Raw genomic sequence first — 144179 nt, 5'->3', positions numbered from 1 at the left:
ATACAAACGTCATTCATACCAAAATAGTATAAATATAAATAATTCACAGACAATTTTCTTGTAAAATACTTCTGTAAGAAAGATTCAGAGGATGGACACCCATGAAATATAAGACTGTAGGAGCTGATTATTCAAACGTTGTTTAGAGTTACTCCCATCATATAGAAAGTTATTTAAGCCTCAAAGCCATAAACGTCGTCCAGCTGCCTAGTTTAACCCCAAATCAGATGTTTCTGAGAGTGGATCAGAATGTCCATTAAGTAAAAAGCGAAGTCTGAAATTAGGGGGAAAAAAGTAACAGTCTCTTCTGTTCTTATAATTCTAGACGGTTTGACGTTTCATTTACATCTCTGAGGCTCTAGATGTATGTCAGCATGTATGTCACATTTCTGACACTGGAGTAGAGTGAAGGTGGACAGTGGCCCTATGCAATCCTTTCTCTTTTAACAGGAGAGGTGATTGAGTCATTGAGATCAAATGCCAGAGATAATAAGAGTCAGTGTGGATCTCTGAAACCTGTATGGAAATCCTAAAACGTGCACTGACATGCATGCCTTCCCAGGGCTTTGAAAAGTCTGTGAAATAACAAGTTAACAATTAATATTATGATAGTGAATGCTGATAGTTAACTGGCCACATCTTTTTGGTCTTAAAAGGCCTGAAGTGCTACTACATGTTAGTGGAACTACAACAGAGCCAACTGATGAATTTGTGTAACAATCTTCATTTTAGAAGATTAGAAAGAATGTTATTGGCCAATAAAAATTTCCATTTTCTTATGTTATCTGTTCCAGTTTAAATAAAAATTAACAGAATAGTCAAAGAGAAAGACAGATCACTAATCTTGCAGTGTCAAGTCATGTCCTCGGAGACTCCTCTAGTAAGTGAAGAAAGCCCACAAGATGGTTATGAGGTGTGTTTCTACACAGCATCGCTAAAACATGCACACTGTGTTTTCTCACAAATGGAATGATAGGTTTTTAGGAAGCACATTTGATTGAGCTTTAATCAAGCAATTAAATAACAACAGTAACAATAATAATAACAATAGCACCAGCAACCACAAATAAGCCACTTTCTTCAGTGGTTGGGGATATGCGTGTTCTGTGTCTGTGGAGGCTGGAAGAGAGGTATGGCCTGCATCGCATTATATAGATGATCTAAGTCCGTTATGTTATTACAGGTACAACAGAAGCCAGCCCCAGAATGTCAGCCTCTGGGAAGTAACTGCTGTCCAGGGCGCTTTATAATTACAAAATGCTTAAATACTAGAAACTCATTCACAGAGCCAAGCCCAGTCTCGGATTTGAAAGCACTTAAAAAATATCCTTGTAACAGCCATACTGCTTTATACTTTATCTATTTTTAGAGGCCCAATATTTGTTTGGCTGGAAGAAAAAAATTGGAACGTGAAAAGTATGCCCAGGAGCAAATCTGCAATAATAAGCAGCACATACATGTTGTGGAGGAAAACAGTCAACATAAGACAGTCAACATAAAAACAGATTCTGCTGAGGCGTCTTTATAAATAGCAGTTATTATTTTGCTTTCAATTGCTAAGCGTTCTAAATTGCATGCCCTTAAAAGTCGTCAAGTTCTTTATATGAATATAATTTCCTGATCTTAACTTTCATAAAGTTATTATGAAAAATTATAAATGTATTCCATTAGCTTCATGTGTAAGTTTACAATCATCATATTGTTAAAATTAGAAACACAAGGAAGGAAAAGAAAGAAATAGAAACATCAGGCACTGGAGAAGCTATTAATTGGAAAGTATTAATTTTTCTGTATAAGAACAGAGTTTGCCTATGCAACTCTTTATTAAATGGTTTGAACAGATATCCTCTCACACAGATTTATAGTTGAAATTGTCCCAATTAGTTGTCGGTAGGTCACACCCAATTTAAGGTCACACCCTGCCTTATCTTTAATGTCCCTTTCACTTCCTGAGCATAATAACAAGGAGGAATTATGCTTTGAACCCTAAAGGAACAGTTTTGGGGCTGTTTGCTTTACATAATTACTGCTATAAAGTAATTATACTTTATAGCAGGTAGATTTTCACACTGTATCTTTAAAAGCAAAAAATCATTTTAAAAGGTTCTGAATCGCCTCCATCTGGAAAGTACAGAGGCATATAAAGGGAACGTATGGCTATTTCAGTACTGGGGAAATGCGGTCGTAATGCAGGGAAGAAAAGCGCATTTCCTGATTTCCACGATGCTGGGGCATTTTCTGATCCCCTTCGCTAATCCAGGGCCGTTGGCCGTGAGTAGGGCTAATGCAAGTCTCCATCACCAGCATCTTCCCTGAGACCAAAGGCCGGCTCCAGATGTGGCAGTTCAGAGGAGCTACCTTGACAGCCGGCAGACACCAGCGACTATGGTAACACTTAAAGGGCCTGAAACACCTTTAGTCACTGCTGCAGTGCGTTCTTGCATCAACCCACGCAATTCGACTTGGCAATATAGAAAATGGTAAAGTGGAGTTAAGGGAAATGCTAACGAATATTGCAAATCATGTTTAGAATGGAAATTGTGACTTTGCTAGCATTACAAGTATTTCCTGCCTCCCAACCAATAGATCCGTAACCAGGATGGCTTGCTGTGAGTTTTGCGGCACCCAAGCCAAAGCAGTAACATTTCCGTAAGAGCATATGCGCCATGACAGAAGACTACAGCAGCCCAGAAAAATGATTTTTCCTGGGAAGGTCTGTGCAGCGATGAATAGGGCTCCTGATGCTATGGCAGCTGGGCAGAGATTTTCACTGCTTCCAGCCCACAGTGAGGTAATTTTAAAGGCACTTTTCCCTTCATTTATTCTGCATTCACTGAATGTACATTTTTTGATGTCAGGGGGACATTGCAGGAAAGATCAGATGAGATAGGCTGACAATAGAGCCAAAGTTCAAAGCTTCTCTATTCTCAGGTAACAGCCAGGACAGTTTGTCTGCATTAAATGTCTTGAGGGCATGTGTCACTGTAACCCTGTCCGCAGCTTTTCAAACAGTTCAAGACAAACAAATCACTTAGCGGTTGAACAACTGTAGCATCTGATGCCATCACACAGACGTGGTAGCGACAGCCACTAATCAAAGTTCTTTTCATTCCGTTGAAAAAGAAGTTCCTCGGCTTTGGTTTAAGATCACTTTTTATGTTGTTCTTTTGAAAATTATTATATGCCAAGGTTAAAAAAAAAGAGAAAGAGAGAGAGAGAAGATTCTGTCTATAGGAACCGGAAAGTCAAGCCTTCTGGCGGCATGCTGCTCTCGGTGACTAACTATGGGGTCAGGGGAGAGTCGTCAGAGGTGACCGGCAAGGCCTGTAAAGGAATAGCCAAGCCCTCCTTCGAACCACCTGCCCAGGCCCCAGGTGAGACCCCACTCTCAGCTGGTACACCTGGGCATCTGTGCTCTCCTTTCAGGCGTTCTTGCTGACTCCGCAAGGAAGCATGGACAACCAAGGCCAACACCACCAGGCGGTAGAGCTGTAACACCACCACCAGGAAATTCTTGGCAGCAAAGAACACCAGCATCTGGTTGATCACTTTGAAATAGGTCATCAGGATGAGTCGCACAACAAGGAAGGGACCGTCTTGTATGAAGACGCTGATTCCAATGTTCCACAGGTCGGCACTGTATTGGCAAAAGAACCGGCTGGGGAACCCCCTTGTTGCCATAGACACAGGGCACACAACATGCTGTACTGAAAACGCAAGAGAGACCAGTTACCGTAGCTCTCTGACATGCAGAAAAGTAAGGCAGAGTGAAGTGGGGACAAGTCATCAGCCATGGGGGTTACGCTCATGCACAATGGGGAGTGATTCTGTAATTTCATGCTGGAGGGAAACAAGTGTAACCACCCTGCCATTTTACATCCTTGGGCATTTTATATTCAAAATGGATCATCTGTTATAAGTCCAATGACACACATGAAAAAAAGCCAGCCTCTGGTTTCTATCCACGTAAAAAAAAAAATCAGCTCGTCTTCAAGTCCTCACTCACACTGGGGAAAGCACAATTAACTAGGCTAGAAAGGATAAAGAGCAGAAGAAGCCGCCCTGTCTGTCTTTGAAGTCTGCAGAGTAGGAAGGCAGCACGGCAGGGTGCTCTCAGCCTCAAGTCAGGGAGCCTGGCTTCCTCTCCTGGTTTCCTCATTTTCTAACAGCAAGATGCACGCCAAGTTACTTAGGCTGCCTGGACCTCAGTTTCCTCCTTTGAAAACTGGAGAACAATGACAGCTTTGAGGAGAGGGGCCCCTATTCCCTGACTGTTTTTGGTTCCATTAGACTAACACCCCTGGCACCTCTCCTTTCTCACTGTCTTTCCCTGAGGATAATTCATGACTTACCTGGCTGCTAAATTTGGGAGATGAAACAGTGTCGGTGGCCCAGAGCTGTCTGCATCCCCTCTCTGGTACCTGCCTATTTACTGGTTGACTCACTTGGCCCTCTATGTAAATTGTGTTGTGAAAATTCAAGCACTTATCTTCAAATTCAAACTGAAGTCACGTTAAACATATCTCTCTAACAGGGGTGGGGAAAAAAAGCCCAAATAAATGCCATGGTTATTTTATTTTGTCTAATTCCTTATGGTTTTGTTGCACAGTTTACAAGAAAGACTGGATATAATTACTGATTTTCCAGTTGAACAAAAGGAGGTCCAATCAACAAATGAACCTTTTTTGTTTTAATTTCTAAAATGTAAATTTAATTCAGGGTCAAGGGCAGAAAATAATCCTTTTATAATAATGAAGACTTCCATTTGGAGTTTCCAAACAAAGAATGCCTTCGTCTACTGGAGCCTGCAAATATTATGAAGCTGCTTTGATATGGGTGCACATAACGTACCGTTTGTTGGAAACACAATAGTGATTTAGTCAGAAGTAACATTTGGTCTTTGTTCTTCAAACAGCTGCATAACATTATCACCCCTGAAAGTTTACAGAATTTCTTTCTTAAATAAAAATTTTCTAAGCAAGGCGGTAAACCACAAGATATGGGAGGGTGAGGCCCAGCAGAGGGAATGACAAAAGAAAAACCAACGTAAGATCAATAGTCACCGTTCCTAAGAAGTTAGGGTCGGGAAATGGCTCCCAGAGGACCTCCTGAAAGTATTATTCGACATCTAAACTGAAGGTGCCTAATATTCTCGCAGAGGACACCAGCTGATTAATGGTATAGAGTACCTTCTGGGGCACATTACAACAAAATCTGTGTGTGTGTGTGTGTGTGTGTGTGTGTGTGTTATTGGCATACATTTGTTTGCAGTTATTAACTAGTAATTAGGTTTGGGGCATTTCCAAAAAGCCACAGCCACTCTTTCCTTCTGTTGGCAATTTTGTTTTGCAAAGTGGATGCTAAGGTCTAAAATGGCCCCTAAAACCTCTGTGCCTATCAAAGTGGACCAAAAAAAGATGCAGAAAAAAATTAAATATCTCTGTACAAAGATTAATTCTAACCCTGAGGCCATCAGGTAGGGTACCGTAAGAAAGGAGTCAGACTTCAGGAAAACATTAACTATTCAATCCTAGAATTTCTTCAGAGTAAAGTGGCATCCAGGAGAATTTCCAAATCAAAATTCCAGGGTGGGCTTCCCTGGTGGCGCAGTGGTTGAGAGTCCGCCTGCCGATGCAGGGTATGCGGGTTCGTGCCCCGGTCCGGGAAGATCCCACATGCCGCGGAGCGGCTGGGCCCGTGAGCCATGGCCGCTGGGCCTGCGCGTCCGGAGCCTGTGCTCCGCAACGGGAGAGGCCACAACAGTGAGAGGCCCGCGTACCGCAAAAAAAAAAAAAAATTCAGGGCTCCTAGAAGTTATGGGATAACAGGTCAATGCATTCCAATAGAACCATCTGTGTTAGGAAAAACGTTCTATATCTGTGCTGTCTGACATCATAGCCATATGCAGCCACGGAGCAGGCTAGTGTGACTGAGGAACTGAACTTTAAATTTTATTTAATTTTAATTAATGTTAATCTAAACAGCCACATGTGGCTAGTGGGTACTGTACTGGATAATGCAGCTCTAGATCATCAGTATGAAATGGCCAGAAAACCGTTTACTTCTTGCAAAGTCTTGGGGGTTTATGTCTTTATTAAAATAAGCCCAATGGGAGTCTAAGAGCCAATACTGAGGAAAAATCTAATTTCCCATGTGGCCCTGAACCTGCTCTTATTCCCTTTGAAGTTCTAATACAAGGGTCTGACAAAGGAATGAAAATGGCCCCTTAAAAAATCAGGAGATAACATTTATATGCCAGTAAGTGTGCTGAAGCACAGTCGCTACAAAATATGTCTTATTTTTGTCATCACAAGGACCCTCAATCCTCACTGCAATAATTATCATCCCCATTGCATGGATGAAAAACTGAGGCGCTGATGTGTTAACTAATTTGCAGAAGCTTTTACACATTGCAAGTGATGGAACTACTGTGTGAAATGAACATAAAGCTGTGCTCTTATCGACTTAATTGTGTCAGGCTCACCATGTACCAGAGTGGATCATGGCTTTCCTAAGTTTCAACCTAGTTGTCTTCTAAACCGAACTGGAACTAACACTGAGATATCGAAGTGATTAAAAAAAAAAAAAGATAATCCTCTCAAATGCTTCCTTAGCTTCACTGCAGTTCATAATCAAGAGCTGTACTTTTCTGTTTCTTTGAGCAAACATCGGACACTTACCTGCCAGGTCAAGTGGGAACTGCAGCATACTCCAGGTCCATATAACAAGGATGGCATAGACCAGAGCAGGGCTATTCCTAGAATGCAGACAAAATTTTAAATTAGTGATGAAAAATACGAACACATGCAGAAAAATCTTGTCTCTTTTTGTTCTCATATTTGACTATATCCTAATAAACCTCTTGAGAGTTGTCAGAATATCTTGGTGATATAAGATATCCATGAAAAATTCATGCATGATTAAAATGGAATAATGAAAAAGAAATTTTAAAAAATCTGGGACTTAAAACCCAACTTCCACATGTGCCAACATCTGTGTGAATTATGACAGAGCCTCTTGGTCCTATATTGCTGTATTTAGTTTTACAGAATCATGGACACATTATGGGAGGGAAATGCTAGGACAAAAGTTAGACGTTAACCTGGAAATTCAGAGGACTGATTTCAAGAAATTTCAAGGAGGGAAATTGAAAATTGTTCCAAGATCCCAAGACTCTAGCCTAAAAGTACATCTCAAAAGGCCTAGATGAGGCTCAACAATTAAGAGCTTAGCATGTAAAAGAAAGTTATCCTCAGTTGAAAAAAAAGTAGGGAGATAAGTCCAATCATCAAAGGTATACATTGGACACTAGGATGTAAATTAAAGGATGTGATTGTTTCATTCACCATTGGATTTCCCCAGTGCCTATAACAGTACATGGCAAATAACAGTCACTCAACAAATATTTGTGGAAGGAGTTGCTGAACGAATAATCAAAGGATCTGTACTTAGAAGAAATACAAATGTCATAGACCTAGGAAAATGGTCTTGAAGACTAAAGTCAGAAAGAAGAGAGGTTACAAAAACGCAAAGGATCCTAAAGAAGTCTCAAAGTCACGTTTTTACAGCAAAATCCCAAAGGAAATTATCAATTTGAGGTTAGTGGTGTAATAACAGATTTTGTTGCCAACTTCTCTGTCAAGAGGGATTTCCAGAATGGAGAGGGATAGAAAAACATCAGGGAACACTAATTGAAACCAAACTCAATGAGGTGATTGTAAGGGATATCTTTAAATGCTTCGAGTATTGAGGCCCTGAAAAATTAGATCTTAAAACTCTGAGAGAATCTGTAAATGAGATTTCTAAGCCATCATTATCTGTCCTGGCAGTTAACGGTGAAGACAAGGTTGGTGACAAAAAAATGAAGTCTTAACTTTCAAAATGAAGCAGAAGTATATTTTCAACTATAAAGGCACATTTACTGTTAATCCCTAGTTAGATTATATAACTGATTATTTGAAAGATTTCTGAGAGCCCTTATTGAACAAGACAGTGTTACCTGAGAATCAGCACAGGTTACCTGAGAACAACGGCACTCAGCTAAGATTATTTTCTCTCTCCCCCCCTCCTTTTTTTTAAAATAGAGTTAGGATTACTAAGCAGATAATGATACATACATAATAATAGACACTGGATGTAAACAAGGCTCATGAAAAAAGCCTCCCATAGTGTTCTTATTAGCAAGATTAAGAAATGTTCTGAGTGTGAGTACAGTTAGGTGGATTCCTGACTGTGTAAATGACTCAGGGATCTGTAAAGGGAGCTCTCCAAGGGTCGCTGCAGGCTCTGCCTTTGATTCTGTTCTACTTCACATTTCATCACTGAGTTGGTTGCCGACATTGATGGAAGGCTTCTCATATGCACATATGACATTGGGGGCTGGATGAGAAACCAATACCCCAGAAGACATCATCAGGATCCCCGAAGATCTTGACAGGATGTAACTGGATGACCTAGAATAGGATGGAAGAGGTAGCACTTCACAGCAGCAGCCATTAAAAAGGCTCAAGGATTTTCCCTTCCTGTTATCTAATTATGAATCCGCAGTATGACATGATTTATGATTTTCCAAAATCAGATGCAATCATAGGTCTCTTCCCGAGAAGTTTTAAAGTCTAGAATTTTACGTGAAAATGCCTAGGGAATGCAGTCTATAACTTTTCCCTCTTTGCAAAGTCAATGTCTCTATATGGTAGACCTTCAGTAAGCGCCTGAATTTTTAAATAATCTTGCCTGCCGTTTCTGAGCTCATACTATGTGCCAGGCAGTTTTCTAAGTGTTTAGCTCTGCGATCACACTTAATCCTCATACCAGCTCGACAAAGTACGAACACTTATTATCTCTCTTTGGCCAGTGATTTCAGCATCCACCTTTTTACCTTTCCATGGTAGTATTTCCATGAAGGAAATGGACAGTTTTAGCCCTGCTCTATTCTACAATATTCAGGGTGTATCTGACATATTATGTGTTGTCCTTCATGTTTTAGGAGGAACACTGAAAACATTTTTGGTCCAAAAAAGAGAGACTAGGGTGGTGAGGGGACTCAGAGCCATGTTAGACATGGCATAGTTCAAGGAACTAAAAACTAGAGAAGACTGCTTTAAAACTTGATTTCATACATTTAAAGGGTTATCATTGTGGAGAAGGAATTAAACTTATTTCTTACGACTTCAGAGGGCCAATTCAGGTTCAGAGGATTTGAGTTGCACCTGTAAGAATCCAAATTTCATCCCAGTAGAGGAAAGTACTTTCTAATAATACTAATTCAAAATAGAACACGTTGCCCCTGGGGTTAGTATATTCTCTATTAGTGAAAGTTTTCAAAGAAAGTCTGGACAAAAACTTGAGAAAATTTTGGAGAGGATTTTGTAACAGATGTAAAATAGGTTTCTCAATAGATGGTCACTTTTGAAGTTTCTTCTCATCTCAGACTTCAGTAATTCTACGAAAAAACCCATGTGCAATTTGTCTGCAAGGCAGCAGAAAGAAGTGGTAAAGCATGAGCTCTGGTGCTAGGTTGCCAGGGTTCAAATACCAGCTCTAACCCTCACCAGAGAGACAGGATGTGGGCTTCCAGTCCCAGACTAATCATTTACTAGCTACACGAATATGAACAAGTAATTTAATACCTATGTGCTCTAGTTTACCCAACTTCTGTGAGGATGACAGTAATAATAGCTATTGGATTTTATATGATCATTTTTATTAAATATATTGTTTAAAGATATTAAACATATAAAGCTCTTAGAGCAGCACTGGTTACAGACTAAGCATGGTATTCTACCACAAGTTAAGTATTATTATTTTTTACCACGTAACCTTGAGACTCTTGCAACTTCTCTTGCCTGCCATTCTTCAGCTTATAATATCGTGGTAATGACAGTATCTACCTCATGGTGGTGTTGTAAAGACTAAGTAACTCATCACAACTAAAACCCTTAGAACAGTGCTTGGAACACAGCAAGAGATAAATCAATATTATCCGCTACTACTGTTAGTAGTAGTAATAGTAGTTTTATTTTTATTATGTGAACATATTTCTTAAACTCTTTGTGTTTTAATTTTATTATTATACAAAACAGGGGTAAATAATAAACTGACTTTAGCCCTAAGTAAGTCAAACTCTAACCCTCTAATACCAAATATATGTCTTTTGCATTCACAAGTATTATTATCTCAACACACACAATATGGGAGAATGTGGGTGTTGAGAAACCTATTACTAAAGTTATCAAAAATAACTTTGGAAAAGATGGCCAGAAAATCTTTGGAGCAGACAAATTTGTATTATTAATTCAGACAGTAAAATTTACCCAGGAAGGTTAAACGCTGGAATATAAATACATCACTGAGCTTAAATGGCAAACACTCCAAATTTGTGAAGGAATTTTGGAGTCAATTTCTCCAGCATTGTCTCTGTTGTATAATTGTCTCCCCAACTTGTCTTGCCCCATTTTCTCATGTGTAATCTGTCTTCATAAGCGTCAACTGAGAAGCATGTAAGCAGACAATGGGCTCTTCATACAGAGACAAAAGATCATTTGAAGTATAATTATAGATGTATCACTTCTCTGCTTGGAAAACTAGGAGGATAAAAGACTAGCATTTGGTAAATCAGTGCACCACAACTATTGGGTGAAAAGTAAAAATAAAGTCATAAATTGCTAATTTTTTTATTAAAGTATAGTTGATTTAAAATGTGTTAATTTCTGCTGTAGAGCAAAATAACTCAGTTATACATAAATATACATTCTTTTTTATATTCTTTTCCATTACGGTTTATCCCAGGACATTGAATATAGTTCCCTGTGCTATACAATAGAACCTGTTGTTCATCCATTCTGTATATAATAGTTTGCATCTACTAATCCCAAATGTGAGGATGACAGTAATAATAGCTATTGGATTTTATATTATAATTTTAATTAAATATATTGTTTAAATATGTTAAACATATAAAGCTCCTAGAACAGCTAAGAGCTGTTCCCACCCCGCCCCCCCACCTTGGCAACCGTAAGTCTGTTCTCTATGTCTGTGAGTCTGTTTCTGCTTCATAGATAGGTTCATTTGTGTCATAGTTTAGATTCCACATATAAGTGATATCATATGGTATTTGTTTCTCTTTCTGACTTACTTCACTTAGTATGATAATCTCTAGTTGCATCCATGTCGCTGCAAATGGCATGATTTTGTTCTTTTTTATGGCTGAGTAGTATTCCAGTGTACATTTGTACCACATCTTCTTTATCAATTCATCTGTCTCTGGATATTCAGGTTGTTTCCATGTCTTGGCTATTGTGAATAGTGCTGATATGAACATAGGGGCGCATGTATCTTTTTGATTATAGTTTTGTCCAGATACATGCCCAGGAGAGGGATTGCTGGATCATATGGTAATTCTGTTTTCAGTTTTCTGAGGAACCTCCAGACTGTTTTCCACAGTGGCTACACCACCTTACATTCTCACCAATAGTGTAGGAGGGTTCCCTTTTCTCCACACCCTCTCCAGCATTTGTTACTTGTAGACTTTTTAATGATGGCCATTCTGACCAGTGTGAGGTGGTACGACATTGTAGTTTAGATTTGCATTTCTCTAATAATTAGCCATGTTGAGCATCTTTTCATGTGCATATTGGCCATCTGTATGTCTTCTTTGGGGAAATGTTTACTTAGATCTTCTGCCCACTTTTTGATTGGGTTTTTTTGTTGTTGTTGAGTTGTATCGGCTATTTGTATATTTTGGAAATTAAGCCCTTGTCAGTCACATCGTTTGCAAATATTTTCTCCCATAGGTTGTCTTTTCGTTTTGTTTATGGTTTCCTTTGCTGTGAAAAAGCTTGTAAGTTTGATTGGGTCCCATTTGTTTATTTTTGTTTTTATTTCTATTGCCTTGGAAGACTGACCTAAGAAAACATTGATATGATTTATGTTTTGTCTATGTTCTCTAGGAGTTTTATGGTGTCTTGTCTTATATTTAAGTTTTTAAGCCAGTCTGAGTTTATTTTTGTGCATGGTTTGAGGGTGTATTCTCATGCATTGCTAATTTGCTTAACTGTTTCTTTTTGAAAGTGTAAATACTCCTATCAATAAGAGATAATCAGTGGATAGAGTTGCTCTAGCTTTTTAAAAAGCATCCCACAAACCTCTTCAGAGGAGCAAAAAAATTAAGGAGAGAGAGAGAAAAGGAAAGAAAGCAAGCAAATGAGCTATTAAGCTAACCTGGAAGAAATGCTTCATCAAGCAAAAAGAGCTAAACTAAAAGAACACATAGCGTAAACATAGAAAAACTCTCCTTTGTTTGGTCAGATATTCACAGTGAAGTAGCAGTAATGCTACGGGAACATTTTACCAAGTGTGTTTTTTCTTTTCAGTAAATGATCTGTGTTCAAAAAAAGACTGCAGAGAGTGATCTCCAAAGGGGTAAATAACTACTTAACTCTTCCTGGCAATTATGCTGAAATTCAGACTTGTTAAAATGTTGGAGGGTGGCTGTAGCAGAATGCAATGGTCAGCAAATCCTCTCCCCAGCAAACATACATAACACTGGACAAACTGTCAAAAACAACCACTTCAGATCTCTGGAAATAAACCAAAGGCAAATAACAAATTGAGTAACATTTATTCATGAAAACCTGGTAGAACTTCAGTTAAGAACAGTGAGCGTCTAAGGCATTCTTGCCCATGGGATGTTCCCTTAAACCTCCAGCTTTGCTATGTGAAGGAAAAATGGCACCAGACAGTTAAATAGGCAATGAAGACTTTATTGAAGTCTGCAGTAAGGGAGAGAGACTGAATTCACCCCCACTGAAACAAAATCAGAAGAGTTTTTAAACACTGGGGTGAGCTAGTAGAACAGTACTAGAGGTTGTTAGAGAGGGAAGTTGGTCAATGTGATTAGGCCATCTATGTTTGCTAATTGGCACTGATATAAGTTAGGTTCCTGTCGTCCCAGAGAGACTAGGAGATGGGGGTGTTATCTTTCCTGATGATCACATTTCAAAGGGATGGCTCTCACATCCTCGAGAAAGATATTCCTACTCTGTAAAGCTGGAAAGAGTCTAAGAGAAGACTTGCATCTCAAAGGGACGTAGAAAGAAATTACAGTTGCAAGTTTTCTAAAATCAGTGCTCTGAGGAAAGGGGGAGCAGAGGCTTATATTCAGGAATAAACTTTTTTAAAGTTTAATCAAGCTGAGGGGAATGTTAAGGCTGCCTTGGTCAGTCGGAGTGGTGGTTTTACCAGGGAGAGCTTAACAATGAAAACCAGAGGCCCCTTGTGACCAGAGTATGCTGACTTGATTTGGAGTGGAGTGTGAAATCCATGGTTAAAGGTGTGGTCAGTAAAAGTAATACATTTAGTTGGAAATGAATGGGGAAGCCCGTGGCTTTCCTACTTAGAGGTTGCAGCCCCAGCTGGGGTGAGGGGCAGACTAACTTAACATTTCATGGAGAGATTCCAAAAATAAGAGAGCCATAGAAAGGCTAGATAATGTCTCCAAGTTTGCCAGACATGTGCAGGGACGATCCAAGAAGGCCCAGTAGAAATTTAAAACTGGTTGTATATGAAAACTTTCTGAACTTGAATGTGCGATCCGGCTCATACACAGATCCATCAGCAGAGGGTGGAACTCAAAAGGGCTCAGGGTGTTTGATCACAAACCCTGCTCAAATCGTTGGCTGACCATAGGTGTGACCCTAATAGCCATGCTATTAGAATTAAAAAAACAAACAAAAAACAAGTCCGAGCAGAAACATCAGTGACTGCAATCCACGGGGAGATAGAGTCCTCAGATTAAGTTCAGGCAATTTATTGAGACAACAAAGATGACAAGAAGATTCCTGAGGCATGTGGGGAAGCCTGAGGATAACATATTGCTACAAAACATAATACAAAATGTTCAGTTTTCAGCAAAACAGTATGAGACATACAAAGAAAGAGGAATGCATGACCCATGCTCAGGAGAAAACAACAACAATCAATTAATCAATAGAAACTGACTCTAATGGGGTCCAGATATTGGATTTAGCAGATAAAGACATCAAAGCAACTATCTTAAATATTTTCAAAGAATGAAAGAAAACTATGTTCCATAAACTAAAGAAAAATATGATGACAGGGACTCAACAAATAAATAACTGAAATAAGAAATATAAACTAAAAAGAGAATTAAACAGAAATTCTAGATTTGGAAATATGGTAACAGAAATGAAAAATTCACTAGGTGAACTCTACAGTTTGACTCTACATATGGATTTGAGATAGTGGAAGAATCAGTGACCTGGAAAATAAATCAGTGAAAACTCTCCAGTCTGAAGACTAGTAGGTAAAACAGATAGGAGAAAAATGAACAGAGTCTCAGAGACCTATGGAACACAACTAAGCATTTCTATTTGTAATAGCAGTCCCAGAAGGAAGAAAAGACAATGGGTCAGAAAAAGTGAAGAAATGATGGCTGAAAATTCCTCAATTTGAGGAAAAACATTAATTTACAGATCCTAGATCAACAAAGTTGTAGTAAGGTTAAGACAAAGAGACCCACACCTAGACACATCACAGACTCCTGAAAGCCAAAGAGAAAGAGAAAATCTTGAAAACAGCAACAGAAAAACGACTCATTTGTACAGGGTAATGACAAAACAATGGCTAACATCTCATCAGAAATAATGAAGGCCAGAAGAAAGAGGAATGATACATATAAAATGCTGAAGTAAAAACTATGGAGCAAGAATTCTTCATACAACAAAACTATTTTTCCAAACATGAAGGAAAAATACACACATTTCTCCACAAAGATTAGGAGAATTTGTTGCTAGCACATTTGCCTTAGATGAAACAATAAAGGAAGTCTTTCAGGCTGAAAGAAAAGGACACCAGAAAGTAACTCAAATCCACAAGAAGGAATAAAGAGCATCTTCAAATATGTAAGTAAATATGAAAACATATAAATATACAGTCATATCTTTTCTTCTCTTAATTTCTTTAAAAAAACACAAGTCTATAAAACAATAATTATAAAACTGTACTGTCTGGCTTATAACATATAAAGATGTAATGTATATGACAATAATTGCAAAAAAGAGGGGGGAGGGAATTGAGCTATTAACTTGTAATAGAGTGTGAAGATCTAAAATCATATTGTATTCCCTACAGTAACCACTGTAATAAAACAATACACAAATCAATAGAGGAATTAAAATTGTTCATTAAAAATATTTTTAAAGCAGTAAATAATTAACACAAGAGCAAAAAGGAAATGAGACATTGAGAAAAACAAATAGCAAAATGGCAGATATAAATTCAACTAAATCAGGACTTCCCTGGTGGCGCAGTGGTTAAGAATCTGCCTGCCAATGCAGGGGACATGGGTTCAAGCCCTGGTCCGGGAAGATCCCACATGCCGTGGAGCAACTAAGCCTGTGCACCACGACTACTGAGCCTGCGCTCTAGAGCCCACAAGCCACAACCACTGAGCCCGCATGACACAACTACTGAAGCACGTGCACCTGGAGCCCATGCTCCACAACAAGAGAAGCCACTGCAATGAGAAGCCTGTGCACCGCACAAAGAGTAGCCCCTGCTCTCCGCAAGTAGAGAAAGCCTGCACACAGCAACAAAGACCCAATGCAGCCATAAATAAATAAATAGATAGATAGATAGATAAATAAAAAAAATTTCAACCAAATCAATAATTACATTAAATATTAATGGATTAAACACATTGCAAAAGCTTGGAAATTTTTCCCCCAAATTCATGTCTGCGTAGACTTCGGAATGTGATCTTATTTGGAAGTAGGGTCTTTGCAGAAGTAGTCAAGGTAAGAGAAGGTCATAATAGATTAACCTGTGTCCTAATCCAGTGAGTGGTGTCCCTATAAGAAGGAGAAAAACTGGAGACACTGACAGACACACTGGGGAGAATGCCATGTGAAGACAGAGGCAGAGATTGGAGTGATGTGTCTATAAGCTGAGGGACACCAGAACTGCCAGCAACCACCAGAAGCCACAAGAGGGAACAGATTCTCCCTCAGAGCCTCTAACAGAAACCAACCCTGCTGGCACATTGATTTGGACTTTCAGCCTTGAGGACTAAGAGAGTATAAATTTCTGTTGTATTGAGCCACTCAGTTTGTGGTAGTTTGTTATGGCAGCCCTGGGAAATTAATATACACTCCAATTAAAAGACAAAGATTGTCTAACTGAGAGGAAAATGCAAGATCCAACTATATGTGGTATATAAGGAATACAGTTTAGATGTAAAGATACAGAGTTTGAAAAAGATATCCCATGTCAATAGTCGTCATAAAATAGAGTGCCTGGATTCATATGAGACAAAATAGACTTTCAGACAAGAACTATTACTAGAGAAAAAGTAACATTTCATGATGAAAAACAGTTACTACATGAGGAAGAAGTTTAAAAAATTAATGTGTGCACATCTAAAAACAGAGCCTCAAAATACATGAAGCAAAAACTGACAATACTGAAAAAAGAAATAGACAATGCAACAATCAGAGTTGAAGATTTCAATGCCTCACTCTCAATAATTGATAGAACAACTAGACAGAAAATCAGTAAGGATATAGAAGACTTGAACAACCCTATCAGCCAACTTGACATAACTTACATTTACAGAACACTCAACCAGACAACACATTCTTTTCAAGCCCACATGGAACATTCTCCAGGATAGGCCATATGCTAGGCCATAAGTCTCAGTATTTTAAAAGGGTTAAAATAATTTTGTATATTCTCAGACTACAACAGAATTAAAATAGAACACAACAGGGAGAAATTTGGGCAATCCCCACATGGAAATTAAACAGCTTACTTCTAAACAAGTCATAGGTCAAAGGAGAACTCATAGGAGAAACTGGAAAATAATTTGAACTGTATTAAACAAAAAGATATATCAAAGCTTATGAGATGCAGATAAAGCGGTGCTTAGAAGGAAACATAACTTTGAATACCATATTAGAAAAGAAGAAAGGTTTCAAATCAATAGCTTCCATCTTAGGAAACTAGAAAAAAGAAGTGCAAATTAAATCCAAAGCAAGCAGAAGGAAGGAAAAATTAAACATCAGAACACAAACCAATGAAATATAAAACAGAATAATAGAGAAAATCAATGAAACCGAAAATTAGTTATTTTAAAAGACTGACTAAATTGAGAAGTCTAAGAAAAAATAGAGGAGACACAAATGACCAACCTCAGAATGAAAAGTTGGGGAGGGGCATAATAAGTGACCCTATAGAAATTGACACAAGTATAAAGGAATAATATTATGGACAACTTTATATAAAAAATAAAATTAGATAAAATGTAAGAATTCCTAGAAAGAAAAATATAATCAAAACTGACCCAAGAGGAAATAGAATAACTGAATAGTCTTATGAGAAATAATGATATTGAATTAGTAATAAACTATCTTCCCATAAAGAAAAACCTAGGCTTTGATAGCTTCCTAAGTGGATTCTATAAAATATTTAAAGAAGAAATAACATCAGTCTTATACAAAGTCTTTCAGAAAATAAAGAAGGAATGCTTCCTGAGGTATTCATTGAAGGATATTACCCTGATACCAAAGCCAGGAAAAATATCATTTGAAAATATTACTAAAAATCAGTATGCTCTATGAGTATAGATGTAAAAATTATTAACAAAACGTTAGCAAACCAAATTCAGCAACATATAGAAAGGCTTATACACCATAACCAAGTGATATTTATCCCAGGAAGTCAAGGTTGATTTAACATCTGAAAATTAGTTAATGTAATACACCATATTAATAGAATAAAAGATAGCCACCACACAATGATCATAAGAAAAACAGAAAAACATTTAACAACATTCAGTGTCCATAGAAAAAGAGAGAGAGAGAAAAGAAAGAACTCTCAGTAACCTAGATGGGGATTTCCTCCAACTGATCAAGGGCATCTATTAAAAATATCTGTGCAAAACCTATAGCTAACATCATCCTTAATAGTGAAAGACAGAATGCTTATCCTTTGAGATTGAAAGGTCCACTCTTATACTTCTGTTGAACATTGTACAAGAAATTCTAGCTGGTGCAATAAGACAAGAAAAAGAAATAAAAGGTGCACAGATTAGAAAGAATCAAAAATATCTTTGCTTTCAAATGACATTATCCCATATGTAGAAATCCCTAAGGAGTCTACAAAACTAGTAAGCAAGTTTAGCATGGTTTCTGGGTACAAGATTGTCACACAAAAGTCAATTGTATTTCTACATAGTGGTAATAAAAAACATGAAAATGATACTAAGAAATTAAGAAAATGATTCTATCAAAAAGAAAAATATTTAGGAATAAATTTAGGAAAAGTGGTGTAAGACCTATACATTGAAAATTACAAAACTTTGCTGAGAGAAATTAAGGAACATCTGAATAAAAGATGAGATAGTTTATGTTCATGAATTGAAAGACTTAATATTATTAAGATGCCACTTCTTCACAAATTGATGCTTAGATTTAATACAATCCTTATCAAAACTCCAGCAGGATTTTTTTTGTAGAATTTGACAAGCTAATTATAAATCTTACATGGAAATGCAAAGGAGCTAGAAAAATCAGAACAATTTTTGAAAAAAGAATAATGTTAGAGGGCTTACAGTATCCAGTTTCAAAACTTACCATAAAATTCCAGTAATCTCAATAACGTAGTACTGGCATAAGACAGACACACAGAGCAATGAAACACAATAGAAAGTCCAGAAAAACTCCTTACATATGTGGTCAATTGATTTTTGACAGAGATACCAAGGCAATTTAATAGGGAAAGGATAGTCTTTTCAACAGATGGTGCTGAGACAGTTGGTCCTAGCTGGAACAAAAAATACTGCTGGGATAATGCCAAAACACAAAATGAAACAAGACAAAACATGAACTTAGACCCTTACCTCATGATACACAAAAATTAAGTGAAAACATTACACAGGAAAATATTTCTAATTTTTGATGGGGCGAATATTTCTTAGAATCTATTATTCCCAAAGCACTACAGGGAAGAAAAAATGATACATGGGATTTTATCAAAATTCAAAAAAATTGTTATTCAAATGACAACATTAAAAAATGATATACTGGGAGAAAATATTTACATTATGTATCTAATACCAGACTTGTATCCAGAATATATAAAGAACTCTTACAACTCAATAAAAATTAATCCAATGAAAAATGGGCAAAAATTTGAACAGATACTTCACCAAGGAAGATATATGAATAGCTAATCAGCACAAGGAAAGATGCTACACGTCGTTATTAAATTTATGCTTCATGATTGTCTTTTTGAGGCCAAAGAGGAAAGCTACACTACAGCGAGAAGGATTTAATATTTCCTTTGAAGAGATGGAAATTTGCAGTGTTAATTCTTGCAGTATAGATGGGGCCTGAGATGAAATCAGAACTTGGGAGGTGGGCCTTAGGAGGGAATTAAAAACTCTCAGTTCTCTCTGGGCCTTGATTTTGGAGTCTTTGGGTCATGATGGAGACATGCATGAGTCTAGTGGAGACCATAGAAGGTCACTGACACAATGCAGTTATATTAAAAATAAAATGATTTCATCTGAGATCATGAAACCTGAAAAGAAACTTAAAAACAATAATCTGGGCAGAGTTTATTCAGTTCTATTCTCAGGACATGGTATAAGTTTAAAATGAGAAAAAACAATTTATAAAACACTCAGATTAATGTATTGGTGGGTGAAGAAATTGCTGAACTGAAATTACCTGGGTTGGGATAGGACTGTGTGTCCTTTATTTCATCAGTTGCTCACCATTTGCTCCCCAGTCTCCACTAGCACTAGCACACTACCTGGCCCACACTAGACGATCAGTCAAGAGTTGGTGCATGAATGATCCCTCGTAATTTTCAAGGTATTTCCCCCCCGGGTGATTGACATTGTAATCATTAACTTATTTAATATTCAACATCTGTTGGGAAACACTGACCTATAAAATGCCTCTTGGTGTCACTTGCGGATGGGCCTCATAAACAGGCCATTAAGGTAGCTGAGTTTGGCGTTTCTCACATTTTTATAACCAGCCCCTCAAAACATATTCCTCCTGAACCCCCTCTCCTACCCTATTTCCCATGCATCTCACTAGATATTTGGCATTTATATGTCTACTTCTATTTAGGTAGAATTAATCATCCTTATATTGTCATGTCCGTATCACTGTGCCTGTAGTTATTTATTGTTTTTCTGTGCTCCGTCATGATTTCTTCATGATTTTCTTGTAACCTCATTGTACTGTAAGTATTCTAATGTATCTGAAAATGTGTTATACAATGTGAAGCACTGACCAAATATTTGGTATTAAAGCTACAAAGCTAAAGTCAACATTCTGAGGACAGTGGGTCAACTTAGATTGGATTCTTTTTAAAATTCGACGTCTACTTACGGTATAAGAAAACTTAGTAGAAATGGAACAGGCAATGATCATGTGAAGGTAAGCTATGATTACAGATACACTTTGTACTACAACTGGGGTATTAAGTTTACTCAGTAAGTTAGTGTATTTTGCTCAGCTTTATGTTTCGTTGTTTGAGAAACACAGCATAAAATGTAGAATTAAAAGCCAGCCTCACTGCAATTTATTTTTATAGCATAGTGCAAAACAACCAAAGCTGAAAGTACATTTAGGCACTGAGACTTAAATCTCTAAAGGTAAGAAAGTAGTTCCATAAGCAGCTGTGATCAGGGATTCTGAGTTTATTTGCTTGTGGCAAAAATAAAAGTACCAACTCGGTAAGTTTTAATTTATAGGCATCTACACCAGATAGCCTTTGGGCACTTCGAACAAAACTGACTAAAAATAAAATTTAGTAAAATAAAACCTAATCTGCCCCATTCTGCATTCACGTCAGGGAGTATAAATTCCCCAACTGGCTAGAGGAGTGATTTCTCCATGTCACCTCTAGGTTCTTCCCTGGAATGGTAGCTTTGCTCTGCTCTAGAAGAGACTCTTATGATTGGCTACATTCCTGGACACTTGAGCATGTGAAAGGGAAGCTAGGGATGGTCATTCCACCCTCAGAAGGTTTTCGGATAACCACGGCTTCACCTAATCTGTGGTCATGCAAACAGTCAGAGCTTCTCTGTTCCTACCCATGGGTAATATTATTTGCCCCTTTTCTGTAGCAGCAACATCCTTGACATATTCATATATAAAGTTTTTATATATATATGGTAATACATATGTATGCATATACATATGTATGTATATATGTGTGTGTGTGTTAGGGGGCTGGTACCTAACATGTACCTGAACAGCAACAAATTCTATGATTCTAGCACTGGATATATGATCTTCTGAAAATCCTTATTCACGCAGAATATAAATAATAGAACAAAAAGACAGGTGTGTGGGCCTGACCTTGAAAAGAAGGTCTTTTCGTTGCAGGGCCTTCTTACCTCACATTTTCTTCTTCCAGGGTCTCACTTGTGAATTCCAGTATGTCAGCAGCTGTCCCCACAAACATAAGGAGAAGTTGAGAGAGTTGATCCCGAGTAATCCCGCCTCCAATGGGTAGAAGCCATCTTCCAATTATTAGCATTAGCAGGAATGTCTGATGGAGTCCCAAAGTCCAAACTTTCTCGCATACTGTAGATAAGTTATTTACAAAAACTTTGGCCTGTTTAAGAGAAATGTCATACAGACAGAAGGATTATGAACTACCACCTTAGAGAGAGAGGCCTTCTTCACCATGGCTGTCAGTCAATAGTTAGCTTTTGTGGAAGGTCATTTTCAGAAAATGATTCTTCACTTCATGAAGAAAGCAAAACTCTTTTCAACTGAACACGCTAAAAAAAAAAAAAAAAAGCTAATGTGGTCCTTAAAATGGGGTAGCCTTATAACTGAAAGTAATTTAAACCTTTCACTTACTAGGGGCATTGTACTATATGATATTTTAAAAACCAATTTTGCAATGTTTTATAGATAATTTCTCATTTATCATTTCATCAGTCTCTGAAACCAGTATAACACATAGCAACATTTTAAAAATTCCGTATTAAAATTTTAAAATTCCTGTATTTTTCTTTTATAGATTTCAAATCGGAATTTACTAATCTGGTAATATTTTTAGCACGGTACAAATCTTTCTTTTGATTTTTATTGCTATAAAACACTATATCAGGGCTTCCCTGGTGGTGCAGTGGTTGAGAATCTGCCTGCTAATGCAGGGGACACGGGTTCGAGCCCTGGTCTGGGAGGATCCCACATGCCGCGGAGCAACTAGGCCCGTGAGCCACAACTACTGAGCCTGCGCGTCTGGAGCCTGTGCTCCGCAACAAGAGAGGCCATGACAGTGAGAGGCCCGCGCACTGCGATGAAGAGTGGCCCCCGCTTGCCACAACTAGAGAAAGCCCTCGCACAGAAACGAAGACCCAACACAGCAAAAATAAATAAAATAAATTAATAAACTCCTACCCCCAACATCTTCTTAAAAAACAAAAACAAAAAAACCCCCACTATATCAAAGGAGAAAACATATAATAGTGTTTATTCATTATCTAAAAGTAAAGAAAGAGAATAACTATAAGGTTATTTTTACTCTGAACATTTAACATATTATTCAAAAATTCATAAGCTAGCAAATTTTATTCTGCCCCTATTCTTGGACTCTGAGAAAAATTTACATCCCATTCATGTATTCTGGATGCCATCTCTTGCCCACTTAACTTCCAAATAACTTTTAAAGTATATTATTGGCCCTATCAGTTATGATCTCTAAAGACTACAAGGGTGTAGATCTTAAGTGGATTGGATAGTGATTCCAACTGATGTATACAAGTGACTTAACTATATCTGTGCAAAATTTATTTACCCCTCTTGATCACGTGCTGATGTCAAGTGTAAAGGTTAAGGGAGGATAAAAGACAAGGCAGGATGCTAACCTGATTGAAGCCGTGAGGGAAGATCAATAATCTTTCATTTGCACACTTCTTTGAGACTTCTCATACATTTTATTTAATTCTTTGAGGAAGCATACTAGCAGTGTTAATATTTTCAATTGTCAGATGATAAACTGAGAGACAGTGAGATTGATTTGTTCAAAGTGATCTGGGTAAGCTGTGATTGAAGCTTGAAGTAGCTCTGTTAAACCTCACAGAATCTGTAGCCTGTCTTATTGTTGAAAACATGGTTCGGTGGTAGGGGCCTTGGCCTTGAGTCTCTCCAGTATATCATTTTCTGATAGGTCATGGTTAGTTTGCCAAATATCAAGCATGAGAAGAACAAACAAGCGATTCTATTTTGGCTGGAAACCTTCCCTGATTTATTAACATAAACACCTAAAAAATATATAGGGCAGATCCCAGTCTTTCCATTATATCATTCCTTCACAAATGTATGTATCTCTCTTTGTACATAGACTGTCTGATCTAAGTGTTAAAGGTTCCTTAATACTGCAGGTTAAATATATTTATTAATGTATATAAGATATATATGCCTATTATGCAAGTGAAATATGTTTAATAATATTTTTAAATACAATTATCTTGTGAATTCCTGAGCCAAACAATTGGCAAATTTCCCTAGGAAAGAATGAGCTGAAAGGTATAGAGCATGTTATCCTCACCAAGTGAAAAGGTGATCTGCTAGATCCTTTAATATACAGTGAGAAAGCTCTCACCGTCTCAATGAGATCATCCGCTCTGTTGGTTTGTTCAGTTGACAACAGAGTTTGATTGAAGTCTTCTTTGGTGCTGGTGTTCCTTGACATTCCTTCAGATTGGCTACTGCAATACTAAGAAGTGTTTTAAAAAGCAGTATGTCAAAAAATATCACAGTAGGTAGAGTTTAAGATGGCTTCAATGTGTCTAAGAGGTTATGAGCAAATATGTGACGTTTCACAGTATGCATAAACATTTCTGAAAATCAGAATATAGGCTTGAGATAGAAAACCACTTTTCAGCTAATATGAGAAAAGAGTCAACTATACATGTCTTATTTTTCCACAAGTCTATGAGGATGTAGATGCTCTGAGTTCATTGTGGAGAGCTGTAGAATTTATGGATCGATCACTGTGTTCCCTTCCTTGAACCCTGGATCAATTATAAAACAAACCAACAACCAATGAAAGCATGTATGATCCTGGTCACAGCATTCATTCTAAGATTTTGTTTCTTGTCCAGAGGCCTCTTTATCTAAAATACCATTTTGCTAATATAGATAATTCAGTTATTTTCAATCATGCCTGTTAAGCACTGTAGCAACCCCCCCAAAATAATAATAAATTAACATATTCACCCACCAACATATACATCTTGTGTCACTTTAGAAGTCAGTTTAGGTTTATAAAAAATTTAGCAATAGACCTAAAATAAATGGCACTTTTCCCCCTTCTTGTTCTTTCATTTTGCATGCAAATTTCTACAAGTGAACTGTGGATGATTTTTATCCAGCCAGATGCTGGGAATCTGAGGTACAGAAAGAGAAGAAAAAAGTACATAAGAGAGGAAAGGGGTGGCACTTGAAAATGTAACTGTAGCCAATGATTATTTCACAAATGGGTAAAAAAAAAAAATATATATATATATATATATATATATATATGGTTTTTTTTTAAAAAACATCTGCAGAGCAAACGTACTTTTGAAACACATGCACAAACACACACACACATGATCACACATTTGGATTTAGAGAGAAATTATTATTTTTTAAATGCTAACATTGTGAGAAGTGTATTTTTCTTAATTATTCTGGATACTTCATCGATCATTCTGTGAGCTACTTGGAAAAGTAGAAAAGAAAGTCTGTCAAGAAGCTATTTTTTTCCTCCCTTCCATCAAAACAACTAGTGTTACAGGTGAAATGACAAGAATAATTAAGAAAAATGGCCATGTGCCGTAACTCTAAGAGCAAAAATGCAGTTGTTTGTACCCTTTTTTTTTTGTACAGCTAAGGCTCCGAGAAAAGATAATAAAGATAACAAATTAAATCTTTGAGCAACAAATCCTCATTGCAGAGGAGTTTGGTGACTCTATCTAAGAACCTCATGTTCAATAGGAAACAAATTTGACCACTTCTCTTACAGGCATGAAAAGCAGATTGTATATTTAAAATGGTGACCCTGATGTTTTTTTACATTCTTATCACTGAAAATCCATAGACATCTTGTTATTTTTAAAACATCGTCATCTATACTGCAGCATAAGATAACTTGATAGCAAATAGTTTTGTAGTTCGTGTTATGGAATAAAGACCTGAGTCCCTCTTTATTCTTAGAACTCTCTTTGTTATGAATTGATACGACTTTCCTTTAAGTGGCAGCTGCCTTAGGACTGCAAAGAACAGTGGGTTTGACTCCTAAGACCTAACCTGACTTATATTGTTTTTATGGTAATATTGTTTACATTCAGCATTGTGTAAGTGAGTGATGTGCACGATCTGGGTGCCAACAAGTCACTTTTTCATGGGCTCTGTCTTAAAACTTTTAATAGCTTCAAAAGTACTCCGTTGGGTCAACCAGACTGTGACACCATCAAGACCAGAAAATTTCCTTTGCTTGAATTGTGCCACTTCATAAATAGACTTGACTAAGAGTTAAGGTCATAACTGTTGTCATAAGCATTTTGTTTCCATTCAGGTAGACCCAGCCAGATTCAGAAATGAAGGTACAGAATTGATCATCTAGGAGAAATGTTTTCATGAAATAGGTCAGCATGTTTTTCAAATGCCAAGTCATGGGTTAGAGCATTTAGGGTATAGAGTAAAGGGAAAATGTGAAAGGAAATTAAATTATCCTTTCCCATCATGAAAAATTCAGATGATTTTGATGCAAATTCCTGTAACACACAGAACACATAATTGAGAAAGGCAGTGTGGTTTAATGCACTAGGGCTCAAGACTCAGGTTCTAAGCCCCAGAACTGTGGTTGATTAGCTGTGTGGCCTTGGGAAAATTACTTAACCCTTCTTAGTCTCAGGGTCCTCTTCTATAAAATAGAAATCCATATACCATGTCTAACTTAAGAAGTTGCTGGGTGTATACATGAGAAAATGTATCTGAAAATACTTCGAAATGAAGGGACTATATGAAAAAAGTGATCATTATCATAACCAAAATTTCCTACATGAATGGACTAAGAATTTCTCTACCTCCCTTTATTCTGCCATTTCTTATTTCTTTAAACGCAATGCCAATACTTTTTTGTCTCTCTCTCACTTTTTTCTACTTCTGTCTCTGCCCAGCCTGCCCAATTCAATCACTGGGCATTCGTTTTAATTCTCAGTGTCAAAATGAGTCAAATCCATTACTGCTAAAGGTCCAATTTCTTTTGTAGTATGAAAATTAAAGAGGTACTGCCCAGGGCTCAAAAATCTCTTTTTTCTTAAAAAGAGAGCTTTTGGTTGCATGCTATTTGTTGTAATAGGATTGGACCTGTATATCAATTAACTGTGCAAAGCATTTATATTATAAAAGCATTTGGGGAAATGAATTGTTATTGTGGATGATAGCCACGTCATAGAATTAGATGTGAAGGAAAAAAATGATTCAAATCACCAGAGCTTATTTTCATATCCTTGAAAGCAGTAAGTAGTAAGGAAATTGAAACAGTCCCCTAATCCTTATGGTACAGTTTTTAAAAGCTATAATAACTTGAACCAACCAATCTACTGTGACAAAAATACTTTTGCTACAAACATATAGAGAGTCTTTGACTTCAGTGTTTTTTAAACAGGAGATTTAGGCAGACAAATGTTTTCTTCATGCCTACATCATTGGTACATGCTTGTGGAATTCAGAAATAGTCTACAGAACTAAATTCCCATCTGTGTGCCTAAAATTTGGAGCAAGCATTTTCCAGATAAGGTTTGAATATCTGAAACATATATAAGAGGCTTAACTTTGCTATGAAATGACCAACTGTAGCAAAGAAATCTGTGAAACAGTCTCACAGATTTTACCAGTAAATGTCCTAAAATAATATTATAACTACTGTAAAACATAAGAACCTGTAACCTGCACCCTGAAGATGTGATGTCCAGGCTGCAGTCTGATGGACTTCGCCAACTGGCACCCCCAGTGTTGTACAGGAGCATTTACAACAATCAGTGACCGAATCCAGCCTAGAGCCTGCTACCTAGGGTTGCCCAGGCAAGAAGCAGCTCACTTAAAAATCAGTACCTCCCTCTGTATCTCCCTAATATAGATTAGGGACTCTTATTGGAACCCACTGTTTGTTTTCTAGGTCCGTGTGGTCTTAAAACAGAGAGCCCACCCTTCCTGACGGTGGGTCCCCTGGCTCCTCTCCTTTACCCTTATTTCGGGTCCCTAGGGTGAAATTCCTATTTTACTGAGACAGTTCATAGGACCCTCAAAAGTGAATCTCCTGTAACCTGCAAAGCCTGTATTTTAAGACAGACTACTTCAAATAGCCCCTCCAAGTTTGATTGTATTTGTATAGCTGAGTACAGATGATGGGGTTTCTTTTTTGTTTCTGTTGTCCCTAAAAATGTCATTTTATAGGATGCTAGATGACTGAGCCCTGCCCGTTCTTAGCACAATAACTCGTTGAAGCGGCAAGGGTTAAAACCAGAATTGTATATCCCCATGTAAACTGTAGCATATTGGAGGGGAAGTCTTAAGAACAAGATCTCTAACCCAAATTGTTAGTGAATGATGTAGTCTTAAATCTTAAATGAATGCAACATTTTCATGGGGTTTTACAGATCATGGATTCACTTCCTTTTCGCTGAGGCCTCTTACTTATTCAAATCTTGATAACTCCAGTTCCTTAGAAAAGTGCATTTCTGACAGAAATTGGATTATAATATGAATGTAGTTTATTGCTGAGTATTCCACTTCCCTACTTTCCAAAAGGACATACCTGGGTCTCATGGTGCATTTCAAGAAGCCATAATGATGGAACAATGCTAATGAGATATAAAAATATGGCTGGTGAAAACCTGTGAAAGAGAAAAAAAAAGATAGCTCAGCTTTTACAAAATTTTTTAAAAAGAAAACAAGTGCACATACCCTGACCACACTGAGTCAGATCATTTTATCTCAAGTGTTTATTTCTAAGGGGGAAAAAGCATTATGTGATTCCTGCCATATGGATTATAGAGAAACAAAGTAACTGTAAAAGGCACTAGCAGCTGTCATTCTCACTGAATTTCCAATCCAATTAATAGATGTTAATTTTAATATAGTTTAATGGGGTACTGCCAATTAGTTTCAGGCACAAAACTGTATATTTTGTATTTAATACATTTTACAAAAAGCAAATACAGAAATAGTAAATCTTGGATTTTTGAACATTGTACTTTCAGAAAGATTGGCTACATTTTTCAACATTAACCTGAAATTCTGAGAGCTCAAATGGTAACGTACAAAAAGACAAAAATCAGATGATATGTACTGAAGTAAATCAACTGGCTTTGTGTGTTTCTGCTAAACCTGGTACAAATAAAAATACAGGCACATCTCATTTTATTACGCTTTGCTTTATTGCACTTCACAGATATTGTATTTTTTACAAAGTGAAGGTTGCTGGCTACTCTGCGTGAAGGAAGTCTGTCTATCAGCGCAATTTCTCCAACAGTATTTGCTCATTTTGTGTCTCTGTGTCACATATTTCAAACTTTTTCATTATTATTATATTTGTTATGCTGATGTGTGATCAGTGATCATTGATGTTACTTCCAAGACTCACTGAAGGCTCAGATGATAGTTCGCATTTTTTAACAATGGAGCATTTTTAAATTAAGGGTATGTGCATTGATTTTTAAAACAATGCACACTTAAAAAACTACAGTGTAGTGTAAACATAACTCTTAAATGCACCGGGAAACCAAAAAATTCATGTGACTTGCTTCATTGCAGTGGTCTGGAACTGACCCTGCCGTATCTCCAAGGTATGCCTATACCAACAAACAACAGATGAAGGGTTTGGTATTTTTTTAAAGACCTATCTATATTAATTATTTTCAGACTCAAAATTCAGAGGGCAATTCAAAGAGAGTGCTTTTGTTTGTAGTCAGACACATCAGGTTCAAATGTTAGTGTTGCCACTGACCTCTGTTTGCTTCCTAATCCACAAAACGGGAACAGTCATATACTAGCTTAGGCTGCCTTAACAAAATACCACAGACTGCATGCCTTCAACAACAGAAATTTATTTTCTCACAGTTCTGGAGGTCAGAAGTTCAAGATCCTCACATGTCCTTTCCTAAGTGCATACACATCACAAGGACAGAAAGAGATTTCTCTCTCTCTCTCTCTCTCTTTTTTTTTTTTTTTTTTTTTTTTTTTTTTTGCGTCACACGGGCCTCTCACTGCTGTGGCCTCTCCCATTACGGAGCACAGGCTCCGGACGCGCAGGCTCAGCGGCCATGGCTCACGGGCCCAGCCGCTCCGCGGCATGTGGGATCTTCCCGGACCAGGGCACGAACCCGTGTCCCCTGCATTGGCAGGTGGACTCCCAACCACTGCGCCACCAGGGAAGCCCCCTTTTTTTTTTAATTTATCTTTTGGCTGCATTGGGTCTTCGTTGCTGCATGCGGGCTTTCTCTAGTTGCTATGAGCGGGGGCCACTCTTCGTTTCGGTGCACAGGCTTCTCATGGCAGTGGCTTCTCTTGTTGCAGAGCATGGGCTGTAGGAGTGTGGGCTTCAGTAGTTGTGGCATTCGGGCTCAGTAGTTGTGGCTCGTGGGCTCTAGAGCCCAGGCTCAGTAGTTGTGGTGCACCAACTTAGTTCCTCCGAGGCATGTGGGGTCTTCCCGGACCAGGGCTCGAACCTGTGTCCCCTGTATTGGCGGGTGGATCCTTAATCACTGCGCCACCAGGGAAGGCCCTCTCTTCTCTTCTTATGAGGCCACTCATCTTATTATTTTAGAACCCTACCCTAATGAACCTCATTTAACCTTACTGACTTCCTAAAAGCTCTGTCTCTAAATACAGTTACATTGGGGGTTAGAGCTTCAACATATGAATTTGGGGAGAACACAGTTCAGTCCGTAGCTGTCACATTTATCTCACAGGAATTTTTATTATACAGTTGACCCTTAAACAACGTGGAGGTTAGGATCACTGACCTTCTGCATAGTTGAAAATCCACATATAACTCTGTAGTCGGTCCTCTGTATCCACAGTTCCACATCCACAGATTCAGACAACATGGGACATGTAGTACTATAGTATGTATTTCTTGAAAATAATATGTATATAAGTGGACTTGCACAGTTCCAACCCATACTGTTCAGGGGTCAACTGTACTTTCTATAAAGCGGCGCCTGGCAGAGTTGGGCATTCAATAACAAGTAGCTACCACCAATATAATTATGGGACATTGTGCAATGAAAACATGTCCTTAAAAATTTGAAAGAAGATGAAAATTACATACTTTCCAAATTTATTTCTTCCAATTTCATTTAATTTAGATTGGAATCTTGCTTTATGAATCATCTTAAAGTCAAAATTGTAAGTCAATATAATTTTATTAAAATACTTTTAGTACACATATGTGATGGTTTAAAGTGACCTGAAAAATAGAAATGTTAATTGCTCAAAAATAGAATTGTTTGAGATGAAATGCTACTAAATTCATACTGTTATAATCCAGTGGGGGAAGAAGTGAGCAAACCTAAATGCAGGAAAATTTTTAGAATGGACTTTTTAAAGGCTGTTAACCCTTTCATTAATATCTCCTTTCAACTTCTGAGGAGAAGAAGGGAGAAAGGGTAAAAGAAAGAGAGTCTTTTAAAATCAGTATTTAATATGTATAGCTGATTTACTTTTGTTATAAAGCAGAAACTAACACACCATTGTAAAGCAATTATACTCCAATAAAGATGTTAAAAAAAATCAGTATTTAAATGGACACTCCCCTACCTTTGAGTTCCTGCAAAAAATAATTTTGAAACAAAGGGGTATGGGTCATGATATTATTAAAATCTGATTTAGACGATGGCTGGGCTGCAGCAAGATATCAAAAGCCCCCATGTTGAACATGCTTTCAAAAAGAAAAGGAACACTTAATTCTTTGACCTTCCATATCAAGGGAAACATCAGGAGAGAATATTTCCTTTGTGAAATTGGGAAAGGAAATGAATTCTGGTTGGAGGGACAGTCGGAGGGAATATGTAAATGTCTGTTTGGATACATCAAATGTTGGCTGGACTGCAGTTCTGTTGACTCTCTTGGAATTAATTTTGGGATTAACTCCCCTAACAATACTGTTACAATAATAATCTAGGGAGACTCTAGACTGAACATAACATAGCTCTTGAAAGAGGTTAAGAATAAAAAAGAACAATAACCCTTAACATCTTCTATGCATAAGATTTATTTCTATAACTGGAAAAAAATACTATCCTGGTTCAACATATTTCCTCTAATTAGGAATCTAGTTATATTAGAAAACAAAAAACTTCCAAATCCAGGATTTTCTGTGCTGCTTACTACAGAAAATCTAAATTCTCTCTCTGATATTCAAAGCCTCCATTATCTAATCTTATCTCCCCTTCCCCTTCCTCTTCCTTTACCACATTCTATCAAGCTGAGCAACTCAGTAGTTTCAACCTGCTGTGTATTTAAAATGAAACAAAACAAAATGTTTTAGAAAGTTTCCCTCACTTCAGCCCCTCTTCATCAGACCTATTTGATGTAAGTGAATAGGGGGTAGGAAGAGGGAATCACATTTAACCCCCCGAGAATTAATCATATTCAGCTCAAGAGTGTATGAGTCCATAGTCTTTCTCCCCCTATTTCCCACCCTCTTAACCCTACACCTAAGAGGATTTGCTGGAATTTCCAAAGGCTTCCAGGTAGAATTACCAACGAAATGCCTAGTCTGCGAAGTGGTCAATAGCAAATGAGAATCAGGAGCTTCCTTCCCTACTTTCTCCCTCCCCCTCCCCCCCCCCCCCAGTAGCAGGCTGTGGTAGTTGTACAACTGAAATTTCTTTTTTTTTTTAATTATGGAGAAAATAAGTTTCTATAATCTAGAGAAGTATTAAAACATGTATGATAGGTTTTATTTGGGACATGAAGAAGACATTTCAACCATATGTCACATATGTTTTATTGGACCATGGGTCCCTGTTAAGAGCAAAGGGCTCTATTGCCCCTTCAGCTTGGTCCATCTGAGAAGAGAGGCTCTGACATGGTTTTTGGAGCAAACGTCCCTTCAAATTATGACTGCCTGTTTTGGAAAGCCCTCCTCTTACATCTCTACCCATCGACGTCCTTCCTGTATTTTGCAATGTAGGAATTAATGGCAGCAGTTAATCTTAACTTGTATTTTTCTTGTGACCCAACACATTCTCCACTGTTTTCTTGTTATGTGTATATATGACTTCGCTTTCCTAAGTTCCTTGAAGACAGATCCTGAGTCATATATATCTTTATGTCCCTTCCCTCTTCCCTCTCCTTCATTTTTTCCCCTCCTCAGTGGTCTCAGGTGTCTTTTTAAGTCTTTAATTAATGTTTATTAAGCAAATACTTAAATGCTTGAATGCCTGAATTTATAAATAAAGGGAGGATTGAGCAAATGAAGTGAATGGAGGCTGCTGGCATCTATGAGGACATTTTCTTCCCATTTCAGCGGGTCTGGTAACAAGTATGCTCCTCTTGCTGTGTCCCTTGAGGAACTGTGACACTGTGGTAGCATTTTCATGAACTTGAGAGACCCAAACTTGAATCTTGCCTCTTCTATTCATTCATCTTTAGAAAGTCGCTACCTTTCCTGAGACTCAATGTCCTTGTCTATGGAAATGGGTATAATAATATCCACCTCATAGGGTGGTTGTGAGGATTAAATAAGACAGTGTTATGAACTTGATACTGTATATGCTCAATACATGTGAGTTGCTGCCTTACCAGGCTCAGCTCTGCAGATACACTCATGGCCACATATTCAGCACCTACACTTAAAGCAGACCCACAGAATACCTGGTTAGAAGATTGTTTCTTCAAATAACTTGAAATCAATCCCATTTTTAAACTATGGTTCTCAAAACCAAACCTATTTGAGACTCCCTGAATCAAGGGAAGTTGTTTGCAGTGCTGTGGACATCATTATGTCTAACTTCACGTTCACGGTTAAGGCAGTTACTGTCACACAGTCATGGTTGGCGTGGGCTTTTTGCTCATCATGACTTATAAAATGCTGTACCATCAGCACCCTGCCTACGTCTTGGTCTCTGTTGCTTGCATTCTTCCTCACTGAGCTCCTATAATGGTGTTTTCTTTCAGTTCTTGAAAAAAGCTGAGTTCCTAACTCAGGTCTTCACACATGTATTTCTCCCCCTTGAAATACCTCTCTCCCTCACTTTTCACTGGATTATCTCCTTCTCAAAATTCATGTCAGCTCTATAGGACTCCACAGAAAAGCTTTCCTTGTCCTTCCAGCCTAAATTAGATCTCCTTGTTACACTTGTTCTATATATAACACTCTTCACTTTCACCCCATACAGTTTCAAATTTTATAACTATATATATGTGTATGTGTACCTGTGGTCACTAATTGTCTCCCAGCAATTCTGAGTAATATTGGAGTGGCCAAAAAGTTCGTTCGGTTTTAAGTACAAATAAAGGACGCTTTTCATTTTCATGAAGACCTTTATTGAACAATGTATTCACTAAATGAACGAACTTTTTGGCCAACCCAATACAAGCACAGAATTGTTTCTTGTCTGCTCAACATTATGCCCTCAGCTCCTTCCACAGTGTTTGGCACATGATGGGCTCCCCCAAATCGTCAGTGATTTCATAAGGTCCTAGTTGATTTATAATTCCAACTTTCTTGACACTCTGTTGCTGGTTTGACTAGAAATCTCTTTTTGAAATATCATCATAAATTGATTCTTATCAGAAGTTTTTCTGAAGGAAACTAATTATTCTGTTCTTGTATAAATTTGGTATTTTTTGCCACTACGAAGGATTTTAATATTTCAAGATGACATTTAGCTGTTACTTATTATTTTGAAGGTTTGTCATATTCTTGATGGTTCATTGTCAGTGATTCATTTTTGGAACCAAGGAGAATGTGAATTCTAAATATTAAAAACTAAGCCCGATCCCACCTCTTTCTGGGTAATTAACCAAATTGCATGCCCTTTCTTAGGGGCTACAAATCATTTTACTCCAGTTTTCATGTCTTAATTGTATCAAAAGTAAGTAGATACCAACCACAAGCACTAATACCAGAGAGGGGTCTAGCCATCTCAGAAATAAATCAGGTTTCTGGTTGCTTGTTTATAAAATTATGTTACACTATTGAGAGACTGACAAAAACTGATAAATATATGATTAAATGAATAAGACATGTCCAGGTGGGATATTTTTACAAAATTGATAATACCTGATTACTGATGAGCTACCTGTCCTTGGAAACTCAGACTTATTACAGTTCCAACTATCACTACCCTATCACAATATAGAAGATGCCCAGCATTAATACTTTAATGCCAAATTGCTTTCCCTTTGCTCAGCTAGTTTTTCTAAATTCCAGCCTTCCTGAAGACAATTTTTCTCCAGAGAAATTTTTTTTTATTTGTTTGTTTGTCTTTTATTTCACAGCCCTTAGCCAACACACCAATTCTCTCTAAATACACAGCAGGAGCACCTTACATTAAAGGATGTTTTTCTCTATTTGTTTACGTACTTATTCGTTCACTACTATGTTTGTAGGTCTTCCTACATGCTAGACACTGCTCTGAGCTCTTAAAGAGCTATACTCATTGCTTTATTTTCAGTTCACTTCATCCAAATATAAAGTATCATTTGTCATACAAAGTTGTCATTTCAACATGACAGTGTTTTTCACCAAATGATTATGTCATGACATTTAGCAATTTAGCCCTGCAATGGATATCTACTTCAACTCACCATTAGCCTGGAATTAGGACTCCATTTTCCTCTTCCCCAAAATGATATTTATTATTGTTTTCTTATTGGAAAAGTAACATTTATTCACTTTAGAAACATACAACAATGGAAGTAGGCAAATAGAAGAAAAATTAACCATAATATCAGCTTTTCTCTCTGCAAACAGTGAGGATTCTAATCTTGTAATTATATGCATAAATCTGAAGATAGATAATATTTAAATGGAGCAAAAATAATGTTCCAAAATTACTTTGATGCGAACTGCGATTTTATTTATATTTCACTGCTCAGTATTTCCTACTCTACAAAGGCAGCGTGGAGTTGTCAGGATATACTAGACCCAGGTTTCAAAATCTCGTGTTAAACAGCCTCGAGGGTCTTCAAGATTTCTGGAGCACTTTATATTAATAGGCTTCTTTTCATGGAAATCAAGAAACTAGGTCAAGATATCCTTTCATGAGCCCCTAAACCGTGTCTAACAACTTAAGGACTGTCTGGCCTCCTTACTTGTAGACTGGTTTCTTGAAGTGGGCCTTAACAGCCACGGTTTCCATCTGGGCTGCTCAGGAGGGCTTTCTGTTAGCACAGGGGGTAAGGGTGTCCAATACGACAGCCTCCAGATAGCACCTACCTCTCTGCCACCCCTCAAAATGCACCCTGTGCTCCTCTAGAACACACGACCCCCAAATGCCTGGGAAATCACTAATCTGTCATCACCTCCCTCCTAGAGCCCTTTGCTGGTGCCCGCCCATAAGGGAGGAGCAGGGGGAGGGGAGGCCGCCACCAAATGGCCGTAGGCTGGTGAGAACTCCCCACCAATGGAAAATTGAATATGGAGTGTGTAGGTTTCAATAGGTACCAAGATCAGATGATGGGTTTGTTTTGTCCAGGATCTTATGGGGGAGCAGACTAATAACGAGAATGGAAGAGACAGGGAGGCACTTCAGATGGGTTAGGAATGCCTGTTCCAGTGGGTCGCTCTTTAGATTTCCAGAGCCCTTGAAGAATGCCCACATCTAGGTTTTGTAAAAAGGAGAATACTTCTGAAGCTGAACACTAGGCCTTTAATTATAACTTTCTTTGTTCCTTGTCACTGATGGTTTTTTTCAATAAGGTAACATTCTCAAAGTATATTATCAACCACTAGCAAAATTAGTATCGCATACTTCACTTCACTTAAGAATTTCCAAGATGATATCTAAAGCAAGAACAAACTCCATTAAAATTGAAGTTGCTCACGTTCAAACCTCAACAGAATGCTTCAGGATGACTAAACGAGCTCTAGGGACAAAATATGCATCGATTTTTAGGATCGACATGACTGTTTTTCTCATAGAATTTCTGAGGCAAAGGAAATCGTGACATCTTCGTAAATGAACTGGTTCCAGCTGAAACCCTGTGTATTACCATCATGATATTCCCTCAACCTGAAAAGCCCTTCTCTCTTCTCTCCACTCTTGTAAAACCACCAGCCACTTCAAAGGCTAGGACATAAAGCACATACCTGAGAAAGTTTCCATGTCCAACAAGTCTACCATACAGACCGTATCTTTATTCTGAAGCCTTTCTGCACTCTTGGACTTAATTTGTGGAAAATTATTTGGTTCTCAGAGTATTGTTTTGTCTTGTCCTCATATAACTGCGCATGTTTTATATTCCTTCAAGAACACCATCATAGCACCTACTATAATAAATGATTGTTTAATGAACAAGCGAACTTAAGCACTAATGACTACAGGAATTTTAATGGTCTCTCAGAGGATTAAATGCATTATGGATGTTATTTATATAACACTTCAATTTATTTCACTCTATAAAAGACAATGGTATTTATTTCTGTTCTGTGGAAGAGATTGGTTCTTCACTTCAGGACCAAAAATGAAGGCGCTCTAGAATTCTTCCCCTCTTCTGTCTTCTTTTGCATCTGCTTTGATTTTACAGGGATGTCTGCCTGTGCAAGCGGCTCTGAGCCGTGGCCATGTGGGGTCTGAAATTTTGTACATTCTAAGCAAAACCACCCTAGTACTCATTAGCAAGCCACCTGAGATTTACCTACCCAATTTGGAGACAGAGCAACTACTTGGACCCTTTCTCTACTGTAGGGAATCCTTGACCCCCAAAATATACGTAGTTGTACTGTCCACAGGCAAAACCCAGTTTGGTTACCGAATGCAGAGCGCAACAAACAGGCTGATGGAGTTTAATCCGAGCGTGGGACTACTTCTCTGAGTTTGGCTTCCTCATTTGCAAGTAGGAGCTAGAATAGTAGCACGAGGGCTATTGTGAGGAGCGAAGGAGGTAATCCATTCAGTGCAAAAGCCTGGCTCAATAAAAGTGAGGGCTCACCATATGCTAGGCATTGTTTTTGTGATTTATTATTACTAGTCGTGACCTTAGATAAGTGACCTAGCCTTGCTATGCGGCAGCGTCCTCATCATAAAATAGTAATAAAGATGAAAACGAATTCATTGGGTGGTCGTGAGGATCACATGAGATAATGGATGTAAAGCAGGCTAGGAGCATCGTCAGTACTCAGTAATCAATAACTGTTACCACCTGCATCATCACCATCACTTTCATCCTCCTCCTCATCTCCACTATTAACAGACTGTCAGAAAATGGCACAGCCAATATATTAAGAGGCTATTCCTATTAATAAAATAGGTGTGTGGGGCTCAATCAGGGAAATAAGAAAGCAAAGGACTCTTGTAGGACCCAACCGAGGCTGTCAGAGGCATCCGTCATAGAGAGGGCTTCTTTTTTTTCTAAGAATTACTAATTTTTATTCTAATAAGCATACAACATTAAGTCAGTCATACACCAGCTACTTCTTGGAGGTCAGACAACCCAAAGATAAAATATAACCCCTCTCCCTGAACAACTGTGGGTGGTAAGTTTATATTCAGAAAAAATAAACAAAATCAGCCCCACCTTGGCATTTTATATTAAAATTGTAGATTGTTAACAATCCTGAACGTGACTTTCAAAGAAAGTTCATTTTTTCATACCTGCATATTAAAAAATACTATTTTATTTTTTAAAAACCACGGGTTTTCTTTAACAAAATGATTTATGCACTCCAGGTCTAACACGCCTGATATTGGTACTTTAGAGGAACTTCCGGAGTAGGGAGGGAAATGCACATGGGGAAAATAAACCTCCATGTAAAGGTGAATTTTCCATTGTTGTAAAAGTGAAGCTATTCAGATTCGTCCTGATGCTGTATGCATAATAATGTCACTGCTATGAGACGGAGAAATGCTTGAAATTTAGAAGTAGGGATATACACATATACACTGACTCATGGGAGCTGCCCACACTAATTTGTACTTTGTTTTTCTCCCAGTCAAGTACACGAAGTTACAAAATATTATAGCCTTAATTTTCAGTTTTAAATGTCTCACTTGAACATGCTGGTGGAGAAAAACACGGGCATCATTCAGTGTTTCAATTTCCTGGGGGTCCCATTCTAAATGCAGCCATGATTATTGATTTGATCCCAAGTTCATTGTGAAATAAAGGAAGAAAATATGACTTCTTCTTGGGAGCAAAGCATAGTACTAACTCAAGATAGGTTAAGACTCTTCCTCCTAAACCATGACTCGGATCACTAAAAACAAAGTCATTTGCTGGTAACATTCAGTGTATGCCTACAAAAAGGATGCAAATGTAAGTCACCCTTTTGCCTTGAGCTCAAGGTTCAGGATAGAAAACGCATACACACAAACACATGTGAAGATAATGAACATTATAGAGCTCTGGATGTACACTGCAGGCAGTGCTGATAAGTCCAATGCACAGTGGAAAGTATTATTGGAATAACTAAAAAGTTAAGGAGAGATATCAGGAAATCTGGACAGCAAATGTGAACAAGAAGAGAAACAGTTTATCTCCTGGGAGAATTTCCGGTGCCCACCCTGGCCATATGGAAATCATAGGGTCTCCTTCTAAATGCCTTCATTTCGTCCTCTCTGATACCCAACAAGATCAGGAGAAGAGTGCTTTTATTTCCCAGCGTCCTCTGTGGCGTTTTTGTAAGCAGTTTTGGTAGAGGAAGATACATATTATCAAATACTACAGCATTATAATCCTACAGAGCTCTTCTACACTGCTCCAAACTCGTTCAGGGTCAGACCTCACACGATACCTGTCAAGTCTAGGTTTTTCATTTCCGCTGCTGAACCGTCTAAATACAATTGATGAATCAAATCAGATTTCACTGAGTTTTTTACACAATTGGTTTGAATTTGCAATCAATTTAGGATGGAATCTCTTTTGATGTTTAATTTATCTTTCCTGTTTTTAGTTGGGGGCCAGCCAGACATTTTCAAACACATGATGTTTCAAATGAGATATGGTAACAGATACACACTACTGTGTATAAAATAGGTAAACAACAAGGACCTACTGTATAGCACAGGGGACTCTATTCAGTATCTTGTAACAACCTATAATGGAAAAGAATCTGAAGAAGACTATATATATACACATGTGTGTATGTATGTATGTGTCTATAACTGGATCACTTTGCTGTATGCCTAAAACATTATAAATCAACTATACTTCAATTTTTTTAAATGAGATATGATCAAATATAAAATTTAGAAGGAATTTCTCACTTGGAGGCAGGGGACATGGGGAGAAGAGACAATGAAGACTAGAAGAGAAAGTCAGTATTTCTCTGTCTTCCGGGAGGATGTCGGAAGTGTCCCAAGGCACGCATAGCTCTTCTTCCTCTCACTTCTTTCATCGTCTCCCTGGCTCTTCCCTTGCCTGGCTCCTTCTCTCTCTAACGGACTCAGCTCACACGTCGCCTCCCCAGCTAGACATCTCTCTTTCCACCCAGTGGAACCTTCCCCCGGGCCTCCATCCCTCTATAACCCATCCCACTTAGGCCTTCATAGTTCTGATCCCTCATTTGTTTACCCGCTTATTGTTACTTATCAGCACACCTGGTTTTTTTCTTCCAGTTTCACTGAGGCGCAATTGACATACAGCACTGTGTGAGTTTCAGGTCGTACAGCATTAATGATTTGACTTACGTACATCATGAAATGATTGTCACAGTAAGTTTAGTGAACATCCATCTCATATGGATACAAATAAAAGAAATGGGAAGAAATAGTTTTTCCTTGTGATGAGAAGTCTTAGGATTTACTCTCAGTAACGTCCATATGTAACATACAGCAGTGTTAATTATATTAATCATGTTGTACATTACATCCCTCGTACTCATTTATCTTATAACTGGAAGTTTGTACCTTTTGACTGCCTTTATCCAGTTCCCCGTCAGCACATTTGTTTATTATTTATTTTATTTTCTGAGTCCCTTGACTAAGATACGAGTTCTTTCGGGGCAGGATTTTACCTGCTTTATTCACCTCCGTATTCTTGGCACTAAAAAAAAAACATCTAACACACTTGAGATGTTCCAGGTATTTTTGCTGAATGAAGAATGATAAGGCTCTGTGTTTCCTCCAGAGAAATCTGTTATCGTTTCCCCACACTCACCTCCCTCAGGATGTCCTTTACTTACCCAGCCTTGGCACTCTTCTCTCTCATATCTGCTTTTCCTGCGGCGGCTCAAATGCTGTAAAGCCCCCTCTCCCTCCCTATTCACCATCCCCTGGCCATGTCCTCACCCTGCCCCATCACTCCTCCCCACATCCTTTTCTCCTCTAAATTGTTAGAGTCTTAACATCCCTGCTTTCCCCATCACCAGCTCAATGATCTTTAAATGGTTTAACAACTCTGTGCCTCAGCTTCCTCACCTAAAAATGGGAGAAAACAGAAACAAAATAACTACAGCTGTTGTCAGGATCAAGTGGGAAGTTCTGTAAAACACTTGAAAGAGCCCGAACATCACAAAATGCTAACTATTCACAATTATTCTTATTCCCACACATGTGAACGCTTCATTGAAATGCTACATTTTATTTTAAAATCTCAAATATGTCTGTTTTCTGTTTCTTCACAGTGTCTAGCATGTGTCATGTTTACTTAGTAGGCAGGTCAACAAGTAGTTGTCTGATTCAACCTAATAAAAGAGAAGGGAGGGGACTTCCCTGGTGGCGAAGTGGTTAAGAATCCGCCTGCCAATGCAGGGGACACAGGTTCAAGCCCTGTTCTGGGAAGATCCCACATGCCGCGGAGCAATTAAGCCCGCGAGCCACAACTACCGAAGCCTGCGCGCCTAGAGCCCGTGCTCCGCAACAAGGGAAGCCACCGCAATGAGAAGCCCGCACACCGCAACAAAGAGTAGCCCCCGCTCGCCGCAACTAGAGAAAGCCTGCGGGTAGCAACCCAGCCAAAAATAAATAAATAAATTTATTTAAAAAAAAAAGAGAGAAGGGAAAGAGACAATGCAGAAAGGTGACCATATAAGTGAGCTGTTTTATTAACTCAATGATATTTACCTTGTATTCTTGAAATTTTGATGAAGAAAGCTCAGTACTTACAATTCTACAGTTTTATCAATCAATTCAACTTAGATTTCTACTTATTCTCAGATACCACCTGCTTTTAAGTGAACAGGCTTCAAATTTGTCACAATCTTGATCGTTTTTCTATTTCCTGAGGAATATTTTATCAGTATTAGCTAGAAAGCAACTGGAAATCTTATCTTCTGTTTGACTGTACCTAAATGGTAATTCACAGACCCTTTGGATTGTTGCCCAGACAATAGAAAACAAAATCAAGAAAAAATAAAGCAGTGATACTAATTTTCATCTTAATGAAAAGTACGTGAAGAGCAGATGAAATTAATAAATACTAGGGGAAAAGGGCCGAATTCCACCAGCACACATTTGTTGGACTTGACAAGGAACGTGTCGTTGGCTTACCCTCTTTATTCTATAGGATTCCAACAAATTAAGCTCCTCCAACTGGCAAGTTCTTAGTGTTGATGTAATGTTGCCTGTCCCTGGACAGCTGAGCTCAGCAGCTCCAGTTCCATTTTTCCTATCCAAAGAATAGCTAAAGTAACATTCTTTGGACAAGTGTAATATGTTTGCTGCGTTTCAAGAAATTTTTTTCACATTTTCCTCTCTAGCTCTGTGTATTGCACCATGATTTCTATAGATTTATTTGGGGCCAGGTGCAAATTTTAATAAAAAGGACAATGTTCAAACTAGCCTAGAGCAGTCTAAAGGAGTTTCATGGATCCGATATTCCAGAAGAGAAATTTTCACTTCATGTGTAAACAGAGTTTAGTCCACCGTTCAGGCCTTGATTGATTGATTTTCAGTGTGAGAGGGTTGTCCCTCTTCCTCCAGCTCTTCTTCTTTCTCTTCTCCTCTTTCTTCTTCTTCTCATTCTCTTCTCCTGCCTCCCCACCTCCTCCTCTCCCCCTCCTCCTTCTTCTTGACTAGTAAATAGACAATGTATTCAATTGATACAAAGGGTAGTTCCTTGACAAGTTTGTTTAAAAATTGAGGGCATAATATACATAAGTCTGTAACTTTATTCTTCTGACAACATATCATGGACATCCCTCAAAGTCAATAGATAAAATCTAGCTCATTATTATTATTTTTTAAAATTTTTTTAGCGTTACGTGGGCCTCTCACTGCTGCGGCCTCTCCCGCTGCGGAGCACAGGCCCTGGACTCACAGGCCCAGCGGCCATGGCCCACGGGCCCAGCCGCTCCGCGGCACGTGGGATCCCCCCGGACCGGGGCACGAACCTGCGTCCCCCGCGTCAGCAAGCGGACTCCCAACCACTGCGCCACCAGGGAAGCCCTAGCTCATTATTTTTAATACCAGCAAAATATTCTATAGCATGGGTATATTACAATTTTTCAACCAATCTGTTGGTGAATAATCAGGTTGATTTTAGCTTTATTTTCCACTAACAAGATGAAAATTAGTATTTTTGTATGTGTGTCTTTGCATATGGGTACTTTTGGTTCTAATGGGTAGAGTCAAAAATGTAAGACCAATGGATCGAAAGATACAGATATAGGGACTTCCTTGGTGGGACAGTGGTTAAGAATCCGCCTGCCAATGCAGGGGACACTGGTTTGATCCCTGGTCCAAGAAGATCCCGCATGCCGTGGAGCAGCTAAACCCGTGTGTCACAACTACTGAGCCTGTGCTCTAGAGCCCATGCTCCACAACTACTGAAGCCCATGCACTCTAGGGCCTGCATGCTGCAACTACTGAAGCCCATGCAAGAGCCCGTGCTCTGCAACAAGAGAAGCCACCGCAATGAGAAAGCCGCGCACTGCAACGAAGGGTAGCCCCCACTCGCCTCAACTCGAGAAAGCCCATGCGCAGCAACGAAGACCCAACTCAGCCAAAAGAAAAAGATACATATATCTTTATATTATGTAGATCTACATAAAGATCTCTGTAGTAACATTTTCCTACTTAGAGGAACATTTTCCTACTGCCATCATTTTTACTTTATCTTTTTTTTTATTCCATCAGCCTTGATTTTCTAATGACAACTTTTTTTAATGTTCAAAAACAACAAAAAATTACGCTTTTCCTTACTCAGAAAACTTCAATCCAGAAATGAAGTATGTCCCAAATCAAACCCTTTTTAAGTGTCACCATGTTATATCTGGGATAATTTTCTATGTTTTTTTAGCATTCCACTTTCTGATTTTTTTCTCAAAGTTATGAAAGAACAGCATGTGACCTTTGTCCATCACGAAAATGACTATATTTGTAGACTCGGTTTTATTTGGTAACATCAGTAGAACAAAGAATTACTTATCACATTTCTGTTTAGATCATTTTACAAAGACTCGTTTGTTCCTGAAATTTTATAATAGCCAAGTCTATCAAGGATTTTTTATTTTTTTTTTGCTAACTCTCAAATATAATCTTGATATTGAGCCAGCAAAAATTTTTTTCAGTTAGTGCTATAATATACAATATACATCATGGGCCTGTTCTGAAATAAAGATGAGAATTATTTTCTGCTTTTTGGCTCTGAACCAGTGGTTTACTGGCCAGTCTCTCAGGTAAAGTTTTTTGACTTTTACAGACAGAAAATATGTCCACTGGACACAGAATATTTTTTAATAAGAAGAAAAATAAGAAAAACTGTAGGATCTAGAAAAGACCATTTCTTTTGTATTCATTGACCGTCAACATATATTATTTCATTTAATTCATAACAACCTATGAGATAAGTATCTATAGATGAGGAAACTGAGACTCAAAAAGGTTAAGTAACTTATTCAGTGCCTCACAGGAAGTAAGTAGGAAAGCCCCGATTTTTACTCCATTATCTGTCTGATTTTGAATCCATGCTCTATATACAGACATGTCCCCAGTTTCCTGTTTAATTTGCCATATTGACCATCACCAGTTTTTGGCCCATCCTTTTGTCCTCTCTCAGTTTTAAGTTACATGTCAATCTGAGTCAATCAGTGGTCAATGGTGATACGGACATGAAGGTTCCATTGCCTACAGGATTTCTACACAACTGGCATGGAATTTTGACTTAATGTGAGCTAAGCCCTCACTCTTGGAGAAGAAGGAGGATATTTCAGGGCCAGTTGAGCTGTTCCTTCTTCTGAGGTTGACATGTCTCCCAGAAGCTCTGATGATGGCTGGTGGCAGGACTACTTTCCATGGGAACATATTTAAGCCTCAGATTTCATCCTCATGTTACTGAAGATATTTTTTACCCTAGCATGTTAAAGCTACTCAGTAAAAGCTAAATCAATCTCATGTGATCCGCTTGCTGGGTGAACACTTTTCTCCCTTCTGTTTCTTTAACCCTAAGGCTTATTTGGGGAACTAATACTATTTTTCTTTGAGATTTCCGAAAGGCATACTGGAAAGTTCCTCAGATCTCTCTTGCTTGATAAGCTGTTAATGGGGGGAGGGGCAGTGACATTCCTCCAATCCTTGTTGTATTAAATTGATTCTACTTGAATAATTCCTTCATTGATAATTCTAGAAATTTTTCGACAGTGGAAAATTTAAGCAAGACTCACATGATTTTAAGAGACAACGCATTCTCTCCCTTGGATTGTAGTGAAATACACAGCCTTTTGTAGTTTAATATGTAAAACTGTCCAGAGGGGTTTTTTCTTTTATTTTTTCTTAATATGCCATCATGTATACAATTCTTGAATTGGCTAACCGTATTTTCCTCTATCTCATAGCAGTTGGTATTCTTCTTAAATATGGCATACATGAAAACACAGACTCATTGTTTTAAAAAATAATACAGAAAGAGGCCTAACTCAGATAAGTTGGGGCTGAAAATTTCCTGGGAGTGGAGCCGTAGAGGTAGAGGCGCTTTGTAAATGGCAGGGAATCTTTTTCTCAGTTCTTTGATTGCCATCCAAGTCTTTGGGGAGGAAATAAAACATCACTAAAGAGTCTGCAGTCTGGCACGTTGAGGTGAAGGCTGAACCACTGCCTGCTAGTACCTTCACCAGCGTCGTAACCCATCTTTTTTTTTTTTTTTTAACGTTGTAAATGCTATATAAACTTTATATGAGCAAACAAGCTCAGAAATGCACATTCATCTCAAAAGTACCATCTTAGTACAAGTTAGAGCAAATTAAGATGAATCTAAGTGGGTTAAGTGAAACCAATGTCAAAATCACACATTTATATCTAAGGTAACTTCCTAAGGTGATATAGAACAAATCTAAGTGAAACTAAGCAGGCTGTTTGAAACAAGCAAGAAATGACACATCTGACAAGATGGGCTGACCATTAACCGAGGCTCTCGGAAGCAACCAAGCCCGGAAGACACCTGAAGCTAGTGCCATGCTGGGGCTGGTTTGCGGGGAAGCGGCTGAAACCACAGACGTGCTGCGAGTGGCTTGTCACCCCGGGAAGTGCTGCCCCCAGCGCTGCCCGATGTGCACAAGCCCTTACACAAGTCGCTGATGCCCGGCGAAGGGCATTCCCATAACTGCATGCACTCAGGCTAAGCCGTGCACAACCACACCCCAAATTCAGAACGCAGAGCACATGACACCCCCGTCGCCCCACTACTCTCCCACTTTGGAGCACTTTCTGCAGAGCATGCAAGCGCTTCCCTTCTTTTTTCCCATCTTTCAAGTTGCTAAACCTGGGGTTGGGTGGCGCGTGGCTGCAACTGGAGCCTTCCCCTCTCCCGGGTTGCCCTGGGATCCTGGGGCACTCCGTTGTGTCCAAGCGACGCCCAAGCATCCCGCGCTCCTTCGATGCTCCCAGCGAGGACAATGGGGGTCCTCCGCATCCCAGTAAAGAATCGTCGGGGAGACGGGCTCTTGGGCCGCCTGAGAGTGCCGCAGGGGACAGCGCCCGGGGACTCGGCGTGCCCTCCGTCACCCAGGGTGCGCTCACCACTTGTAGCCTCTGCCGCGCTTGAATTTGAGGGTCAGCGCCGTCTCCAGAAAAAGCAAGAGGTTGAGCAGCGCCAGCAGCCAGTACCACGGCTCCTTCTTCACCTCGGTCACTCGCCAGACTCCAACCAGCGAGTGCAGCACGAAGAGCAGCCGGGTGGCCAGGGCGTTGAGCAGGACCAGTCCCTCCATGCCGCCCGGCGCGCTCTGCCCGCGCCCCGCAGACCCCGCCGCCCGGAGCACCCGAGCCCGCCCGAGGGCGGGACGCGACACAGCTCCGAGACCTGCCGCTGCTGTCGTCCTCCCTCACCCTCCCGCGAACTGGAGCGAGCGGAGCGCCCCTCCCCCAAACTTCCTGAGAACTCTTGAAAGAGAGGCGATTCTGCACCCAGCTTTTCGGGCTTTCCGGGGAGTCTGGGGCTGCGCTGCTCGGGCTCCCAGGCGTTATTCTCCCGCGCTTGCCCATCCCCCTCCCAATCCCGGGGAGTGGGGAGGGCTCTCTCCGTCCCTGCCCTCGACCCCCGCCGCCCGGCCTCCGTGGGGTCCTCGAGAACCTCGCCGCTCCGAGGAATTGGAAAGAGGGAGGCGGACTGAAGGTCGTGGGGCTGCATAGCCAGAAAGGGGGAGGGGGACGTCGGGGGCTGGGGTGTTCCCTTACTTTTCCACTGAAGTACTTTAATTCACTCACACTTCTTGCAGGAACAGGCTCTCACGGTGACTCTGAGATGGGACGCAGGAGAGCCGGAGAATCTGCTGCGCAGGCAGGTTTAGAAATAAGGTTCCAGCCCAGTTTGAAGAATTAAAACTTTCCCGGACTAGAGGAAACGAGGCACCCTGGGCTTTCCCAGAGCTCTCTGCCCCTCCCTTAGCAGACGGGTAGCCCGGGTCACTTCCACTGTTTGGACCAGGTGTTATTAAAGCAAAGAGATAGTCTTTATTATGTCTCGCCCCCCCCCACACACACTATTTTTTCTGAAAGGAAGTAGGGTGGCAAGACAAGAGGGCAGAGGAGACAGTGAGGGGGAGACAAGATAAAGCTAGGTTTAGGTCAGACGGAGAAATTCATGGAGTAGGGAACTGTACCCTTGACATCAATGACTCATGAAGTAAACTCCGACTTGCCAGCACCCAAGGCAAAGAGGCAACTGAAGTCAGCGTTTCCCAAAGCACCTTCATGATTTTTGTTTCCTTGTTTGGTCTCCTACCACCTGTACCACTATTAACTTAACATTTTTCCTTAAACGAACTCAAATTTTTACTGAAATAATTTTTAAAGAAATCTTTGTATCACTTGTAAATGGAAAATCAGTGTAGTAGGCTATAAATGGAAGGTAATTACCAAAAATCAATAGAATAAAATGAAACTAAGTTATTGAGATCTTGCTAGATATTAATTATTACCTTCCAAGCCTCTGTGCCTCAACCTCCCTCTTTCTGGGAAAATAAAGAAATGCTAGTCCTGGGACTTTCCTGGTGGTCCAGTGGTTAAGCCTCTGGGCTTCCACTGCAGGGGGCTCTGTTCCATCCCTGATGAGGGAACTGATATCCCCCATGCCTCGTGATGCGGCCAAAAAAAAAAGCTAGTCCTCTTACTACCAAGCAGGAATGCTCTCTTGACCACATTAGTAAAATTGAAAGTAAAACTCAAAGAGAATTGTCTTTCTTGCTTAGGTTTATTCAGTCTAAAATCATCCCATCCCTGTCTTAAATTAGGTTGAAATCTCTGAATTATACAATTACTGTCTTCATTAGGTGAAAAAAAATCCAGTTACTTAAAAGAAACTCAGTTATTTCTGGTGCTGTGATTAAGGAGATTTCTTTTTTCCTGTGCATCTGCATTCTTCCACATCTTACAGGAAACCTAGCAGTGATATCCTGGGGCTGTTTATTATAGTGCCCTTCAGTGCAGGCTGATGGCACAGTGACCAGTGACTGTACAGCAGTGATTCTGTACAGCGGGAAGCAGCATGGTGTGGACGTTGGAGCCCCAGCACTGGCTCAACTGGCTGTCCTGGACTCCTGGCTCAGCCACTTAGTTGTGTGTAACCTTTGTACCTCAGTTTCCTCATCTATAAACGGGGTACTAAGCCTCTCAACTCGTAGGGCCATTGTGAGTATAAAAGGAGTTAATTCATATAAAGCTCCTGGCACGTCCTGAGAGCTTGGCAAACCTTGGCAATTACTGCCTGGACCAGGAAACTTAGTCCAGGGGAGCTGCTCTTTGATGATCTGAGACAAGTAATAATAAAAGTGCAGAGAGAAACTTGACATTCCTAAGACCTGTCAAAATCCTCCATCCCGACACCACCAGGAACACATCTATTGCTGAACAAGTTGGTTTTATTACGTTTTTAGGGAGGGAGTACACACTCCATGGAGAACTGTGGGGTGTCTCGCTAAGAAGCTGTCAGAAAGGTTAGAAAAGACTTACTAGAAAGGATTGGGCTTGTGTTAGGTGATTTTAAAGAGGGCTGAAGAAGGTGGGGCTTTACTCTAAATTGGATGCTATCAGCAAGTAGGGTTCATAATTCTACAATTGAGTGTCTTGACGCTAATTTAGATAGGTGGGGAATGTTTGGTCATTTTTGTGGTTTGGACAATGTTCATGTTTTGTCTGTGTTCAGACATGATTGTAGAGTGGTCCTATCTTTTGTCTTGATCCATCATGCTCACAGAGTGGCCTTGCTTGAAGTGGATGTGCTGTGAAATTTTTGTGCTCACCAGGAGGAGACCGAGACCGGGCTGACAGTGCCAGACCAGTTGCCTGCTTTAGGGGGTTGCTTTTCTCTTTCTCAGGTCTCTTGAGAAGGGCTCTCCAGGGGGAAAGGTTAACAGAAAAGAAAGGAGGTCAATCTGACATCTTCCCCACATCTTTTTTTTTTTTTCCTCTGTTTTGAAGGTTTAGATTCGGTATAGGTTTTGTTGTCTCTGGATCTGAAAAACAAAACTGTCATTAATGAGCACCTTAAGGTTAGTTCTTTTTAATTTTCTCCTAAACCCGTTTTAGAAAACTGGAAGCTTTGAAAACTATTTTGAAACCTTCAAGCCAAGAGTCCGATAATCATTAAAAAAAGAAAAAAGCACTGAGCAATTAAAAAAATCTCCCACACCTACAGGGCTAGAGATGTCCCCGCCTGACACTATCCGAAGAGTGTGCATGCAATTACGGTCCCACCCATGGCCTCCCAATAGTGATGCAATCCAAAGTCGTGTCTGCATCCAGAGCTACCAAAGTTGCAGGTTGGTCTCAAAAGCCACAACCTCCTAATAATGTTCATTTCTCCCATAGCCCCATTTTGATCCTATTCAGACATCACTCTAGCACACACACGCACACACACAGAAGCAGGCAGTGGTGTCAGTGCAAGGAGGGCTCCCATGAGCCTCTGAGAGCTACTGCTTAGTGCGTCTCACTCAGGCCTTGGTAGAGCTGCCTTGATTTCTCTCCTCTACCCCATCCCCCAGCCCTGGCTGCTGCAAGAGCCACATCCACCCCCAAGAGTGTTCTGATTCTCTTTACACCCTTACTAGGAGTCTCACCTAGCCCACCCCCCTCTTTCTTTCAAGAACACTTCTCAGATTTTAACTCGAGATCATTGAGGGCTCTAGGTAAGGAGTAGCGGTGGTCCCCAATATAGACGGTCTGAATATAGTTATTGAATAAATACCTTGAGCACAGCTGCTCTTCACACTTGCTGGTATGACTTTAGCGTCTTAGGCGCTCTCATGGAAAGAGCTGTGTTCATCTCTGTTCTCTTAGGCTGTTTTCTTCTGCTCTGCTTTCTCCATTGACCCTATCCTATCTGTATTCTAGCTTCCTGAAATTCCTCAAAATGCCTAGTCTGTCCCCCCATGCTTTCAAAGCACTGTTTTAATTGCATCCTTTCTGGCTTTAAAAATCTTTTCTGTTATTTCAAAGGTGAAGTCTTAGCTGCTAGATCACAAATTTGAACCAGAAAACTCACAGATTTATTTACTGTTCTGAAACATAAGGATTAAATAGGAACTCTAATTGCAACTATTTCACATTATATATAATAGAAGAGGAAAAACAGATCTTTGCTAAGTTACTAATAACTGTAATAATTACTCTCATTTTAAAAAAAGGAAAAGTCAGAGGTAATTATCAACCTTCAGAAACTTTAACAGCTAGCAAGGAAGAGAAATCTGAAGTATAGGCAAAGGGTCTGGAGTGAGGCTGCCCTCAGGTTGCCTTCTTCAAGCCTTGTCACCACCTCTTAAGTGATTGGCAAGTTGCTTAACCTCTTTGAGCCTTGGTTTCTCATCTGTAAGATAAGAATAATGATAATACCTTCATGTATTATGAGGATTAAATTAAATGATATTTCTAAAGTGCTTAGAAAAATGCCCAAATTATAGCAAGCACTCAGTAAATATTTGTTGAATAAATAAATGAAGATACGAGTGAGAGCTGAATAAGCAACACCCCAAAACAGAAATATGTTATTCCCCAGCTGGCATCATAGCTGAGTCCTCTTCTAAGGCCAGCTGCTTGTAAATGATGGGGTAAATAATAAAGCAGTAAATATTATTGGTATGAGCTCAGTGCTTCATTCTATCACATGGAGGGAGATCACAGATCAGTGGAAACACTGCATGATCGGCTGTGATGATAAGTAAGTCTAAAAATGCTGGTGGTTTTACTCCCCTGAAGTTGTAAGATTCATTTCCCAGGATAGCTAAATAGTTAAGACTTTGGCTTGGGAGTCATGCAGCTTGGATTTGAGTCACAGTTCCTGTTATGGGCTGAATTATGTTCTCCCAGTATCCATATGTTAAAGTCCCAACCCCTAGTACTGTAACTCAGAATGTAAGTGGATTTCAAGATAAGGTCTTTAAAGAGGCGATTAAATTAAAATGTAGCCATTAAGGTGGGTCCTAATGCAATTTGAATGGTGTCCTTATAAAAAGAGGAAATTTGGGTGCACAGAGATAACAGGAGTGCACATGCACAGAGGACAGGCCATGTGAGGATTCAGCGAGAAGGTGGCCGTCTGCAAGCCAAGGAGAGAGGCCTCAGACAGAAGCAGACTGCTCTCTGTGATCTAGAACTGTGAGAAAGTAAATATCTGTTCTTTTTTTAAAAAATATTTATTTATTTATTTATTTTTAAAATTTATTTGGCTGTGCCAGGTCTTAGTTGGGGCATGTGAGATCTTCGTTTCCACATGCGGGATCTTCATTGAGGCATGCGGGATATTTTAGTTGTGGCATGTGGGATCTAGTTCCCTGACCAGGGATTAAACCTGGGCCCCCTGCATTGGGAGCATTGAGCCTTAACCACTGAACCATAAGGGAAGTCCCAAAGGTCTGTTCTTTAAGCCAGTCTGTGGTATTTTATTATGGCAGCCGTAGCAAAGTAAATGCTTCAAGCACTTAACCCATAGATTTTGATGATGAAATGAGATTATCATTTAGCACAAATTCTGCCTCATAGTAAGAGCTAAATATGTTAGCTGTTATTGCTATCATTATAATACCAATGATTATTATTGTTACTAGTGTCTCCAGAGGGACAGTTATCAGGCCCCCTTCCTATCATATTGAAATACACACCCAAAATATTGTATCTCTGTGTAAATCACAAGCCTATTTTACAGATGAAGAAACAACTTTCTTTTAAAGATTTTTGGGGTCTGGTAAGAAGGCTTGAATCTTTCAGAAAATAAAGTGTGACTATCAAACACCAAGTAATCCATTTGAAAAAAGAAAGTTCATTCCAAATGTGAATTTAAATAATGATTAGTTGGCTACTTGATTGGTTGATTGGGCGTGTTGATTCATTTTGGATTTGTCCAAATAAGCCTAGGATTATAGCTGTAGTCGTGAAGATACCATGTAGCATTTAATCGTGAAAATTCTTAACCACAGGAGCACTAAAATGAGTGTATACAGGAAAGCATTGTAAGATGCTTCTTATAAATGCTTCTTTTAGGTGTGACTTGGAAGAGATCGTCAGGGGGCTAGGGAGAGACTGATAGTGTGACAGTCATGATGCCTTGTCTCCAAACCCCAACTCGAGGTCTTCCTTTGTAAAATGGAGCTGGGGATGCCAGGCTTGTATATACCATGATCCTTAAAAGAGTCACATGAGGTAACGAATATGAAATTGCTCCATAAAAGGACACTGAGGTTAAGGTTCACATTACAGTGATACGTCATGTTGGTATACATTCCCTTGATATGATGTGATGAGAATAGCACTGTATCTCTGTGGTCTTCCTCCCCAAAACCCATAACCCCAGTCTAACCATGAGAAAAAACATCAGACAAACTCAAATTGAGGGACATTTTGCAGGATACCCTACCAGTACTTCTCGAAACCATCGAGGTCATGAAAAACAAGCAAAGACTGAGAAACTCTCACAGCCCACAGGAAATTAATTAGACATGATGAATGGATGTGGTGTCCTCACTGAGATCCTGGAACAGAAAAAGGACAGTGGAAAACTAGTGAAGTCCAAATGAGGTCTAGAGTTGAGTTGGTAGTAACATAAGATATTAACAAAAGGGAAACCAGATGAGGGGTATACAGGAACTGTCTGCACTCTCTTTGCAAACTTTACGTAAATCTAAAATTATTATAAAATTTAAAAGTGTATTTTCAAAAAGGAAATTGACGTACTAATATAAGAATTTATCTGATTATTTCATTTAATTTGAAAGCAGCTTATAAATTCAAAAGCTCACTTTAGAAATGTCAGGTAAGGGAATAATTATGTGATAGTTTGCAAATACTTTTAGAATAGCAGAGTCAATTACTTTTCTGCTGTCGCCCAGGCCTAGAGTCTCTGCTTGATTATCATTGTCATCAAACAGTCATCTCATTGCTGAAGAGTTCACTGAGCTTACCAAGTCCGGCCTCCTCACTTTGCAAACTGAGGCCCAGAATGGGCAGGTGACTTATTTAAAGTGTATAATAGTGTTAAGAATGGAAAACAAAAGATATTTTTTATTGCACATAAAGTACTAGAAAAATTATGAATATGTATGTGTATAAATATATATACACGCACATAATATATGTTATATACTGCATTGTCTATAAAATCTTTCTTTTTAATAGAAATGAGATGTAGAAGCATAGGACGTCCTTATTGAGTCTGTTAGTCTGGTGGGTTTTTTTGGGGGGGTGGATTGTTTGGGGTTTTTGTTTGTTTTTTTTTTGTCTAGACTGTTACGGAAACACATCCAGCTCAGTTAAGGAAGGAAGTTGATAACAAAAACAAATCAGTAAAACTGTGTCCCTTTTAGGTGACAGGCCTGCACTACATTGAGGATTTAAAGGTGAGAAGGATCAGGTCTTTGACCTTGGGGACCTCCCAGCCTGGTCCAGGCAGCAAACACCTAAGCAGCTTTACACTAGCACGTCAGAAGCACGAAGGTAGATGGGAGTCACCTGACCCAACCATAGGACCAGCTCGATGGAGCCCGTCTTGGAAGAGTGACCATCTGAGATGCCTTAACAGAGGAGTGAGGAGTTAGCCAAATGGAGAGATGGGGGGAAGGGATTCCAGGCAGGAGAAGAGACTTCTTGTCCTCTGAGATTGCAAGGAAGGAAGGAAGCATGTGGATTTAGATAAGGCAAAATCTTAAGACGGGAAGTTGACAGATCAGGCTCGAGGGGCTGTCGTCACAGTGAAGTAGGGCGTGAGGCCGTGTGCTGGCAGGGAGGGGAGGGCGCTGGGTGGAGATCTTTAGGAGTGTGGTAAAGCCTTGGGCCTGTATCTGAGGGAGAAGAGAGTGGACTCTAATCCAAGGCAAGTAAAGGGTTAACGAACATTCCAAGCTAGCATTAGCACCAACATACAGGAATATGCAGCTTCCTCTGGCAGCCTTCAACTGTCCAGCGGTAGAGAGAGTACAGAGAAAGTAGGTTGTAGCCTTCATCTTGGGTTCAGTTTTCCCAGACAGGGTGAGCAGAGTGTGGGGATCTAAGAGAACCAAGGATGGTGAATATTTGCTGTTCGGACCTCAGCTGTAAAGGTCGTGGGCAGGGCAAAAAGGGAAAGAAGGAAGTCAGCAGACTGGAAGAAAATAAAAGCGACATGAAAGCCAACGTTCCTGTAAGAATCAGAGAACGTCACAGTCTCTTAAAACTAAATTTGTTAGAAAAGAAAACCAATCCATGTGTCAAGCTTCTGAGTAAAGAAAGGAGATGTCTGGAGGGTTAAGAGAGGCAGAAGATGTTCAACCCAGATGACATTGACAGAGGATGACACTTAGATGAAGGCAAAAGCTCGATGGGGTGCCAGGAGAATGCACCTGGGGTGTTGGCATTGTTCAGGGGTACAGAATTGAAGAGCAGTAGGGGATAAAAAAAACACCAAGGAGAGGAGATGGAGTGGCGATACCTTTTGTTCAATGACCAAGGATTGCAGAAATGGGAGGAGTGGTCAGAACTGATGCTTCTAATATGGCCAGGAAAGAAGCAGCTCCTGGTGAAGGGTTTAGGTACCAAGAGACCTAACTATGGAACTACAGGCAAGTACATGAATCTAGGCCTCCCTTTCCTCATTCTAAGAGTTCTGCCCTAACAGGCTGTTGTGGCACTGGAGAAGGTAACGCACCTGGACCACAGTAAATGGTATCTAATAAAGGAGAGCCAACTTTGACAGTGGCTGAGAATCCTAGGTGGTCTGACCAGTCTACGCAAGACCTGCACACAGTGGACAGAGAGAGGTGGTGATGCCCAGGTGCCAGGCGGGCAGAGCAGCAGTGGGAGTCTGATATGACCAAGAGCTTAGGTTTGAAAACCCATAGCAAGCGTTTCATGTTGAAGCCTACTTTGAAACACAAAAAATAGTGGAGGTTGGTATCCTAAATCATTACTGCAGATATGTGTTCTAAAAAGAAATGCCCTTTTTGGCCCTGATTGCACCCCAAAAGGCTAATCTGTTGTTTGTAGGTCAAGAGGAGGCATATACATGGCAGAAAATGAAGTAGAGGGAAGAGGCGTTTAATTGAGTGAGGGACGGGAACAAAGAGACCAGGAAAACCTGTGTAGAGGCAACACTGTCAAGTGAACTCAGTCGAATTCCAAGGCTCTGGGCTCAGATTGTGTTCATGAGGAAGGGCCATTCATGAGATCCATGGGGTCTTTCGCTCTCATTATTCCTAATAAGTTGGTTATGTTTATAAAATAGAATCATAACTACATCTGGAACTTTTACACAGAAATTAAGGTTGACGTATGTGCCAGAATGATTTATATTCCCTGATAAGATGGTAAAGATTTACTTTACTTGCACTCTTACTTATTATTCATACTTTATTTTGCAAATTGGTAGTAACCCAACTGCAGCCAGATCGAGAGTTCACATGCCAAGTTTTGGTCTGAAAAGTTTTTGCATCCAGTATATACTTGGCCACGAAAATAAGGAGATTGAATAAGAGAAGAGAAAAGAAAGTGTTTTATGTACTCTGGAGGTCAAAACCAGACGTGAGTAAGGTTCTCACGGAGTGTGGCTAGCTAACATCTGGTAATCCCTAATGCATTTCACTGCCCATTTGTAAGTTTCCCCCAGTGTTTAACATCAACAGCTATTCAGGAACGTAGTGACTTGCACAAAAATAAAATTTATAGATATGAAAGACAAAGCCAGAAAATTACTCTGTTCTTGGCATTCATCCTTCCTGGGCAAGGAGTTCATATTTTCTTTCGGTCGATGCCGTGTTTAATAATGCTATATGATTGGTTAGATTTTGATTGAGCTGAATGTGTTTTGTTTGTTTTGTATGACTCAGTGAAAAAAGAAACATAAAACCTTAGGCTAACTTTAATCAGAGAGCTCTGTTTTTTTCTGTGTAATCTGAAGAAGACTTGGGAAAATAGCCCCAGAAGGACTAGTTGTGCCTCTAGTTGGGGAGGAAGGCGAGTAAGGGTTGGTGAGGAAGGTGGATAATTTAGCCTATTTTCTTCTCTTGGCACAGTGTCTCTGATTTCTTGTTCCCTTTCAAAAAACTCTCTTCTACAAAGACAGCTCCCACGACCTGCAGAATTTGTAAAGCAATTTGCAGAGGAGAGCAGACATGTCTGTATTTCCAAACACAAAGGTCACAAAGGCTGTGGGACACAGCTGCAAAGTGGATGGCTGCTAAATGCAGCAGTTAAGGTTGGACATATGTTCCTCACTCTTCCATAGATCTATGTTGCATTATATAAATTAACAGTAATCTAGACGTTCCTTTGGCAGGTCCATAAGGCCCACAGAACTGATTAATTAATAACTAATTCAGAGATGACAACAAGGTATACACTTGTGTGCCTACTCAGGTCCACTGGTAGTGGCTGCCAGGAATACAGGCATTAGAAGATTTCTAAAGCTCTTCCCAAGCTCAGTGGTAAAGTGCACTGGTAGACTTTGGATACTGGCCAGGGCAGTGGGCACATGAGCCACTTAGTAACCATCCTTCGTTTAACCTAAGGTGTTTGTCATGATAAGAGATAAGATCTGTCTCCTAAAGTTTGGGAATTTTTAATTCAAAATAAACCCACAGTTACAAATGCATATGCATGTCATGCAGTAATAGTAATACAGCCAGTGATGTGATGACACTTTGTATCTTTAGAAGAGCTTTTACGAGTCATCCCATGAGGTTCTAAAGTGATCTCACAGTATAGAAAGGGGAAGTATTTTTATCCCCATTGCCAAATGAGGAACTGGATTTCAGAGGAGATAACTCATCAGAGTTCGTGCAGCTGGTAAGTTAGAGAATTAAGGAAATATTTTGTAATCATCTGAATATCTTATAACCACTCAAATTTCTGACTCAAATTAGGAGTCACAGAACTGTGGGAACTCTGGCTAGGATTGTCTGATTCCTAAATTTTGCAACAACAAGAGTGAACATGACTACACAGGAAACGTTTACAATAAATGTGTGTATACGTGATTAAGTGACAAGTGGGCAATAGCCAGCCTTTGAAATGCATGAATGACTATTAGTCAGAGTTCTCCAGGAAGAAAAGGATTTATGTTTGTACGTATTATGTGTGTATGTACATGTATTACTTATAAAGAATTGATTCACGTGCTTACGGAGGCCGGCACGTCCAAGATCTGCAGAGTCCGTGTCCCAGTTGGGGTCTGAAGAATGGCAGCCTGCTGTAGAACCAGGAAGAACAGAGCTTCCACTCTGAAGGCTCTCAAGCAGGAGAATTCTCTCTTTTTTGTAGAAGCGTCAGCCTTTTGTTCTATGCTTGCCTTCACCTGATTAGATGAGGCTCATCCACATTATGGAGGGCAATCTGCTGTACTCAGTCTGCCAATTCAAACGTTAATCTGAGCCCAAAACACCTGCACAGAAAAACCCAGAATAATGTTTGACCAAATATCTGGGCACCCCATGGTCCAGTCAAGTTGACACACAAAATTAATCATCACAAGTCCACCTCTTGGCAACTTGTCATCCATATACTTCTCCTTAAGCCATATTTAATCTCCAAATAAGGTAAATAACAATGTCATCCTTATACGTAACATGACACAATTATCCTGTGTACAGCCAAACACACTAAGCCTTTTCCAAGAAGAGGACAGAAAACCCTTGAGTGATATTTACTCTTCTCACTGATATGTCATAACTTAAGTACTATGAGGGTGGAATGTTATGGACTGAATTGTGTTCCCTCAAAATTTGTATACTGAAGCCCTAAACTCCAATGTAACTGTGTTTGGAAATAGGGCTTTTAAGAAGGTGATTAGGGTTAAATGAGGTCATAAGGGTAGGGCCTTAATCTGATAGAATAGGTGTCCTTATAAGAAGAGGAAGAGACACCAGCGGTCTCTTGCTCAATCTGTGCATGCACAGAGGAGAGCCCATATGAGGACGTAGCAAGAAGGTGTCCATCCACAAGCCAGGAAGAGAGGCTTCACTAGAAACCAACCCTGCAGACACCTTGATCTTAGACTTTCAGCCTCCAGAACTATGAGAAAAAAATGGCTGTTGTTTAAACCACCCAGTGTGTGGTATCTTGTCCTGAGCTGACTAATGTAATGACCACAGCCCTACCTGAGGACGTTTGTTACTATCACAGAAGAGGGAATTTATTCAAAGTGTATCAGTCCAATAATTGTCTGCACGTGCTAATGCATTCTGTTAAACTTCTAGGCTGGGCATAGACCCAAAATACCCTTCCTGATATTTTGAGGGCTGGATTATAAATTATAAATTGCTGAATCTTCCCATGCTGTTTCGGGGGCAGCATGGCAAAGTTGCTAATAGTAGGGGGTGACTGGGAAAGAGAGGAGAAGGTCAGTCCATTTTATGGAAAGCTTACCATATGCTGAGCCTTTGCAACACAATGGGGAAAAGATGCAGGTAGTGTTTTAGTGAGTGACCGAGGTTCCAGGGTGGGGCTAGGGGACTTCTTCCTCTGAATCTTTAGGGTTGTAATGACAAAAAACATTGATTTTAAAAAGTTTATTTGGAGGTTCTGGCAGAAACCAACTATACATATAGGCTTACCTGGAGGCTACTCCTCCCTCACTGGGGAGAGTGTATGCTTTTTCACTTGTCATCTTTGGCTGTCGGCAGGGCTAGCAGGTGCCACGGCCTGGTTATCCTGATGTCTTGACATTGTGCTACCTGCTGAGTTGTGGAAGATTTGATTTAGGTCTAAGGAGTTTGCAATGGACGCATGCCTAGAAGATAAACTAGACTGACAAACACGGTGTCTGGTGTCTCTCTGTATGTGTGTGTTTAATCACACAACTTCTAGGGCCCTAATTTGTTGCAAGGCCCCAACTCCCCTAAGGAGTTGGTTTTCATTCTTTGGGCAAAACTACTTTTTTGACAGAGTTGAAGAGAGCTCTTGAAATATTTTCAATGTTAATATACCACCTTTATGCTCTAAGTCCTAAAGAAAAGCCAAGCAGAGTGGGGTCGACGGCGTCCCTCACTGTTTTCGTTTTTCACTGTACTGCCTTCATAGCTTTCAGAGATGACCTATGAAGCTGTAAATAAAAGCAGCACAATTTTTCTCTAACACTATTTCTAAACTCTCCAGTAGACGCAATGATAGATTCATTTAATAGATTGGTACAGACTTTCCTTGGGGAAACTAAAGCGTTTTTTGTTTTTTGTTTTCCTTTCTGAGTCAGAAATTGATAATGCAGAAATATTGCGCAAATACCATGACTACGGCATCTTTTCTTTTTATTAAACAGCAGTTGTGGTTTGAAGAGTGACTTTCTTCAGAAAATTGTGGAGACTTTGCAGCAATGGCTGAAGGTATACTCTCCAAGTTACCTAATTGAATAGGTAAGCTTTATGCCTTTAAAATGAGCCATATGTTCGTATGTTCCTTTTTTTTTCCTTTGAAGCCTCCAGAACTTTTCAGTTCATAACATTTTGTATTGAGCATGAAATTGACTGCAATTCTTACTGCTGCATGTTTTTTAAATCCCCAATGTAGGGGGACAAAGAAAGGAATTTTTTAACAAGGCCAAGGTCCAAGAATTATACCAATGCTGCCTTTGTTTCCCATAGAGCCTTAAGAAAAATCGTATCTCAACACAGCTCCTGCTAAGTTACTAACTCCTAGCAAATTGATGCCCTTCTAACAACAACAACAAATTCCCTAAGATGGGTTGGTAAAATGAGTGATGAATGATGAAACAGTAGGGAGTAGGTTAATAGACAGTGGTACTTTTTATAAGAAACTCAAGATTAAGTTCAAAAATGAATCAACCAAATCCAATTTTGAGTCAAGGGCATTCAAGACAAGTTTTACCATTTTCTCAAACTACTAAGAGCTGAAAAATTTAGTCACAGATGAAAATATCCTTAATGGAATAAGCTAAAAATTGATTACAAGGAATGAAACCTCGGTGTGGCTGGCCACAGAAACCTATCAAGGAATCTTGAGGGCAGAGCTGAGGCTTAGACATGCTGGCACAGAAGGTGGATGACTGTTCCCTTTCCTGCACACCTCAAACTCCCTCTCTATCCCCCTGCCACTGCCCCACCCCTTCCCAGCCCCACGCTGCACAGGGCTGCTGAAACTTGCTCTCCTGACTTCAGAGAGAAAGAGGCTGTTCATTCTTTCTTTTCCACAGTCACCCCCAACTCTGTACATTCCAAACTCATAGACCTAGCCACACTCCAGGCTTCTGTGGGACCCGTAAGTCTCAAAAGACTTGAATTTCAGCCACAGCAGGGATGTAGCCTGATGCGACTTGGGGTTGGAGGTTGTGGGTTTAAATTCGGAGACAAAGTGTAGGAGGGCCCCTGAGAGAAATCACTTACCAAGCTGGATGAAGGATTCTGCCTCTGTGAGTCAGACTCAGGTGAGCAGCCCAAGTAGGGGAGGAAGGAGAGGTCCTGGGTGTTCTGTAACTCCTCCAGCCCTGAGTCACCCATATGCTTTGGGTGAGTATTACAACCGGCTGTCACTAGGGAATCAGGCCACTCCACCATGGGACATCCCCTGTAAGCATAGGGGTGAGAACGGAAAGGCGTTTTCCTGCTGCCTTAAAGAAGAGAACCAGAGAGTCCGAGGCAAGTGGCAATGAAGCTGTAAGTGCAGTCCTGGCCCTTATGGAGATGATTATCTGTCTCAAGAGCACTGACCCTCAGACAGGGCGGAGGGAGTGTCAATCATGCCTGACAGCCATCGGCCCTCAGAGACTTGAGGAAAGACTCCTTTGGTGACTTTTCTATAAGCTGGAGAGCCACAAGCTGGAGAGACCTGGGAACATTTGAGTTACATATGACTTAAACCACACTCGATCAAGCCTTGCTCATGATTACAGAGCAAACCTAGGCTAGTGTTAAGAATGTAATTTAGACGTTCACTGCTAGCTTGACGGACCACCTGCTCCCTTTCTCTTTTTTGTTTGTTTTGTTTGGGTTGCTTCAGTTTTCATCAAGAAAGGGCAAAAGTGGGTCTATTTAATTTTTAATTCTACACCTTTTCATAGCAAAAGAGAGACCTCATTTTAAATTCACTCCTAATCAAATACTGTTCCTGTGAATTATGAGTTGTTGCCTTGAGGTCAGAGCCCACAGTAGCATAAAGGCAATAGTTGAATTCTGAGAATAGGACATAAGGAGAAAGAGTTGAGGGTTGAGGACTCAGCCTTTGGGGACTCCGCTGTTAGGCACTGGAGGGACCCTATTAGAAGTAAGAGTTCAAAGCCAGTTGCCGCATGTAAGGATCAGCCAGCCTAGATATCTACAGTGACTAGTACAGACATTGATTCTTACGTTTACTTAAAATATAGACCAAAGTTGACTTATACATACATATAGACATGCTTATATAAATATATATGAATGAGGAATTTGTCTCTATAATTTATATGGATAAGAGATCACTATAGATAGATAGGTAGATACATAGATAGATATTGGGTTGGCCAAAAAGTTTGTTCAGGTTTTACCATAAGATGTTACAGAAAAACCCGAACGAACTTTCTGGCCACCCCAATAGATAATGTGTGTATTCCATAGATGTGTACGTATGTGAGATAACAGCAGGAGACAGGAGAAAAGAAAAATGGGAGAATTTATTCCTTATGATCCCTTCCTGTCTACCTCATCTCTGCCAGTGACTACCTTCTGGGATTACTGCTTCAATCAAATAGACTCTGTCCCGTGGCTCAAATCTTTCTCTGGGCTCCTCGCCCTTGTCCCTACATTGTAGGCTTAAAGGAGATAACAGCCTCCCAATGGTACCAATCCTTGGGTGCTTCAGCATCAGGTATTGGCTCCGTTCATTCTACCCACACCTGTGTAAACTGTTTTCTCATTAAACTTGCCTGCTTAGACAAAAGTTAACCTTCAAGGATGCCAGATATCCCATGACGAGACCCTGACTATAAGAGGAGCCGACTTTATGTTGATCTTCCTGGTAGGCATCCAGGTGAAGATATAGATGGGCAAGCAAAAGTGAGTCTGGAAAAACCTTAAGGCCGGGAAAGTCTGAGCTGGAGAAAAAAACATTTAAGAATTTTCAGCCTTTAGATGCAGAGGGGAATAGTTATGACCTGTTGCTCTCTGGGAAGGCAACCATCCCCTCTTGCTGACGCCCACTATCTTGAATTACCATCTTGTTGGATTCAAGGCCGTCCTGGACTGCCCCCTCCTTACACTGAGGAAGGCTGACATCTAGGGTTAAAACCTGAACTAATTACTCTCCTTCTTCTAAGTGTCTATCAACACCAGTCTCCCCATGCATCACATCACTACTTACGAACAGAAGCCCAAACTTCCCAGGCATCTACTTTTGCCAGGATTCTCGTCTGCGTACTGCTGTGTACATCCCCATAGGATGAACTAATTCTTCTCTCCTTCTCAAAATCTTTTACTTTAAGCAATTTTAGATTCTTAATCATATATTATTTAGCCTGTGACCATAATGGACTCTTCAAAAAATGGATAACATTTGTCCAAGAAGAGCACAAAATAAATTCACTTAAGCCATTTGTTCATAATTACAATAGACACGATGCGCTTCATCACTGAGCAAACTCCAAGATAAACATTTGGCTATGGAGACAATGAGCTGAATTATATGCATCACTTTTTTTTTTTTTTAACTATGTTGGGTTTGCCCCAACATACATGCCCATAGACAGTTAATTGGATCTATAAATACTCCCAGTTAAGTTTTTGTTTGTTTCTTTGTTTGTTTTGTTTTTGCGGTACGCGGGCCTCTCACCGTTGTGGCCTCTCCCGTTGCGGAGCACAGGCTCCAGACGCGCAGGCTCAGCGGCCAGGGCTCACGGGCCCAGCCGCTCCGCGGCATGTGGGATCTTCCCGGACCGGGGCACGGACCCGCGTCCCCTGCATCGGCAGGCAGACTCTCAACCACTGTGCCACCAGGGAAGCCCCCCAGTTAAGTTTAATTATTTCTCTGTGCAGAATCTTAGGTTATGTTAACTCTGGTGATCATTTGGGATAATTTTTTTTAATTCCACAGAAGTTTGTTTTGAAAAATTGACCTAGAATATGCTCTGAGAGAAAAAAAGAAAAAGAAATTGGATAAAGGACTGAGAAATAAGAGTATGAAAAAAAGAAATTGGATAAAGGAGTGAGAAATAAGAGCATGAAAAGATTACTCTGTAAGAAGCCAATATAATTGTAGAAGTATTAAAATCCCTATAGGAGATTTACAGAGAAGTGTGCCCTGGATTAGAATTTGATATCAAATAACTGAAGTCATACAATTTCACTGCCATTTGTAGTTGAGTTAATAGCATATGTTCCTGGAGGATTACAGCCAATGATTAAGGAAATTAGGTTTTGTTTGAAATTAATTTAGTTATATAAAGCTGCTACTATAATTTATAGCTTTGATATTTAATATTTAATAAGCCAGATCTTAGAAGAAGACTAGATATAGCTGTGTCATTATTCCTTGAAATATTATTCCCATAAGTCATTTATATTTGCTGGCTGATAAGGATGTTCATCAAGTAGATGGACTCAACACGAGTCCACTGATAAAGCCAATGCAGGTTTACAGTGTGCCGAGTCCCTTGTACGTTTCCACTCCATTTCCCACACCTGTAACTTACTGAATCATAATTTATCTGGCCGGTCAGTTGTCATAATAGAGAAACATTGCAGCCTTTCCTTCAGCAGCCAGCTGTGGGAATGACTCAACTCTGCCTTTCTCTCACATCTTATGTATCTGTGACTTTTAGTCATTAAAAATCACGGGAATGTCTTTGTAAATATTGCGCCCTCAATATTTTTCTTTCTTGTTTTTTTTTCACTGCTTTGTCACATTTTTTTTCCCTATCCATCTCCTTGACTTTTCCTTCATTTTTCTGAAGCTCTGTAGTAATGATTCCAATTTCTTTCCTGCATATATCTATAGCTCTTTGTAGAAATTTAATTTTTCTTTTTTCTCTGATTTATAAAAATTAATCCTAAATTTATAATACCATTAGACTAGCTTTGATTTCCTAACATTCCCAATTTTTTCTCCCTAGATAAGAACATTTGTACTATGTAAACTATTTTTTTTTAGTACTTGTGTTTTAAACCTTTTATCTCACTTATTCACTTGCTTTCATTGTCTGAACAACTACTGAGAATCCTTCTCGTCACTGCTCTGGTTAGTTTTGTTCCTCTCACTCTCTTTTACTTCCTGGTTTGGGCTTCCTTCAAAGACAGTTCAAGTCAACCTTTCAGAAAATTCACAAGGCATACTCTCTAACCTCAAAGATTTTAGAGGTCTAAACAGAGGACTTAATGCAAGAATATCACCTTTAACAATTTATTTTATATATATATATATATATATACATATACACATACACACTTTAGGTAGGTGGCAAAGTGTAGAAATTAATAAAAATGAAATAAAGTTGGCCAGTGCATAAACATGCAAGTTGAAATAGCAGGAGTTTGTTTGAAGGGAATAAAAAACGCATTAATACCGTCTAAGACACAAGTTTCTTTTGTGCTTTCCTGCCATACCTCTAAAACTTCCAACATGGTGAGTACATTTAATAATAATAATAATATAATAGTATAGTGAATAGTGTATGGTTTTCTGGAGCTAGATTGGCTGACTAGCAGTCTTGGCTTCACCATTTAAAGCTGTGTGACTTAGCACAACTACTTAATCTTTCTGTGCCTCAGTTTTCAAACATGTAAAATGAGGATACCAATGGTACTCTGTTGACCAAGTTTTTGTGCTAATACATGTAAAATGTTTAAAATCATGCCTCAGACATAGTAAACTCTCAGTAACTGTTATTGTTACTTACTATTATTTTTGTCACTGCTACTATAAAATAAAGCACCAATTAGTAGAAAATAGCAGATCAAAGTGAACATTAAGAAACAAGCAAGCATCACTGCAGTAATTGGAAAGTCATTTACTTAATCTTTATCTTTTCATGTGTTTTTTGCTATATATCTGGAGTTAAAGATTCTTAGGTACTCTTTGGATTAGTCCCCAAATAACACATATCAAAATCACCAGTACAGTGTAACAGTCACTCTTCTTATCTCAAAAATAACCCCTGTAAGAAGTTGAAGGAACCCCTGCATCAAGCATATTTGAGATGGGAAGTTTTTTTTTTTTTTCCTGTACCTATAGCTGCTTCAAATCCTGCAAAGTTTGAAGCTCTGGTGATTGTTAAAAAATTCCAACTCAAGAACTAGAGAAATAGTATGTTTGCACGAATATAAAAATTAGAGCCATAAAGCAACATCCAGAACTAAATCAAAAGATCCCACAGCTCAGATTAGACTTCCCTAATTGATTTGAAGAGAGCTCAATGGGTGCTGGCTGTACAGAGGCACTGACCTCCACCCAGTAAGGAAGTTAAGAACAGAGGACAGTGTAACTGGAACAGCAGTCCTAATCGTTCATATGTCATACAAAGGAAGGGAAGGAGAGAGTTTATTATGTTCCAGCAAATCATGAAATAAACCAGACCACTCCATGAAAGAAAGAAAATTCAGACTGATCAAGGAGAGAAACAAGGGTACTTCCTCTAGCTGTGTTTTTATCTATTCACAAACTGGACCCCATAGAATACTGGGAAAGGGGGAAAAAATCTACCTAATGACTAATACCAAATAAAGCATCTTCAGCTAAAGGGGAAGACAAGCAGAATCTGTAAGACATGAGAGTATAGCAGCAGGGGCTATAAGAAATGTAAGTTTAAGTTATCAAGGGAAGAGAGAAATAGAGTGGTTAATGATGGGCATTCCTGGGAAAATAGTGCTAGTTATAGGAAATAAAGCAGAACGAGTGTCACATCCAGGTCTACTACAAAAGTATTTTTAATTACGTAAGACTTTTTAAATAGGCTACCAGTTATAAAGTTTTAGAAATTGTCAATATTTCTGAGTCAGAAAATCTGAGTGTGTCACATCTATGCCATTTATTAGCTTCACGATTTGAGCAATCATTAAACTTGCTGAACTTCATTCCTTCCACAGGAAAATAGAAGTAATAGTATCTACACACTACCACCTTATAGCATTTTAAGAGTAGTCAAATGAAATTATACTTAGAAACATAAAAGCATTATTGGAATGTAAACTGTTACCATCACTCAGCTTTTGCTCAATTTTAATATTGGTGAGGATATTACTACTTTATCATGTTATTATGAACAGCTCTAATTGCTAAAGAGAGAAGACCGTAAAATATATGAAACAAATATACAACTCCCACACTGATTCAAGCTATATCCCCTGGTACATCAGAATTAACCTTGATCTACTATCCAGTGGTATTTCTTCAATAATGATAGTTATCATAATACCCTTTGAGTTTTCTATTCTGTATATTACAGAGGAAAATTCAAGGGTTGGTTAATTCGGTTGTTTAATGACATCAAGATCTGGATTTACCTCGTTCCATTTTCTACTCAAAATATGATGCATTTTCCAGCCCTGGAAATCCTGGTCCTTTTCTTCCAGATTCCTTTGAGTTTGTTAATATCCTTCTCAAAACTTGGTGCCTATACCTGTGGCAGACTGCTGCTCACCTAGCGCATACACATCTCCATTCCGATTGCACCTTCTCTTTGCCAGCAGAGGCCTGTTCTGTTCAGATATTGGAGGGTGTGGTAGTAGTTGCTCAAGAAAGGCAGCCCCGCCCCCAGACCCAAGAGGTGAATTTTTTATTTTTTTATTTTATTATTTTTTTTTTGCAGTATGCGGTCCTCTCACTGTTGTGGCATCTCTCGTTGTGGAGCACAGGCTCCGGACGTGCAGGCTCAGCGGCCATGGCTCACGGGCCCAGCCGCTCCGCGGCATGTGGGATCTTCCCGGACCGGGGCACGAACCCGCGTCCCCTGCATCGGTGGACTCTCAACCACTGCGCCACCAGGGAAGCCCAGAGGTGAATATTGATTAGTTTAAGTCAATCATGGCAATTTTATTACCCTGCCACCTTCATGTGATGCAATCTTGGCCACTAACATTCAAGAGGAAGTCTTCAGGAGAGCCTTTAGAAAAGTTCTCTTCACTCTTTAGAAAAGATCCGAGACCGGGCTTCACCCCTTCCCGCCCGTGGGGTGATGTTTGGATGTGCCGCAGACGACCTGAAATGATGCTAGGAGGAAAGCCACCAACCCAGGGCTCCTTTATTATGAAGCCACTGAATTAACAAGTGTTCATTTTTCCATTTTGCAGATATTCTTATGTAGGGCAATCCATTTTAGTTATTGCCTAAGCCCTATTTAGGACTGTAGCACTCTCTTTTGAAGCCCCTACCCATCCCTTTTGCCCACCTGAGATGATCTGCTCGTAGCCAGCACTCTGCTAGCTTTCCACCTCAGCTGCCTGAACCTCTTCTCTTCTTGAAGGTCCTGTGCTAAACATGATAGGTGAGGAGGAATTTAAGTCCCTTCCCCCTGAGGCTCAATCAATAGGAAATGGGATTTAGTGGAGCTGGGGGGTTAAGTCTCCCCTGACTCTGGTGGCCCATCTCTGAAACGCATTAAACGTGGTTTCTCAAAGGGCTCCAACAGAGTCCAAGTTGCCCACAGCAGAAACCCACTTATTAACTCAGCTTTTGCTGGGTTGTCTCCCTTCCTTGTCTCACTTTTTTCTTTTTAATAGATTTATTTTATTTATTTATTTATTGGCTGCGTTGGGTCTTCTGTTGCTGCACGTGGGCTTTCTCTAGTTGCTGCGAGTGGGGGCTGCTCTTCGTTGCGGTGTGAGGGCTTCTCATTGCGGTGGCTTCTCTTGTTGCGGAGCACGGGCTCTAGATGCGCAGGCTTCAGTAGTTGTGGCTCGCAGGCTCTAGAGTTCAGGCTCAGTAGTCGTGGTGCACAGGCTTAGTTGCTCCACAGCATGTGGGATCTTCCCGGACCAGGGCTCAAACCCATGTCCCCTACATTGGCAGGAGGATTCTTAACCACTGCGCCACCAGGGAAGCCCCCGTCTCACTTTTTTTCCCCTCAAATTTGCTTTCCTTGACCTTGGGATCACCTTCTAAATAAATCACATGTGTCTAAGACCTTGTCTAGGGTCTGTTTTCAAGGAACGCAAATTAAGACAAGTTGTATATTCTGTTACTTACAGCTGAAAGCTTTCTGTTGCAAACGTGCTAGAGCGGTGCTGTCCAACAGAACTCTCTGTGATGGTGGAAATGTTCCATAGCCGTGCAGTCCAATAGCCATTAGTCACATGTGGCTATAGTGTGTGTGAAATGTGGCTGGTGTGCCCGAGGAACTGAATTTTTCATTTCATATCATTTTAATTCATTTAAATAGCCTCATTTTGCTAGTGGTGACCATGTTGGACAATCTAGCTCTAGAAGCAGTCCAATGAGGACCAAATGAATGAAAGAACTGCATCCCTGTTGTTTTAAATGTCAGAATTATATTCCACAATCATAGATTTTGCACAGTGAAGATTCGTACTAGGCTAGGCTTTGTGAAGAATACAGAGATGAATAAACATCTGCCTTCTAAAACACAGTCTAGTTAGGAAAACACACACATAAAATATATTATAAATATATTTATAAACATAAATAAAGCAATATGCATGTTAAAAGTGGCATAAACAAACCACTGTGGAAAATAGAAGGATGTACAATTAATTTCTGCGGTGGAAATGTAAGACTACTTCCCTGAGGTAGCATTTGAGCTGAGTCTTGAAGATAAATATACTGTCTTTAGAGAGGGACAGAGGGAGAATTATATTTATAGATGGATAAAGATACATAGAAAAGCATGAGAAGAATGAGAATGCAAGAATGCAAGAATGAGAAGAATGAGAATGCAAGTGGTACAGTAAAGCTAGGCTATAGAACAAAATTCTAGGTGAGGTCAAGAGTGCACGGAGCTTTGAATTCTGTATTAACACACTTAGATTTTATTGTTCTACGAATGACAGAGAATCATCAATGAGTTTGAGCGTAGGTGGTGATGATGGTGTTGTCGCAGACATAATTGGTTATAGACAGGAATAATTGGAGATATAGAAATCAATTAGAAATTTACAACATTAATCCACACAACAAATGACATTGATGTGAACTTTGTCCATATCATTGAGAATAAAAACAAGAGGCAGGTAGACGTGGTAAATCCTGACCACAAACTGAAACTATGCTATGAGGGAGAACAGTTGGAGATGCCCCAAGAAAACACAAGGGAGGACTGGGTTTGAGGGAGAAAGATAATGAATATACTGGGATGAAAGAGATGTTCAGCAGATATTTGTGCAGGCAAATGCTGGGTGTTTGTTGTTAGCTACATCAAAAGAAGCAGACTTAGCGGGAAAAAGAAAGAGAGGAGGCTCATAACGTTTACTTCGTCACCCAAGGAGGATGCAAAGAGTTTAGAAAAACTAAGTGAAGCAAAGGAAAGAACTGGATTTTCTTTAATGGCCACGTTATACTTTTAGCGAACGCTGAATAGAAGATGGTTGTTTATTCCTGTTAAATTCCCTTGTTGATTTGGGCTCATTATTCCAGTCTACTGAGTTGATTTTTTGACTAGCAGTCATTGTACAGAAAAGTTACTCAGTTTTTCCAGTTGTCTTCTTTTGTATTTTTAGCCTCAAGAAGTTATTTAAGATATAAAAAAATTGAATAAAAGGAAAGGCTAATCATTTCCCTGGCAAAGGGAGCAGTTTTGTGAAGCTTGTGCAGTGGACGCTGTGGTTTCACCACCCATATCCCCGTTCAGGATCGAGACTCTCACTTCCAGAGGTTGAGTGTTGGCGCCTGACAGCTCAGAGCTGAGTCCTTCTCTAAGAACTGGCCCTCAACCTGTATCTATTGCCTGGTTAATGTAGCCCCTTTGTTTTAATTCTGGTCAATCCGGAAGAATCATCCTAGCCGTATAGCCTCTGATGGGATCAGCTGGAGCCTCTGTTGTAACTTCATCATAGCTGGACTTCTCCTCTGCAGCCTTCACAGGGGTTATTCCCACGAGCATTCTCCATAAACTAACTGCATGCAAACCTCCATCATAATGTCTGTATCCCCAATGCAACCTACCTAAGGTGAATTTCAAATCAAAATCTCAGTCGGTAATTTTTGACTTGACAAAACCATTTTAGACATCATTTAGAGTATCAGGATCCTTTTTACATTTGAAAAAGAAGATTAATGAGGATGACTGTTTTTAAGTTATGTTAATTTAATCAGCATGGCACTGGTGAAACAATAAAGAGACAAATGAATAGAGGAGAATAGATATCTCAGACACAGATCCTACTACATACAAGAATTTATTATATTATGAAGGCCATTGACATCACAAAACTATGATAAAGATTAATGGCATAACAAACCAAAGAGGAAGGGAAAGATGATTCAATAAATGGCGCTCAGACAACAGGATCGGCAAAATAAATTAATTCGTATATCATGCATTAAAATAAATCCAAGATGGATTAAAAATTTTCAATTTTACTACTAATCCAGGAAGCAAATTTAAACATCAGTGAGATACAATCTTTTGCTTGTCATGTTGGTGGAAAGAGTTTATTGATGAGGGCATGGGGGTAAAAGAGTACCTTCATATACTGTTGGTGGGAACCTAAATTGTTACAGCTTTTGAAAGATAATCTGATATTTACTATGAAAATTTTAAAATGTGTATCTTTGATTTAATTCATTAAACTTTTTAATTAAAGAATAAAAAAGTAGTATAAAACATTAAGAATAACATGCATATATGATAAACTTCAGAAATCTTCGTTTTTACAAATTTATATGCTTGTGCACATGTAAAAATAAATATATACAATCACGTAACCACCACCCAAATCAAGATATGAAATGCTTTCAGCACTTTATAAGTTTACCTGGTGTTCGATCCTGGGTAATATTTCCTTTCCACTAAGTGACTAGAACCTCTCATGGAACTTATGGTCTACTGGCAGAGACAAATATTAAGTAAATAAATAGACAAATGATTATTAATACGTGGTATTCATATTATTAGGAAAAATGAAAAGTGCAAAAAGAGAAATACTATTTAGATTGGGGAAACTGTGGGAAGACAAATCAGAAGGAGTAATATATAACACGAAGACTGAGTAGGAGTTAGTCAGGCATAGACGATAGGGAGGGAATCGCAGCCCAAGGAGAGGGAACAGTACGTGGCTTGAGTTGAGAAAGAGCTCCAAGGACCTGAGAAGTAAAAGCAGAAACTAACACACCATTGTAAAGCAATTGTACTCCAATAAAGATGTAAAAAAAAAAAAAAAAAAAAATAGTGCTGTAAGCCGAAAAGAGTCAAAGCAGGAGACTGGAGCAACAGACACGAGCCAATCCCTGCAGGGCATTTTAAGCTGATTAAAGATGTATATTTAGGGCTTCCCTGGTGGCGCAGTGGTTGGGAGTCCGCCTGCCAATGCAGGTTCGTGCCCCGGTCCGGGAGGATCCCACGTGCCTCGGAGCGGCTGGGCCCGGGAGCCATGGCCGCTGAGCTTGCGCGTCCGGAGCCTGTGCTCCACGGCGGGAGGGGCCACGGCAATGAGAGGCCTGCGTACCGCAAAAAAAAAAAAAAAGAAAAAAGATGTATATTTTAACCTAATTGTAATGGAAAACCACTCAATGGCTTTAAAGGAAAGCGTATTTTTTAAATGATTATTATGGGCAACTATGAAGTTAATGGATTGTTGGGAAGATGGAGTGGAAGTTGGGAGATCAATTATTAGGCTGTTGCCAAGAGAGGATGATGACTTCGACCAGAAAAGAAAACAAAAAGAAATGGAGAATTCAAAATGTATTTTGAAAGTTACGTCTACTGAGCTCATTGGCTGATAGGATGAGAAGGATGAGGGCAAAGGAGATTGTAAATTCATGTAAAAGAAAAGCTATGGGGCTTCCCTGGTGGCGCAGTGGTTGAGAGTACGCCTGCCGATGCAGGGGACGCGGGTTCGTGCCCCAGTCCGGGAAGATCCCACATGCCGCGCAGCGGCTGGGCCCGGGAGCCATGGCCGCTGAGCCTGCGCGTCCAGAGCCTGTGCTCCGCAACGGGAGAGGCCACAACAGTGAGAGGCCCGCGTACCACAAAAAAAAAAAAAGAAAAAAAGAAAAGCTACGACGGATAAACATCAAACTGCTGGCCGTTATCTCTGCTTTGGGTTTGGATGAGTGGAGACGTTGGATGAAGACAGATTTTCACTTCTTCTTTGGTATACTGCAAACTAAAATGGTAGTGGTGGTGCTGGTGAAGGTAGTAGTATTAGTTTAGAGTTATTTAAGTGACCTTGCATTATTACCTGTGATTAATTGCATTGTTTAATGGAAATAAAACAAACAATAAAGGAAATGGCCATTAATTTGATTTCATAAAATACTTTTATTCTATAAATGAAAGGAAACATAATCCAAATTAAAAGGCAAAAAAAAAATCTGGAAGCAATGTTATTATACAAGTATGACAATGGGTTGAGACAATTTGCACATAAAACGTCAAACTATTAAGGTTTGTATAAGGTTTTCCATATCAATCAGCAATTCGCAAGAGAAAAAATAGAAATATTTTTTCTAGCTTTATTGAGATATAATTGACATATAGCATACTGATTTGATACATTTATATTATTGGAAAATGATTATCACCATAGCGTCAGCTAATACGTGCATCATGTCACACAATTACCATTCCTTTTTTGTGATGGGAACATATAAGATTTACTCTCTTAGCAAGTATCTAACACAGTATTATTAACTGTAGTCACTATGCTGTACATTTCACCCTCAGAACTCATTTATCTTATAATTGGAAGTTTGTACCCTTTGACCAGCATCTTACCTTTTCCTCCACCCCCTAGCCCCTGGTAACTACCACTGTAGTCTCTGTTTCTATGGGTTTTGGCTTTCTTAAAATCTACATATAAGTGATACCATACAGTCTTTTTCTTTCTCTGAATTTTTTCACTTAACATGATGCCCTCAAGGTTCATTCATGTTGTGGCAGATGGCAGGATGTCCATCTTTCTCATGGCTGGATAATACTCCATTGTATGTGTATATACAACTTCTTTATCCATCTTTCTGTTGACAGGCACTTAGGTTGTTGCTATATCTTGGCGACTGTGAATAACGCTGCAATGAACAGAGCAGTATAAATATATCTTTGATATCCTGTTTTCATTTCCTTTGGATATATACTCAGAAGGTGGATTCCTGGATCCTTTGGTAGTTCTTTTGAAAATTTTTGAGGAACCACCAACGTACATTCCCACCAATGGGGCAAAAGGGTTTTCTTTTTCCCAATCCTAGACAGTGGCTGTTATCACGACTCTAACAGCTGTGAAGTGATATCTCATTGTGCTTTTAATTTGGATGTCCCAGATGATTAGTGATGTTGAGTATCTTTTCATGTGCCTTTTCATGCACCATTTCATGCACCGCGGACCCTGATCGTTGGTGATATGGAGCACATTTTCCTGTACCTGCCATTTGTATGTCTTCTATTCAGTTCCTCCTCTGCCCATTTTAAATCATATCGTTGTCAGGGGGGCGGGGTGTTTATTTGTTGTTTTGCTATTGATTTGTATTGGTTCTTTATATATTTTGGATATTAACCAAACCAGGAGTGAGGAGTCAGAGGGCAGGTGGAGGAATCAGCGGGATGCATCATCTCAGGCATCCAGGCTGTAAGTGAAACTGTTGTGAGTTAGGCAATATCGTATGTAGTCATTACATTTTTCATATTCTTTGACTTTAAACTTTTACCTCAGGGACTCCACTCTAATGAAATGAGCACAAATATGTAGAGATCTTTATGCGTTCCACGTAGCCATTATTTATAATGCAACATTAGAAACACTGTAACACAACAGTGGTAAATGGTATCTGCATGATTATCATATAGTCATTTAAATTTACATGGAGGAATGCTTCAGCTATAATTTTAAGTGAAAGCATGTTTTATGTCTTCTTGATGCCTTACCCTTTGATGACCCCTGCCTGCGCAGACCAAACATAGCCTTGGTCCTGTCAGTATCAGCAACCGGATTTTACCTCGGTGTGGCAGTTCCACTTGGACAATCCTTGGATAATCTTGGGCAGGCTCCTTTATAGCGCTGTCTACCTTATCTTGTTTCTCAGATCTCCAGCTCCTCCATTTAAGATGGATGGAAATCAGTATCTTAAGGAAACCTGCAATAAAATTAGGTACATTTGATTGCTGTAATTGAATTGACTTCATATATGTAATAAGGAACACATTCCAGAGGAAATAAATTACAAAGTTGGAACTGTAAGATAGTCTTAAAATCTATTAAAAATAAAAAGAGGGATGCTCTAATGGTCACCATAGATAGAAGAGAAAAACAGTCTGCAAGAGGCTTAGCAAAAAATAGAGCTGAGAATTTGTACTTGTCAGTGTATCCAATACTCTGCACCGTGTCTAACAGGCACTCAAAATCTGTTTGTCAATGACAATATTTTAAGTTAGCTTTGTCTTTTTACTAAAAGGCAAAGTATTTGAAGGCCCTTACCTGCTAACTTACTTGTGTAGAAACTTACCTCGTATGGAACAGTTTACATTCAAAATGTATATATTCTGTTCCTTAAGCAGCTAGCCTTGAGTGCAGCAGACTGAAAAAACAGACTCAAATGGGGAATGGAATTGGGAGAGAATAACGCAAGACAGTCATTCTTCTGTTTCTTCAAATACTTTACTTTTTACATTAAAACTCTATATTATTTTTTGACATTTTTTGTAATTGATATGTATTAATTTTATTAAAAATAAATACATAAAAGCATATTACCACACTCTCCATGATCTTTCATTGTTTTTAATTATATAGGTGTGAGAGGAATGTACATACGTAGTTTATCTATCTATCTATCTATCTATATTAATCATATACAAACCCAGGATGAGAAATAGCTGCTTGAAGCAAATCCAAGAAAGAATAATGCTGTTAGCAGTGGTGGTAGCCATTGTCATAGCAGTAATAGTAGTAAAAGTAGTATTAGTAGCTATAGTAGTAGTAGCTGAGCCTTACGTGTGTGCATTCAGCCCTCGTGAGTCTTAAATGAACTTCATTATCACCTTTGTGCTAGTAAATAGCACTGTGAAGTCATTCCCATTTAACTAGAGGGAAAAATGAGGCTCAACGTTTTTGCCTAACAAATGGTATACAGGTATCAAATGTGACAGAACTAATACAAAATTGTCATTTGATTCCTAGACCTGTGTTAGTTTCACTGTTTTTTGAGGCATTTTGTATTCAATCATCCCAAGAAAATATAGACAACAAATTGGCACAAATGTTTAGGCTAGTAATATATTATAATTTGAAAGGTGTTGTATTCCTCAATGTAAAAAAGTGTAATCTTTTCATTATTTCATGTATCCTCATCAGTGAGCCTAATAGTAGTAGTGATGATTATAGGATCTTATGATTTTATTTATCTCATTGTCAACGACCTTTTTCATGGAAAAGGTAAAACTGGGCAGGTATAAAAATAAAGTTCAGTGTGTCCTTGGGACACATTATAATTTTGAAGTAGTTCTGAGTAGGAAATGAAATGATTTACTGTAGTGGCTAAAAATGAAAATTGCTTGCAAGGTCAACTGGATTACAAAAATTCTTCTAATGAATCCTAAGCTTAATATAAACTTTATGTGAGTTATCACCTTATAGCCACTTGTGCTAACAGATGACATGCCTAAATGCTATTATTTGTTGACAACTAATAAGCCTTATAAAAGTTTTGTTCCTAAGCAATTCACCTCCTGCTAAAGAAACTGTAAATCTTCACTTTAAACTACAATTTCTGCTGAGACACACACTTCAGGAGTTAAGTTGGTGACCATTTTAGAACTGTGAATTTTAACATCCATGAAGTCTGACGGCTCGTTACATTCCTGTTGCTGTGAGTCACTTCTGTACTGTCATTTCCTCTTACTTCTCCCGTCATTCCTAAAGATTTGCCATCGTCTGATACTCACTGGGATACTTAACACTCTGTTGTTCCTCTAGTGGCTGCACCCTGTTTTCTGTGACATGGGAACTTGTCCACGACTTCAACACCACCACTACCATCACCACCACCATCAGCCAAGAGACACTTATCCAGCACCTTCTTTGGAGCACAGTCTGGGTAAGACCTGCTTCTTTCCTTGCATTGGGACCAGGCGTCTTCTTTGAATGCTCAAATATTTTATTCTTCCTTAAAGTATTTCAATAGCAGTTATACAATTTCTTTTTGTGTCACTGGACTCTTATCTTCCATTTAGATTTTTAGCTCATGAAGATATAGGAAAAGATGAAACTAAAACTACTGATGATTTTGAGATGCTAACATTGTGTAGTGAGTATTTTACTGGGACTAAACATTTATGCTTGTGTTCAATTTGAGCAGAAAGATGAGAAAGTGAAGTGTCAAGAGAGAATACCATGAACAAGAATTCTCAGAGTCCAGAAATAACTTCCAGCATAAGACCTTTTAGAAGGGAAAACTTGAGATGAAATAATCTCTTCTTTAACTTATTCAGATATAGAACTCTCTTTGGGATAGTATATTTTTCTTAATCTAGCATCTTGGGGGGGATTTATTATATACTAAGAACACTTCCAATTATTTTACATGCAGTGTCTCATATAAATGTCACAGTAACTTGAGATAGATACTATTATGCATATTTTATAGGTTAGACACAAAGGCTTAAGGAATTTAAATAACTTATCCAAGTCAAATAGCTATTAAGAATCAAGGGCCAAGACTTATACACAGATCTTTCTCTAAAGAGAATCCAGAAATTTAGTCAAGTTTTGAAAAAGGTACCAGAAATTTCTACTAGATTCAATAAAATTTTTTTAGTGGGAATATTGCCTAAATCGTATTTTGAGTTATTTCACTCAGTAAACATATCTTAAGGACCTGTTGTATACTGGGCACTATGTAGATGTTGGCATTAAAGTTCCAGCACTCTGGGTCTAGAGAAAAGAGTAAACAGAAAGAAAAGTACATAGGATGAACGATAAGGCAGTAAAAGTCACAAATTATGTCATGAGAATAAGAAGAAAACTGGCTACGCATAAAAACTTTGGAAATGATACGGGGCTTGGAGCAGATTACAGGTTAACGTATTGGTCAGAGATGCAATGCCATTTGACAGTCACACAAAGACATAACATGTAGTAACTGCAAATAATCTTCTATCTGTACTTAGTTTTGGCTGAGATTTTATGAGGACAAGTCATTCCACTGTGACCACATAATAAGCAAGATATGGGAGCCTTGGGAGAGGGTCCAGAGGTCTATAATGAAAATAATTAAAATTTAAGAAGAAAAGAAATCCTTGAGGAAATGTTGAAGGATGTGGGGTTATTTTGTCTGAAGAGAGCAAAGATGTGAGCAAGGAGAGCCTTAATAACTATTTCAAAATACAAAAAGACTTTTTCAGAGGACGGGAAACAGTTGTTCCCCTTTTACGCTAAAGAAAGAGCAAAAGAAATGTGTGATCCTCAGAGGATAATACCATAAACGTGATAAAGAGGTCATTTTTTATCCTATTTAAGAAGAGTCATCTTAATTCTCCCTCTTGGGACTTGTAAGTAGGAAGAAACAAAAACTTTAATATGATCAGAGGACAAAAGTTTCTCTTCTCACACTGTCCCTGAAACACACACTGCCAGAGAGTATCCATCTTCCAACCAAAGACATATACAGTTGTGCACTGTGAATGTTGAACATTTATGGGGTTTCTGGGAGGAATGTACGGCATAGGCCAAAGGTCTGAAACTCTTTTGGTTGGCCACGTATTTTATAAGATGGAATTATTTACTAAAATTAAAAATATTTTACTGTCGATAATAATAGAAGTTTAATAGATAATAGAAATACTAGAAATTTAGAATAGAAATTTAATAAAGTGTGAATAATGGTTTTATAGAAATCATAGAAATTTAATAAAATATTTTTAATATTTTCAATGCTGTACATTAAAGAATGTATAGCATAGGCCTGAAACTCTTTTGGTTGGCCACATATTTTAGAAAATGGAATTATTTACTAAAATTAAAAATATTTTAGGGCTTCCCTGGTGGCACAGTGGTTGAGAGTCCGCCTGCCGATGCAGGGGACACAGGTTCGTGCCCCGGTCCGGGAAGATCCCACATGCCGCGGAACGGCTGGGCCTGTGAGCCATGGCCGCTGGGCCTGCGCGTCCGGAGCCTGTGCTCCGCAACGGGAGAGGCCACAACAGTGAGAGGCCCGCGTACCGCAAAAAAAAAAAAAAAAAATCAGGATACCTGGCAAATCTGGACCCATTCTTACTGGGCTGGAGGTGTGTGGTGCAGCCCACATTAAATAGCACATGTGCGCGAGTCCCCAGCATTTCCTACCTGGCTTGGTTCATTCATTCTTGTTGCCTGCCTTGTCTCTTTAGATATTTGACTCCATAACTATGGGTTTAAATTAAAAGGAACAATGAAAGGGGGACCATTCAATGGCTTTGCCAAACTTATAGAGCTTACAGAGTACCCGCCCCCCCCCCCCCCGCCCCCGCTGCTCCCTGCACTCTCTTACTGTCATTTTATTTTAGAGCTATGTAACCAAGTTCGGACTTGTACAGAGTTCCTGGACAATAGTGCATGAAAAAGAGATGCAAGAAGGAGATAATCCTCCAGGGCCTTCCAAAAGTATTCTATGGAGCCGGGCTTCTCTAAGATTGGGACAGTATGGTAGGAACCACTTCAAGCAACAAAGACTTGTAGTAACTGGGTCTTCTTAGAGCCTCATTTATTTTCAATGAGGAGTCATTTAAAACATGATTTTTGTATTAAAATATAGTATTATAGTTTGCAGAATTCAAGAACATTTACAAAAGAAAGCATGAAATTTCAAAGGCATTTGTCACTAGTACCAGAGAACCAGGGTTATCATACTTCTGCCATTCTTGGGTATTTTCCTGGCAGAGTTTGAGCAGCGTAGCTAGATTTCTGGCAACTCCAAATCATTGCAGCTTCTATCCCCTGTGCCTTCAGTTGCTCCTGAATCTCTTCTCAGAAGTTTTATAAGCATAAGCGTATTTGTCCAAAGCACAAGTAAATTTAATTAAGATTATGTCCACCAAAATTGAGCAACTCTTCATTTGAAATGTTATTTTTAAAATTATCCCCAATTAAAGCACTATTTCAGCATACTATCCTGGTTAATGACACACGTCTGAAGTCAGATTGTCTGGACTCTCTGGACTCTCATGCAACAGCTGTGTGACCTTGAATGAGTAACTTAACCTCTATGTTCTTCAATTTCATTGTCCCTTCATAAGATTGTTACAAGATTTAAATGGATCAACATTTGTAAAGCATCTCGAAAATTACTTGGAATATCATAAGTGGTACAAGCCTTGTTGTACGGAGCCCTGAAGTTTTATTTTTCTAAAGCTTTATTTTCAGGTAGAAGAAGTATGGCTATCGATATAAGGAGTTTCATAACCTCATCTTGAGGTGATAACCTTGGGTGGAATACATCTATCGGTCAACTTTCTAATGATCCAACCTTTAGTAGCATTAGAAGGGAAGGCAAAGTGCCAAAAAAAAAAAGAGAACTTCTAACCCTAAAGAGCTGTTTAAGGGTGTTTTGACATCCCAGAAAGCAATAGAAAGACTAGGACAAATGGAAGCCCTGCCAGATAGCATTTATTTCAAAAATGTGAGAGACTTGATCTCTAAACTTTATTTTGAAGAATCACATTTTAAACAAAGGGACAAATATTAATGCCGCATTCTATTCAGTGGCATTTAAATAAGACCAACTACATTTACTTAAGGGTGTTTGGGGGAGGTTGTTTTATTTTTTGTCTGATAGATTCTAAAAGCATAGATTCTATTCCAAATAGCATATCTAAGAAACGACCTAAGCTTCTGCCCAACTAGATGACAGAAGCTTATTCTAAGAGGGAGGATCCATGCTTTTGCTCTATTATGATATACCCATAATTCAATCGCAGTAAAAAACTAGCAATCTTAAGTTTTTCTGATAAGCCTGGCTTAGTAATTCACAAGCTTTTTAGTCTCAGGACCACTTCACACTCTCAAAAACTATTAAGAACCCCAAGAGCTTTTTGTACGTGGATTATATCAATAAATATTTACAGAATTAGAACACTTGAAATGGAAAATTTTTTTAATTTCTATTTTTATGCCATTAAAAATAACATTAAATCAAACACATGCTAAAATAAATGACATCCTTTTAGGAAAAAATAACTATATTTTCCAAAGCCATAGATAAATAAAATCATTAGTGACAAGAGTGACTTTGTTTCACATTTTTACAAATCCCTCTAATGTCTGATTTCAGAGAGTATAGCTGAGTTTTTATGTCACCTACCACATTCAGTCTGCTGCAATATATGTTTGGTTGAAGTACAAGAAAACAATCTGGCCCTCACGGATACACTATATAGTTTGAAATGGGAAGAATATTTTAATAGCTTTTTTTTGACATTTCTGGATATTCTTCTTTGATGCTACACTCAAACCTAAGAAGTGGTAGTTTGTTACAGGTTTATTGCAATATGGAATCTGAAACCATATCAATGGTATTTTTGTACATGTTATAGTTAAATCTATAGGTCTGTCTTGCACTTTCATTGGGTGTTTTACCCATGCATAGTTTTGTAACACTATGCATTGGCCATCTGGAAAATTTGAGTCACTGAATTATGTAAACCACCCAGATGATGACACAGCAATGTGGAAAAAATCACATTTATTAATATAGCTTCATTCTCATCAGAAAAGCCTTTAAAACTTGAGATGCTGTGAAGCTCATGGTGACTGATAAACATTTTCAGAAGTTCTAATTTTGCTTGAGAGCTCAAACTTTATCATTAAAAATGAATGCTATCATTTCTTTTCTTGAAGTAGGTTTACTTGTTTATTTTTAAGAAAATGTTCAAATACCCAAGTTAGAATAACTATAGTTTATCTGCTAGTCACTTTTTCAAGTAATAAATGTTTTCCATTTAAAAAAAAAAGTGGCTACTTCAGCTTATAACTCAAACAATCACACAAGTGCTTTTCCTCCTGACACCATTCTACTTTGGGATGCAGCAGAATTGTTCTATGTGTAATTCCCATTTTACCACACAAAGTATTAAAAAGACTGAATAAAATCCGGGCTTGAGGGCTTCCCTGGTGGCGCAGTGGTTGAGAGTCCGCCTGCCGATGCAGGGGACGCGGGTTCGTGCCCCGGTCCGGGAAGATCCCACGTGCCGCGGAGCGGCTGGGCCCGTGAGCCATGGCCGCTGAGCCTGCGCGTCTGGAGCCTGTGCTCCGCAACAGGAGAGGCCACAACAGTGAGAGGCCCGCGTAACGCAAAAAAAAAAAAAATCCGGGCTTGGGCTTTCATAAAAATTAATACTTTTTACTGCTTCATTGAGGTCATTCTTAAATGAAAGTGCTGTTTTCTTTTCTTTTCATGAGAACATGGCCATGATAAATACTATACAATTGATGCCCCGTCTTGATTCATGCCCAGGTGCCAGCTGTTTGATTCATCATTGCTTTTACACCATTACTACATGTGCTAACAGGAAAGAGTCAAGTAACATCTTAGGATTATCATTAAAAAACAGTTTTGACCTCATGGACCTCTTGAAAAGGTCCCATGTCAAACTGCAGACCATGGTTTGAAAACTGCTGATGTAGCTTAACCCTCTCTTCTTTGAAATCCTAAGCTACCTATGGCCTTTACAGTTTGTGTGACGTTCCCTTTTTCCACATGTCTTCTGTCATCATCTTGAATTACCATTTGTACTTTTTATTATTATGGTTATATCTTTCCACATGCTGACCTTGGCTCCCTCAATAGTATAGTGCTTTGCTGCTCAAAATGTGGTCCATGGGGCTTCCCTGGTGGCACAGTGGTTGAGAGTCCGCCTGCCGATGCAGGGGGCACGGGTTCGTGCCCCGGTACAGGAAGATCCCACATGCCGCGGAGCGGCTGGGCCCGTGAGCCATGGCCGCCGAGCCTGCGCGTCCAGAGCCTGTGCTCCGCAAAAAAAAAAAAAAAAAAAAAAAAATGTGGTCCATGCAGCAGCAGCAGCAGTATTACCTGGGAGCTCGTTAAAAATACGGAATTTCAGATCTTACCCCAACATTACTGAATCATAATCTGCATTTTAACAAGATCCTCAGGTGATTTGTAGGCACTGGTGTAATAGAGATCTGATATATTCACCTACCATTCTCTATTTCAGAAAATCTATCATTTCCCTATTTCAAAAAATACCCCAACTCCAACACATGAGGATGGTTCCACTTTTTCTACTACAGAGGTGGATGTATAACTCAGGTAAGCTATTGACTTACCCTATCCCTGTGAACATAGTGGTCCATGGCTGGGCATGGGTAAACCAAACCCTTTTTCTGAATCATAAGGATGCTGGGAGACACGACATGCTCTTTTCTCTGGGATTATTACTTGTAAAGTCCATGTAAACCTAGAGTTGGTGCTGGTCATCTTTGGTACAACATGAAAGAAAGCTCTCTGAAATGAGTCCAGTAAGAGAAGGTCAGAAGTCAGAGGTGGAGACAGACCCTTAATGACATAATTTGAGCTCCGGCATCCAGCTTGGCTTGAAACCATTTATCCCTGTGATTATCAATAGATTCTCCTTCTTTGGCCAAAGTTAGTTTGAATTGGCTTTCTGCTCCTTGCAACCAAAAGAGTTCTGACAGAAGATGAAAAAATTTAAGGACAAATGTTTAATTTGTATTTTTAAACCTCAAAATATTAACAAGTGCCTTGAATATGATGGTCACTGTTGTTCAGCATCTCAGCTTCCATTTAATTGAATCTCCTCATTTTATACCTTTCTAAAATGTTCATTAGATTAGGTCAAACCTGGCTCAAATGCTTCAACTGTTCCTTTCCATGGTGGGAAGGGGAGTATTTTTTTAAAAAAATACTGTTAATTCTTCTTCACCTGTGCCCTTTCTCCCATTTGCCGGCTCTTAAAGGAGCCCTAGACTTTCTTGCCACAAAGACTTTGCACCTGCTTTTCCCACTAAACCCTGGATATCTAATTGATGATCTCCTACTCGTTCTTGAAAAGCCTTTTCAAGGATCACCTCTTTCAGGAAGTCTTTCCTAATGCCCACTCATTTCCTTCCCTGAGATTGTGCTCTTTCTGTGTTCTTTATTAAGCCTTTACAAACGGTATTAAGATGGCTTGTATATTTGTCAGTTTAGCCTGGAAGATTGTGAACCTCTTGAATGCAGAAATTTCAGTTTTCACCCCTTTATTCCCAGGCTTAGTACAAAACCTGACTCTTAAAAAGCACCCTTTAAATATGTATTGAAAGCAAAGAATAACTGAAAATAACAGAAAGACTTTAGTCATTACTCTTGGATTCTGCCATCTACTTGCTCTGTGATCTGGGTTAAATCACTTATACTACTGAGATCCTGCATTTCTTCATCTGTAACACTGGGATAATAGTGTTCTCCTTGCCTAGTAGAATAATTCCATGAAATAATAGGCAGAAAGATGTCCTATCCCCAAAGATGTCCATGCCTTGATCCCTGGAATCTGTGAATATGTTATGTTACAAGGCAAAAAAGACTTTGAGATATAATGAAGGTTACAGACCTTGATATGGTGAGATTCTGGATTATCCAGCTGTGCCCAATCTAATCACATGAGCCCTTAAAAGAGGAGAATTTTCTCAGGTGGGAAGCAGACAAGCGATGAGGCAGAGGTGAGATCAGAAAGACTCGTAGCTTGAAAAGGCGTTGATCTACCATTTCTGTCTTCGCAGACGGAGAAAGCAAGCCGTTAGTGTAGGAGTGTGGGTGGCCGGTGAAACTAGAGAATAATCCCTGGCCAACAGCTTCAGAGAAACGGGTACCACAGTCCTACAGCCACATGGAACTGAATTCTGCCAGCAACAGTGAATGAGCTTGGAAGTGAATACATCCCCAGAGCCTCAAGAAAAGACTACAGCCCTACAGGTACCTTGATTTCAGCCTTGTGAAACTTGATGCAGAGAACCAGCTAATCCAACCTGTGCCTATACTTTTGACCTACAGAACTATGAAATAATAAGTTGCTGTTTTAAGCCAGTAAATTTATGGTCATTTGTTACGGCAGCAATAGAAAACCAGTACATATGAATTTTATAAACTGAAATGTCAGACAAATATGTGCTGTTATAATTTGATACTGCAATCTCTTGGAGATTTGGGGTTAAAGAATGTGCTGACCCAATGTTGTATCTTACAAGGAGGATAAGGGTGAGAGAAGAAAGGAAGTGATGTTAAAGTCATGAATTTAGTTTGCTCTTCAAATGTTTAACTTTGAGGGTGCCTTTTTCCGAATCCCTGGAGATTTGGCCTTCCTGCATGCAGAGAGGTTTTATTAAAGCTTGTAAAAGCTTTTAATAGCTTTCTTTAAAAAAAAAAATCATTCTTAACTCTCTCTTCCGTGCTATTCCTCTAAATGTAAGAAAGCACAAAGATACTAAAGAAACACAGGAGATCAAATTAAATCAGGGGCCCTCCTAGCTCCTCCATTATTCAAAGCACTTAGTGGACTATAAATGATTTAAGAGTGATACAACCAGACATCCCGGAGTAAATAATTTTCATTTTCCTGATTGGTAGGCAGGAGAAAGAAGATTCCATATTCCCATTAGCAAAGATTTTGAGTCATCTTTTGCCAAAAATAAGAGAGCATCTTTTTTCCTATCTAGTCTACTTTTTTTTTTAATATGTAAAGACAAATCAAGAGAAAAGGAAAGGAGATTACAACTTTATTTCTGCTTTTATTGGATAGTTATGATATGCCAGCAGGCTGCTGGGCACTGCACAGAAAGTAGAAATGAGCCCCTGAGTACTTGATCTGTGATGTAAATGAAGTCAATCAGAATGTAATATTACTACAAGGTTCACACCAAAGCTGTGGTGTTTCTTATAACTGCGCTCGGCACTTAGAGCAGCTGAGACTAAAAACATGCTTTATAAACATTAATTAATTATGCTGGGCTTAAATTTAATTCCTCCGGTGGATAGAACGTGTGTACAGAAGATGAAAGAGTCAGCTGTAACCTGGTGCTCATTTTAATTCTGGATTGTAGGATCAGCTAATAATAATCACTGTAATAGCTGACACTTGTAATCTTCAAAGCATCCTTTAAGCACTTACTAATCAACCATCACACTGCCCTGTGGGAAAGGTAAATATTATTCTCCTTATTAATAGCTTAAGAAATTGTAGCTTCAAGTGGCATGGTTTTGCCCAGGACTCCCCCAAAATACCTCAACTGGAGAGTTGAGAGTTAAGAGTCCCTGTATTGGCTAGGAGCAGACCATAAAGTTTACCAATACCACATTATGAGGGGAGCTTCAAAGCGGTGAAACTTACAGCGGGCTTCTGTTACTAGAGAAGATGTCCCAGGGTACATCTAGAAAAGAGGGAAAAGGGCAATGTATCAGAAAGTTGGCCTGCTCCCAGAGAAAGTCTCCTGCTCAAGGAATTTCCTTAGACTGCAACACACGTTTTCCCAATTCCTCCAGCACAATCAGTCCTGGAACGTTCACTAAATGGGTTTAAAATGGGGGAAAAAACTTCCAGCCCAAAGGCCGCATACAGCCCACAGATGTATCCGTCTGGCCTATACAGTGTTTTATTTTTAGTTGCACATATTTAGGGTGCAGACGTCCTTGCACTCTCTCCACTGGGTAGGAGACAAACGCATTCGACACCCCTGGTTATTAACACGTGTAGAGCACAGCATCCAGAGATGCCTTCTTACACCCAGGACTACCACCAGCTCGGGGCAGGTGATGGTTCCTTTCTGGGAACCATCCTGGGAAAGGATAGCTAAATGAGGGCGCTAGAGCATCTCCAGTTTGCGGCCACCATTGCAATCTTTACTCTTTGTCCCACCTCTCATTCTGCTTCCTTTTCAGCCTCAGGCTTTCTTCCCCCCCATGTGTCTGGCCTTCTTACTCCCAGTTCTGAGCTTTCACACTGACTTTTCCCTCTGCTGGGAATGGTCTTAGCTCTTTATCTATTCAAGTGTCATTCCCCCATACTCCCCCCATTCCTTCCCCTGCCTTATATTTCTTCAGAGCAATGATCATTCCTGAAATTACATTATGTACTTGTTTAGTTTTTAATTTTTTGAATCTCTCACTGTTTTCTTTACTGCTGAAACAGATCAGAGCCTGACACATAACAAGCAGGCAACAATATTCAGTGAACCAATGAATTAAGAAGTAGTGAACATATTTCCATGTCTCTCTCTATTTATGTCTTCATTATTATTTTAATAATGGCATAATAGTCCCCTAATATCTAAATTTATTAAACAATCTTTGGTTTTTGGAAATTGAGGTGGTTTTCCACTTTTTTTTTTTTTTCGTTTAAACTAGTATAACATGAAGATCATGTTGGGGAAGGGTGAGTGTAACAAGGAGGACGGGATCTGGGTGAAAAATCAAAGCCACCCTGTTTCTTGGCGGTCAGGGACTGCTCTGCTCCTGTGACCCAGCTGACTTCTAGGAACTCCATCTCTTTTAACCCTGAGTTCCTGCAGGATCCCTCCCAGGTCAGATGCTTTCCTTCTGCTACTTGGTTCCCGTATCTGGCTGTGTGGGTCCCAGTTCCTGCTTAAAGATGATGAGGAACTATACGCAGGAGGCGTGTTCTCTGTAAATGTCAAGTCCTTTCCTACCCACATTGATAAAAGGGGAAGGCACTGAGTTCATGATTCCTTTTCCGTCTGGTCTCATCCTGTGTTTTATCCCTTTCGGGAGCTAATCATGGATAGAATAATCTAATTACACTAATTTAGGATAATGCATTAATGCAAGAGGTTTTGAACAGCCAAATAATTTTCTGCTAAATTTGGAGCCTTCAGGAGAGATTATCATGCATTGTGATTTTCAAAAACATTTCTGGGAGGGGTAGGAGTAGTTAAGGGGCCAAGTGAGGGTGTTTGTGGTTACTATCAAACGAGTCACATTATCTGGAAGATGGAGTGCTGAGTTCACAGAACAATCCAATGCACCGTTTCCCCAGCTCCTCACTTACAGTAATGTAGACTCTGCCATAAGAGTATTTTAGGCCTGTCCTCAATTCTGCCCTCAGTTTTCTTGACTGCAATTCAGCCTGGGAGTGACTGATGGGAGGTTAGTGCTCAGACTGTGTCTGTATGTCGCTGAGAATGGATTTTAATCTTACATTGCTAAGAGACCCTGCCATTCCACAATGCATACTGAAGTACAGCTTCTGCTCCTCTTCTAATTATAGAATACAAGATTCCTGGGTCTGTTTCCTAGAGGCAAACAGTATTAATCTACACACCTGAAATGCTGTTTCAGTATTCGTCTTTGTAAAAAGCATCTTTAGGTTTTGTCATAAACACATAGTGTTTAAGGAAACTAAATTAATTACATGCACTTTAGTATTATAGTACAAAGTAACAAACCTTACCTTGAATGCATATTTTATCTGTTTTGCTGAGAGGAAAGACAGATGAAAGAAAAATGTGTACTTAAATATTCATTTAATAGTGTAGATGGTGAGGGGCAAACATGTGTGGATGAAAAATGAATTCTATAATCAGATATTTTTGAAATAAATGAAATAGAAATATTTATGGCTAAAATACAAGCATAATCTCAGGAACTGCTGAAACAAATACCATTACTAATAAGATATTTCTGGAGGCTCACAAGAATATAATCAATGTTTCAGTTCATAAAATTTCAAAAAATTGAATTTACATTTGCTAAACCAATTAACAAATTCTAATTTACACAGTGTTGGTGCTTCTAATTGGCAGCCGTGCATTTTTATGAGTCCTCTTGTTAATCTCTTATGGTAATCAAACTCACAAATTTAAAATTCATTGGTGTTCTTGATACATGTAACTAGTTAAAATTCTTAATTAAATTAGGGTGACTAAAAGAAAAGTCGTTTTAAAAGTAAAATCATAAAGTGTTATGACTCATGCTGTAAAAATTAACATAAAGTAGGTTTGGGGAGAATCATTCTGAAGACTTTGCAATTAGGAGCACCTGCTATTAGTGCACTTGTTAAACTTTTATCAATTAATCATTACTCTCTCAAATAGCAAGAAGAATTGAATGTTGTGAATATGAAGAGAGTGATTAATTGCAAGTGGCAAATTGCTGACTGGCTCCATTATTACCTGTGCTTTAAGGATTTTTAGAAATAGATGTCTATTATCAGTTTTATGAATACTAAATTATACTAATGTGTTCAGCATTGGTTGGTTTTCTGTCTTCCTTATTCAGTAATGATTGTTTTCTCAAAGTTTTAAAGATGACTTGGAGAACATGGATTCTGTAATAGGATATTATTATGGCCTCATCAGAAACATTTAATGATTGCATTATTTAATCTTATTGTCTAAAGACATGCCATCCATATTTTTTATTAAAAAAAAAAAGCATGGAAAGGGAAAATAGGGTTTTTTTTGCTCCGGTGTAGAAATCGATCCCTATTTGAAGTACAATTTAGGATTAAGCAATATAGCACTATGGCTTCAAAATGTTAATTAATTCTCAATTTGGCCCTCTGTTACTCAGACTAAGCATTTAGATTGCAAAGGGCACTTTTGTTAAGACTCATTTTATTACAAGTTAAAATTGCAGGGAAAAAAATTGATTTAGAAATGTGTTTCTAAATCAATGCAGCAATAGTAGAATACCTAAAATATTTGCTAAAATGTACTTTTCATTATTTCAAGATTCACACAGGGATCTCTAATGGTCCCTGAAAATCTAGAGATTACTATGAAATGTGATTTTAACTACCATGAAATTGCCATAGCTATTTATCTTAGCTACTCATAGATAAGGCCATATAACTGTTAGATGGAAAGAGTCTCAAATATAGGCAAGACTTTAGCTATATACTTCTAAAAGTAAAACTGTCACTGTTTGCAGATGACATGATACTATACATAGAGAAGCCTAAAGATGCTACCAGAAAACTGCTAGAGCTAATCAATGAATTTGGTAAAGTAGCAGGATACAAAATTAATGCACAGAAATCTTGCATTCCTATACACTAATGATGAAAAATCTGAAAGAAAAATTAAGGAAACACTCTCACTTACCATTGCAACAAAAAGAATCAAATACCTAGGAATAAACCTACCTAAGAAGACAAAAGACCTATATGCAGAAAACTATAAGACACTGATGAAAGAAATTAAAGATGATACGAACAGATGGAGAGATATACCATGTTCTTGGATTGGAAGAATCAACATTGTGAAAAATGACTGTACTACCCAAAGCAATCTACAAATTCAATGCAATCCCTATCAAACTACCAATGGCATTATTCACAGAACTAGAACAAAAAATTGCACAATTTGTATGGAAGTACAAAAGACCCCAAATAGCCAAAGCAATCTTGAGAAAGAAAAATAGAGGTGGAGAAATCAGGCGCCCAGACTTCAGACTATACTACAAAGCTACAGTAATCAAGACAGTATGGTACTGGCACAAAACAGAAATATAGATCAATGGAACAGGATAGAAAGCCCAGAGATAAACCCACAAACATATGGTCACATTATCTCTGATAAAGGAGGCAAGAATATACAGTGGAGAAAAGACAGCCTCTTCAGTAAGTGGTGCTGGAAAAACTGGACAGCTACATGTAAAAGAATGCAATTAGAACACTCCCTGACACCATACACAAAAATAAACTCAAAATGGATGAAAGACCTAAATGTAAGGCCAGACAGTATAAAACTCTTAGAGGAAAACATAGGCAGAACACTCTGTGACATAAATCACAGCAAGATCCTTTTTGACCCACCTCCTAGAGAAATGGAAATAAAAGCAAAAATAAATGGAACCTAATGAAACTTAAAGGCTTTTGCACAGCAAAGGAAACCATAAACAAGACCAAAAGACAACCCTCAGAATGGGAGAAAATATTTGCAAATGAAGCAACTGGCAAAGGATTAATCTCCAAAATTTACAAACAGCTCATCCATCTCAATATCAAAAAAACAAACAACCCAATCCAAAAATGGGCAGAAGACCTAAACAGACGTTTCTCCAAAGAAGATATGCAGATTGCCAACAAACACATGAAAGGATGCTCAGCATCACTAATCATGTGAGAAATGCAAATCAAAACTACAATGAGATATCACCTCACACCCATCAAAATGGCCATCATCAAAAAATGTACAAACAGTAAATGCTGGAGAGGGTGTGGAGAAAAGGAAACCCTCTTGCACTGTTGGTGGGAATGTAAATTGATACAGCCACTATGGAGAACAGTATGGAGGTTCCTTAAAAATCTAAAAATAGAACTACCATTGACCCCGCAATCCCACTACTGGGCATATATCCTGAGAAAACCATAATTCAAAAAGAGTCATGTATCACAATGTTCATTGCAGCGCTATTTACAATAGCCAGGACCTGGAAGCAACCTAAGTGTCCATCAACAGATGAATGGATAAAGAAGTTGTGGCACATATATACAATGGAATATTACTCAGACATAAAAAGAAACGAAATTTTTTGTAGTGAGGTGGATGGACATAGAGTCTGTCATGGAGAGTGAAGTAAGTCAGAAAGAGAAAAACAAATTCCATATGCTAACACATACATGGAGTCTAAAAAAAAATAAAATAAAATGGCTCTGAAGAACCTAGGGGCAGGACAGGAATAAAGACACAGATGTAGAGAGTGGACTTGAGGACACGGGGAAGGGGAAGGGGAAGCTGGGACAAAGTGAGAGAGTGGCATGGACATATATACACTACCAAATGTAAAATAGGTAGCTAGTGGGAAGCAGCCACATAGCACAGGGAGATCAGCTCGGTGCTTTGTGATCACCTGGAGGGGTGGGCTAGGGAGGGTGGGAGGGAGACGCAAGAGGGAGGAGATATGGGGATATATGTATATGTATAGCTGATTCACTTTGTTATAAAGCAGAAACTAACACACCATTGTAAAGCAATTATACTCCAATAAAGATGTTTAAAACAAAGTACTAAAAATGAATAAACACTGTAAATTTTAAAAAAATTTTTAATTGAAGTAGTTTATTTACAGTATTGTGTTAGTTGCAGCTCAATATAATCTTCAGCTAGATTTTATATTTTAAAAAACAATAGGACATTGTTCTAAATTAATGAAAAGTGTGGAGGGTAGTTGGGGAGAAATGAACTATAAATGAAACCTTTACAAATTTCAGATTTCACCAAAAAATAATACATATCAAAGGAGAATGCTCTTCCTACCTCTGGGAAAAAAATATTCCACATCATGTTGCCTTTCATAGAAGCTCTGGGAACATGTGCTGCCTCTTTACGTTTCCCTGAGCTCTTGTGCTGGCCTTTTAGGTCATGTTTTGCGATGAGTGCCTGAGCCATTAGAAGGGAATCCCTGATTGACCTCAGAACTGCCCTGGCATGGAAAGACAGGTCTAGGTCGGGTTTTCTCTATTGACATTTTGGACCAGATCATTCTTTGTTGGGGGCTGGGGGTGTGGTGCTCTGATCTGAAGGATGTTCAGCATCACGTCTGGTTTCTATAGCACATGTGAAGTCATGACATCCACAGATGTCTCCAGACACTGTCACATATTCCCTGGGTGGCAAAATTGTCTTCCACTGAGAACACTGGTCTAGACTGATTTAAAATTCTAGATATTTTTTAGTGTGGTAAATCAGGTAGATTCAGCTTCCAGAAATGGTACCCCCCTTGGGGTATCGGCAGCTGTACTGACCAGATTCAGTGTCTCGTTCTGCCCCTCACGATCCATGTGATTTTGGTTATCCTCTCTAAACCTTGGTCTGTTCACCTGTGAAACAGGAGTAATAAAACAGTTCCAATTTAATAAAATTATTGTGGAGAATAAATAAGATAATGAATATAAACACAGACCACAGTGCCTGGCACATTACTAGTGCTAATCATTATTAGCGCTAATCATTATTAGCTCATTATTGTAAAAGTTGGTTGTTATTTTTTGTATTATTATTTTTGGTTGTTAGTGGTCCAGTATCAGTCTAACGTTATAGAATCCTAAGTGTCTAGATGTCTTTTTGAGTTGCCCTAGAGAAAGCGTCAAACATAAATAATGGTAAGAAGTTATATTGTTTAGCCCCTTAGAGGGTCTAAATCCTATCACAGAGGTTATTTTTTACTTTCCCATCAAAGACTATTTTTAGGATCAATATGCCCCATCGTCTACTGAACATAGTGAAGGTAGTCAAAGGAAATAAAAGTCTTTGGGGGACTTCAAAGAGCTTAAAACCTGGTGAAGAAAAATCATCTTCTATACATAAAATCATTAAAGAAAAACAGATGCTGCTGTTTCATACGTATTTACTGGATTGCAAACTTGTTGAAAATAGTAGTGTCCTAGACACCTCTTTAATTCCCCCACTGGTACTTTAAACTTAGAAACAGCTCCATAAATATTGGTGGGATGAAGGAAAGGAAGGAATGTCAGAGTAAAAGATGTATTTTCTTCCAAATTGTCCCTGACTTATTATATGGCCTTGTTGAAGTCAGTTCTGTAAGTTGGTCCCTCAATAAATGGAGAAGATAATAATGCCTAACGCTCGACATTTATATAGCCCCAAATAGTTTGCAAAGTATTTTCATTTACATTATTATATCTCATGATAATATATCATCAACCCCATTCTTCTTGGAGAGCTTAGCAATTTAGTTACTGCGGCTATATCATGGGTCTTGGCCCTGGAGTGTTTCTCAGGCCGGGATATACTTCAGTCCTTACATGACCTTGATCCTACAAGACTACTTTGAAAACACCAGACCAATTTTATTATATGTAAGATTCAGTTACAAATATAAACCCCTGAGAATTTTTATCTGATGGCACAGAATCATGGAACTAGGTAGAGCCCCAAGAATCAGTTTCATCTTACCTTTTACAGACGAGGAGATGCAGGCCCACGGGTTAAGAGAATTTCCCAAGTTCTCTTGGTTTGTCACCGGCGGAGTCAGAATTACAAGCTGATTCCTCTTTCATTGTCTCATGGTATTAATCATTACAAAAGACGGAGGGTTTAAATCGAACTCTAATTAGTCAGTCTTCCTCGGCTCTGTGTAAATATTTCACTTTAAGAGCGTGTACACTTTTTAGCCTCTCGTTTATTAACCCAATAAACTAATGAGCACATCATTTAGTTAGCCAGTATGGAAAGCAGTACTGTAATGCAGCTGACATTCCTTCACTAGTCATTTGTTTATGAAGTCCAAATGAAGTTTCTTTCTCTTCAGTTTCTGCTTGAACATCTAATACACATCTTCACCGTAATGTTGTAACTGTCATTAAGTGAGAATGAATCATCTATCTTCAAGCATTATAGGTACCCATCATGAACTTTTCTTTTTATCTTGCTACCACTTGATATTTTTGGAGATCACATCAATCAGGCGGCAAGCTTTATGTGCTGCTTGTGTGATGTCGCTCCTCGTAGATTTAGACAATGAGTCTGTTGCTCCTTTCGGACACAGCATGGCAGAGGTGGCTGAGAAAGATTGAAAATGTGGGTGGCTGCTTGGTAAGACTTAAAGAGCCACTGATTATAATTATGCACTTGGTAAGGTGAGCCTTCTTCATATAAGTTGAATGTTTGTAGGGTTCTTTATATAGAAAGGCTTTAATAGTAAATATGTAATTGTTGGTAAACTATGAAGCAGAAGTTACACTCTCTTTTAGCACTTTGTGAAGCTGCAGGTGCTCTTCACAGTCAAGTTTGGCCGAAAATAGAAAGATAATGACCGGCTGTAAATTTCTAAAGGACAGAGACCATCTTTTATCCATTTCTATATATGTTAGCATGCAGAGGCATTTAATAAATTTTTGGTAACTGAACCAGTGCTATCTCTAGAATATTAAGACAGCTGCCAGTCCTGCCCTGAAATCTAAGGGTGGCACAGGTTCCAAGCAATCTTTTGCTCGCACCTAAGTGCGCAACTAGGTTTAACCATTTGGGTTGCTTCTGTGTACGCTGACTAGTTACTAAGTGACCTGTAGTTTCTAGAAGCTGGGTTGGCTAATCCTGTGCCACTCTTGGGCCTTACTACTGTTTTCTAAGCCAAGAAAAAAAATGACCTGTGTAAATAGAAAATCCCAAGTCTTAAACCCCACATCAAAAGAAACATGATGTTCTCAAAGATACCTTGACACCAGAGCAAATTGCTGCAGGTACCTCAGCTGTATTAATAGTTATTAAGGAGAACTTGAACAGAGTAAAATCCTAGTAGAATTTTGTAAATGAGATCAGTTGTGGAGGCCCTCTTAATTTATCAGAGTCCATGATAGACCACTCAAGGAAACACAGACTATCAGAACTTAAGGGGGAGAGATCCGTTTTATCAGAGTCAACAGGCTTATCTCTCAGGAAAAGGAGATAGCTTTGGCCGCTGCTGGCCAATCCTTTGTCTATATCCCTAAGGGAGGATAAGTTCATGACCCATAGGAGTTGCCTTCTCTGAAAGGTGATTTAAACAGCCTCTAATGCCTCTACCCTAATACTAATATTCATCTCATCTAGAAACTTCTGTCATGTCTCCTTACAAGATTCTACCAATGCGGAGGCCTGCTTTTCCCTATGAAAGCCCTGACACATGATTATATAACCTTTGGACCCGTACCTAGCTTCAGGAACTGGCACCCTCCCTTCTCCCTTTCCAGATTAAGGAAAGGTACATTCTTGCTGTCATCCCTGTCAGCCCAACACTACTCCCCTGAGTAAGAGTCCTTCATCGTTTTCCAGGCGTGACTAACTCACCATATAGGTAACCATCCGAGAAACCCTGGAGTTTCAAAAATGAAAACTCTTGCTTAGAAATGTTCTCCATAGACAAAATGAGGTTGGTTTGAACTCTCTACCAGGAGCAGTGGATTCAGGGAATGCCCACTCCCAGTAAATCCAACAGTTGCAATGCTTTATGCCTGGTGGGCCCACTTGCAGGTACTTCTTGAAAGGTAAAGTTTCTGTTATGTAAATCAGCATGTTGTGGGTCCCAGAATTAAGGAACCCAATGGATTGAACCTGATAGTTATTAACACAACTTCTGTACAAGAGATCTAAACTTTAGAGCAACCGTCTCTCCAGAATCACGGTATTAGATTCTTTACCTGTTGGGGAAAAATATTTTTAGAGCATTGTCCATTCTTATTCCCGGTTTGAAAGGACTTTCTGGTAGCAGAATAAGCCACTAGCAAAGCTGGGAGGAACAATTTTAAAGGGACTGCCTTTGAGCTGCATATCTCATATAACCAGAACATCTATTCAGTGTGTTTTATCTGGTACGGTTAAGTGCAATTTGTAATAACATATAAATTCCCTTGTCAAGGAAAACAGCCCCTGCCTATATGAGTTATTTTCAATCTTGATGCACATTAGAATCACCTAGACAGCTTTAAAAAATACTGATGTCCAGGCCCCACTCAAAATATTCTTATTTAATTGATCTGGGGCAATGCAAACCCATTAGTATTATTTTTTCTAATTCCCCAAGTGATTCTAATGGGTGCCCAGAATTGAGAACTTCTGCTTAGATTTATAATCTCTCTTTGATAATCTTTTAATTTATTTAGCTTTACAGTGTTCTACAAAGATAATCTTCCCTGGAGGACTAAAGGGTGAGATTGATGATGAACTCAGTAATTTTCCTACCTGAAGCCATCGGGGAATGGATTGGTCATCACTTCCCACTGGGCCACTATTTTAGATATAGAAAAATTAACCTAAAAGGGATATTTATCATTAAACGTGTTCATGAACTGAATGTGGTTGTGCTACATGGTATATATAAATCTAGAGGAAATATTACACTTGTCTATAGATCAAATATTCTCACTTATCATTTATCATCTAAAGACATATTTAAGAATTCTGCCTTGGCTACTCAGGGAAAAGGTCTCTTCCCTCACCTTCTTCTAACAGATTAATGATGACTTAAACCTGGTCTGCCCTTGATCTTCTTGGGTCTGATTTGACAAGGAAGGTTTGGCAGCCAAATGAATCCCTGACCAAGTTCATGTGCAATATGTGAAGTAAAAGATAAGAAGAGTTGATTGTGATTCCTACAAATTTTAAATCTTTCTTCTCTGAAAGGTGTAAAGAAGTCTGACTGCAAAGGGACCCCGAGACTTGAGGAATAACATGGTGGTAAGTTCCCCATGTCTCCTTATTACTGCCCATATATCCCAGACAGGGCACTGCAGAAACCTGCAACAGGTACAGACCAAAAGAGCTTCTGGAAGAGCTTGCTCCCGTCAAGCCAAGGGACCAGAAAACATGTAGCCTAACATTAGAAATCTTCTTGGCAAAACCCTCCTTACTCCAGCCAAACACCAAGGGGGAAAAGTCACACCTTGCGCCCCTGCAGTTTCAGCCGTGGAGTGGGAAGTTGATCTTCTACCCCAGTCCCTTGCCCAGACAAAAGCAGGCAGCACTCAGATTCCTCCGTCGTTGTTAGATGTCTGAGGGACTCAGCAGGGAGATGATTATCCATCCTCTGCCTGATGAAGAGGACAATGCTCCAGTTTCCCCACCAGGGTACTGGAACCCACTGGGAGCTGAGCATCCACCTCTACTCGACATCAAAGAGACTGACAATGAGATGCCAGTTGGAGCTAATAAGTGCTCCACTCTCACCCCACCCCTGGAGTCAGGAAGACTTGGTGAGGACCTGAGCCTCCACATACACCTAGCATCCAGGAGGTAGAATAAAGTGGTATGAGGTGGGGCACTTAGTTGACAGTCCACTGAGCCCACACGCTCCTTCCCCTCATGTCAGTAGGGCATAGTGTGGAGCCAGGCTTCCAACCACACCCTGCAGCAACAAAGCAGTGTGAGTGGGTGCTTACTTTTGCCACAATGGAGTAGACTAGACTTTGCAAGAAGCTGAGCATATACAATCACCGAGACCTTGAGGTATACGTGAACAGGGGCATGACCTTCACATAAAAGGTGATTAAATAGGAATCATTCTCATAATATAATACCCAAAATGTCTAGGGTACAATCGAAAATTGTGCATCATATCAGGAGCCAGAAAAATCACAGTACAATTTAGAAAAGCAACCAACAGATACCAGCATAAGATGAGTCTGATGCCAGAACAATTTGACAAGGATTGCAAAGGAACCACCATAAAAATGCTTCCATGAGAAGTTACAAATTCTCTTGAAACAAATGAAAAATTAAAATCTCAGCATGGAAATAGAAATTTATTTTTTTAAAAAAGAACCAAATGGAAATTAGAGAACTGAAAATTATGTGACATTAAAAAAAACTCACTATACACCCAATAATAGAATGGGAATGATGGAGAGTAGAATCAGTGAACTTGAAGACAGATCAATAGAATTTACTCAGTCTGAACAATGAGGAAATAGGGTGAAAATAAAATAAAAAGAGTCTCAGGGACCTGTGAGACAATAACCCACATAAACATACAGATTCAAGAAGCTAAGCAAACCTAAAGTAGAATTCAACCCCCACAAAAAAATCCATGCCAAGACATAGAATAATTAACTTTTCGAAAACTGAAAGATAAAGAAGAAATCCCAAAGCAGCCAGACAGAAATAACACAGTACAGGCATACCTCAGAGAAAGTGCAGGTTTGGTTCCAGACCATCATGATAAAGCAAATATCACTATAAAGTGAGTCACGTGAATTCTGTGGTTTCCCAGTACATATAAAACTTAGGTTTACGATATACTATAGACTGTTACATAGTACAACAGCATTATGTCTAAAAAATATATCTACGTACCTTAATTAAAAATATTTTCTTGCTAAAAACTGCTATCATCTGAGCCTTCAGTGATTCATGGTAGTAACATGAAAGATAACTGATCACAGATCACCAGAACAAGTATAATGATAATGCAAAAGTTTAAAATATTGCAAGAATTACCAAAAGGTGACACAGAGACGTGAAGTGAGCAAATGCTGTTGGCAAAATGGTACCAAGGGACTTGCTCCATGTAGGTCACCACAAACCTTAAATTTGGGGAAAATGCAGTATCTGAGAAGTGCAATAAAATGAGGTATGCCTGTATAAAGATGTCAGAAGAAAAATTTAACCTTCCACGTTGTAACTAGAAAAGGTAGGGAAAATTAAATTCAAAAGAAACAGATGCAGTGGAATAAAAATATAAAAACAGAAATGAAGGAAATTAAAAACAAAAGAGAAATAAAAAAACATGAAGCACAAAGTCGTAAGGTCTCTGCAAAGACCAATGAAATTGACAAATTCCTATCCAGACTGATCAGGAAAATAAGAGCAAGGATAAAAATGACTGGTATCAGAAATTAAAGGTGATACATCACTATAGGCAGTAAAAATATTAAAAATAAAACAGAATAGTATGAAAAACTTAATTACAACACATGCAGCAGTTTAGATAAAATAGACAATTTCCTAGACAAACATAAGCTTTCCAATAGTCTGTTAAAGCCTGATATCTATTAATAAGTAGCCTTATATCTCTTTAAATTGTGTAAGTAAAATTTTTTCTTACAAAATAAACTTCCGGCTAGAAGTTGTGCTGGTGAATGTCAAACATTTAGGGAAGAAAAAATAACAATCTATACAATGATTTTGTCCAACCCAGTTTATGAGACAAGTATAACCCTGCTTCCAAAACCAGATAAAGGTTTTGCAAGGAAACTTCAGGCCACAATTGCTTATTATATAAAAGCAGAACCCATTAACAAAATGTTAGCAAACTGAAGTCAGTGATATGTAAAATGGAAAGTGTTATAATTAAGGAATTTTATCATAGGAAAACAAGGTTGTTCAATATTTTCTTTAATTCATTAAAGTCAATTCACTAAATTAACAGCATACAAGAGAAAAATATAATGAGTGACTAGATTTAAAAAATGCATCTGACAAAATTTAACATAAATTTGTTAGAAAAATTCTCAATAAGGTAATAATATAAAGGAAAGGAACATCCTTAGCCTGATAAAAGTCATCTACAGAAACCTTACAGGTGACATCATACTTATAAGTGAAAGACAGTGTTATTCTTGTATATTAAGACAAGGCAAGATATCTATGTTCACTACTTCTATTCAGGAGTGAACTGGAGTTCTTAAACAGGGCAACAGAAAAAGAAAATTTTCTTAAAGGGTTACAAAATAAAAAGAAAGAAGTCAATTCTCTACTCACAGTTGATTTGTACCTATGTGTAGAATATACTAACAAATCTAGAAAACGGCGACTAGAACTAAAATGTCTAGCAGAATCAGATGTTACATGATCAATATACGAAAAATCAAATGTATTTCTATATACTAACAATAAAGTGGGGAATTAAATTAAAGATAATTTATCATAATGTCAAAATTAAACATGTAGAAAGATACATTTAACAAATTAGTGTTAGTCTTATACACTGAATATTACAAAACGTTGTTAGGAGAAATTTTAAAAGAACTTGGTACATGCAAGATATATAATATTCATGTGTTGGAAGACTCAAAACTGTTGATGTAATTTATCCCCAAAGTGATCTAAAAATTCAAAGTAATCTCAATCAAAATTCCAAGAAGTGATTTTCTTTTAGTAGAAATTACCAAGCAGGTAACAAAATTCATGTGGAATAGGCAAAACAATCTTGAATAAGAACAACAAAATTTGAGAACTTATAGTATCTGATTTTTAAATTTATTTTAAAACTATAATAATATAGATAGTGTTATATTGACATAAAAATAGATAAGCAGTCCAATAGAACAAATTGGTGAGTCCAGAAATAGACCTAACTGTAAAGGGTCAATTAATTTGGGGAAAAATTGTCCAACATTTAGCTAAATATATGTGGTCAAGTTTGTTTGTTTTTTTTAACCTAAGGATCTTTTCATGGGGAAAGGAGAGAAGGTAATTTAATGGGGAAAAAGATAGTCTTTTGAACATATGGATACTGCTGTATCAGAAAAGGTACCTTTACACTTATTATGCACCATGCAATGAAATTAACTCAAAATTAATCATTACTATTCACAGCTATAATATATTTAGAATAAAACATAGAATATTTTCATCGTTGATGTAGTTCAAGATTCCTTAGATGTGTTTCTTTAAGCACAACATAAAAAAAATCACTTGTTAAATAGGACTTCTTCCAAATTAAAAACTTTGCTCTTTGAAAGGCATTATTAAGGAAATGAAAATGCAAGACACAAACTGAAAGAAAATATTCACCATGCATATATATGAAAAAGTACGTGTAAAAAATTAGAATTCAATAATGATGTGACAAATAACACATGAAAAGAAGCTGAATTTTATGTCACTAGGAAAGTGAAAATTAAGAGCACAGTGAGATAACCCTATACTAAAAATAATGTTATAAAGACCAACAACAACAAATTGGGGTGTAACAACTAGAAATTTCATACATTGCTGGTCAGAATGTAAAATTTTGCAAACACTTTGGCATTGTCTTTTGAAGGTAGTTATACACTTATATTATGGCTAAGTGATTCAACGCTAAGGCATTTACCCAAAAGAGAGAAAATCACGTGTCCACACAAATATTTATACATTAATGTTCATAGCTGCTATAATTCATAGTAACCCCAAACTGGAAACAGAACAACTATAAACTCCTGGATGAGTGAACAATCCAATTTCCTAAAATCTATAGAATAGAATTTATTCAGCAATGTAGGTATTCAATGAATAGATGAAACTGATACATGAAAATATGTGATACATCTCAAACCACTAAAGTGATTTATTATTTTATTTATTTACTTTTAACTGAAATACAGTTGATTTTAAATATTATATTCGTTTCAGGTGTACAACATAGTGATTTGATGTTTTTATAGATTTTACTCCATTTAAAGTTATTACAAAATAATGGCTGTATTTCCCTGCTCTGAGCAATATATCCTATTGCTTATTTATTTTATACATAGTATTTGTGTCTCTTAATTACATTTCTATCTTTCCCCTCCTCCTTTCCTTACCCCACTGGTAACCACAAGTTTGTTTTCTATATCTTTCAGTCTGTTTTGTTATATACATTCGTTCTATTTTTTTTAGATTCCACGTGTAAGTGATAACAGAGTATTTCTTTCTCTGTATGACTTATTTCACTAAGAATAATATTCTCTAGGTCCATCCATGTTGTTGCAAATAGCAGAATTTCATTCTTTTTTATGGCTGAGTAGTATTCCACTGTATACATATACCACATCTTTATGCATTCATCTCTTGATGGGCACTTAGGTTTGCTTCCATATCTTGGCTATTGTAAATAATGCTGCTATGAACATTGGGGTGCATGTATCTTTCTGAATTAGTGGTTTTGTTTTTTCAGACATATATCCCGCAGTGGAATTGTTGGATCATATGGTAGTTGTACTTTTAGTTTTCTGAAGAACCTCCATACTGTTTTCCATAGTGGCTATACCAATTTACAATCTGAGCAACAGTGCACTAGAGGTCCCTTCTCTCCACATCCTCACCATTTGTTATTTGTGTTCTTTTTGATGATAGCCATTTTGACATGTGTGAGGTAATATCTCATTGCATTTTTGATCTGCATTTCTCTGATGATTTATGATTTTGAGTATTTTTTTATGTGCCTGTTGGCCATCTGCATATCTTCTTTGGAAAAATGTCTCTTCAGATCTTCTGACCATTTATTAATCCTGTTGTTTGGTTTTTTGATCTTGAGTTGTATGGGCTGTTTATATATTTTGGATATTAACCCCTTACCGGTCATATCATTTGCAAATATTTCCTTCCATTTTCTTTTTGTTTTGGCAATGGTTTCCTTTGCTGTACAAAAGCTTTTACATTTAATTAGGTCCAGTTTGTTTATTTTTGTTTTACTCTAGGAAATGAATCCAAAAAAATATTGTTGTGATTTATGTCAAAGAGTGTTCTGCCTATATTTTCTTCTTTAAGAGTTTTATAGTATTCAGTCAGTCTTACATATAGGTCTTTAATTCATTTTGAGTTTATTTTTGTATATGGTATGAGGAAATGTTCTAGTCTTATTCTTTTACATGTATCTGTCCAGTTTCCCCAGCATCACTTATTGAAGAGACTATCTTTTCTTTGTACCTTCTTGGCTCCTTTGTTTTAGATAAAATGACCATAAGAGTGTGGGTTTATTTCTGGACTCCCTATTCTGTTCCATTGATCTGTATGTCTGTTTTTGTGTCAGTACCATGCTATTTTGCTTACTGCAGCTTTGTGATACAGTTTGAAGACATGGACCATGATACATCCAGCTTTGTTCTTTTTTTCTTAAGTTTGCTTTGGCAATTCTGGGTCTTTTGTGGTTCCATATATATTTTAAGATTATTCTAGTTCTGTGAAAAATGTCATGGGTATTTTTAATGAGGATTACATTAAATCTGTACATTGCTTGGGGTAGTATGGTAGTATTGTGACAATATTAATTCTTCCAATCCAAGAACATGGAATATCTTTCCATTTTTTTGTACCATTTTCAAATCCCTTAATCAGTGTTTTGTAGTTTTCAGAGTATAGGTCTTTCACTTCCTTAGTTAAGTTTATTCCTAGGTATTTTATTCTTTTTGATGTGATGGTAAATGTGATTGTTTCCTTAATTTCTCTCTGATAGTAATTACTAGTGTACATAAAAGCAACACATTTCTGTATATTAATCTTGTATCCTGCAACTTTACTGAATTCATTTATTAATACTAATAGTGTTTTTGGTGGAGACTTCAGGGTTTTCTATATATGGTGTCATGTCCTCTGTAAATAGTGACAGTTTTACTTCTTCCCTTCCAATTTGAATGCCTTTTATTTCTTGTTTGATTGCTATGGCTAGCACTTCTAATACTATATTAAATAGAAGTGGTAAGAGTGGTCATCCTTGTCTTATTCCTGATTTTAGAGGAAAATCTTTCATCTTTTTACAGTTGAGTATGATGTTTGCTGTGGGTTTGTCATAAGTGGCCTTCATTATTTTGAGGTATGTTTCCTCCTAACCCACTTTGAAGACAGTTTTATTGCAAATGGATGTTGAATTTTGTCAAATATTTTTTCTGCATCTATCAAGATGCTCATGTGATTTTTAGCCTTCCTTTTGTTAATGTGGTGTATCACATTGATTGATTTGTGAATACTGAACTAACCTTGCATCCCTGGAATAAATCCCACTGCATCATGGTGTATAATCCTTTTTATATATTGTTGAATTCCATTTGCTGATATTTTGTTGAGGATTTTTGTATCTATATTCATCAAAGATATTGGCCTGTAATTTTTTTTCTTTCTTTCTTTCTTTCTTTTCTTTCTTTCTTTCTTTCTTTCTTTCTTTCTTTCTTTCTTTCTTTCTTTCTTTCTTTCTTTCTTTTGTAGTGTCTTTGGCTTTGGTATGCAGGTAATGGTGGCCTTGTAGAATAAATTTGGGAGTGTTCCATTCTCTTCAACTTTTAGGAATAGTTTGAGAAGGGTAAGTGTTAGCTCTTCTTTTTATGTTTCATAGAATTCCCTTGTGAAACTGTTCGGTCCTGGTTTTTTGTTTGCTGGGAGTTCTTAAAATACACATTCAATTTCACTACTAGAGATTGGTCTGTTCAGCTTGTTTATTTCTTCCTGATTCAGTCTTGGAAAGTTGTTTGTTTCTAGAAATTTGTCCGTATCTTCTAGGGTGTCCAGTTTGTTGGCATATAATTGTTTGTAGTATTCTCTTACGATTTTCTTTTTTGTATTTCTGTGGTATCAGTGTTTTGTTCTTCTCTTTCATTTCTTATTTTATTTATTTTGGGTCTTCTCTCTTTTATTCTTGGTGAGCCTGGGTAAAGGTTTATCAATTTTGTTTTATCTTTTCAAAGAAATACCTCTTGATTTTATTGATCTTTTATTGATTGATTGATTGATTGGTCTCCAATATATTTAGTTCCTCACTGATCTTTATTATTTCATTTTTTCTGCTGATTTTGAGCTTTGTTCTTCTTTTTCTAATTCATTGAGAAGGAGGGTTAAGTTTTGAGTTTTTCTTGTTTCTCGAGATTGGCCTGCATTGCTGTAAACTTCCCTCTTAGAACTGCTTTTCCTACGTCTCAGATTTTGGAAAGTTGTATTTTCACTTTCACTTCTCTCAAGGTATTTTCTGATTTCCTCTTTGATTTTTTCATTGACCCATTGGTTTTTTGGTAGCATGTTGTTTAATCTCCACATGTTAGTGCTTTTCCCATTTTTCTTCCTGTAATTGATTTCTAGTTTCATACCGTTGTGGTCAGAAAAAAAGCTTGATATAATCTCTATCCTCTTAAATTTGTTGAGACTTGTTTTATGGCCTAGTATGTGATCCATCCTGAAGAATGTTTCATGTGACTTGATAAGAAAGTGTATTCTGCTGCTTTGGGATGGAATCTTTTCTTCTAGCCATTGATTAAGTCCAACTGATCTATTGTGTCATTTAAGACCATTGTTGCCTTACTGATTTTCTGTCTTGATGATCTGTCCATTGATGTAAGTGGGATGTTAAAGTCACCTACTATTGTATTGCTGCCTAGTTCTCCCTTTATGTCTGTTAATATTTACTTATATATTTAGGTTCTCCTGTATTTGGTACACATATGTTAACAAGTATAATATCCTCTTCTTGAATTGATCCCTTTATCAGTATGTAATGCCCTTCTTTGTCTTTTATTGTGGCCTTTGTGGTTTTTTTGGTATTTTTTTTGCAGTATGCGGGCCTCTCACTGCTGTGGCCTCTCCCATTGCAGAGCACAGGCTCCGGACACGCAGGCTCAGCGGCCATGGCTCACAGGCCCAGCTGCTCCGTGGCATGCGGGATCTTCCCGGACCGGGGCACGAACCCATGTCCCCTGCATCGGCAGGTGGACTCTCAACCACTGCGCCACGAGGGAAGCCCGTGGCCTTTGTTTTAAAGTTTATTTTGTCTGATAAGAGTATTGCTACCACCACTTTTTCTGTCCTTTCTATTTGGATGAAATGTCTTTTTCCATCCATTCACTTTCAGTCTGTGTGTCTTTAGTTCTGAAGCGAGTCTCTTGTAAGCAGCATATATATGGGTCTTGTTTCTTTTATCGAATCAGCCACCCTATGTCTTTTCATTGAAGCATTTAGTTCATTGACATTTGAATTTTTTTTTTTTTTGCGGTACGCGGGCCTCACTGTTGTGGCCTCTCCCGTTGCGGAGCACAGGCTCCAGACGCGCAGGCTCAGCGGCCATGGCTCACAGGCCCAGCCGCTCTGCGGCATGTGGGATCCTCCCGGACCAGGGCACGAACCTGTGTCCCCTGCATCGGCAGGCAGACTCTCAACCACTGTGCCACCAGGGAAGCCCCTGAAGTAATTATTGATAGATATGTACTTATAGCCACTTTATAACTTGTTTTCTGTTTGTTTCTGTCATTCTTTTTTTGTTTCTTCCCTTGTGGTTTGATTGGTTTTTCCTTTAGTGGTGTACTTGTGTTCTTTTTTCTCTTGTTTTTATATATCTGTTGTAGGCTTTTTATTTGTGTTTACCTTAGCGTTCATATATGTTGACCTATATCTATTTGCTTTAAACAGGTAGTGATTTAAGTTCAAACAAATTCTAAAAGAGCTACATTTTTTACTTCATTCCCCCACACTTTGTGTATTTGATGTTATATTTTACATCTTCATGTTTATCCCTTTACTGATTATTATAGTTATACTTGATTTTACAACTTTTTAATCTTTGTATTAGCTGATTTAATTGTTTGATCTTCAGCTTTTACTATATATTTGGCTTTACTAGTGGGATTTTTCTTTCCTATAGATTCTTATTTCTTGTTTTGGCCTTTCCTTTTCCACTTACAGAAGACCCTTTAACATATCTTTTAGGGTCAAGTTAGTATCAATGAACTCTTTTAGTTTTACTTATCTGAAAAGTTCTTTATTTCTCCTTCAGTCCTAAATGATAACCTTGCTGGGTAGAGTATCATGGGTTGAAGGTTTTTCCCTTTCGATGCTTTAAATATATTATGCCACTCCCTTCTGACCTGCAGTGTTTCCACAGATAAACCAGCTCATAGACTTCTGGGGGGTTACCTTGTATTTGACTCTTTTTCTTTTGCTGCCTTTAGAATTCTCTCTTTATTTTTAACTTTTGCCATTTTAATTATGATATGTCTTGGAGTGGTTTTGTTTGGGTTCATCTTGTTTGGGACCCTTTGTGTTTCCTGTACCTGGATATCTGTTTCCTTCTTCAGGCTTGGGAAGTTTTCAACCATAATTTCGTTAAATATATTTTTGACCCCTTCTCTCTCTTCTTCGGGGAACTCTATAATGCAAATGTTGGTACATCTGATGTTATTGCAAAGACCCCTTAAACTGTTTTCATTTTTTGTTTTTACTGTTGTGCACTTGTGATTTGCATTACTCTGTCTTTTAGATCACTTATGCATTCTTCAAATCACCTAGTCTGCTCTTCATTCCTTCTGTGTGTTTTTCATTTCAGTTATTGTATCCTTTAGTTCTGATTGATTCTTTTTTATATTTTCTTGTTCCTTGTTAAAATTCTTAACTGTGTTCATCTATTCTTTTTCTTAATTCAGTTACAATTCTTATTACTAATGTTTTTAATTCTTTATCTGGTAAATCATTTATTTCTCTTTCATGAGTTGTTTTTCCAGTGTTTTTTTTTCTTGCTCTTTCAGTTAAGACAAATTTCTCTGCTTTCTCATTTTGCTCATCTTTCTCTGTCTCTATGAAATTAGGTGAAATAGTTAACTATGGTGGTCTTGAAGTGGGATCCTTATGTGGGAGCGTCTCTAGACAGTCTGCATGTGCCCATTGGCTTTGGTGGGACAGCTGAATTTGAATTGAACACAAGTAACGTCTTTTCTCAGGGTGTGCTGGCAGCTGTCACCTTGGTAAGAGGTGGTGCTGGAGATTGAGGGGATAGGACCAGAGCCAGGTGTGAGGCCAGGCATCCCCACAACTCAGTGGGGATCACCACCCTATGCAGGGGGTGGGCAGGGGGCAGGTCCAAGTTGCTGGAGCAGAAGGCCTGAGGGTTGGGTGTAAGCTGACTCAGTTCCCTTTAACTGTGTGCTCTTCTCCTCCTAGCACAGGCACCCTTGCCCCAGAGGGGAGTATTGCTAGAGCAAGAGGGCCAGATGTGGGTATTCAGCAAAGGTCAGGGCATGGGCTGTGGCAGTCTAGGCTCTGTCAAAGATCTGGACTCCCTCTAATGTGACATTTATGCAGTCACCAGTAATGGCCTCCCCCTCCCTGTTCAGATGCCACTTAGGGTCTGAGCTGCCTCAGCATCGCACAGCCAGCCAAGCATTTTCTTTGGTTGTGGCAGCCATCACTCTAGTTTGAACCTGTGACACAAGGCAAGCGGTGCTAGAGCAGGTGGTCAGCTCAGGCTAGGTCTTGCACCGGATGGGTCATGGGAAATAAGTCAGCCACCTGCACAGTTTCAATTTCAGTCAACCCCCTCTTCCCTGCTTTGGCAGCAGGCAAGCATTCACGTGCTCCTCATGAGCAGTGTCCAGGCTTCCCAAGACCTCTTGTTAGTCCCACTGGACTTCCAACCAGTCACGAGGGTTCATCTTCCTTTCATAGAACCCCAGGGCTGGGGCACCCAATATGTGGCTCAAATGGCTCACTCTCCAGAGAGGGTCTCCACCCATGTAATTTCCCTTTTCCTCTGAATCCCTTCCCAGGGGTACGCAGACCTCATTACTTCTCTTCTCTTCCTACCAGTTTCCCTGTGGATCTTTCTTACAACTTTGGTTGTACAGGAATCATTTTGCCAGTCTCCAGTTAGTTTTCAGCAAGAATTGATCCGCATGTACATGTATTTTTTGATGTGTTCATTTAGGGGAGGTAAGTTCTGCGTCCTTCTACCCTGCCATCTTGATTTCTCTCCCCCATCATAGTGATTTTTTAAAAAGCCAGGCAAAGCCAGTCAATAGTGTATGATTCCATTTTTATGAAAGTTTATATAAAATTTATTATTTCCATTCATATGATACTCTAGAAAAGTTAGATTTCATCAGTATTGGTATAAATGAAACAGTAGTAACATGAGCACAGGAATGGATGGAGATTAACTAGTGAAATAAGTTTTTTAGGAAAATGGAAATGTTTTACGTCTTGATTATGGTGGCAGTTACATGGGTATACACATTTGTCAAAACTCAGTGAATATACAATTATGTATATATGTATATGTAGATAGCATATAGGGCTTATATAGATGTGTGTCTGTGTGTGTATATATATATGCACGTATATATCCTCAAAGTTGATAAAAAAATTAAAAATATATAATTTTTTATTCCTGAGTATCTATTATTCTGCTTCCTCATCATAGAAATTTCAAAGCCCAGAGACCTTCCTTTTATAAATCATTTCTGGCCCTTTAAATCCAAGCTAGTTGTAGAGTTTTCTTTCACACAGCCTTCTTAAATCCTTTATGTGTTTCCTATGAATATAATTGGGATTCACACCATGTTCCAAAAGCCTCACCCGTAAGTCTCTTTTGAGATAGATCCTTTTATACTTTGGTCCTTGGATAAGAAAATTGTAGCAGAATGCACTGATGATTCTGAGAAGCCCTTTTGTTAATTCTACCTGAGTCTACTCTGCACTGCCTTAAATCTTTCTGAATCTTTAGAAGTGGGCCTTATAGTCACATCCTGATTTCCTCTATATCTAATGCCTTTTATTGCTACAGTGTTTTCTAAGAATGAAAATCCTTTTTTTATTCTTCAATCATACATCCTGTCTTCTATATTGCCACTAAATTCTGCTTGCAAATTGAACACAACTGAAGAAAAGAATTTTTAAACAAACTCAGTTGAGAATTTCAAAGAGGTCATGGGAATTGGAGTGTGCATCCCCAAGAAGAAAGTTAACAGGATCTTATTTGTACATCTTCCTTGCATTTACCATCTCTTCATTGCCTTTGCTGTAACTCTTTAAATGAGAGGGAGCTCTTAAACCTTAAATAGAAGGCACAATTCTTCTTGATGAAAATCTGCTCTCAGAAACAAGGATGACCTAGGCCAGTTCAAACAGAGATGGTTAAGAGAACAAAAACATCAGAAAGGAATACATTCTAGACTGCAAATTCATGAAGCTCTTTGGGACATTTTCGGTTTCTCAATTCTCCATTTTTTTGAGACTACTCACTCTTTACCTCACCGCTCTCCTGTAACCTTCCATCCACCAAAATGTTTTCATGCAGGAACATGAAAGTAGAGCTCTCCCTGCAAAAGGGAAAATAATATAACACAGGAGTTTCTTAGTGAATGAGTACTGACCATATTTTTTATCTTCTGCCTACATGGTTTAGAAGTTATATCATTCCCGAAAATCTCTACATTATCTCTATTCTCTTAACTAGTAAGTTCTAAAGAATATGACACAAATACCAATTAAGCAACACCAAACCAAGTCACATACTACTTATAGGAAAACACCAACTTAAATGAAAGCCCATTTCTTATCTAAAACCATGGAGGCCAGAAGCAAGTGACACAACATTTTTCAAGTGTTAAAAGAGAAGAACTCAATTGCAAAGTCTGTATCTGGTGAAAATATCAAAAATGAATGGGAAATAAAAACATTCTCAGAAAAAGGAAAACTAAGGGAATTTATTGTTAGCAAATCTACCATAAAAGAATGACTAAATGAAGTTCCTTAAACAGAAAGGAAATAGTAATAGAAGGCTTTGAACTTCAGGAGGAAATAACATCAGAATGGGAAAAAATATGTCAAAATGTAATAGAAAATCCTACTTCTCATGAGGTTCTTATATTATTTTTGATGATTAAAGCAAAAATTATAATACAGTGTCATCCTACTCAAAGTATATAGAGTAAGTCCTTAAGACAATGATATTTAAAAGGTAGGGAGGGTAAATGGACCTAAGTGGAAGTAAACTTTCTAAACTTTACTCAAAGTGGTAAAATGCTGACAATAGCAGACTGTGATAAATCAAATATGCATGTTGTTATACCCAGGACAACCCCTACTGAAACTAAAAATTCTATAAATATAAATAAGAGGGAATCCTTAAAAACTGTTCTAATAACACTCAGAAGGTTAAAGAGAGACAGAAAGAGAAATAGAAGAAAATGAAACAGGAAACAAACAGAAAGCAAATCTTTTCCTCTGGACTTTTTGCTGTCTTAGAAAAAATATATAAGTATATATATTATATACTTGTATATAAGTATATATATGTGTGTGTATATATGTATATACATACACCCACATACACACAAAATGGAATATTATTTGGCCATAGAAAAGAATGAAATGCCATTTGCAGCAACATGGATGGCCCTAGAGATTATCATGTTAAGTGAAGTAAGTCAGACAGAAAGACAAGTATCATATGATATCACTTATATGTGGAATCTAAAATATGACACAAATGAAGTTATTTACAAAACAGAAAGACTCACAGACATAGAAAACAAACTTATGGTTACCAAAAGGGAAAGGAGGGGAGGGATAAATTAGGAGTTTGGGATTAACAGATACACACTACTATGTATAAAATAGATAAACAACAAAGACCTGTATAGCATAGGGAACTATATTCAATATCTTACAATAACCTATAATGGAAACTCTGAAAATGAATATATGTGTGTGTGTATAACTGAATCATTTTGCTATACACATGAAAATTGTAACTCAACTATACTTCAATTTAAAAATATCTATCTATCTAATCAAGTATCAACATAAAAGTACCTGAATTTGGCAGTCAGACACAATAATAAAGAAGAATCTGAGACATAATTACCTAGGGTATAAGTTGAGTGAATGTACAAGTGACTTATTAAAAGTGGGAGATTAAAATAAGCACTGAAAACATTTTTTTCTGCTCTCAAAATAGTAGCCTTCATTTTAGTCCATTTTTGATTGTTCACATGACTAATACTAAAGTTAGTCCCATCTGGTTGACCTACAATGAGGTATTCCTATTTTTTTAAGAGCTACCTTTTACTCTTCCAATATTACAGAATCAGTAGCTTATTAGAAGAGCCATATATATCAAAATAATTTTTAAATTTAATATAAAAGAAAAATATATTGATAAATTGAAAGGTAGGCTTTGAAGGCCAACATTCTACTAAAAGAAGAGATATTTAAGGTACATTTTTTTAAAATGCTGATCACTATTACATATTTTGTTTTACTTCTTGAATCCTTTTATTTTTTTCTTTCTTATTGAAATACAGCTGATTTATGATGTTTCAGGTGTACAGCAAAGTGATTTAGTTTTATATATATATAAATATATATATATATTCTGCTTCAGATTATACAGTATTAAAATATACTGAATATAGTTCCCTGTACTATACAGTAGGTTTTTGTTGTTTATGTATTTTATATATAGTAGTGTGTATCTACTAATCCCAAATTCCTAATTTATACCTCCCCCTTTTCCCCTTTGGCAATCATAAGTTCGTTTTCTATGTCTGTGAGTCTGTTTCTATTTCTCGGTTTTATAAATCAGTTCATCTGTATCATTGTTTTAGATTCCACATATAAGTGATATCATTTGATATTTATATTTTGCTGTGTGGCTTACTTCACTTTATATGATAATCTCTAGGTCCATTCATGTTGCTACAAATGGCATTATTTCATTCTTTTTTATGGCTGAGTAATATTCCATTTGAATGCAAAATGTGCGTGTTTGTATACATATATATATGTATGTATGTGTGTGTGTATATATATATATATACCACATCTTCTTTATCCATTCATCTGTTGACAGACACTTAGGTTGCTTCCATGTCTTGGCTATTGTAAATAATGCTGTTATGATCACTGGGGTGTATGTATCTTTTCGAATTAGAGTTTTTGTATTTTTTGGATATATGCCCAAGGGTGGGATTACTGGATCATATGGTAACTCTATTTTTAGTTTCTTAAGGAACCTCCATATTGTTGTCTATACTGGCTGCACCAATTTGCATTCTAACTGACAGTGTAGGAGGGTTCCCTTTTCCCCCACCCTCTCCAGCATTTATTATTTGTAAACTTTTTGAGGATGGCCATTTTGACCAGTGTGAGGTGATACCTGATTGTAGCTTTGATTTGCATTTCTTTAGTTATAAGTGATGTTGAGCAACTTTGCATGTGCCTGTTGGCCATCTGTTTGTCTTCTTTGGAGAAATGTCTGCTTAGGTCTTCTGCCCATTTTTTGATTGGGTTGGTTTTCTTTTTGGTTTTTTTTTTTTTTTAATTGAGTTGTATGAGCTGTTTGTATATTTTGGAAATTAAGCCCTTGTCGGTAGCATCCATTGCAAATATATTCTCCCATTTTGTAGGTTGTCTTTTCATTTTACGGTTTTCTTTGTTGTGCAAAGGCTTTTAAGTTTAATTAGCATCCATTTGTTTATTTTTGCTTTTGTTTCCATTACTCTAGGAGACATATCCAAAAATACATTGCTACAGTCTATGTCAAAGATTGTTCTACCTATGTTTTCCTCATCTGGTCTTACATTTAGGTCTTTAATCCATTTTGAGTTTATTTTTGTATCTGGTGTTAGAGACTCTTCTAATTTCATTCTTTTACATGTAGCTGATCAGTTTTCTCAGTAACACTCATTGAAGAGACTCTCTTTTCTCCATTGTATATTCTTGCCTCCTTTGTTTTAGATTAATTGCCCATGGGTACATGGGTTTATTTATGGGCTTTCTATCCTGTTTCATTGATCTTTGTGTCTCTTTTTGTGCCAGTACCTTACTGTTCTAATGACTGTTTGTAGTATAGTCTGAAGTCAAGGAGAGTGGTTCCTCCATATCTGTTCTTCTTTCTCAAGAATGTTTTGACTATTCAGAGTCTTTTCTGCTTCCATACAAATTAAAAATTTTTTTGTTCTAGTTCTGTGAAAAATGCTGTTGGTAATATAATAGGGATTGCATTGAATCTGTAGATTACCTTAGGTAGTATGGTCATTTTAACAGTATTAATTCTTCCAATCCAAGAACATGGTATATCTTTCCATCTGTTTGTGGCATCTTCAATTTCTTTCATCAGCATCTTACAGTTTTCAGAGTACAGGTCTTTTGCCTCCTTAGGTAGGTTTATTCCTAGGTAATTCATTCTTTTTGATGCAAGGGTATGTGGAATTATTTGCTTAATTTCCTTTCTGATATTTTGTTGTTAGTGTATAGAAGTGCAACAGATTTCTGTGTATTAATTTTGCAACTTTCCTGAATTCATTGATGAGCTCTAGTAGTTTTCTAGTGGCATCTTTAGGATTTTCCATGTATAGCATCATGTCTTCTGCAGACAGTGACTATTTTACTTCTTCCTTTCCAATTTGGATTCCTTTTATTTCTTTATCACTGATTGCCGTGGCTAGGACTTCCAAAACTATGTTAAGTAAAAGTGGTGAGAGTGGACATCCATGCCTTTTTCCTGATCTTAGAGGGAATCTTTCAACTTTTCAAAATTGAGTATGATGTTTGCTGTGGGCTTGTCATATATGACCTTTATTATGTTGAGGTATGTTTCCTCTAATGCCCACTTTTTTGGAGTGTTTTTATCATAAATGGAGTTGAATTTTATCAAAAGCTTTTTATGCATCTATTGAGATGATCATACGGTTTTCTTCAGTTTGTTAATGTGGTGCATCACATAAATTGATTTACAGGTATTGAAAAATCTTTGCATCCCTGGGATAAATTCCACTTGATCATGATGTATGATGCTTTTACTGTATTGTTGGATTCAGTTTGTTTGGATACAGTTATTGTATCATATCAGTTTTCTTGTTTCCTGAAGTAAGCTTATATCACTATCAACTTCCCTCTTAGAACTGTATTTGTTGCATCTCATAGGTTTGGGGTCATCATGTTTTTGTTCTCATTTGTCTCTAGGTATTTTTTGATTTCCTCTTTGAGTTCTTCAGTGATCCTTTGGCTGTTTAGTAGCGTATTGTTTAGCCTCCACTTGTTTGTGCTTTTTGCAGTTTTTTTTTCTTGTTGTTGATTTCTAGTCTCATAGCAGTACAGTCGGTAAAGATGCTTGTTATGATTTCAACTTTCTTAAATTTACTGAGGCTTATTTTGTGTGCTAGCAGGTGATCTAACCTGGAGAATATTCCATGTGCACTTGAAAAGAATAAGTATTCTGCTGCTTTTGGGTGGAATGCTCTGTAAATATCAGTTAAGTCCATTTGGTCTAATGTGTTATTGAAGGCCTATGTTTCCTTATTGGTTTTCTGTCTAAATAATATGTTCATCAATGTAAGTGGGGTGTTACAGTCCCCTATTGTTACTGTGTTATTGTCAATTTCTCCTTTTATGTTTGTTAATATTTGCCTTATATATTGAGGTGCTCCTATGTTGGGTGCGTATGTATTTATAATTGTTATATCTTCTTCTTGGATTGATCCCTTGATCATTATGTAGTGTTTCTCTTTGTCTCTTGTAACAGTCTTTATTTTAAGGTATGTTTTTTTCTGGTATAAGTATTGCTACTCCAGCTTATGCTTTCCATTTTTGTGGAATACCTTTTTCTATCCACTCACTTTCAGTCTGTGTGTGTCTCTAGATCTGTAGAGAGTCTCTTCTAGGCAGCATATATACCAGTCTTATTTTTGTATCCATTCAGTCAGCCTGTGTCTTTTGATTGTAGCTTGTATTCTGTTTACATTTAAGGTAACTATTGATTTGTATGTTCTTATTGCCATTTTCTTAATTGTTTTGCATTTGTTTTTGAAGGTCTTTTGCCCCTTTCTTCTTTTGTTCCCTTCTCTTGTGATTTTATAACTATATTTAGTGTTATGTTTGGATTCCATTTCATTTTTGTGTGTGTATATCTATTATAGATTTTTGGTGTGCTGTTACCATGAGGTTTTTGTGTAGCAGTCTATATATATACATGGTTGTTTTAAGCTGCTGAGCTCTTAATTTCAAATGCATTTTAAATACCCTGCATTTGTTCTCTCCTCCCTTCACAATTACTGTTTTTTTAAATCATATTTTGTAACTAATTATCTTGCATATCCCTTAACTGCTCATTGTGGATGCAGATGATTTTACTACTTTTGTCTTTTAACCTACCTACTAGCTTTGTGTGTGGATGATTTCATACATTTACTCTATGTTTTCCTTTACCAGTGAGCATTTCCACTGCATAATTTTGTTTCTAATTGTGGGCTTTTCTTTTTTGCCTAGAGAAGTTACTTTAACATTTGTTTTAAATCTGGTTTGGTGGTGGTGAATTCTTCTAGCTTTTGCTTGTCTGTAAAGCTTTTGATTTCTGAAGGAGAGCCTTGTTGGGTAGAGTATTCTTGGTTGTACGTTTTCCCCTTTCATCACTTTAAATATATTGTGCCTCTCCCTTCCGGCTTGCAGAGTTTCTCCTGAAAAATCAGCTGGTAGCCTTATAGGAGTTCCCTTGTATGTTATTTGTTGATTTTCCCCTGCTGCTTTTAATATTTGCTCTTTATTCTTAATTTTTGTCATTTTGATTACACTGTGTCTTAGTGTGTTCCTCTTTGGGTTAATCCTGTGTGGGACTCTGTGCTTTCTGGACTTGGGTCACCCTTTCCTTTCCCAGGTTAGGGAGGTTGTCAGCTATTATCTCTTCAAATATTTTCTCAGGCTCTTTGTCTTCCTCTTCTTCTTCTGGGACCCATATAACGAGAATACAGAGGTCTCTTAAACTGTCCTTATTCCTTTTCATTTTTTTTTTCTGTTGAGCAGCAATTTTTTCTACTACTGTCTTCCAGGCCACTGATCCATTCATCTCTATCATTTACTCTACTATTGATTCCCTCTAGTATATTTTTCATTTCAGTTATTGTATTCTTCAGCTCCATTTGGTTGTTCTTCATATTTTCTAACTCTTTGTTAAAAACGTCTATCTTTTCTCTCTATGCATCCATTCTTCTCCCCAGTTCTTTCATCACCTTTATGATCATTTCTCTGAACTTTTTCTCCAGTGGGTTACTTGTCTCTACTTCATTTAGTTCTCCTCAGGTTTTATCTTGTTCCTTTGTCGGGACCATGTTCCTCTGCTGCCTCATTGTGTCTAAGATGCTATTTGTATTACTATGTATGTGGTAGGTTATTTACATTTCTTGACCTTGGAGAAACAGCCCTCTGTAGGAGGGACCCTTATGCATCCTGGCAGTGCACTCCCCTCTCATCACCCAAGCTGTATGCTCTAGCGATTCCTCCTAAGAGGGCTGCATGGGTCCTTCTGTTGTGATGGACTCTGCGGGTGGTCTGATAGGCTTAGTTGACCCCTAGTCTGCTTGGTTGCCAGCCCCTGCCTTGTGCACTGCTACACGTTGCTGGTTAGCGAGGCCTGGTCATGAGGCAGCTGACTGTAGAACCCCAGGCTGCCCCTGGTCTAGTTCTGGCTCACTGGTGGGCAGAGTCAGCGTCCCCAAAACTCTGGGGCTGTTGCCCACCCACTAGCAGGTGAAGCCAGATCCTGGGGTTAGTGCCAGACTACTCACAGGCAGAGCTGGTCCCTAAAGTTTGGCTGCAGGGCCCAGGGATTCCAGACCTTGTTTCATATCATTGGGTGGGGGGTAGTTCCTGACACAGCTGGGTATGGGGTCTGGGGTGTCCCAAATGTTGTGTTTGCCTGCCAGTGGGTAGTGCCAGGGTCTGGGCCCAGCTTGTCCCAGGGTAGGGTCTGGACTGCCCTGTGGGATCATAGTTTTCTTGCTTCTGGTGTCTGGCCCTGGTGGGTGAGGTTGATCCAGAGGCTTGTTCAGGCTTCCTCATGGGAGGGGCTGGTGCCTACCAACTGGGGGGTGGAGCTGGGTCTTGGCCCTCTGGTGAGCTGGGCTGTGTTTAGAGGCATGTCCAGAGGCAGCTGTGGGCTCTTTGGTCTTTATGGAGCCTGTCTCCTGCTGGGTGCAGCTTTGTCCCTGACCAGTTAGTTGTTTAGCCTGAGGCATCCCAGCACTGGATCCTACAGGCTGTTGGGTGGGGCCAGGTTTGGGCACTAATTAGCCAATATGGCAGCTGCCAGGAGTGCTCACACAGTTGAATGTTCCTTAGTATGTCTGCCCCCAGTGTTTCTGTCCCCAAGGTGAGTCGCAGCCTTGCCCCACTTCTCCGGGAGACTCTCCAAGACCAGCAGGTAGGTCTGGCTCAGGCTCCTGTCAAATTACTGCTTTTGCCCGGGGTCCTGGTATGCATGGGATTTTGTGTGTGCCATTTTAAGAGCAAAGTCTTTATTTCCCCCAGTCCTGTGGGGCTCCTGCAATTAAGCCCCGCTGGTCTTCAAAGCCATGTTCTGGGGGCTCATCTTCCCAGTGCCAGACCCCCAAGCTGCAGCCTGTTGTGGAGCTCAGGACTCTTACTCCTGTGGGAGAACCCCTGCCGTATAATTATTCTGCATTTTGAGGTTTGCCTGTCCTGGGGGTATGAGATTTGATTATATCACTAGTCCACCCCTCATACTCATCTTGTGTGGTTCTTTCTTTATGTCTTTAGTTGTAGGAGATCTTTGGAACCTACCAGAAAAGGTTCCACACTGGTAGGTTCCAGGTTTTGTTTCATCAATGTTTGTTCTGCAGATAGTTGTAACTTTGGTGTGCTCATGAGAGGAGGTGCGCTCAGGGTTTTTCTACTCCTCCATCTTGGCCACTCCCCCAACTATTATATTTTTTAATTATTTGGTGAAAAGATTATTCAAAGTGGTAAAAGACTTGCTTTTATTAACATTATTACATTATTGTATTTTTCTTTGTGCTCATTTTTACTTTGTAAGATTTCTTCAGTAAGCATGCACTGGTTTTATAATGACAAAAATTCCAAGTTTCCATTATATAATGGCCATTAGCAAATTCTGGTTTCTCCATACATATTCTCCCACTAAACATACAAATCAAGGAGACAAGCAAATAACAAATAACAATAACATCACAGAGGACACTGAAAGAAGGAAAATATTCAAATTATTTTTATGAAGTGAGTATGACATTGAAACTATAAAGCTGGAAACTGAAACAATTAAAACTAAAGATAATTTAATTCATAAATATCAATGCAAAAACCTAAGATAAAACAGCACATTAAAATATAATAATCCTGACCAAGTTGGGTTTATTACAGTAATATAAGAATGGGTCAACATTTAAAAAGGCATCAGGGTCATTCAGTATATCAATAGATTTAAGGAAACAATATCATACATCTCCCTAGATGTTTAAGAGACATTTGAAAATTCAACATCAATTTCTAACTTAAAAAAACTGCCTGAAATAAGAGTAAGTGAATTTGTCCTTACAAGACTTATCCTTAACAAGAGAAACACTGGATAAATTCTTACTTAGATAGGAATAAGGTAAGTTTGCCTATCATTTGTATTATTATATACTCTTGTTTTAAAGATACTATCCAATGTAATTATTTTATTTTTAAATTTTCTTTTTTTAAATTTTTATTGGAGTATAGTTGATGTACAACGTTGTGTTTCAGGTGTACAGCAAAGTGAATCAGTTATACACATACATATATCCACTCTTTTTTAGATTCTTTTCCCATATACTTCATTACAGAGTATTGAGCCTTTCCAATTATGATTCAGTAAATTCAACAACAAAATCTTTGCATAGAAAAAAGAGGAAGAAATGAAACACTAAATACAAGTCAAAATATAACTATATTCACCAGCTTTTGTAAGGTTATTTTGTGTAACAGTCTCAAAGTCTCAGGGGATATTAGCAACAGAGGTTTATTTCTCATTTTCCTTGCTGGACAACTCTAGATTGGCTGTGGCTTTGTCCCACGTGGTGCCTCAGGAATCTAGGCTGATTCCCTTTCTGACTCACTGCCACTCTCCTGTGTCATTCTGTGCTCCCACATGTGCCTTATGAGTGTTCCAGTTGTTCCACATCTTTGGCAGCACTTGTTTTTAACTTTAGTTTTTCTGGTGAGTATGTAGTAGTATATCATTGTGGTTTTAATTTGCATTTCCTTAGTGACCAATGAAGTTAAACAACTTTTTCTGGACTTGTTCAGTTACAGAGCACTTGCACATTGTTTATTTGGTTGTCTTCTTATTATTGAGTCGTAAGATTTCTTTGTATACTCTGAGTCCAAGTCCTTTCTAATATATATTTTTTCAAATATTTTCTCCCCATTTGTGACTTGCCATTTAATTTTCTTTTTCTTTTTTTTTTTTTTTTTGCAGTACGCGGGCCTCTGACTGTTGTGGCCTCTCCCGTTGCGGAGCACAGGCTCTGGATGCACAGGCTCAGCAGCCATGGCTCACGGGCCCAGCCGCTCCGTGGCATGTGGGATCTTCCCGGACTGGGGCACGAATCCGTGTCCCCTGCATCGGCAGGCGGACTCTCAACCACTGCACCTCCAGGGAAGCCCATCCATTTAATTTTCTTAATGGTATCCTCTGACAAGTGAAAGTTTAATTTTGGTAAGCTTCAATTGCAGAATATATTTCTTTCATTATTCATATTTTTTGTCCTATCAATGCAAATTTGCCTTTCCCAAGGTCACAAAGATTTTCTCATATGTTTTCTGCTTTAGAATGTTAACTTTTTTAAGTTCTATAATCCATTTTGAATCAAATTTTGTGTGTGGTGTAAGGAAAATGCCAAAGCTCCTTTTTCTGTACAGATACCCAGTTATTCCAGCACCATTTATTGAAAAGACCAATTTTCCCCATTGAATTATCTTGGTAATTAGTCAACAATTAGTTGACCATATAATCATATATCCATTTCTGAACTTTTAATTGTTCCATTGATCTAAATGTGTATTTTTATGCCACTATCTTACTACCTTGATTGCTGTAGATTGGGAGTAAGTTGAAATCTGGGAGTATAAGTCCTCCAAATACATTCTTTTTTACATTTCCATATTCCATATTTTTTGTATTTCCATATAACCTGTAGAATGAGTTTGACCATTACTTTTAGAATGTCCAGTGGGATTTTAATTGGGGTTAAGTCTGTAAATAAATTTAGAGAGAATCAATACCTTAATAACATTCAGTCTTTAAATTCATTAACACTGTGTAGCTCCCAAATTATTTGTCTTCTTTAACTTCATTCAGCCGTCTTTGATAGTTTTCATGGTACAGGTGTTAAACATATGGTTAAAATTATCTCCAAGCACTTCGTATTTTTGGATGATGTAATTTTTCATTGCCAGTATCTAGAAACAGACTTGATTTTGGTGTACTGCTCTTGCATCATGGGATGCTGTTATATTCACTTAGTAGTTACCTAATGGGTTTGTTTTTGGGGTTTTTTTTGTAGTGTCCTTAGTAATTTCTATGTACATCATGATGATATCCAAAAAAAAGTTTTATGTCTTTATTCCCTATATATATGTGTGTTTCTTTTTCTTTATTGCACAGCCTACAACACAATGGAGAATACCTTAAGAGTGAGTAGACATTCTTACTTTATTCCCAGTCTTAGAGCAGGAAACTAATCTTTCTCAGCAAATATGATGTCAGCTGAACATTTCTGTTACCCTTGTATTTAAATTTAGCTGAGAGCTTTTAGAATTAATGGATGATGCATTTTGTAAAATGTTTTAATATATCTATCTATTGTGATGATCATATGCTTTTCTCCATTACATGGAGAATTACACTGATTGAGTTTAGAATGTTAAAGCAGCCTTGCAATCCAGGGATAATACCACTTGATCATTATGTGTTATCTGTTTTTTGTATTACTTGATTTGGTTTCTAGTATTTGGTTAAGGATGTTTTGAATCCAGTTTTATGAGGGATATTGTTCTCTGGGTTTGTTTTCTTGCAGTGTTTTTGTTTGGATATGGTATCAGGCTAATGCTGGACTCAGAGTGCATTGGAAAGTGTTGCATACTCTATTTTCTAAAAGAATTTATGATTATTATTATTTCTTCCTTAAAAATTCAATAGAATTCTACTCTGAAACCATATGAGCCTAGAGTTTTCTTTTAGGAGCACTCTTAAGAAATAAATTCAACTTCTTTATTAAGTATGAAAGTATACAGTTGTCTCTTTCTCTGAGTTGTAATTTATGCCCTTCAAAGAATTTATTCAATTCATTTAAGTAAGTTCTCAAACTTACTGGAATAAAATGTTCATTATATTCCCTTATTATTCTTTTAATGACAGATCAATAATGACATTTCTTTTTTCATTCTTGATATTGATAATTTGGGTATTCTCCTTTTTTTCCTTGATCCATCTACTAGAAGTTTATCAGTTTTACTGACCTTTCCAAAAAATCAGCTTTGAATTTTGTTTACCTCTATTGCTTTATTTACTTGCATTATTTACTTGCTTTAACTCGCTCTAGGTTTTATTTGCTCTTTTTATAGCTTCTTAAGATGGAAGCTTAAACAATTATGTACTCTTCCACATTAGTATCTTCTAGGGTTCTATTAATTTCTCTGTAAATTGTGCTTTAAAGCTATAACACACAAATTTTGAAATTTTGTTGTTGTCCCAAATATTTTCCAATTTTCCTTGTGATTTCTTCTTTGACCTAAGGACAGTTTAGAAGTATGTTCATTATTTTTTAAGTATTTGAGGAATTTCCAAATTCACTCATTAATCTTTTTGCTTCTATTATAATCATAGAATACATTCTGTATGACTTCAATTCCATCAAATTTATTATTAATCTACTCGTTTTATGACCTTGTGTGGTAGAAAGAAAATGATCCCCCCGCAAGGTGTACACATCATAATCTCCAGAACATGTGACTTCCCAGAACCTCACATGACAAAAGGGATTTGCAGCGGTGATTAAGAGTCTTGAGATTGGAAGATTTGGGATTATCTGTGTGAAGTTAGTTAGTTATAAATATATAGAGACTTTTGGTATTTCCTATTCCTCTCCAAGAAGAATTATACTATTTTGCATTGTCACCAGCAATATATGTGACTATCTCTATCCCTGCGGCCTTGCCAACAGATTATGTTGTCAAAGTTTTGGATTTTTGCCAGTGTAGGTAAGTCAAAATTTATACCTAAATAGTTTTAATTTGCATTTAACTTATTATGATCAACTTAACATAGGAAAATAGGCTTAAGATTTATTTTCATTTATTATTTAGGTTAATATCTCTACCATGCTTTCAGTGTTTTTTATATATCTAGTAGTTCTGGGATATTAACCATTTGCTTGTGATAAAAATTATAAGCATTATTTTTCATGTTCATTCTTTGTCTGTACTTGTGGTATTTTCTGCCAAACAAATGTTTAAATTCCTTTTGACCCAGTGCTCTGACTGCACAGCCTAAGGTCCTATCCGTAAAAGAAAAGAGAAGTCAAACAATTTTAAACCATACTTAGAGTAAAACAAATAATATGAATTTACAAGTCAAAGGAATTAAAAGCACTATAATGTTACATTTGAATTAGAAAAGAAAAATATTAAGTTTATAAAGTATATTTATATTTATATATACCCTAGATTTATCCACTGAAATACTCTGAGAGCAGTTAACACCTCAGTAAAAAGGAATACTCCTGATCAGTTGCCACTGAAAGAAATCAGAGATCTTTGAGGAAATTGTTGACTTCAGATCTGGAGCATAGAAAATGCAAGGTAATGCTGTAATACCTTATTATATCATAAAGGAAAGATTTAATCAAAACTGGAGTTATGTCAAAAGGACACAGAAGCCTAGTCAATTTTGGGACTTGAGTGTGGGGGTTTGAGTATCAAAAGGGATAATTGGAAGTGTTTGCATATAAAAGATTTGGGTATCAAAATGCATAATACCCTGAGAAACACTATAAATTAACACTTAGGATTCTCAAAATGACAGAGAGATTTTGAGAGAGAAAGTCAAGGGACTAATACATGGAATGTTCTTATAATTTTTTGTTTAATACGTTACATTATATAAATGGGAGCACAGCAATAGTTATGTTAAGTGACATAACCATGACTGTCCTGGATAAACTGGAATGTATAGTCATCTTACTATTACACCAACTCCTTACCCTGACAGGTGGTTATTAAAGGGAAGGTGGTAAGCAATTTTTAGGAGGAAAAACACTTTTTCACGAAAGAGCATCAGTTAATGAACACAAAAAGAATAATAGTGTTAGAAAAATCATAGTTCTGACCTCTGTATGAAATCAGTAATTCAGGCAAAGTTCTTTTATAAAGGCTAAAACTATTAGATAAAATGTTGCTGGAACAGAAGATAAATGCATATTACCAAAGGAAAGCATAACCCTATAAAAGAGAGGTCGGGTGGGGATCAAATCAACTGGGTGAGCAAACTTAGCATCACTCATATTGGGACAACCTGGCATTGTGCGCCTCTTGATATGATGCAGAACAAAGCACACAGCATCACTTTTCCAAAATGTCCGCTGTGAGTCTAGACCAACCTTCCAGTTTTCTTGAAATAGAGGAGAGAAAGAAAAGGTGAGAACATCAAAATTTATGAGAAAACAGACTTGGCCTTTTTGAGTCAATGTAATTAAATATATCAATAAATTAAAAGCTAGGGTACTCTCCTCGATTTTAAAATACTAGAGACAAAGCAGGCAAATGCAAATATGAGTATTACCTATTGCTCAATCATGATGGTGGATATTCATTTTTGTTCAATTTTTCTGCATGTTTGAAATTGTTCATAATAAAAAAATGGAAAAAAATTCCATTTTTGATATGTTGCCTTGAATGGAAACTGATCAGGTAAGTCAAATGGCTAAAAGAGTATATAAACTTTAAATACTGAATTTTCTTCTCTTTATGAGCATCTAATTAGTTAAAAGAACATACCATTTTTAGTTACTTGGTTCATTAGGTTACCCTTATATTTGTAGAAGATACAGCATTGGTCTTATCTGAAAGAAATAAGATATTCATTATATCAACACGAATTGTTGCTTGATTTATTTTGCAGAGGTGATGGCAGGGTTGTAATTTGGGCAACATAAAAGGGAATAGGAAGCCAGACAAGTAAATTCTCAAGTCTTTTATGTAATTGTATTATGTTTTCATTGTGTATGTCACCCACAGTTCAAGCCAGCTGGTGTGTTGAACTCAGAGCAAAATAATAATAAGATAACAGTTAAGAATGTCTACAATATCCACCCCCTTTCATCCTCAGAGTTAAACAGGATGACTTTTAATGGGCATCATCAAAAAATCTACAAACAACAAATGCTTGAGAGGGTGTGGAGAAAAGGGAACCCTCTTGCACTGTTGGTGGGAATGTAAATGGATACAGCCACAATGGAGAACAGTATGGAGGGTCCTTAAAAAACTAAAAATAAGAACTACCATACGACCCAGCAATCCCACTACTGGGCATATACCCTGAGAAAACCATAATTCAAAAAGTCACGTACCGAAATGTTCATTGCAGCTCTGTTTACGATAGCCAGGACATGGAAGCAACCTAAGTGTCCATCAACAGATGAGTGGATAAAGAAGATGTGGCACATATATACAATGGAATATTACTCAGCCATAAAAAAGAATGCAATAATTCCATTTGCAGTAACGTGGATGAACTTAGAGATTGTCATACAGAGTGAAGTAAGCCAGAAAGAGAAAAACAAATACCGTATTTTAACACATATATGTGGAATCTAAAAAGAACTGGTATAGACAGTCTTATTTACAAAGCAGAAATAGAGACACAGACGTAGAGAACAAACATGGATACCAAGAGGGAAAGCCAGGGTGGCGGGGGGGGATGAATTGGTAGATTCGGATTGACATATATACATATGCTATTGATACTATGCATAAAATAGATTACTAATGAGAACCTACTGTATAGCACAGGGAACTCTACTCAGTGCTCTGTGGTGACCTAAATGAGAAGGAAATACAAAAACGAGGGGATATATGTATAGGTATAGCTGATTCACTTTGCTGTACGGTGTAACCTAACACAACATTGTAAAGCAACTGTACTCCAATAAAAATAAAATAGGCAGCAGGCCAGAGTTGACTTGCAAGCTATTGTTTACCAGCCCCTATTATAGATGATCAAATCAGTCAAGTAGAATATGGCACCTGATGTAGAATTGGGCTCCTGAAAAAGCAGAATTGAGAAAGTTAAATTATGTTCAGAAGATAGAAATTACTTATGATTTCCAGTTTTGTCTTCTTTATAAATTAATTCTTATTTGCTATTAGTATGAAGGTGCCAAATATCAAAACATAGAAGGGGTTAGTATAGGACAAAGGAGGAAACTAAACACAGAAACGCTTTGTACATTTTTCATTCTTTTTGTCCCATGTAACCATGCAAAGTTAACATTTTCTTCAAAAGAGGAAAACAATACATTTTTGAGTTTTTTGCTCATACCTTGTTGGACAAAGGTTAAACACTGAGCACAGAAATTGCTTTTATGTTAGGGCCATATGTAGAAACATAGCAAAAAAAATATGAAACGCATAGTATACTCTTTCCTAACGTGCAGCATTGAGAAAATCTTCACAACGACCCAAAATGTTTGAAGTCCCGCAGTGGTCTTCCTGCCTAACGACTGCATGCTGACACATACATTTCATGAAGATGGATGAGTACTTGTGGAATACCCAGCTCAAGGCCTGGCAAACAGTTCTTTTTTCAACTAGTTTTGTTTGTTTGTTTGTTTGTTTAACATCTTTATTGGAGTATAATTGCTTTACAATGGTGTGTTAGTTTCTGCTTTGTAACAAAGTGAATCAGCTACACATATACATATATCCCCATATCTCTTCCCTCTGGCGTCTCCCTCCCTCCCACCCTCCCTATCCCACCCCTCTAGGTGGTCACAAAGCCCCGAGCTGATCTCCCTGGTTTTTGACGGCCACCCTGTCTGAAACTCTGCCTCAGTATTACATGTCTATGAGAGACTGTGTACACTGGTTTAGAGTGTGGATTCTGGAGTCAGGCTGCCTCGGTGTGAATCCCAGTTGTGTGCCGTTGGGCCAACAGTTTAATATACAGTTCAATATAACAGTTAAGATACAGTTTTCTGTATCTTAACTTCCTCACCTATAAGTAAGGATAAAAATACTTACCTCTTCAGATTATCTTGAGGAATAAATGAGTAAATGTGTATAAAACACTTAGCAACAGTGGCATATAGTTAAGAAAATATGGGTTTGAATGAATTTATATCACATAGTTTGCAGCCTGTATTCTGAAGCTCAAAGTTCTTTCTTGACCTGTTAAGTAAAATGAATGAGGGAACCATGGGATTAATACCTGTACATTTTCTATTCTATCCAAAATAGATTTTTTAAATTTGTCATAGATAGTACTGCTGCTCACAGAAGGATTGCACTTTTCTTCTCAGTTGAAGTTATCCACAGACATGACTTTTTTGGTCAATAATATGTGAGCAGAAATGAAAAGTGTGAGGGTGTGTCTCTCCAATATCTTTAGTAATATTCATGGTGCTGAGTATTCATCAAATTCTAGGAAAATCACAATGGACACTAACCCTTGATGTTGTAACAGAAATGTGATTTTTTCTGTAAGCATTAATTACGTTAGGAAACCATTTATTTATGTAATATATAAGATTTCTAAGAGACTGAAACTATGTGATTCTCCCATTTGGTGGTCACTGAGGTATAAAGAGAGAACCCAAAATTCCCGATCTCCAGTTACCAGCTTTCACCCTCCTTCGTTGAATATAGAGGTCCAAAGTTTGCTTCATGGGTCCCATATCTTGGCTTCCTTTGCCATCTCTCTTTAATATTGCACTGACTCACAGCTAGGCTTTTTGCAAAAAATAACTAAATCTTCAGTTGGAGAAGCAAGCTGTAGATTTTAATTTTTAAAAACAAAAATCAGAACCACAAAAACGTGCATATAGATTTTTTTTCTGCCTCCTATAACCATAACATGATTTATAGGTTCCATGGATATTTAGAAGAGTTAATATTCTGGGTAGACCTGAAATAGACTGTGCCCTGTGCTATGCATGTTATTTATCTATTTGTACACATTCAACAACCCTACTCTGAGAGCATTTCTTGTTTTCTTTTTTTTTAACAGATATGGACACTGAGACTCTTAGAAATGGCATTCATCAAGCCCCTAATGTATGCTAGGCATGGTTACAGGTGTTTCACATGTTCTTTCATTTAATGCTACAAACCTTTCAATGGTAGTGTTATTATACTTTCTGGTGAGGAAACTGAAGCTCAGAGAATGTTATTTGCCCAAAATCTAGAGACTTGAATTTGACCCACTCTGGCTGGTCCATATATATGTTCCTTTTTGCATTGTGTACTCCATCATTTTAGAATGGATTTTTATTTAAATCATTTTCTTATATTTCTTCCCATTCCTCATCAGAAAGAACCTGTGGGGTAATTTATTATTCAGCAGTAGATAGCTAATACAAACGTTAAGCAAGTGAAATGCCAGAGAACTAGAACCTTTTCATTTGTGCTTTCCACAATTGATTTTTAAAATATTGGTTGAGGTTTTACATGTCAGGCATGAGATATTGTCCCTGTCCTCAAACAGCTTCTCATCTAATGGGGGAAGGATGGGAGGAAAAAATTTTAAATTGAACTTTTCAAAATTAAGCCAAAAGTACATAAATGAATGGAAATGACAAAGAACTTGCAGAGATAAATGAAATTAAAAACAGAAGACAAATCAACAAGTATAGTTGATTAACCTCTAGATAGAATGATTAGGAAAGAGATAAAGAATGAGAACACAAATTATCAATATCAGTCATAAAAGGGACATCGATATAGATCCTAGAGATAATTTTTCAAAATAAACATTTTATAAACAATAGCATTAAAAATGCTTAGTCATAAATTTAACAGTACATGTTTAAGACTTCTGCAATGAAAACTATACAACACTGTTGGAAAAAAAATTAAAGCAAACCTAGAGATCGGCCATGATGATGGAGTAGAAAGACCCTGAGCTCACCTCCTTTCACGAGCACACCAAAATCACAACTATCTGCAAAACAACTATCTATGAAAAAGACAAAAACCTACCAGAAAAGATCTTTTACAACTGAAGACATAAAGAAGGAACAATGAGAGGGGTAAAGGGGCGAATTCATGATATAATCAAGTCCCATACCCCTGGGGGTGCAACCCACAAACTGGAGAATATCTATATTGCAGAGGTTCTCCAACAGGAGTGAGGACTCTGAGCCCCACATCTGGCGCCCCAGCCCAGGGGGTCCAGCACTGGGAGGATGAGCTCCCAGAGCATTTGGCTTTGAAGGTCAGTGGGGCTTAATTTCAGGAGTCCCAAAGGACTTCGGGAAGTAAACTTCAGTCTTAAAAGGCACACACAAAATCTCATAAGCACAAGGACCCAGGGCAAAAGCAGTAATTTGATAGGTGCCTGAGCCAGACCTACCTACTGGTCTTGGAGAGTCTCCCGCAGAGGTGGAGGGTGGCTACAGCTCACCCTGGGGACATGGACACTGGCAGCAGCCACGTTTGGGAGCTCTTTCTACCCTGTGGAAGGCAGTGCTGGCAGACACCATTGTAGGATCCTTCCTCTAGTTCATTAGGGCCAAGACCTGGCCCCACCTAATAGCTTGTAGGTGCCAGTGCCAAACAACTGAGTGGAGACACAGATGCACCCATCAGCAGACAGTCTGCCTAAAGACTTCCTGATCCCACAGCTGCCTCTAGACATGCCTACACACATGGCCCTGCCCACCAAAGGGCCAAGACCCAGCTTCACCCAACAGAGGTCAAGCCTCGGCCAGCCTCTTCAGGAAGCCTGCACTGGCCTCTAGACCAGCCTCACACACCAAGGGGCAGACATCAGACACAAGAAAACCACAGTCCGGCAGCCTGCAGACCCAGGCTATCCACAGCAAGCCAGACCCTACCAGCTGGGCTGCAGGACAACACAAGCCTCCAGACACCCCAGACTCTATACCCAAGTGTTTCAGGAACCAGCCCCCTGCCCACCAGCAATTGGACACCAGCTCTGGGATCCCTGGGCCCTGTAGCCAGATGCCAAGACCCAGCTCTGCCTGCCAATAGTCCGGCACTAACCCCAGGACCTGGCTTCATCCACCAGTTGCGGGAGGCAGGGGAAAGCAACAGCCCCAGAGTCTTCTGGACACTGACTATGCCCACCAGCGAGCCAGCACGAGACCCAGGGCCACCTGGGGTTCTACAGTCAGCTGCCTCGTGACCAGAGCCTACTAACCAGCAGCCTATAGCATCCGCCTGGCAACCAACCAGACCATGGGCCAGTCAATCTTACCAGACAGCCCACATAGCCCACCACAACAGAAGGACCCATGCAGCCCTCTTATGAGGAATCCCTAGAGCATATAGCTTGGGTGACGAGAGAGTAGTGTGCTTCCAGGATGCACAGTACTTCTAGAGAAGGCCACTTCTGCAAGGTCAAGAAATGTAACTAACCTACCACATACCTAAAAATACAAGTAACAATTTCAACAAAATGAGGCAATAGAGAAACATGTTCCAGACAAAGGAACAGGATAAGACCCGAGAAGAAGAACTAAGTGAAGTGGAGACAGGCTACCTACCAGAGAAAGAGTTCAGAGTAATGATTGTAAAGATGATGAAGGTACTTGGGAGAAAAATGGATGCACAGAGTGAAAAGTTAGAAGTTTTTAACAAAGCATTAAAAAATATAAAGAACCAAAGAGAGATGAAGGATACAATAACTGAAATGAAAAATACACTAGAAGGAATCAGCAGTAGACTAAATGATACAGAGGAAATGAATCAGTGAGCTGGAAGACAGAGTAGTGGAAATCCCTGCCACTGAACAGAAAAAAGAAAAAGGAATGAAAAGAAATAAGGACAGTTTAAGAAACTTCTGAGGCAACATCAAGCACAGTAATATTCATATAATAGGAGGTCCCAGAAGGCGAAGAGAGAGAGAAAGGGGCTGAGAACATATTTACAACATAATAGCTGCAAAGGTCCCTAACCTGGGAAAGGAAATAGTCTCCCAAGTCCAGAAAGCACACGGAGTCCCATACAGGCAAAGAGGAATACAGCAAGATGCACTGTAATCAGAATGACAAAAGTTAAAAATAAAGAGAGAGTATTAAAAGCAGCAAAGGAAAAGCATCAAATAACATACAAAGGAACTCCTATAAGGCTAATAGCTGATTTTTCAGCAGACACTCTGCAGGCCAGAAGGGAGTGGAACCATATATTTAAAGGGTGAAAGGGAAAAAACCTCAAACCAAGAACACTCTACCCAGCAAGGTTATCATTCAGAATTGAAGAAGAGATAAAGAGCTTTCCAGACAAACAAAAACTAAAGGAGTTAGTCACCACTAAAATAGTCTTGCAGGAAATGTTAAAGGACTTCTTTAAGCTGAAAAGGGCACTAAATTAGTAACAAGAAAACATGTAAGTATAAATCTCACTAATAAAGGTAAATATATAGTAAAGGTAATTGATCAATCACTTATAAAGCTAGTATGAAGGTTAAAAGACGAAAGAGGTAAAAATAACTATAACTAAAATAGTTAAATAAGGAATACACAAAATTAAAAACTTTAAAATGTCACATCGGGAATTCCCTGGCAGTCCAGTGGTTAGGACTCCATGCTTCCCCTGCAGGGAACACAGGTTTGATCCCTGGTTGGGGAACTAAGTTTCCACATGCCCCATGGCACAGCCAGTAAATAAATTAAGTAAAATAAAGTAAAATAAAATAAGACATCAAAAACACACAACAGGAGGGGTAGTAATAAGTTGAGTTTTATAGAATGCATTCAAACTTATCTTGCTATCAACTTAAATAGATTGTCATATATATATGAGCTGTTATATGAGTCTCATGGTAACCACAAAGCAAAAACCCATAGTAGATAACCAAAAGATAATGAGAAAGGAATCTAAGCATAACACTCTATAAGACATCAAACCAGAAGGGAAGAAATCAAGAAGAAGAAAGGAATAGAGAAGAACTACAAAATAGCCAGAAAACAATTAACACAAATGCAATAAGTACATGCCTATCAATAGTGACTTTAAATGTAAATGGACTAAATACTCCAATCAAAACACAGAGTGGCTGAATGGATAAAAAAACAAGACCCACATATATGCTGCTTACAAGAGACGCACTTCAGATGTAAGGACACACACAGACCGAATGTGAAGGAATGGAAAAAGATGTTTCATGAACTGGAAACCAAAAGGAAGTTGATGTAGCTATACTTCTATCAGACAAAACGGGCGTTAAAACAAAGACTGTATAAAAGACATAGAGAGACATTACATAATGATAAAGGACTCAATCCAGCAAGAAGATATATGACACTTGTAAATATTTATGCACCCAGCCTAGGAGCACCTAAATACATAAAGCAAATATTAATAGACCTAAAGAGAAAAACTGACAACAATACCATAATAGTAGTGGACCTTAACCCATATTTTTATTCAACATAGTACTGAAAGTGCTAGCAATTAGGCAGGAAAAAGAAATAAAAGGCATCCATACTGGAAAGGAAGAAGTAAAACTGTCACTATTTGAGGACAACATCATTTTATATATAGAAAACCCTAAAGACTCAAAAAAAAAAACCTGCTAGAACTAGTAAGTAAATTCAGTAAAGTTTCAAGGTACAAAAGCAATATACAAAAATAAGTTCCATTTTTAGAGACTAACAACAAATGATCAGAAAAAGAAATTAACAATCCCCTTACAAAATACCTTTGATTGCATAAAAAGAATAAAATACCTGGGAATGAACTTAACCAAGGAGGTGAAGGACCTATACACTCAAAAATATATTAATGAAAGAAATTTAAAAAGACACAAATAAATGGGAATATATTCTATGTTCATGAACTGGAAGAATTAATATTGTTAAAATGTCCATACTAAATCAAAATTCCAGTGGCATTTTTCACAGAAATAGATGAATCCTGAAATTTGTATGGAAACACAAAAAGTCCCAAATAGCCAAAGCCATTGTGAGAAAGAAGAACAAAGCTGGAGGCATCACACTTCCTAATTTCTAATTATACTACAAAGCTATACTAACCAAAACAGTATGGAATTGGCAAAAAGACAGACATATAGGTCAATGGAACAGAATAGAGAGCCCAGAAATAAACCCATGCCATATGGTCAACTAATTTATGCCAAAGGAAGCAAAAACATACATGGGGAAAGGACAGTTTTTCAACAAATAGTGTGGGGAAAACTGGACAACCACATGCAAAAGAATAAAACTGGACTACCATCTTACACCGTACAAAAAAATTATCTCAAAATGGATGAAAGACTTGAATGTAACACCAGAAACCATAAAACTCCTGGAAGAAAACATAAGCAGTAAGCTCTTGACTGACCTTGGTCTTAACTATATGTATATTTGGATCTGACCCCAGAAGCAATGGAAATGACAGCAAAAATAAACAAATGGGCTACATCAAACCAAAAATCTTTCTACACAGTGAAGGGAATCATCAAGAAAATCAAAATACAACCTACTGAATGGTAGAAGGTATTTGCAAATGATATGTCCGATAAAGGGTTACTAACCAAAACATATAAAGAACTCACACAACTGAATGACAAACAAACAAACAATCTGATTAAAAATGGGCAGAGGATCTGAACAAACATTTGTCCAAAGAAGACATACAGATGGCCGACAGGCACATGAAAAGATGCTCAACATTACTAATCATCAGGGAGATGCAAATCATAACCACAATGAGATATCACCTCACACCTGTCAGAATGGCTGTTTATATTAAAAAAAAAAAAACAGATAACAAATGTTGGTGAGTATGTGGAAAAAAGGGAACCCTTGTGGACTGTTGGTGGGAATTTAAATTGGTACAGCCACTATGGAAAACAGTATGGAGATTCCTCAAAAAATTCAAAATAGATCTACCATATGGACCCAGCAATTCCACTTCTGGCTGTTTATCCAAAGAAAATGAAAACACTAACTCAAAAAGATATACTCACCCCTGAGTTCACTGCAGCAGTATTTACAACAGCCAGAAACTGGAAACAACCCAAGTGTCCACTGATGGATGATTGGATAACGAAGATGTGATGTGTGTGTATGTGTGTGTGTGTGTGTATGTGTGTGTGTGTGTATGTATGTGTATATATATATATAAAGAATACCGGGCTTCCCTGGTGGTGCAGTGGTTGAGAATTTGCCTGCTAATGCAGGGGACACGGGTTTGAGCCCTGGTCTGGGAAGATCTCACATGCCGTGGAGCAACTGGGCCTGTGAGCCACACTTACTGAGCCTGTGCATCAAGAGCCTGTGCTCCGCAACGAGAGGCCGTGATAGAGGCCTGCGCACCGTGATGAAGAGTGGCCCCCGCCTGCCACAACTAGAGAAAGCCCTCACACAGAAACGAAGACCCCACACAGCCATAAATTAATTAATTTAAAAAAAGAATACCTACAATTAAATAAAAAGACATGCAACACAATTTTTTTAAATTCGATGAAGGAATATCCACATGCAAAAGAATGAAATTGAACCTCTATCTTACACCACTCACAAATATTAACTAGAAATGGATTAAGTACCTAAATGTAAGGCCTAAAACCATAAAACTCCTAAGAAAACATAAGGGAAACTCGTTGACATTCGACTTGGCAATGAAATTCTGGATACAATACCAAAAGCACAAGTAATAAAAGCAAAAATCAAGTGTGACTACATCAGAGTTCAAAGCTTCTATACAGCAAAAGAAACAATCAACAAAATGAAAAGGCAACCTATAGAATGGGAGAAAATATTTGCAAGTCATATATCTGGTAAGAAGTTAATATCCAAAAATATAAGGAGTGCATACAAATCAAGAGCAAAAACCCAAAATAATCTCATTAAAAATCAGGCAAAGTGGGCTTCCCTGGTGGCGCAGTGGTTGAGAGTCCGCCTGCCGATGCAGGGGACACGGGTTCGTGCCCCGGTCCGGGAAGATCCCACATGCCGCGGAGCGGCTGGGCCCGTGAGCCATGGCCGCTGAGCCTGTGCGTCTGGAACCTGTGCTCCGCAACGGGAGAGGCCACAACAGTGAGAGGCCCGCATACCGCAAAAAAAAAAAAAAAAAAATCAGGCAAAGGACCTGAGTAGACACTTTTTCACAGAGAACATACAAAGGCCAACAAGTGCAAGAAAATGTACTCAACATCACTAATTATCAGGGAGATGTAATCAAACCCATAGTGAGATATCACACCTGTTAGAATGGCTATTCTCAAAAAGACAAGAGATAACAAGTGCTGAGGAAAATCTGGAGACAAGGGAACTCTTCTGCACTGTCGGTGGCAATGTAAATTGGTACAACCACTGTGGAAAACAGTATGGAGTTTCCTCAAAAAGATTAAAAATAGAATTACTATATGATCTAACTTCCTGGTATATATTCGAAGGACAAGTTATCACTACCTCAAAGAGATACCTGCACTCCCATGCTCACTCACTGTAGCATTATTCACAATAGCCAAGAAGTGGAAATAACTTGTGTCCCTCAAGGGACGAATGGCTGAAGAAAATGTTCCTTATATATATATGCGCATATATATGTGCGCATATATATATGTATACATACATACATACACACGTAACATATACCTATATGTAATAGAACACGTGTGTATTTTATATAGTATATACTTACCCATATGTTACCTATATATAATGTATATGAATATTATCCAGCCATAAAAAATAACAAAATCTTGTCATTTGCAACAACATGGATGGAACTTGAGTGCATTATGCTAAGTGAAATAAGTCAGACACAGAAAGGCAAATATACTATATGATCTCACTTACATGTGGAATCTAAAAAGCTGAACTCACAGAAACAGAGAGTAGACTTTTGTTTCTAGGGACTGGTGGTTGGGGAAAGGGGGAGATGTTGGTCAAAGGGTCCAAACGTGGAGTTAAAAGATGAATAAATTCTGGGGATCTAATGTACAGTACAGTGACTACAGTTAATAGTACTATGTTGTATGCTTGCAGGTTGCTAAGAAAGTAGATTTTAAATGTTCTCATCACCGTAACAACAAAAATTGGTAATTATGTGAGGTGATAGTGATAGATGTGTTAACCAACTTTATTGTGGTAATCATTTTGCAGTATATTTGTGTATGGAATCGTGTTGTACACTTTAAACTTACTTCAATGTTATATGTCAATTATATCTCAAAAAAGCTAGAAAAAATTTTAACTCAGTGAAGGACTCAAACACTTTAAAAAGGGAGATATATGTATGGCTAATAAGGATATGATGAAGTATTCAACATCATTAGTCATCAAGAAGCTTCAGATTGAAACTTCATTGAGATACCATTTCACACCCACTAAAATGGCTGAAAATTAAAATGACTGGCATAGCAAAAGTTAATAAAAATATGGAGAAGCAGGAATTTTCATACATGACTGCTGAGAGCATAAAATAGTAAGTATCTTTGGGAAAAGATTAGGTAGTTTCTAAGAGAGTTAAACATACCCTTAGCCTATGACCTAGCATTTCCACTCCTCGCTATAATCATCAAAAAGAAATGAAAATACATGTTCCAATACATCAGCAAAAACTGTATTAGTGAAACCTGCCTTTAGTATGTCTGAGATTGAAACATGTTTTAAAATACTGCCTTTTCAAAATAAACTTTAACTTCAAGTAAGTATAATTTCCTATCCATTGGGAGATTATTTCTGACTGAGTCATCAAAGTTTTAAAAGACTGAATTTTTCCATTTTTGCAGCATTCATTCCATTCAACCAACGTTATTTAATGCCTCCTATATATAGCCTATTGTATCAGAGTTCAAGTGATTAAAAAAAAATTATCAACTTTCACTGCACCCATAACATAGTTGGGCAGATGAACACAAATATCTCATCTAAGGTAGACAGTGATAAATGCTACAATGGAACTAGAACAAATTTGCTATAATAGCTGTGGAAACAGACATTAATTTGTCTGAGAATATAGGGAAATTTTCTTAGACAATCTGGAATTTGAAAACTTTAACAGGCAGATATGATGACAAAAATAAAAGACAATCACTCAAACCTTACTCCAAAGTTGTCTTAATTTCTTAAAGCTTTGATCTAATTATGTTAGCAAATATTTAATGAATTCACTGACTAGATATTAAATCAGCAAATATTTACTAAGGACCTAGTATGTCAAATCTGACAATTGACATACTAGGTACTTAGTAAGTACTTATACATCATATTCTTTCCATTACCACTTCAACAACCCCTAGTCCAAGATACCAATGGTTTCCTACCTGGACTGGATGACTTCTTAAGTAACTTCCCCTTCTTTTCTTTTCCTCTGCTACATTCTCTTCATAACAGAATGATCTTTTAAAAACCTACTAGGAACATGTCGTAAGGGCTTTAAATAAGACGATACTTGCTCTTGGAATGTTCTTTCCCTGCTTTTATATGGCTGTATCCTTCTGACACTTCACATTTTACCAAACGTTCACATCCTCAGTGCAGCCTTCTCCTGACAATGCTACCGAATTTGGTCTTGCCAACTCAAAACACATCTTTACTTTAGCACCACTTCCATTATTAATTTGCACTTGAACAGTGGTCTGTTTCTGTATTTTAGGTCTCCCCAGCAAGACTGTCAGCCACTCAGGGACAGGGATTTTGCTTTTTCAGCCATCCAATGCACGCCTAGCATCTAGTTTGAAGCCTGTACACAGTAGACACTGAATAACTATTTGCATAATGCTGTATTGTGGACAAAATCAGACATGATGCCTGACTTCAACTAACAGCCTAGTGAGAGAGGCATATATTAATCAAATAATCACAGAGGCAAATGGAAAATTATAAATTGATAAGTGCTTAAAATAGAGCACGTGATTTTATGAGAACTTACAGTAGAAGGATGAGACTTACCTAGAGGACTCAGGAAAGACGTTCCCAAGAGGAGTGCAACTGAGCTGAGATCTGAAAGGTGAGGAAGAGTTACCAGGAGGGGAGAGGTGAGCAGCTCCTTGCAGTAAATGAGAACGGTTTGTGAAAAAGCTTTGTTGTGAGATTGAGTATGATGGATTGGAGCAACAGTCCTCAACTGGGGGACCTATGGCAAAGTCTGGAGATATTTTGAGTTGGCATAACAGAGGAAGGTTGTGCTACTCGTATCTAGTGGGTAGAGACCAGAGATGCTGCTATACATTCTGTAAAGAGCATGACAACTCACCACCATAAAGAATTATATAACCAAAATGTCAAGAGTGCCCAAGTTGAGAAACCCTGGGCTTGAGAATTGCTTCTCAAACATTTTTACTCCAGTAAGAAATGTATTTCACAACATAATCCAGTAAACATATATGTAAAATAAAAAGCATTTACATAAAATAACATTTACCCTTTTACTTGTGCTGTTATTTTCTGTTCGGTTCTATTTCATGTTTTTTAATATTGGTCTCAATTCACTGAATTTGTTCCATGACACACTGTAAGTCTCAATCTGCAGTTAGAAAAATTGTATGTTGAAGGACCTGAGAGAAGGTCCAATTGGCTGGACCTCAGATATCAAGGGGAAGAATGGGAACTAGTAGAAACGGTGAGGCAGGCAGCACTAAGACACTTCATGGGCTCACAGACAACATTAAAGATTTTTGTCTTTTTCTAAAAGTAACAGGAAGACACTGACAGCTTATGAGCAGAGGTATGACATGAATAGATTTTTACTACAGTATACAGCAGCACTGTCCAACAGAAATATAACGCATGCCACATGTCTAATACTACATTTTCTGGTATCCTCGTCTTTTTAAAAAGGTAAAAAGAAATGGGTAAAATTAATTTTAATACTATGATTTATGTAACCCAATAGATCATTTCAACCTGCAATCATGAGGTATATCACTTGATACTTGTTGTATCACAGAGTTTAATAGTTCCTTAGTTATTGGGTGCTAGTATTTATCAGTATGAAGGCATTAGTCTTTCCTCATCAGCTTTCCCAAGCTTCCTTGGCAAGCAATTTTTTCTTGTTTATGTACGTACATTTGTGTGTGTGTGTGTGTGTGTGTGTGTGTATCCTGGACTTAAAAATCTATCCATGTACCACCCATCAAATACAAAAAGGTATTACATTTCTTTGTGACACGTTAAAATCAGATGTGAACTTATATCATGCAGATTTCTTGATCACTCTGGGCTCTGCCTCTGGAGCTGCAGTTCATCCATCAGTCATCCTACCTCAAGAAGAAGGAGCATTAAAATGTCCTGAATGATCTTATGATCTTTCCTATTGTTCCATGTTACAGTATAAATTCTTACCAGAAACTTTTGAAATACAATAGGAAACAAAACATCTTTTACAATTTTGTTTGTTGCAGAAATTATATGATTCTTATATACATTATATATTTATACATTATATACAGATACAGATACATTATATATGTATATAGATATTATATATGCAGATACATTATATATGTATATACACATATATGTGTGTGTGTGTGTGTGTATATAGATATATGGGAGAGAAATAAAATGGAATGACACAATATAAATTGCTCTGAACCCTTCTTTTCCCACTTAACAACAGCTATCACCATCTTGCTACATGAATAAGGCATTCTTGGGCTTCCCTGGTGGCGCACTGGTTGAGAGTCCGCCTGCCAATTCAGGGGATATGGGTTTGAGCCCTGGTCTGGGAAGATCCTACATACCGCAGAGCAACTAAGCCCATGCGCCACAACTACTGAGCCTGCGCTCTAGAGCCCATGAGCCACAACTACCGAGCCCACGTGCCTAGAGGCCATTCTCCGCAACAAGAGAAGCCACTGCAATGAGAAGCCCCCGCACCGCAACAAAGAGTAGCCCCCGCTCACCGCAACTAGAGAAAGCCCGCGGGCAGCAACGAAGACCCCACACAGCCAATAAATAAATAAATAGATAGATAAATAAATAAATAAATAAGGCATTCTTTGGCATCTGTAATGTACCTACCAAAGGGTTGAATAAATTCCTCATCCCTGGGATTTCAGATTGCTTACAGCTTTTTTGCTATTGTAAACAATGCTGCAATAAACATTTATGTTAGTGTTTCTGCACTTTTTTTTTTAGAGAGAGACAATTCCCATGTTAAAGGTTATGCAAATGCTAAAGGCCTTAATACGGACAAACTGCTTTTAGAGAGGTTGTGCCGACTTCTGCTTGTCCCCGCAGTTTGCAATGCTAGTGGGCCAAAAGCCACACACCTGTCCAATCAAACTCTTTTCCTTTGCCAATGTGACAGATGAGAAAATGTCATCTCATCCTCATATTAATCTGCATTTATTTTATTACCAGCAAGTCAGGATGAACTTTTTTCCCATGTATATACTGGTAATTTGTATTTCCATTCCTTTATTGCTGCATCATTATTCATGTCCTTCGGCCATTTTCTCTCAGAAAGAGCACCTTTTTCTCACCTATTCGTAAATGTTCTTAATTAAGAATATTAACTCTTGGGGCTTCCCTGGTGACACAGTGGTTGAGAGGCCACCTGTCGATGCAGGGGACACGGGTTCGTGCCCCGGTCCGGGAAGATCCCACATGCCGCGGAGCTGGGCCCGTGAGCCATGGCCGCTGAGCCTGCGCGTCCGGAGCCTGTGCTCCACAATGGGAGAGGCCACAGCAGGGAGAGGCCCGCGTACCGCAAAAAAAAAAAGAATATTAACTCTTAATAACATGTATTTTAAATATCTACCAGTTGGTCACAAACTTGGATAAAGGGGTCTTTTGCAATATTGTGGTGTAACTTTCTATGTCTTCAGTTCTATCAGTCTTTTTATTTAGGTTCTGAATTAATATCACATGAGCAAGTCATTCCTCAACATAGTTTATATAAACATTCATCAGTCTTTTATATTACTTTTATGGTTTCATTTTTAATATTTAAATATTTAATCCATATAGGCTTAAGTTTGGTATAAAGTAAGGATACAATTTGATTGTTTATCCAGATGGTTAGTCAGTTAGAACAAAGGTATGATTATTTGTTCACTGACCCGATTTTCCAAATTTATTATATAAAAAAAGTTCCACTCAATGAAGTAACAGAGGATTGGATAAAAGGGGAATATACTTTAACAGAGAGTGAAAAATAGTGGAAAGATCTCTAAGTATGATACATATGGCTAGTTTTTCTAAAAATTTGTGTGTTAGGCAATGTATATGCAATTGCCAAAGTCTAGATTAAATATGAAATTAAACCATAAAATAAATTTCCAAAGTTATTTCTTATCTCTCAGTTATAATTTCTAGTTCCGTCAGCTTTCTTGAAACAACTTTTATGAAGCAGAGGAAACTGATTGGAAAGAAAATTTGCCAGTGTTAAGCTTGAGCAGGTAATTGAGTTTCTAACTTTAATGTTATGTTATTAACTTCCTTGAAATATTAATCAAGAAAAGTCGAGCATCAGAATTCTTCTCTTGATAAAGAAGTTCTCATTGTTGGTATTAGTAACTACACAAACTTGAATTAATAGAAACATTTTTAACTTTTCATTATGGAAATTAAAAACAAACAGAGGAAGAGAAAATAATATAAGCCTGCTATACCTGCCATCCATCTTCACCAATTTTTTTTTTGCGGTACGCAGGCCTCTCACTGTTGTGGCCTCTCCCATTGCGGAGCACAGGCTCCGGACGCGCAGGCTCAGCAGCCATGGCTCACGGGCCCAGCCGCTCCGCAGCACGTGGGATCTTCCTGGACCGGGGCACGAACCCGTGTCCCCTGCATCGGCAGGCAGATTCTCAACCACTGCGCCACCAGGGAAGCCCCATCTTCACCAATTTTTTAAACTTAGGGCTTTTGTGTTTACTTTAAAGACAACCATGATCACCTTAAAATAATGTAAAACATATCCTTAAAACCTTCAAATATTCATCATTCTTCACAGGTCCTCAGTTATTTTCTTTTCCCTTTTTCAATTTTCCCTACTTGATGTGTGCACACTCGATTTCCCTACTTGATAAAGTGCACACATCACAGTTCTTTCATTTATGTCTTGTCTCTTCATGGATTCTCCTTCAATATCCTGGGTTTTTAATCTTCACAGTATTTTTGTTGTTGTTGTTAAGGAAACAGGCTCTCATGTCATACAGAATTCCCCCCGAGTTTGAATTTTGTTGATTGCATCTCTTTGATGAGATATAGAAGAGAAAGATTCAGATTTAATTTTTTTGTGTGTGACATGATTATTTTATAACGGGTTTTGTGTATTTCTGTGAGAAGATATAATATCTATTATATATATTATATATAATATATAAATATATATTTTTAATATTTTATATATATATAAGATATAATATCTATTACCTCATTTTTTTAAGGTTAATAGCCATTGATTATCATTACCAGTTCAATACTGGTAATATTCTAATTCTACCATTTCTTCATTTATTAGCTGGAACACAGAAATAAAGAGAAACGTGGTTTCATCAAGTTACTGTAAGGTACAGCTCATCCTGGAAAATCAGGGTAAATATTTGTATCTTGGTTTACTAGTTTTAAAATAATGAGATGTTCTCTAACGTACATAAACCACAATTAATTCTGATTTTTAACCATTTGATATTTCAGATGTTTCCATTCTAATGGATTGTCTCATCCTTGTCCAGTGGGAGCTAGTTCAGGTTAACGGTTGAGTCCATTCAATAGGGCCTCTTTGGTAGGTTCCTTCCCATCTGGTACAAGGTGTGCCAATTTCCCTTGTACATTTCCCAAATCAGATCCAGCATTCAGTCATTTCCATGAAACTCTGGTTTCTTTAGGTGGAAAATGATACTTCAGGATTCCAGTCTGGGTGCTGATGGAACTTAACTAGGTGGACCCTTGTTTCTTGGCTTTTTCAGAGGACCAATCTAGGTAATCTAAGAAATACCTATTCCATTAGTCCTGGCTCAGCTCCATTTGATAACCTTTACCAGATATTAAAATACATATTTACAATAATTAAAATATCATATCAGCATAGAGTGGATGGCATAATGGGACATAACAGAAAGTCTGAAAATAGATCCATGTATTTTTAAGAATTTAACACAGCTAAATAGTTTTCAACGTTCATGCAACACATTTTTCTGTACTTTGTGCACTGACACCCCCTAAGGTACTCTGCATCAGCTAAATTTGGGTTTATATACATATGCTAATCACTATTTTGCTTTAGAGAATAGTCCTAGCTCATAGTGTAATAAGGAAGAACGAATCTGCCTCCATATTGGATCTGTTTCTATTACTTTAACCTTTGTATTCTGTTGCTTTTGCTACAAGAATGTTGCCTTTAGCCTGAAATGTACAGGATATCCCGTTCTCAAGGCTCTGACCTTTAAAGATGTAACACTTTTCCATTCATATACAGATAAAAAGTTGCAGAACAGAGAACAGCATTATTGTTGGAGATTTACAGGAACATTGAGAACTGACCTACATGGACAGCTGCAAGAACAGAGGATTACAACACCAAGAAGTCTGCAGCAACGAACAACACCCTCGCCTCTTTTAATATAAAAGAAGCTGGAATTCTAACTCCGCTAAGAGTTAGTGTCCTTTGGGACACTAGTCCACCGTCTTCTTGGACTGCTGGCTCTCCAAGTAAAGTGCTGTCCTTGCCCCAGTAACTCGTCTCTTGATTTATTGGCCTGTTGTGCAGCCAGCAGTATGAGCTCAGACTCAGTAACTATAGTTTGGGGAACATTTTCATCATATTTACCTGTGGAATTTTGGTGTTTGGAATTTTTTTTTTTAATTCCCCTTAGGTGAAAACAGAAACATGGAAGTGCTGATATTAGTGATAATATCGTCAAGATATAATTGTAAATGGTCAGTTAAACCCAAAGTGTTGCATCCTTATTTTCTACTGCATGTTTATTGGGCTTAAGCTCATCAATTATCTGTTTGGTTATCAAATTAAGATAATAAATTAGAGGTAATATAAGGGTCCTTAGAGGAAAGAGGAAGCAGGAGAATCAGTGTTAGTGTGATACAGCATGAAAAAGACTCAACTGGTCATTGCTGGCTTTGAGGATGGAAGGGGCCATGAGCCAAGGAATGTGAGTAGCCTCTCTAAAAGCTGGAAAAGGGGGCTTCCCTGGTGGCGCAGTGGTTGAGAGTCCACCTGCCGATGCAGGGGACATGGGTTCGTGCCCCGGTCTGGAAGGATCCCACATGCCACAGAGCGGCTGTGCCCGTGAGCCATGGCTGCTGAGCCTGCGCGTCCGGAGCCTGTGCTCCGCAATGGGAGAGGCCACAACAGTGAGAGGCCCACATACCGCAAAAAAAAAAAAAAAAAAAAAGCTGGAAAAGGAAAGGGAAGGATTCTCCTCTTGGGCCTCCAACGAGAAAAGAGCCCTGCCCACACCTTGATTGTAATTTAGTGAGACTGCATCAGATTTCTGACCTCTAGAACTGTTATCTAATAAATTTTTGTTGTTTTAAGCCAATACATTTGTTACATCAGCTATAAAATACTAGTACACCATGGAAGTCTTTTTTTTAAGAATCCCACAAATAATATATTGGGAAACATTGTATTAAATTATGCTTTGAATTGGGATTGAGTTTTTTACTTATTAACAGTGAGTCTCAAAATCTAGCCAAGAATCTAGTTGACACAAGCAAAATTGTACTACAGTTTTATCCTTAAAACCTTCCTATTGCACAACTATTGCTAGAGGGCCTCCTACATGAAAAGCACATTTTATCTCATATGTGCACATGTGTGTGAGTGCACACACACATGCACACACACACAAAACTAAGTTTTCATATGTTCCCGGTATTCTCTCCTGCACTCCACTCACAGAATTCTATGCTCTAAACTTATCTTCAAACGGCTTCTTGCTACCAAATTTACCTTTCTTGTGTTTAATTCATGCACGCACTCAAGAAATGTTTACTGAATACCTACAATGTCATAAAAATGTGCCTCATTCCAGAGATTCAAATAGGTGTCCTATATATTCCCCCATCCAGTTTGTATGCAATGAGATCATGAGATCAACTGCCTTAGTTGCTGACACTAATGGAATTGCATTGTATTTCATGGTTATGTTTTAGTGGGAAAAACATCTGCAGACCCCT

General features: G+C 38.2%; 1 protein-coding gene and 2 long non-coding RNA genes across 5 annotated transcripts in view; 1 reads left to right on the top strand and 2 right to left on the bottom strand.

The window, feature by feature from the left end:
- The window catches only part of TMEM26 (transmembrane protein 26), a 46651-nt gene extending 32 nt beyond the window's left edge, over positions 1-46619 (bottom strand). The window contains exons 1-6 of one of the 2 annotated variants that reach the window (XM_067710862.1): positions 46172-46619; positions 27862-27940; positions 23605-23772; positions 21437-21657; positions 6681-6757; positions 1-3707 (exon numbers count right to left, since the gene is read on the bottom strand). The exon at positions 1-3707 is cut by the window's left edge and continues 32 nt beyond it. In XM_067710862.1, coding sequence (XP_067566963.1) covers positions 3283-3707; positions 6681-6757; positions 21437-21657; positions 23605-23772; positions 27862-27940; positions 46172-46362 — 1161 coding nt within the window. In that variant the 5' untranslated portion in view covers positions 46363-46619 and the 3' untranslated portion in view covers positions 1-3282. The remainder of the gene's footprint in view (positions 3708-6680; positions 6758-21436; positions 21658-23604; positions 23773-27861; positions 27941-46171) is intronic. The other variant, XM_067710863.1, reaches the window with a different exon arrangement.
- A 1930-nt stretch (positions 46620-48549) lies between these two features.
- Positions 48550-60530, bottom strand: LOC137208548 (uncharacterized). The gene is made up of 3 exons (XR_010935657.1): positions 60445-60530; positions 58663-58782; positions 48550-49104 (listed from the first exon to the last, which is right to left on the bottom strand). It is a non-coding gene; the product is annotated as an uncharacterized lncRNA (long non-coding RNA).
- Positions 60531-76071: 15541 nt separating this feature from the next.
- On the top strand, positions 76072-139113 carry LOC137209316 (uncharacterized). 2 transcript variants are annotated; one of them, XR_010935987.1, is made up of 9 exons: positions 76072-76222; positions 82335-82429; positions 83899-84091; positions 96253-96306; positions 119315-119554; positions 120503-120531; positions 122563-122697; positions 127121-127188; positions 138652-139113. It is a non-coding gene; the product is annotated as an uncharacterized lncRNA (long non-coding RNA). The 2 variants fall into 2 exon arrangements; XR_010935986.1 differs by lacking the exon at positions 138652-139113 and having other exon boundaries at positions 127121-134146.
- The last annotated feature ends 5066 nt before the right edge of the window (positions 139114-144179 follow it).

Source organism: Pseudorca crassidens, chromosome 16 (assembly GCF_039906515.1).
Source record: "Pseudorca crassidens isolate mPseCra1 chromosome 16, mPseCra1.hap1, whole genome shotgun sequence".
NCBI lineage: Eukaryota > Metazoa > Chordata > Mammalia > Artiodactyla > Delphinidae > Pseudorca > Pseudorca crassidens.
The sequence above is the reverse complement of the archived record's forward strand: the minus strand, read 5'-3'. Positions and strand labels throughout refer to the sequence as shown.